Genomic DNA, 121,896 nt, shown 5'->3' on the forward strand with positions numbered 1-121,896 from the left:
AGCTAATCGGCAGGTTTGTAGACACGTAAACAACAGGAACAATTAGCGGCAACAGGCCATCAGCGTAATAAATGCCTCTGTCTGTGACTGATGAGTAGCGTTGATGACAGACGACCGTCCTCGAAATAACAAATACACATCTGTGATGTCACATCAAGTCCAGGTGTGACCTGCGCACTCGCGTTGCTCTAAGTGCACTTCCGGGTGTCATGGAAGAGAACCAGTATCCTGAAATAGAGTGTCTCGGTCACTCGAGAATGAAGGAGGACGAACAGCAGCAGCAACATGTGAATACGTGTGTTTGTAACTAAAACGATAAATTGGTATTTTATACCCGTGTAAGCATGTAGATAAATAACTTCATTGTCACCGCCATCAGCAGCCAGCTAACCTATGGTCGGGTAGGGGCCAGTTCCCCAACACATCCTAATTTCTAAGACTTGTATTCCTGAAATACCTTTACATAATAAGTTTTATAGAATCACAGCATACAGCACAATTTGAGAACTTTAAAACTTTTAAAAGTTGTAAAATTGTGTTAAATACTTTACAGGTCACTAGAAGTGAACATCTCATGGAGACGGTGAAACCTTGTGGACATCTATAACGTACCTGTCTACCGGCACTTTGATCTGATGGCACAGGAAGACGGCGAGGTTTTTGGCGTAGTCGTGCTTGCTGTTGTTGTCCACACGGTCGTCGTTGTGGTAGAGCTGCATGGTTGCCATGGGAGCACACGAGCCTCCACGAACCATCAGCACGTCCGCCTGCATCTCCGCCGACACGTCCTGCGAGAACACGCGCGCACCGTAGACATTGCTCTCGTTCAAAAATTATTTTTTAAACACAGATGTTTGCGACAAAGAATAATTTGTAATCTGGTGCCGCGTCAACATCTGCGGAGCCTGATATTATCTAAGTGTCTGCATGGAGTCAGGGCTTACCTGTATGCCTGCGTGGAACTGTGTTACCTGTTTGCCAGACTGACACCTGAAGTATGCGTGTTACTTTTGGTATTACCTGTATGTCTGCGTGGAACTGCTTCACGAGCGCATCAGACAGTCTGTTGAGGAAGTCCTTTGGAATAGACTTGCTGGGCAAATTAGTCCTCAGCACTGCAGCCACCTTTACAGGCATTTCGTTATGCTTCGAATTTTGGAGCTGCAAATCAACTGAAAATAAACGAGCAAAGCATTTAATTCCATAACGTCTTTACTGTATGTATGTTATTTTCATATTAAGTTTTTTTATTTGAACAGCTTGCTGATTTACCTTCATCTAACATCGTTCAAACTGATATATCGTGAGCGCCATCGCCAATGTTTGTGATACCCTTAACGGAGGTCACAGGTGTTTTGTTTATAAAACGGATTTTTCTAAGTATTGCAAACTGTTGTGACTGTGACGTAGTTTCGTGAAAAAATATTTCACACTATACATTTTTGTTATTGCGGTTTGGCAATAAAGCAGCAACAATTCAGTTATTATTATCATAATAATAATAGTTTACTATTCACTGATCATACAGCTGGGAATACAGAGTTTGGACGGCTACCAAATTAATGATTACACAGCTGCAAAATATAATTTCTAACCTGCTAGTAGCACCATTCCTCGATCGCACGTAGTTTCAACTCACCTGGCATTTCGTCGGCCATCACAAGTCAGCACCAAGATTTCAAATCCACAGGAACGGCCACACCCAGGGGTAGAAATACCCCGCAGACTAACCCTGCCATCTATTGCCTTCAACCCCACCACACCTCGACCAGCACCCACCTCCCCAGCCCCTCCCGTGCCAAGACCTGGTGCAGGTGACAAAGTTGTAGACAACCAGTTCAGAGGACAAAGGGCAGACACTAGGGTCATGTTTGGGGGGGCAACGCTCTTGTCTTGTCGTCGTTGTCACGTAGCAGAACAAAATCAACTCAACCGACGAACGACTAGAAGGGGCTGAAGGGAGGGGGCACTCGTAATATGATCAGAAATCTTTGAGTGGCGGTGACAGATCGATCCGACGACAAGACCCTTTAACAATAGTGGAGGTCGGGGTTCAGTTCCACGTGTAGAACTGCTTTATCGAAGCAAGTTTTAAAATGTTTATTGGCGATTGTTTCTAAGCTTGTTATAATCGTGTTCGGAAAGATTTTCACTTTTAAAATTAACATCTCGGAGCTGTTCTGTGGATAAAACAGTTTTTAAAAAGCGATGACAATGGTTTTGGATAAGAAATTAAAATATTGACAAGCAACTAAGAGATCCTATGATGAAATAAAACTCCGACGAATAGTTTGAGTGGTTTGAATTTCAACAAGCCAGAATTCTTTGATCTCTCTTTATAAACTATAAACTGACATCGCCAGAATTATTGAAGAGATCACAAAAACTATTGACTAAAGCACAGATCAAGTCCGAAATTTAAGTATGGTTCATAGGGAGGTCTTTGGGTATTTGCCATGAATTGTGTTATTATACATTTAACGATGTCAGAAAATTTGTTTTCTTTGCTAATTAAAAATTTTCTTCAGCCTGTAGGAGAAAGTCAACAACTGTTTCCTTCTTAACGACGAACTTAACGATTACGCTGTTTGCTCTCATGGAAAACTTTTTTTCTGAAAGTGAAGGATAGATTTCAATCAATAGATATGGGTTTTAAAAAGTTTTCGTCCTTTTCCTTTCTGTGCTTTCCGCTAGAATATTGGAGCTGCCGATTATACGTCCAAATCAGAGAAACAGAAAAAAGTTCTGAAGCAAAATGCGACGATCAAAAAAATACTGGGCGGCTTTCACACAAAGTCTCCTAATTGCCAACGGCTTTCACGTAGTCAGCATGAGTGATTTACTCACCTCAAGAGCTACCCAATCTCCTCTACACCCGGGTTACGAGAGAGAGAGAGGTTCCCATACGAGAACAGATTAGTCGGGAAAACTGGGTGTGCAACACATTGGCCTGACAATAATTGTAGTTTGTCATTAAGCAGCGGTAAACAACAAACTTAGAGTGGACAATGGAGTAGTTGGGCTGGTCACGTGACAGGCACACCCGTTCCTATGAAGGCCTGAGGGTTGGCAAGTCATTGCGACCTTTGAAGGACGTGACAGCGACGTTGCAGCTCAGACTCAAGACGTAACGTGGTTTTTACGTGTGTTATACGTGTATATGAGCACGATAAGCCGAGCTTACACAATCATGTTTTTCTTTACACACGAAAACCTGTATTCACACGCGATAAGCCTGTCTTTACCCCGGATACAAGTGTATTCACGCCCGATAAACAAAATGAGGTTCGTGCAGAATCCTTGAGACGAGATTTTGCGAGATTTATGGAGGAAATACAATGATTGTGTTCGAGATGCTTGGGGAGCACTGATGTGAAAATACAGCTTCAACCTTCACACACACATGTCTGTGAGAGAGAGAGGTGGAAGGTGGATTAAAAGGAGGGTTGTAGACATAAAAATGTAGGTTCAGTCTCGAAATGTATCAGACGAGTATATGACGATGACCGGGGTCGAAGACATATGTGACGATCACGTGAAACTGCAGGACTCGGCGCCAGTGAATCTGAATATCCAGCGTCAAGAGGAAACCGGAAGCCATCTTTCTGCCAGCTGTCTCATTCGTCTTCCTCACTTCCTGACGGAGCGGCATCGCCACGAACAATACAAAGTTTATTCAGGTTTCGCTGCCAGACGCTTGCTTTTATTATTTCTGTTTCTCTCATCGAACGATTATAAATAAAAGCATTTCGTGGGAGTCCTTCGGCTAATGGCCGAGGGTATTAAGACCAGTTACCGCCCTTTGCAAGCAGCATGGCTGATTTACTGCGTCACGCACGCTTGTGGGGTACGGGTGGTGAATGGGGTAGGGAGTGGGTGAACACGATCCCCACCCCATTACTCCTACCCTCCTTCCCTCTCTCCTGTTGTGGCGACCCGTCAGGGAGTTATTGATTGCGTGCTGGAGGTGCTCTATCCTCGTCCAGGGCTTCTAGAAACTGCGGCCATTACGCCGCCTCGGGCGCCATAGCAACATGGCATATTCTTCGTATCTGCTCCTTGATTCCATATTTAAAATGGAAGGTTCTCCATTATATATTTTTTATTAGTATTTTGGAGATGAGAATGGGGGAGAATCAGAAATAGCATGTGGAGGTCAGATGAATCTGTTTTTTTGAAAAGGAGCGTGTCGTGACAGGACGTCACGTGCAAGGGTAGCGGGTGAGGGGAGCGGGGGGTCGGGTGTGTGGAAGGAGGGGAGTCAGCAGGATGATTTACTGGGAGGGTTTGGAAACTGTGTAGTGCCACTATGCTCGGCTAATTACACTGACAGCCGTCTAACTGCTAGTCTGGGCTTGAGGAGAGTTCTAGAATACGCGGCAAAAGCCGAAGCTTTATGCGTCGTCAACGCAAAAAAAAAAAAATACTTTCGCGCAAGTTTTTTTAAAAATTTTGTTTTTGTTAATTGTAGGGAATCCTTTGAGTGGTGGTTGGGTGGGCAAGAATAACAGTTAACAACTTTGATACCACCACTCAGCTGCTGGTTGTTGCGTCCAACATCTAGAACGATGTCGGTGAAGGTACAAGGCCGTTAGAGACACGTTTGTCATCTGACAGGAGGGAACCCAAAAAAGGAGACGAAAGATTTGCTTCACGTATAAATGAAGAATATTTTCTCGATTGAAATTATTATACCCTCTAATTCTCTCACTCCCTTACCCCCTCAACCATTCATCGAAACCAACCAACCAGAAAGAAAGAAGGAGCGCTATATTTAGGTATATCATGTTGAAACGCGCGAAACCTACAGAGCAAGCAGCTGTCAAATGACAACGACTTCTGTAAACTAGGTCTCACATAAATGTTGTTTTAAATTCCATTTCTTTGTTATTTTAATCTACAGATTAGGCCACTTACAATTCCCAGCCTCCTATACGAAAACCTTGCCAATCTTTCGCTGACTACAAACTAGGTTCACTACGATGCATTCAATCCCATTTTTACTGTGATTATAAGCCCGTTCCTGTGCAGACAGTGTGATTTATTCTTTAAATGTTAATTGTAGGTCCTCTACATCCGGCAGACACAATACCGTTTGATTTTTTGTTTTCACACAAGAAGAACCCTTAAAACATTTACACCAAATGAAGGGTATTCAGGATGATTTGAACTCACCTTTGATCGGGTGATGCACTTTTTTGTTCTTACAGACACAAGTTGATAATAAATTTGCTGACAAATGGCCGCCAGCTGAACCTGTCGATAGACGAGTTGGTGAGTTGAGCCCCGCACTGCTCACTTTATGAGGCCAACAACTCAGGCGATAAACCTAATCGTCGGCTGACGACAGCAGTGCATGCCAGACACAAGCCAGACTAACGGTTCTAGGAGAGACACCCCGGGTAATGCACACCCTGCAAAGGTGTTCAGATAAGTCACAGCTTGGCCAGCCTCGTTACAGGTGACTGGGCGGAATACGGATCTGCCGTTTGTTTCTTCAAGCATTACTTTACCTGGTGAAGGCAGTGGAACATGGTTACAACCACCTCACTTTTGTTAGTTGAATGTTTTTTTTTTTAAGTGAAGGCGAATGGTAGATGAATGGATATTTCATCCGAAACATTTAAGAACAAACGCCGTTCATTAGAATGATAAATGGAACGATTTTAGTTTCATCAACCTTATGAAACACTCAGCTCGCACACTTGTTAAAAAGTATGTGAACTCAGGTGAAGTCTGTCACATAATAGGGAACATGCCTGGAATTGACTTTGCACCGACAACCGAGAAGGCGGTTGCGTCTCTGGGGAACTGTTCCGCCAGGTGTCGGTAGTCGCCATTCAAGGAATGTCCTCAGGTGCTCACCCGACACACTTCTTGTAACAATGACTCCATAAAACGTTGCTTTATACATTTATTCTCATGTTGTCCCCCTTATACTCTTTAATGTGTACCGGGTACACCTATTGCCTTTATATGTCAAGCTTGCCCATAATGTGGATCGCTATGACGCCGGGGACAAAACCAGACCTTTGCAGATATTCAGGGTGAAGGAATTGAAAGAAGAACGGTTCGATTATTACTCCGTGGCCTTGAGCAACTTGTGGAACAAACATGGCGACAGAAGAGTCTAACCGTCGAAGTGCCTTGAGTCTTATTGTATTAGCAGTTGTATTTGAAATAAGTTTGGACTGAACTGGGTTGCCAATGCTGGAGCGTTTGCCCCCAAAACTGTTGGCTTCTCGTCACCTTCGCGCACTGCTTTGCCAAACTTGGTTCAAATGTTGGACGATATTCTCTCGCGTTTACTTAGGTGGTTATGGTGTTGATTACGAGACTTCAGAAAACTTTTTTCTACCTGAAAGCAGAAATAGAAGGTCCGTCTTGAAAGAATGTTAATATTTTAGTGCCATTTGTTTGCTTATGCTTCTGGTCTTTGCATTACTAGCTTTCATTAGAGGACAGTGGTGAGAGCTGTGTATTTGAAAAGATATCTGGAATTAAACTGCAAACTGCGAACAAACGTTGAACACACGGTGCACAAACGGTGAACTGTAAACTTTGAGCGGCAAGGATTACAGTTTCAGCCCACAGGAGGTCAGCAAGATAAGTCAACAGCGTGATTGTGTACATAACTGGCTAAACTGCCGTATTTATTTTATAAATACTATGACATCATTTACTTTATTTAAACGACACTTTGTTACATTTCTTACTGCTTTTTCTGTGTGTTGCAAATTGTTGTGTTGGAACATCTGTAACATTTCATTGCGACGAACAAGTCCGGGAGGGTCCGTTGACAGGGTTCTCCTGTAACGCCGAATGTGACAGTTACTCTGGGTTACCGAAGGTGATATCACCCGACGTAAGCAGATACCCAAGAGAGGACACATAACACACGCATGCGCGCGCACACATACACACAGGCATTTTGCTTGGCATGCGAGTGCACACGAGATAGCTATGGCAGGTGAATCATCGATATTTTCAGACAAATAGAAATATAAGTGAAATACACAGACCACAGACGTAAATGCGTGAACCTCTTTCAAGACAGAAAAGTTTTTCGACATTAGTCTAAGGGACGCGACTCATACCACTGCCCTTCTCCGCAGTTATTTCCCTTGAACAATCGACCAAGGGTCTACTGCCGTGACGCCAGCGTTCAAAGGTTATCGATGGTGGAGTCGGGATCGAATGGTTTCGGATCTCTTCAGGCTGAAATGCATGGCTGTCGACTGACTGCTGTGTGAGGTCTTTGTGCGTGCGCTCGGGTATTGTGTAGGTATGTGCATGGAGTGGGTATGTGTATGTGAACTGTACTACAGAAGTGTGTGTGTGTAAGAGGGGTGAGGGTGGGGGAGAAGAAAAACCGTAGATCAGCTGTAGGATAACATTTGGAATGTTGTGGCTAACATACCTCCTAAGTTTCTGTTGAAGTCAAGATGATGGCGAAAACTGGTCGACAGCGCTGGTGCCTATATAAATTTTAACAATGCAGACCAGTTTTCCATTTTACTGTCTACATTTAAATTTCCTCCATTACAATAAATCAATAATTATAAACTTATTAACAATTTTAGAAAATTAGTTTAATTCCACCCAACCTGCAGAACTTACATGTTCAGTGATTAAGTTTGAGTGTTTTAAATTTTATTAACCACTGCATTATGTTGACCAAAACGGTTCACTGGTTAGCAAGTAACGGTTTGACATTAGTATACAATTCTCACAGTTTTAAAAAAGTCATTGTCTGAACCTGCTTATACGCGGCATAGTGTACTGATGGAGCTGTGACCGTTTCTTACAAGATTCTTTAACGAGCACAGAAATAGTTTTAAGACATTAATTGTAGCTTGTAGGTTTTCCTCCCGTTCCAATTCTCTATTCCTGGCACCTGCACTCGACCTTAGCACGCACACACAGATACACACAGACACAGACAGCAGCAGCAACAACACTGAACATGTCATTTTTTTTATCATTATCTCTCTAATAAACGTAGTCGTGCAGACGACCTTCAGAGCCGTAACCTCGCCGAGCGTCCTTGACCTGACTAGCGCGCTGTAGCCAGACCTCGATCCTCCCCTTCTTTCTTGCCAAAAAAAAAAAAACCACAAACTTTTTAAGTGTCATTCCTCTTGAAATGTCCTTCTCCACAGCATCTGACCTTTTGTCAACAGTAAATGTAATCGCGACATTTTTCATCGAACCTCTATCACCGTCTGTAGTTTTTAAAAACTAATCTTGAGGCGATCTTCAAGTCAGGAAAAAGAGTTTGCTTTAAAAGTTTATTTACCCATCATTAAAAACACTTTTAGCGCAGTGGAGAGGCACAGAAGCAGTGCCTTGCCAAACCATCATGTTGTTTTCAACACAAGCGCAGACAATCGTGGTTTGGAGCAGTGGAGGCATGCGGACAGGGGAGATAATGCGTGCCAAGAACGATGTGCAGTTCATTTAAGCGGGTTTGGACGGAAGAGACAAACTCCGGGATTCTTGAATCCTTTCGCCGAGAGAAAGCTTTTTCTTGCGAGCAGTTTGTTAAGAATCATCTACATTCAAAACTGAAAGCAACGATGATCACCGATTCTTCTGAACCAAGCCTCTTGGTAAGACACAAGATGCTTTATTCTCCAGCCCATGAATAATGAAGTATTCAACAGTCCGTAGGACATAAACATAAAATGTATAATATCATATTATACACTACATTATGTATACACTATACACTGAACAAACACACACCTACACACACATCTACATGTATCTGTAAGGAAGTCTCAATCAGGACATGGCTTACTGGAGAACACCTGCAGTGAGAACCTTACAGGTTTGTACTAATCGAAGGAGGTAACAAATGGAAGAAATTACCTCCAGCATGAGATTTGCTGCGAGTCATTAAACTTTCCTCCTCTTGGAGTGTTTCTAGTAACTCACAGGAAATTACAAGTTCAAGACATGTTCTGGCAGCAGGCCGATTATCTTGATGCTTTCACTTTCGGCAAAGCCAGACTAGGACCAGACACCCCACAAGCAAGAGGCCTTAAAACGTAGCAAGCAGCTCAAATGGGTGGGAGGGGAGGGACTGAGTGTCGACGACCACCAGGGATCTAAGGGGGGACCTGCAGAGTTCATAGTTCATCGAATCAAGGGGAGGGGCTTTAAAGCCCTTGACACGATCCGACAAGGAGAAGAAGAGGAGAAAAATGAAGACGAATAGATAAGTAAAGAAAGATCATGATGGTACACTTTCTGAAGTTGTTGGGTGTAGCCTCACAGACAAGTCCATAAACCCTGGGCCTTCGGCATATAAATTTTTCGCTTGAATTGTCGTGATTGATTATTTCCACTCCCTTACCCTCCCCTCCCCGAGAGGTCGACCGACAACTATTTTTAAAGCTCTATGAACAGAATCATGAAGGCTTGTTGGTCGGGATAGACCATCGCAAGAGAACACAACTCACCACCGATCGTCGGAAGTTTTGTCAGACATGCTCCCCATGGGTGGCTAACTGTCGACAGTTGGCTGACACGGTCTGGTAGGGCGACGACCATTTGTGCAACACGCGAGGACAAAGGAATTGTCAGGGGACTTTTGGCAGGTTTCAGACCGCAGTGCCGAGATGAGGAAGAACAAGCTGTAATTGCCTTTCCGCAGTCGAAAAATAAGATAGTCATCTCATGAAACAGTATTTTTGTGTAGTATATTTTTTCCGATTGCATTCACTCTTATAACAGAGAAAAAAACATCAAAAATTAGACATGCTCCAAAGCTACTAACACTCGCTAAAGAAGCCTACTATGGAGCCATAATTGAAACGAATATGGCAAAATTTTGTGGAGATTGGATATACTGTGAAGATTTGACACACAAGCACACACTACTCATAAACCCAAACACACAGAGACTACTCTCTCTCTCACACACACACAAACAAGTGACAGTGGGCATAATGAATTTAAGACTAACCTGAGTGTTCAACGAAAATAACTGGAAATAGAGCGTAAAATATCACAAAAACATATCCCGGAGGTACTTTTATGACAAAGAGGCATCGTTAATGTTTCCTTAATTACACCTGGATTTGCCGAGAAAACAGGAAGTGATTAAAGGGTAGTATTCCTAAAAATAGCGCCGTCCTGCATAAGCGGAATTATAAGAGAAAAGATGCAATCCTCGGTTAAAAAAAAAAAAACAAACAGACTAGGACACAGGGTGTTGTTGCTGAATGTTCTCTTCGACACTCAGATGGAGTTAGTTTGCGCTCATTGTCATTGTCATTCCCTAAAGAGACTGGCTACAAAAGACAGTGGATTAACTTTGTATAGAAATATGTTTATACAGATTTTGGTTCAAACATGCCGTGAACTTTGTCCCCACTCGTACTCAAGAATTTGCTCAAAACATTTCAAATAGCGATTGTTATTCAGTCATTTATACAGTACAGACAAGTCTTGGACTTTCAGTAAAACGAAGAGATCTTCCTACATCAGTTCAACTATACAAAAGCACGAGCTGTTAAAACAAACTACGGTGGATGGTTAAAACTTAAACAAAAATCAAGCACCAGATATACAACACCAACTGCTTTCTACAAGAAAAGTCGGTTTGGACCGTTTTATTATTTTTTTTTTTAAACTTTAGTCGTAGCGTGGCCTTGATCATCTTTGGCTTCTAAAGAAAGTTCAAATTTGTAGGGTTGTAGCTGTTTCATTTTTGGGGCAAAAATCGCTTGTCGAGCACGACAGCCTGATCGATGTTTCTTCATCTGACTACAAGACATGCACAGACTTGCTGAACCGAGCCACACTCACTGTTAGAAATACAGTTACACGGAGCTCTCAGTGCAGAGGGCAGTCTTCTTCTGTTTTCCTATTGCCAGGTGAGAATGCTGATATTCGAAGGCTTATGTTTTGAAAATTAAGCATATTATGTATTTATGTGAATTATTAGTTTAAAATTATTTATAATTATTATTTAAAATAACCCGATCACAAAGAAAAAAAGTACTGCCGTTAAACCAAAACTAGCAGCACGAGAAAGAAGGGTAAAATAGTCTGGAAACTATAAGAACAAACGAAGGGGATGTTAGAGAAATAGTGGGGGAAAAAACGAGTTTCATCAGATACTACAGGTCTTCACGAAGATGGTGATCTCATAGCTAGTCTTCAAAGCTTTGAAGAAGTCACTGAGCAAAGCAATGGGACCAAGGCCTTCCAGGGAGACGAGAGAAGGACAACAGACCAACTGGACGAAGACTAGCAAAGGACTCAAAGAATAACTCCCCGCCAAAGGGGATAAAAACAGAGAAATGCACGTGAAAAATCAGGGTGGCCAGAAAGGGGAGGCAACGTTTAGAGCTTTAGAGTTAGTTTACCTAGTGGAGTTTATAGTTTGTTTTTTATTTTTTTTTTTTTTATTTTTGTCTTTTTTTCTTCGGGGTTAGCTGGTAGCGTCTGTGAGTTTCCAACGTCTGTGAGTCAATGGAATAGTGAATTTGTCTAGTTCCCATAATCATCGCGTGTCTGGTAAATGTTTCGCACATTATTTTTTTTTTTTTTTTTTAGAGGAGGGAACAAGAGAAAAAATAATTATCGACAAATTTTAATGATCTTGCAAATGGTCTTGCGTATACTAATGAACACTCCAGCGCGGTTAGCCGTTGAGTGTGTGTGCTTTCTTTTTTTTTTTCTCTCTCTCTCCTTTCAGCTTGATTTTACCTCCACTTGCTCGAACCAATATTAGCGTCTGAAGATAATCGTCAGAAATTACTTCCCCCTTATCACCACCGCGACTTCCGGACGCGATTCCTTGGTCCCGAGAAAGACCGCGGAGCGAGATTTAGCTGGCAGCGCAGTCGATCGTCACTTCCGTCTTTGTAAACATCAAAGGCCGGCGGAAGAACAAAAGAGACGTACGTCGTCATAGACACCGACTTTGCATGTTACTAGAAACAAGATGGTTTCTTTCTCCATTCCGCTCGTCCACTTGGCAACAACTGTGTGCGGCCATTGATTGCACGTCAGCCTCGCGCTGCGCCAGCCAGTCCCCAGAGAAAGATATTCCCTCCCTTTTATCTCCTTCCCCCAATCCTTGCTGCTCCCCTCCTTTCCCCTCCCTTTCTCTCTCTCTCCCTCCCCCCCATCTCGAACTCAGCGGGGAAGAACGGATCGATGCACTTGTCGGGGTGGTGGTGATGGTGTGGGGGGGGGGAATGTTTGTGTACGTTCTTATTCTCTCCCTTAGTTTACCCTCCATCCACACAACCCCGTAGAGCGACCACCACGGGAATCGCCGCTTCGACCGCAGACCTGACGTCGACGCGAACTGGCGTTGGGCCGTGACTCAATGTGTCGTCATCGTCGTGCACGCAGGGACGTGGAGGCAGAACGGTTACAAGCCGGATCGCGAGAGCTCAGTGAGAGTCGCGAGGTTCCCTCGACCGACGGGAGCATGGCGGCCGATGATTTAGCATCGCTCGGCAACATGTTGACAGGCGCCCGTGGCTGCTAGAGCCAGAGATCGCCGGCCTGTAGATAACAGCTGGACTGCCGCAACAAGGGGGTGTGTGTGGTGTTGCTGGCGTTGTTGCTGGCGTTGTCACTGGCGTTCTCTTCGCTTCCTCGCCGCCTGGAATGTCCGCCATTAGCCCTTGTTTGCTGGTGAGTTGCCTCGCTTTCCTCCTTCTGGTCGTCTGCCAACGGCTGGGCCCTGGGGCTTGTTCTCAGGGTTTCACTTGTTTTTGCTTTGTTCTCAGTGTCTCACTTGTTCTCAATGTCTCACTTGTTCTAGAACTCTCATGTCTCGGGGTCGTGTGACTGGCACAGTGATGTTCCGCACTTCCTCTCTCTCAGTCGCGTACTCACACTTTCTCTCTCTCACACACACAAACAAACGCAGAAAATAAAAACACACATTCAAATGCGTACTTACAGGCAGAAGACAGAGCAAAACAATTTTAATCGATGTTCTAAAATTATACAGGAGTGGATTGCAAATAAAAACCCAATATAATATCACTAGAGATTATCAGTGATTGTCGGTATTATTGTCACAATTTTCCGCTATATTTTGTAGCCTGTCGGGATTTTTAAAGTCTAAATGTCTGTCCACTGCTTGTCTGTATTTTTCTATGTGTCATCATCTATCTATTATCGTATCGATTGCCGACTGTATCATCAGTCCACCATTCACCGCCGCCAGCAGTGTACGCGAGCAGTTAGGTGGAACTGTAACCTTTTATCTCCGTGTTGACAAAAGGCGGCAAGTGAGGGAGCCCTACATCCCGATGATCACACAGTCTGAACAGCAAACTACGGTCAATGTCGTCGCTTGTTCATCGTCTTGCGCTTCGTTGTTGTGCCGTCGCTGGTGCTGGTCTCATGTATAGGTCTCGGGCTTACCTTTCTTGAGCAATCCGTGCCAGACATTGGCGTGACTGCACAAAGCGATGTAAGTACTGGCGTTCGTTTGAAACGAGTTTAGGTCAGCAGCAAATTAGTTTTTTGACATGTGTTCCTGTAGATGAATGGCTAAAATAAATATAATGTATTTGGGATGCGTTTAATATGGACAGGGTCGACAGATGCAGCAGAAGGACGTTTCTAGTCTTCACTATGTTGTCTTCACCTGATAATCGCTATGGCGTCCAGGTCACATAGGTCACAGCGCGCTTCAGCTTGAAAGGCAGGTAGTGAATGTTTAGAAAGAGTGTAAATCATGACCTGATCACCATGCAGTTATGTTTCCACACAAAGTTAAATCAAAATTTGTCTTCGTGTGTGTGTTCTTAGACTGCATGGTCTTACCTTAACATACTCCCAAGTCTTGCGTCCTCTGCTATTATTTTCTTTCCTGTCACCTCTATCTCTTCTCTTTTACATAAGTTTCTGTTACTCCTCAATTTTTTTCATTCCAGTTTTTTTTTATTTGCTTTTAGAAGTAAAGGGTACCATTTCCTTTTCTATGACATTGTATGTTAACAACCTTTAAAAAAAAACTCTCGCAGGACATAGAGTATAAAGTCTAGTAACTTTCTGCTCCAAGTTACAACAGATAACGGAAGCCTGTAGATTCCCAAAGTGCTTTAAATCATTCATGGAAACTGTTACCGGGTGACTCAGCTGTCAGACGAGTTCTTGAAGCCTGTATCGTCGGTGCCTGACAGGTTTATCGGCCCGCAGTGAGCGAGTTACGTCCCCTGCTTTCTACGTTTCTGTTTTCGCCCTGGAACTCTGGAACCACAGGTTAATTGCCGCTGTCTCTCACGGTGCAGTAGCTTCCAGTCTTTTTTTTTTTAATTTTCAGGCAGCTTTAGAAATGCAGGTTTTTCGATTTTGTAATCTCTTGTCTTGCATGATGAATTTTTTTTTCAAAAACCGTCGTCAGTACGGCACCAAAAAAAAAAGGGAAGGCACGATTGGTTGTCATGCATCAGGTTATGAAACCTTTATGCAAACGGCCCGAGGCCATGGGTTTTTCATTATCTTTCTGTGACCTTAAAACCACAGTGAGCTTGACAGTAGGCGCGATCATTTGCAATGAAAAGTCGTCGCTGATGTCAACACCGACTCTCGCAGACTACGGACAGGAATCGCTCGCTGCAAAGCTCTTTGGACTGTTTTGAAAAGGTTGCTGGATGACAAGATCATGTCTCAACTTTTCTCTCTCCGCTTGTTGCACTCTTTTTCACGAGTATGCGTGTCCTCTTTGATCACGCGAGTCGGTTGAGCCGTCGCCTTATCTTCTACGTTATTCGTGCGATTTGTTTGATTTTTATACATCCTGGGTTTTTCTTCTCTCAATGACATCTTTGGACTTGCGCTTCACTCTCAGACCATATCCTAATGCAACAATCACTTTTTTACACTGGATTGACTGACAGTATTGACCGCCGCTTCGCTGCCAGGCGGTACGAAACCAGTGCTTATCAGGTGGTACGAAGATGTACGCTGTCACGTGGTACAAGATTACAGGCTAACAGGCGCTTTAACAACACTATCTGTCAGGTGGTACAACCGTCCAGGTCGCCCAGAAGGTGGGTGGTTGTGTTTGTCAGGTCCCGACCAGCGCGAGTCTCGTGGGTATCGTCGACCGCCACTTGCTCTTCTCTTTACGTCTGCCGTCCACTTTACTTTCTACCTGCCTCACAAAACTGTTATATAAGCTAACCACAGAGACAATGCAGTTTTTGTTGTTGTTGTTTTTTTTAGAAAGGCACTGAACGTGGTCTTCTTCAGCATTGCGTGTGTATGTGCGAGAGAAAGTAGATGTACATGTCGAAGAAGTGTTTTTGTGACATTATAACGCGGTGCGATTTAACTCTGTTGATCGTGAATGTGGGGCCTCATAACCCTGGTAAACATGGGACAATTCGAGTAAACAGATGATAAATCATGAAAATATTGGATAATTCATGACACACACTGGTTCTGACCCGACCTTCGGGAGAAGAAAAGATTTTTTCCCCCTTAGTGTTAGTGAATCGCAACGATGATTTCCATTTGACTCTGTAATGTCCGTGTTCGTGTTTCGCAGGAAGTCCATTACAGACACAGACTTCGTAAAAAAACGGTCTGTAAAAGGGTTATCTTACGACATCCCTAAAGATGTCCCGGATGTCATCGAATAGCACTTTCCTTAGCAATTACAACCTTAGAAAATGATATTTAATGTCCCTAAAAATTGTGTCCCTGAATATCTGGTTGTATCTTTTTCCCTAGCTGAAATATTATCTGACAGCGAGAAATACTTTTTGTTTGAGAAGTTTTAACATATTGGATGACTCACGCACCTTACTCAGCCTACCAGCAAGCTCCGACTGGACCAGATCTTCTGCTGCATAAATAATTCACTCACTGATCCGTCTCTGTCGAAGAGTCGAAGATTTTCTAGCACAGTTTTGACAAAGCAACTCACCAACGAGTGTCCAACTCAGCTTCACATCTGTGGGGTTCATTTCCCTCATCCTGCCTTCGTGACGTCACGCCAGTTGAGGTCACGTTGTGACCTTTCTGAGTTCAGGACTCCCGTGCAGCTCGTGGCTGTCCTCTTGGACACATCACTGTTGGCTGGTATATAAAGGTGTCATTTCGTCTCGGTTTACGGTTATCACCAGACTTAATATTTCTCGGCCTTCATAAAGCCATGATGCTTCAGGATGTAGGCAGTCAGTGTCCATATGTAGGCTGGCAATACAGAAGCCGTTCTTGTCTTACCGACTTTGGCGGACATCGGTTTTGGTAGTCCCCTGACACGAAAATAAAAACAGTTCTTCCAGCCTTGTTATTATCATCATATCTCCATCTCGCAGCCCTTACTGTGGGGGACTTAATACACAAGGCTGACAATATCTGAAGCTCGGTAGGAGAAAGTCCTCTTCGACAAAGGCTTAAGATTTACAATCAGTTGCAGCGTAAAAAAAAAAAAATAAACTAGCCTTACAAGAACAGGATTCGAAAATAAAATTGGAAAAGTGGAAAACAAACTAAACCTGCCAGATGGGCAAGCACAAAAACCCAAAAACTATGCATGTGACATTGATGCATCATTTACAGGTGTGTCAAGGTAGAAGAAAAGACATGTTAAGACAAGGTGACAGAACACCATCTGAAACATTTAAGGTGAAAGAGGGATTTTTTATTTAACACAGGAGGCCACCAGAGATGAAGGACCGATGAGAACTTGCTGTGCAGTACTCGCTCCAGTCTGTCTACCTTTGTTCGTCTTTTTTTTTTCTTCTGCGCTCCCTTGGCTCATCAAAGGGCTGCAGATGGCAGCAAAGGAAGCTGCACCATTAACCAACAAACAGTTGCTGAGATTGTCGGACGTGTTAAGCACGCAAACTCCAGTCCTTTCTTCCCCAACCGGACATGCGCAATGGAGTGACACCTGGCAGACTGATGAGGGTTAGCAATGGCGTGAGTTAGTTCATACCTGAGTGCGAGACCAGTGGCCAGGTCTGCATTGTGTGTGCTACACAAATCGCCAGCAACTCACCATATGCTGCAAACATCGCAGACGAGACACCAACATGTTTTCCAATTTTTTAATCGTTTTGTGCGCTGACGATAACGGTTCTGGAGACTGAACACCCCAGTAAACACTAAATTTTGCCCGTTGCACTCTTATCTACCTATTATTGTTAGCTCATCGTGTTATTTATGCAGCAAAAGATCTGCTCCATTCCGAGCTTGCTAGTGTGGCTGAGTCAGCTGCGTGAGTCACCCTATATGTTAAAATTTCTCAAAAAAAGTATTTTTCGCTAACGATCAAATAATATTTCAGCCGGGAAAGAAAGACAAGCAGACATTCAGGACTAAAATTTGTAGGGACATTAAATATCGTTCTCTATGATTGTCATTGCTAAGGAAAGAGCTAGTCGACGACATCCGGGAATCTCTAGGGATGTCGACAGATAAACCTTTTAATGAATTTTAACAAAGTCTGTTATGGTCTGTAATGGACTTCCCGAGAAACACGAACACAGACATTACGGAGTCAAAGGGAAATCATCGTTGCGATTCATCAACACTAGGAAAAACAACAATCAACTATTTTTTTCGTCCGCTTTGTCGGTTCAATGTCTGTGTCATGATTTATCCCTTGTTTACTTAAATTGTCCCATGTTTACCAAGAGGCCCCAACAGAGTTAAATCTCAGCGCGTTATAAGGTCACAAAAACACTTCTTCACCATTTATTCTCACTTTCTCTCTCTCTCTTTGTCATTGTCTCTCACACACACTGCTGACGAGTACCACATTCAGTGCCTTTCTAAAAAAAACTGCATAGTTTGTCTCTGTGGTTGGGCTATATAACAGTTTTGTGAGGCAGCTAGAAAGTAAGGTGGACGTCAGAAGCAAAGAGGTGGTCTGGACCTGACAAACATAACCACCCTTGTGCTACTCACCCTGTCTGTTAATCCATATCGTGGAGATGTCCTTTATTATCAAAATAATATTATAGGGATAATAATGAACATCACACTTGGAGCTTACCATACCATAAGTTTGCTGTATTTTCCAAAACATAAAAGCTGTAAGATTTTATAACCAACAAGCTTTCAACAGTTATAATACTTTCAGAAACCTCTTCTTCCTTCTTCTGTCAGTCCTCGATGAACTATTGTGTTCGCCATGTGACTGTGAAGAGGGTTTTTTGAAAGTGCATATTTCTGAGAGTTTTTCCTCCTGTGACTCCTTTTAGACTTCCTAATAACACAGAATTATTTACATGAGCACAACACCGTGTGATTACCGATCAAGGTGCAAGGATCTGTTACACGTGTAAAAAGTACATGTTACCAAATCACATGCAAGGAAACTTGACAACTAACAGACCTCGTTTAATTGGCATCGGAAAAAAACCATAATTGTCAGCGGTTGAAATTGAAACCTGAAAAGAAATCGATGGAAGAAGAATCAGGAAAGATCGCCACCGATAAACTCCAAAACATCGGAGAGCAAAAGAAACATGGCGCCACAATGGACTTCCATAACACTCGAGTCTGTCTAAACGGAGTGTGTCTCTCGGGATTGCCGCAAAGAGACTAACAGTACACACTGTGTGGTCCAGTGTTAAAGTCAGTTAAATAAACATAAAGAGATCTCTCGACGATTTTGCTGGATAACAAAGTCTCCTAAAGTCTTCTATCATATCCTGGAGGCAATCCATCAATCCATCCTTCTTCCGTCAGTCTCGCAATGTATCCACTCTTAATCAATCCATTCTCCATCCTCCACAAATCCATCATTTATAAATACATTAATGAGTGTTCCAATAATCCATATAAATCTCCCAATGATTTTTGTAGTAATCCATTTACTACTCATCTGTCATAAATGAGGTTTTCAAGAATCAATATACTTTCCATCCGTCATAAATCCCTCAATGACTTTTCTAATAATCCATTTCACAGGCACTCAAATATCGGCAATCCGCCTTTCTTCTATCATCTGTCATCTATAACAGTCTCCGTCTATCCATCTATCATCCATCTATCTGCCTATCATCTTCCACCATCCTCTCACTCTATCCATCATCAAGCAAGCTAAACAGAAAATAGAAAATGTTTCAGTACTGCTGCACAAAGATCTCTCACATGAAACCATTGTTGCGCCATCAGCTGCATCCCTTGCCACTCCTACCTTGGTCAAGGGACAAGGTCCAGGTCCCCAGGCCAAAGTCCTTCATGTCACAGACATCCTACCCCGAGGTAAATGTTCGAATCCCCCAGCGGGTGAACGCTATACATCACACTCACCCCGCTGATTGTTGGTTCAAAAACTAGCAACAAAATGACCACAGACAAACATCTTTGACATTAGTCACTGCTGGGTTACTCAGTTGCCTGCTCTGTCACTCTTTCCATTGGAAGAAAATCTCAAACCTGACAAAAAGATGGTTCTGGTTAACTCTGGTAAATGACATCTTGGAACTTTGGAAACTACGCAGATAGCAGCGCGTGTTACTAGTATTTGTGGCGAGAAAAAAGCTCTCAGCATCATCTGAAAGTTCTTTGTGTGAACTTAGAAACTTCCGTTTCTTTATTCACTGACGCAGACATTGATTTTCTAGTCACAGAACATGTTTTGAGGCAGCCATCACAATTTACAAATGACTTCAAAGGAATTTTCTCTTTCATCTTTGCCCTGGATAAACTTTGGAATCTTTTACTTTGTGCCTGTACAGCACCCAATATTTATGTATGCTTTTCACGTGAACTATTACTGAAGTTTCTTTAAAATATATTGATTATTGTATTATGCGGATATTGTTTTATGAGGAAGTCAAATATAAAATATTGCGAAAAATAAAATTCTAATTAAATCAAAGCTAGAAATATTAATTTTTTCTATAATCTCAAGCAGCATCAATTGTTTAATCATCTTAATACTTAATCAGGCTAAAAATGTTTTGGTAGAATAAATACAATTAAAAATTTATAGATTACGTCCTGCCATAACAAACATTATTGCTTAAACTAGATGAAATCTTTTTCCAAGTGCTAAAGCAATTAAAACCAAGCAAATTCGGTATAAGCCAAAAGAAAATCAAACGGTGATAGTTCGACTAAAGATCATGTGACACGAAGCCATTGTAATGCCAATGACAAGAATATTTAGTCTCATCACAATCGGACCAGGCCGTTCTGCATCCGCGAGGTATCGCCAAACATTTGATTTTTTCTAAAAAAAAGAGAAAGCGAAAAGAAATGGATTACAATTGAAATGAAGGCATTCTGACAGGCTGTTGACATTTTCATTCCAGTAGTCCCGAAAAATGAAAAAAAAAAAAAATATAAAGACGGATAGCTATCTCTTTGCCCCTCTCACTCTCGTACGCGCGCTTTATTTTTCATTCATTCTCTCTTTCACACACATACACAGAGAGAGAGACTGGCTGAATTGAATCAGGAGGACAAAAATGCAGCTTAATTTAAATTTATTCTTACGCCTTGCACTGGCGGTCGGTGTACAGACAGAGTGCCAGGCTTGCTAATGAGTTGCATGGCCTGTGATGCGGGCTTTCCCAGCGCCCGGAGACAGAGAGATGGACAAAGAGTCCGAGAGAAGGGAGGTAGCCCTTTGCTGATGTCAACAAGGACGGGAGGGAGGATAGATGGGTAGCTTGGTCGTGATGGGTGGGGTGCAAGTCAGGAGACTAATCAGTTTTAGGGAAATGGACGTCCGAGTGATGGGATGGTGGCTCGCTAGTTACCAGAACACACACACAACACACACACAACACACACACACACTACACACACTACACACACTGCAACACACTGCAACACACTGCAACACACACACACGTGGCTTCTTGCATTCTTTGCTACATGTAGCTTATCTACAAAATTTTTTTAATATAGTCCCAACATTTTGTCTGCAGCAGCCAAACTCTTTCTGGGTATGCCTTTTCTTCTTTCCTTTTTTTTGGTTTGTTTCTTTGTTGGATTTTTCCATAGTAATTAGGCAGACTGGGACTTAATAAAACATTTACTTTCCGCTTGGTTTTTTTTTTTTTTATCTAAAATGTTAGATCGTAGCGCCAGGACCAGGGCGGTAAAATGCTTTAGACGATGACTGGTTTGTGTAGAGTTCATTAAACTGAAGTGCGTCGGTCTAAAATCATGGCGAGCGCGTGCAGCTTAAAAATTCGATTCATGAAAGCTGGCATTTGTCCAGGAACGGAAAGCATGATGTCGGGATGGCTCCACAGAAACAGGATTTGTACAGAGCTTTCATTGTCCGTGTTGAGAAGAAGAGTATAAAATGGACTTTAGAGCTAGAAATGCTTGTCCTATGACTGATGGTCAGTACTTCATACTTCATTACATAGCTGATCAATAATTATATAATTATATCAATAATTTACATAACATACATCTAGCAGAATATTTCACCTACAAGCTGCTTCAGTTTAAATTTGTTTATTTGTTAGAGAATTCCGAGCATCATTCGTAAGTGTAAGCATTTTTTAAAAAAAGTCTTTGCTTGTAATGTCAGAAGCTTTCGCATTTAACCAAATTAACCATGAAGTCCTATAACCCAAGACACTAGGAAGCCTCGTGTATCCCAAATCACCAATTGGCCTTGTTATAAATTATTTCACGGTACCTCCTGATTATTGCTCAATTTCGTTTCGGGAGATTGCTTGTTGGAATTCTATGTTTTCAGTGATTGTGAAGATGGTCATCATGTTCATGTCCACTTCGGCGTCTCAGATCTTTTTTGCGTGGCGCCCTCAGGCCCCAGCTCTGTCCATGTCTGCTTGTGTAGTTGGAAGAGATGTAGTACATGCACAGATGTCCGTGGGTCCGTATCACATGGGCAGCAGTCAACAATGTCCAGGGCGGAGGATGATAATCTGCTGGTGGCGTGTGAGACTGACCATCTGGTCGTCTGATGGCGGGCTCGTGTTTGTTTGCCCACTGACTTGTGAAGTGGTTCTTCAGAGGAGCTTTGGTTCCTTTGTAGGATATTGCCTGGTTTGGCTGTTCGAGACGGGTGCTAGGTCTGGCGAATTTGTCTGCCTCTCGTTTCCTGACAGGTCGCAGTGTGCAGGGATCCACGGGACAGCCACCGTTACGTGCTGAGACAGTGGGTGCTATGTGTCTCATTCCAGCTGCTCTCTGGGGAAAACTGTCGGCTCTGGATGACAGATCTTCAGTTATTCAGGAAGACAACTTGAGAGGTATGGGGACTGGCTTTGATATTGAAAAGTCTGGTAACTTTATTATAGCGGTTAGCTCAGGCAGGTTTGTGGATGACGGGATTCAGCAGGTAACGATCTTGAGGTGCTGTATCCGTCAGGGTAGCGAATAAAGATTCCACTTCACTCATCCCCATCATGAGATCATCATGTGCAGACGCGTGTTCATGTTGATATGTTGAAGTTCTGGTGAACACATTCAGGCGAGGGACGTGAGAAAGGAATCTGGTTAGCATTATTGTACCACCGCATACCCTCATTCTAAAGTGTTCCAGCAAACGACATGATTATAGATGATTTTACTGCACATAGCCATATTATAAACTGACATTGTAATTATCAATTATTGCACTATAAAGCTTTCCCATAAACAATTTCATTATATTTTATTTTATATTTCCCTATACATCCTATTCACAAACCATTTTCTTATGTTTACATTTCACTGTAGAGGTTTGTTATATTGTTAATGTAGAGTCTTATTTTCAATTCACTATAAAGCCTTATTACAAAGCACTCGCCAGCAAAGTCAACTAGCTTCGGCAGGACAGCAAGAGCTCACTCCTTCAGACCTGTAGTCTTTCTGTCTCTCTTCTTTCCTGCTTCCTCTCTCTGTTCCTGCAGTCTTTGGCTCTAATGTGCTAACACGCACTCGTAGCACAGGTGTCTGAATAGGTCATGGGAATGGCAGCCTTGTGTTGAATTATTTATAAGAATGTCTGTGTTGTAACATTGAAAGACACTCATTTTTACCCTTGACAACTTTCGTTCCTTTATTTTTTCTATCATTCGTTGTTTCTATGATTCTTTGTTGGTTTGTTTTTTCATCTTCTCTTTTTCTAAAAAAAAATCCCGTTTTTTGTTCAATTTTGACATATTTAAAAGGATCAATAGTTCCAAGTTCTTTTTTAAATTTGCAGTCGGTGAGATTGTATTGACACAGGCTGGCAGCCCTGTCCCTCGTGGTCAAGACATCAAAGTTGTTGAATACACAATTCTTTGAAATGTATTAGTAAGAGACAGGCGCAATAAATAATCATAATCTGCTTTCGTTTCACTGTCTACTGGGAAGACAACCCTCCTACATCATTTGGTCCATCATCGATGGCTGTAGGTTACCGACGCTCTTTAGTAATACTGCAGAGATAAACGAAAACTGAAAAGAATATTGAAATGGACAGTCATATTCCCTGCCTTAAAATACTTTTGATGAATTGACAGATGTCGCATTGAACAAGACACAAGACAAAGTTAAGATATTTAAAAAGAAGTCAGATGTATACTGAACTGTGCCCTCCAGACTATCACTTATCTTAACAAACATTAGTCTCATAAAATAAATTAAAAATCGGCTCACTGATGATAAATCGCTATAATTATAAAAAAGACAGAAAAAATAAAAAGGTTTTTTCTTGTCATTTCCATTCCAGCTCTGGTCTGTTAGAGAGAGACAGGAGGTTGTTATATGTGTAAATAAATATATGTAAATCTCAGAAAAACGAAAGCTGTTGTTTACAATAAGCGGAATAAGTGACCCAAGGGGATCACAAATTTGACCCTCTCTCGATATATATGTATATAAAACATTGCTATAATTGATAATTTATTTTTACAGTCTCATTCCTTCCTACATGACTCGGTAGTCTTCTTTGTATCCACTGGCTACTAGTAATATATCACAGTACTACAGTATTATGAATGTGCTATTTCTTTCTCAATCTCACCTCTCCCCTTGTTTCTTCTCTCTCGCCTTCTCACTCTCATGTTCACTTCTTTCCTTTCCTGCCTCCCTCAGCGGCCACACAGGAGAGGAGAAGGATGTTTTAGAGAGCTGGACTGCTTCCATCTTATCTATTGATTGACCTGTTTTATCAGCCAGATTATCTCCCCGTGGGGGGAAAGGGATGCTGGAGGAGTGAAAGTATAGGTCAAGGCAATACTAGGGCAGAGGAAGAAAAAAAATGTGCAAGATACCCACAACATTTTGGTTTTTTTTACGGTGTTTATACACCGTTAGATAAAGACCAAACAGTTACCGTGCTCACGTAGAGAGAGGATGAATGAGAGAATGAAACAGGCTAGTGATAAGGTACAAAAATAACGGCGCCATCGTGATGATCATACGACTGAAGCCTCACCTAAATACTTTAAGGATCATGAGAAAAACATCGACATATGTTTCTACATCCGATACATGTGTAAGAATATCCAGATGAGACATTCTACATGTACAACTTTGATACACATCATTACAATATGGTTGTACGCAGACGCAAGCGGTGAACACTAGAGTACAACACTCCTGTGTAAGGGAGACTAGTCTGGATGCAAGTTGTTAGAGGATTCAAGGGGCTAACCCCAGTCTAGGAAGGACGACCTTTTGCATCAGGACCAGACACAGCGGGGACCCCAAGGACTTGTCCTCGTCTCAACTTCACTTCTTCGTTCCTGAGGTTGTAACCAGCTAACAAATTAAAGGTAAAAGCAAGTTAGAAGATAAGTTGTGTTTAAAGGGTGGACATTGACGCTGTGAATCATGTCCAGATTCTGGGTTGCAAAACCATCGTTTACTTACAATCGGTCTAGAAGCTTCGAGGGACTCAGGAAGGCCGACACTGATACATAACAATTCGGAACCCAGAAGACAAATCGCTTAGTGAGAGGCTGGTAATAACTTAAGCTCCGTGTTCCAGCGGAATTACACAAACCTACTTTGTCCTTGGCAGACAATTGCCATCAGCTGACTTCCATCAACATTTTTCTAGCTTCCTTGAGACCAACAAAGACAGCAGTAACAATGTTTACGATATCTCTGAAATAATACAGACAGAAAAGTGGTCGACAGAATTCAACTGTTTCTTGGGTCATGTTGATTATAAAATATTGTTCAGGTAGTCAGGTCCAGTTTCACCACAAGAAGTGTGTGTGTGCGCGTGCGCCGGGGGAGAAGGTGTTTACCTGAAATGTCGCATGTTGTTTATCGCCATCTGACGGTGGTGCGTCATCCAGTCATCTTTATGTTAGTTGATTAGCAAAGTTCAATGTCTTGGCGGCATTTGCCGTGGTCTCGGTTTCCCAGGAAGATGCAAAGTTAACCACATGGTGACCTTTTATTGACACGAGTTGACAGAGTTCGTTGCGACAAATAATAATTCCTCCGGTGCCAATAACACGAAGCATTACTTGTGCTGAAGTCTCAGATTTTTTCAATATCAAGTTAACATGATCAAACAGCAGTACCTTACCCGATCTCTATGACAACACAAATAACGCCCTCTCCCCTTAAAAAGTAAGAGAAGTTAAATCGAGTAGAGAGTTCTCCCCTTCTCTCTAGAGGTATGGAAAACCAATATTCAATTATTCGAATGCTGAAACTCATAAAACCTGTTCAGCGTTGAAGAATTTCTTCTTGTTTTGTCCCCTTTGTTTACCAACTCCTAGATTGACAGCGGTCGTTTCCATGGTAACTGATCACGCGGCTGTTAAACGAGCTCATAAAGCTGTTATCGTTTGTTTGCAGCCAACACCAAAAAGTATCTATTAGTGTTTGGGGGAAGTCAGCGGCTATGAAATGAATAGCCAGTCTAGACGAATATTGACCGTGTCTATAGTGATGATATCGTAAACTTCTGTTCTGGAGGACGTCTTTGTTGCTAGGGAACAGCATTGGGGCAGCGACGATGGTTTTATTGCAGTGACAATGTGCGGCGGGTATCTTCGGGTGGCTGCAGAACCCAACACCCTTACTTTATCTGAAGGTGCTTTTCCTGGATTCCTCCACAAGCATAGGTTCATTCTAGTCATTCAGGTTGAGAGTAGTTTCCCTTGAGGTTGATCATGTCCGTAGACTGGGTAATCTTTCTTCTTGCGAAAATATTATGCTAACAAACGTTATATTTATAGTTTTGTGGGTAATCATTCTCGTAAACTGTGATTGTCTTATATTCCAGAGATCGATCATACACAAAGGAATATTGCAATATAGTCCTACCCACAGAATATGTTTGATATAGAATCTTGCAGTTAACAATACACGCAGAATATCTCTGCAAGAATTAACCTACTGCAAGAATATACGCCAGACATTTTATGTGTATGTTGTTGTTGATGTTAATCATTCACATAAAATATGGTTGGCATTTATTCTTTGCGAAAGGTGAGTTGTAGCAGCTGGGTAGTGGCATGTGCTTCTCTTGGACTTTTTATGCTTTCATCAGTGACTTTCAGTTTCCCGTCTTTTGCTGTTCATCCATGTGTGAACAGCTTCAGGTAACCGACCTAAAACCAGATTTAGTAGGAGTTATTCTCCAACAGTCCTCTGAATGCCACGTAACTCTTAATGGAATCTTAAGGAGCTGAGAGCAGGGGTATGTGGTCATGCTTGTGTTGGGTGGCGGTTGAAACCGGTTGTTTATGAGATCCTCACCAAAATTTGCTTGATTATTTCTATTGTCTATGGTTCAGTAAAAATATAACACTTCTACTAGAAACTCCCTTTGAGATAATTCTGTACTATCAATAGATTAAGAATACTAAGAATAGCATCAATTCTTTTTTTTTCAGACACACGCTTGTTGTCATCTACACCACAGTCTACGCCGCCACCTCGTGCGCAACAAAACCTTGGCGATTTGTTTCTGAAGATGTTACTGACTGATAAAAATGGGGGTGATCGAGAAAACATTAAGCAAGCGAGCCTTCCTGGACGCCAACATCAGCGGTGCCATCGGCGGGGCCTACAGCCTTGAGGACGACGTGCCCGCTCTCGTCCATGACCACAAAGACGACAACGCCATGGACGCTTCCAACGAAGACGACGGCGAAGACTCCAAACTCAGCGCCGTTAAAGAGGATGACGCCGCCGCCAGGCAGGTGAGTGAGACACACCAAGGAGAGAAAAGCACACCAACCTCACATTGTTGTTGTCATTACGAGAAAGAGAGGATGGAAGGAGGCGAGGGGGTAGAGGCTGGGGAAAGGTGGACTGGTCTGTGGGATTTCCGCCATGTGGCTTAGTCATGGCGTCCGTCTGGCCAGCAGCCGTCCAGTCCGGTCCTAATCGTGAGGTTCTCGAGCAGATCATGCCAGCTGGTCGTCGAGTATCGAGGAGCCTGAGTTTGTTTTTCCCCCCACTCTCTGACCCGTAGTTTTATCAGATGCGGATGTAGCCGCTAATGGAGGTGCCATCCATAATCTATCGTCATCTCTCTGAACAAAAGCGTGAAGTCGAAGGTCCTTGAGTCTGGGACTTATTTAGTTTGTCGCAGAACCTTAGCCGATAAGCAATCCAGCTTGCTTTGAGTGTCACGATTATGACAAGTATGTATTTTAGTTTCATTATTTCACGCTTGAGTTTTTGACAGCTGTAATTTTGTCGAGGATGGAACTGTAGTGCCAGGACCTTATCGGCGTAAAGAACATCTGAGAGATGTCCGAGGATCGCCCAATTATTTTGAACCCTTTGAGGAGCAGGGAGAGAAGATTGTTGGCAAGGATGTGTACTAAGGAGCAGGATTTTGTTATTATTTGTTAGTCTCAATGACGAAATGCTTCTTCAGATGAGAAGACAAAACGGTGCTTTACTACTAGTTTGCTTAGGTCACAAAGGTCACATGAGTTCACTACACATAGTGAATCAGCGAGTAGAACTACACAGTTATTTTTGGGAAGAGATAAACACATAGTTTGTCATGTGAATAGAACAAGACAAAGTTCTACATTTCAAAGAAAAGTGTGTTTATAAAAGCTTTTTTTAGCAGTTAGTTTTTATTTTTAGTCACGTTGAGTCAAAGGGTTAGAGTACGTTAGCAATATTGTAGGGATGAACTTTTATACACGCCTAACTAAACTAAACCTTTATATACGCCTAACCATCCTCGGGATCGGTTGGAATCTGACCACAGAGACTGAAACCTTAGACTGCCAAGGTAACAAGGTTAAGCAGACATGTTCCACCCTAACGAAGGCTACTTTGGTCTCCCTCATTAGGACCACAGGCAAGATGAAGATCAGTGCAAGCACGCAAAGCTGTTGACCTTTCAGCACTAATTTCAAAAACCAACTTTATTTGACGGCAAGTGTCAGGTTCGCTTTTTCTTACCTTCACCTGTGGGTAAGCTGCGCCTCCACCTTCCGCTGGGCGGATAACTCTGTTAGAATATGACGTAAAACCCAGTTTCCCAGCCACCCCGACTTGTAATCAGCGACAATGCAATATCCGGGAGGAGAGCTGCGAAATCCCGGAAGAGCCTTTTACAATGAAGTGAAAGTGTTCTGAACACGACACCTTCCAAAGTTTTAAGTGCCTTTTAAAGCAATTCCAGAAAGTTCTTTTTTTTTAAGTCACAACAGATCGTAGTTTTAAGGATGAGAAATAAACTGATTGATCGAAAGAACCTTGATTGCCTCACGTGCAGCGCAATTTCCGTTTAGGTCATCACGTGACATCATCTCGCTGTTCTATTTATTGATCTTTTTCTTTTCCATGATGTCTATGTTATCTTAATCGCGTTTTAAAAATTCGTTTTCTGTTCTCACAATCTGAAAATTTTAAGTGAATTGATTTTAGAAAATGGTCTTTTTCTGGCCTAAATTTGATTTTGTTAGTGTAAACTGCATTTTAAAATAAAACGAATTTTGACTGGTTGGCAGTAACCGAGGCAGTCCTTCAACGAATCTGACACATTTCCTCAGCTTCTGTCTGTGGACATTATAGTTACTTATGTCAAAGAATTTGTAGACGATTAACGATGAGTAGGAATGAAGGCTTTGTCGGAAAGTGCTTATAAGACACATTTTTAGTTCTAGACTACATGTCTAAACGAAGCCAAAGCATGTCTATGAGGCCAGACGACTAAGGCTGGAACTTGCGAGGAAGACTTGTATTAAAACGGAGCTGTGATCAGAATATTTAGCCCGTGGACACTTACCAGTCTTCCACGTGCAAGAAGCTGAATGAACCGAGGCCGCCACATTGGCCGCAGGACCACGGAGTAAATGGATCACGTGGTGCAGAACCGCGAAAGGGAGACAATTACAGGCCCGTGTCGTGCGCATGCCGACTTGACTAATCTGATTATAGTCTTCATACATGAGTGGCGAGGATTTCAGTCGGGGCTCCTGCAATCCTGTGTAATTCATGGACGAGCCTCCGAGAAAAGACTCTTTTGAATCTCGGTCTTTAAAATGCGGAGCGGGTGGGGAGGGGATTGGGGAAAGGCGGTTGGGATGGAACTTGGTGAAATGGGATGTGATTAGCCGGAAGTGTTTCTGGACCTGCGACGGCAGTTTTCACTTTATTGCAGTAATCGTTGAGCACAGTTATCGCCATCGTGTGATGTTAGCTGGAGAGAACGTAGCGTGCGTCACGTAGGTCACGGATGTCACGCTCGTCACGCATGTAAGTGGGGGGAGCCTCAATGATGCCGTCACTCACTGCGTGTGACCGGAAGTGACGTTTTACTAGTTGTACTTCATGTTCACCAGCAGCTTCAGCAGCAGGAACAGGACACGAACTTTGAGAAGTATTTGTATTTCCGTGCAATATCGTGCAGTTTCTTACATTTCGTACATAAAGCAATAAACTTTTTTTTTTCACCACTTTGAACTCTAACCTTTGACTGTGTCACCAAAGAAAAGGAAGTCAGAGACAAGGGCAATTGAAAGGGAGGCGTATCCTGACAGATTTGATTAAGGAGGGATTAGCATCCTTGCACTACCTGAAACGAAATAAAGCCAAGATGAAGATGCATATTAACAAGATTAACAAGTACAGTACAGATACTCATTAATGTCTTCAAGACCAGAGAAACAGGACCAAAAATACAAAAATCAAGAAAGGTTATACAAGGTTTCTAAGACTATTTCAGTCCCTTCGAGATGGAAATAACATAGCTTACATACCAATACAAGATCTTCAAGACAAGCCATATGTTGAAATTATCACGATACGCTATATTTAAAGTCGCCAGGAATAGATATTTGAAGGAAATGGATTTTTCTTCCACACGTGAACATCATTGTGGTTTGGGAGTAGCTGTTTCCTGGAGTGGAGGGAGCAGGAGGGGGAGTGGTTGTTTCTTACTCTCATACTTTGTGCGCGGCGCTGAATTATTTTAGAACAGATTTTCGCGAGATGTCCTCCTCAGTCAAGTAAAGTTAGGAAATGTAAACGATAAATTATGTGGCACGTGGTCTTTGAGGTGCATTATTTTAAGGTCAATGGAAGAAAAAAGAAAACAGTTCATCAAATGTCGATGCAGTCTTTGCACATTTCAAGGGACCGCTTTGTTTGATTGGCTGCAATGTCATAACCGGAAGTAGAGCCGGCTGTTATATTGCTTCTCTCAGGTTTGCTAATTTTCAACATTTTTTTTTTCTTTCCTTTTCTTTGGTTCTTCTTTCTTTTAATGCTGGAAACCCTGGCTAGCTCACAGCACGTGCCTATACTGGTTAACACAATGGTCTCAGTTGCACGCCTGCATCATGGTGCTGACGTACTCGCCGAGGTTCCAATCGTTGTCTTGCTCCCCCTCCCATTCCTTCCAGTCGATTCTTCCATCGTTCTGCGATGTACTGAAAGCCAAAGTTGACAATAAAGCGTTAACAGGAGTGTAAGCACTAAAATAGCTCGAGCTTATTAGTTCAGAGCACGCCATCAGCCCTTTAGACTGCAGTTAGGTTTCACTGGTTGTTAGTGAGAGGAAATGCTGGCTTCTGGTTTAGAGACTACTGGAAGTTACTGGAGGGAAGAGTCAGTGACACAGGGTATAGTGAGGTGGTGTCCGGTAACTCGGACAAGACCTGGTTTGACTGCGAACCCTATTGTTACCTTGAGCCAATATTCGAGAAAATTTCGAGAAGGTAATATTTTTCTTCAAAGAAGCGGCGTGTGGAACTGGATCACAGGATGTTACTTGGTCCAGACAGACGCAATAATTATACTGAATATTTTTGGAGACAATAAATTTGTGTTCAAATCATAACCAGCATGCTTACCGCCGACTAGAGTCTAGCGACAGGCTATTCCCTCACCGGTTCCAGTTCCAAAGATAAAGACATTTCCGGTTCCTTCCCAGAAATTTCTCTAAACTGCTATCCTTCCCCGCTTTACCACCCTGGACTGAATCTCTCAGACCGCACATGAACATTTTTGCAACTGCAAAGGTAAGAATCTCAGCCTGCGGTGCTTTTTGTTAACGGCTGATGTTGTTGTTGAACAGCTGTTGTTGAATTCATGAGACCAGTAAAACAGTGTGTGCAACATCGTTCAGTATTGGCAAGAGAAACAATCGAGACAAAAATGAAAAACATTCAAGGCTTTTCCCTCGGAGATTAACCAAGCACGTAATTACAATTCCTATTCTCTCTCTCTCTCTTCATTAATTTGTTTCCATTTTTGTACTTTTGCACGCCCCTAGCCCCCGTTTTCCACGCCCACCCTGTTTCCGAAAGTAATGGCGCCTGATTTTACAATGAGATATTTCTGGCTGGCTACAAATTTCTTCATTTGTCAGAAATCACACTAACAAAGCGTTCCCTCGTCAGGGATTCTCATCATCGGTCGATTAGTTGTTGTCATAATTTCCATAGTTTAATTCTCATATTCCAAGCCACCGATAATGTCCGCCGTTTTAATCGTTCGGTCAGGGAACTTGAGGTCTGACGATCTGGTTCGTGAAATACATTCCACCCTACACTTAAGACTTTTGAATCTTAATGCGAATCAAAAACATAAAAACGAAGGTTCAGCTCCCGTGGGCCGATTACTGTTTCCAAAAATATACAAATTTGAGCAAGGTAAATCAGAATCACACAGCTTAGTGCTGATCGAATTCAGATTTTCTCAGTGACCCCGAGGTTAACGCAGCGCCATCATCCGGGAACATTTCTGACTCACGCACATTTTTTTTTTTTTTAAGCAGAGACAAGATCGTTCATTGGCGCGGTTACCCCCGCCATGCAAATTGCGGTCAGGTCTCGGTGACCCAGCGGACGAATCGCGAACATTCGGCAAAGTCCGGAAACTCCCGGTCTAGGGACGGCAACTCTATCGATTGACGCTGGGCGCCATCACTGATGTTGCTTTGCGCAAGATGCTGACTGCGGGGAAAAAAAAACTGTGGGGTTTGGACTGACTGTCCTGTGGGCCTGGGGTCGAGTCGTTACTTTTCATGGCGAGTCTGGGATCGAAGCAGACGACCTTGGCCCTAAAGCAGGTCAGTTCGCTCGGTAAACAAGTGGAAGTGCTTACCCTCCGTTTTTTTTTTCTCTTCGCTGGCATCTGGCGTCAGGTGTGCTGGCCGGCTGGATGTACGGTTGGCAGGTTTATGATGGGAGCAGACAAGATGCATTTGATGTCTCAGACAAGGGTTCAGAAGAATTGTTCTCCTACCTGCTGTCCCGTTAATAAATAAATAACAGTAAATATTTGCCTGAAGGAAAGATGCTCGTAGGTTTCCTCCTTTGTGCAATTATCGCAGATAAATTAGATGTAGGCAGATCATCAGTGCCAACTTGCTTCAGAAATCTTTGAGGCATGCGTGAAAGAGCATTTTCTCGATGAACACCGATTGTTTACCTTGGAGGATAAGGATTAAAGTTGAATGTTTGAACCAACATCTCTATTGACAAGTTGGCTGTACTCGTCAGATGTACAAGTCTGATGCCAGAATTCTCGACTCAAAATAAGTCGTTCACGGAGCCAGGGTTCCTGGCCAAGTCGTGATTTTATCTGGAGCTCTGGTCTTTTGTAAAGGGATTTTCTTTACTTTTCTTTGTACCTTCTCTTTTTTTGTGCTCTTTCTCGTCAATACTCGTTTTCTGCTTTTAAGGATGGCGTGCTTGTAATTACACTGTATTTTTGGTTTGTGGGAGAGTTCCTAGTCATGACGGGTTGAAATGAAGGTTGTATTTGGTGCAATCGGTTGACTGCTTTGTAAAAAAAAAATTAGTTGGGTCTGGAAAAATATGTGTATAGCCGTGTGATAAGTACTCTGAATCATTGGATTGACCAAACAGAATGTAGTTTCAATCAATCCTCCCACACTACTTAAAGCCCTTGTGTGACAACTGATTACAAGTCTGGGTTAAAGTATGTTTCGATTTACATGCGGTTACCTTCCAATCGGGGCTGAAGACAATTGCACTTTGGGGGTGGTTCGAAATCGCCATTGCTTTAGGGTAGGAGTAGCTGACCCATTGGGTGGCTGGGTGGCCGGGTGGCTGGTGGGTGGGTTTGTGGGCAGGGAGGTAAACAGTATCGCTTGAAGAGCTTCCACGAAAATTTCCGGTATTCCTTTTCACATTTTCCGTTCTGTGCGTCTGTCTGACTGCCGGACCTTATTACCGCCTTCTCTCTATCCAAAATTTATTGCTTTTTTTAAAATCCTCGATTATTTTTCAACAGAGTTGGAACACCGCTAGAAACAACTCGCATCATACACAAGTGTTAATCTTGTGTAATCTCTTCACTCGTACATTTTCAAAACCAACCTGATCGACACAATATTAAAAATATAAAGCATTCAAAGCCGTCATTCTCATTTACAATGCGATCGTTGTCAGCAGCAACAACAGCAACACCATCTAATGTTTATTTCCAAGAAACTTCAAATGAAACTGAGGAATAAACGTCACAACCAGCTAAGAGTTAACAAACATTTACTCCAGAAACAATTTATGGACACATTAAGGTCTCTCGCTATTCTTTCTCCTTCTTTCCTCCACTCCATCACCCACCTTTCTCTTTCTCTCTGTGAAGCATCACTACAGTTTGAAGGCATAAATTACACCGGAAGTATTGTAAATGTCACAGAATGTATATTTTACACGCGGAGTCAGGGGCGAATATTAAAACCGCCAGGAAAAAAGAAAAACGAATACTCTGGGGTTTTTTTCTGTTCTTCGTCTGAACCTGTTAGTTAGACTGATAAAGTGCGGCGTCGTATTTGTGATCACGTGACAGGAAATGTCGAGAAAGATCGCAGACAACATTACTTCATGTCAGTCGGCCACCTTCACCTTATCACGTAGGATATGGGAAGAGAAAGCGGCAAGGATATTGAATTTCGACATAATTATTTGATCTTTTTTCATCTTTCTTATTTTTCGTTGTTTACCTGAGACTTTTGACAGGTAATTACCCAGAAAACAATGTGAAGCTAACGCCTTGAAGAAATAAGAAACCTTATGGAGCTCAGATTCTAGATGATGTCAATGAAGTCTTCAAGTAGTTATTAATGAAACTAAAGGTAAGCCTGATAATCTGGCATTGATTTACGTATTTTTGTATATTCGCCTATGTGTGTATGTTTGTTCACGGTCTACTGGCGCCATCTTGAAGTGTTTTCTTTGAGTGTATTGACGACCTCGTCTGTAGGTCTCGACTGAGACACACTGTTCTTTTAACAGAGGTACCCCTTTAAAGAATCTACTGCTTCACAGTAAAATACCCTTAATTGTTTAGTTGCAGGCGGAGAACACCCGTTAACACCCCAGTTTCAAAAATAGTGCGGGTGAAAAAAATGGTAATGTTTTGGATAAGCCACATGAAGACCCTGTCAAAATATTCTAGCAGCCGTTCACTACAGGCAGTTTCCTTTTTACTTTTTGAGCTGTATTTATCTTCGTTTGTTTTTACAATCTACCTGAAACTGCTTCAAAGACTGTTAGCCTGCAACAGGTTAAGTAAGAAACCTTTTGTTGAAATGTTGTGGAGGAGAGGGTGGCGTCTGTTAAAATGTCAGATGCTGGAGCTTCTTCCTCTACAGCTGTCTTTTCTATGTGGTCCTTGTTTGTATGCCCCCGGCTTATGTTAACCTTTGAACTGCTCGAAGATTCAGTCTATTCTTTAAACGCATAGAACAAGAAGAAGAATAACAGCACAACAATATCTATTCATTGAAGTGGTTAATTGAAATTATGTTGTTCATTTTATTTTCCTTAAATTATTGTATATATACTCGTCTAAATCTCGTTTCTTCATTTTTTTAAATTGTACATGATAGTTGATTAACCTCTTATAAGGCTCTAAAGTATTAAACAAACTGATGAAGATTATGGGACAGTTAGAGAGAAATTCATCCCATTGAATGAAGAATCCAAGAACCAATCATACGAATGAACAACAATCACAATTATGCACAATATGCTAAATATTCATGGGTTAGGGGTAGGGATAGGGGTAGGATAAGGGTTAGGCTCCTTCAACAAGAAAAGATACTTCCTGTAGCAAAGTTTATTCACGCAAATAATTCTTGTTACTTGGAAATAACTCTGACACCCTAAAGATATGGGGTCCTCCCTGTTAAGCCAGTGGTAGCCCTAAGGACACGATGCCAGTGAAGGGCCACCCTGATGCACGCAAGCAGACGGCCATAAAACGTGAAGACCGTTGCGGCGTCTGCCGAGCACGAGATGTGGACAAACGGCCGCGTGACGTGCATGGAGATGCACGTGCTTAGCTGCACAGTCAGCACGTCGCGTGCAGATTCCCATCCCAGTCTGGAGGCAAAACACATCCTGGGCTCCATTGCATGAGCATCCCTATCTCTTGTTTCCAGCACTCGTCAATGTCCTCAAGATTGTAAAAATTCTGTCCATCTTAATGCATTTAAAGGACATACGAACACACAGCGCAACCCAGCGTTCGTATGTATTCAATGTTTACAAAATATTTTCATCAAAAATTTTCCGTGGTTGTCCCAATTTTTCAATATTTTTTGTCTTAAGCGTGTCCTTATCTTGATACAAATCTTGTAGGCTCTGAAGACTTTTGTATTTAGTATGTCGGGGAGGGAATTTCTTGCTTTCGTAGTCTGGATGTACTTTGGTCTACCCACAGTTTTGTAGCGTCCATAGGTTAAACGAAGGAAGGAGTTTATGATGGTTTATTGTTAGTTCAGCTTTTGTAAAGGGCTTTAATAATTTATAGCAGTGTTCCATGGCAATCATTGAGAGTGATGGATTCTTATCTGAATGAAAGGCAGCAGACGGCTTTTATAAAGTTCACACAGTCTCTTATTCATATCTAAATTACTCGTCTGACAAAGAAATGGACAGTTTGAGAAATAGTTGCTAGATGCAGAAAGCAGAAATGTGTTCGACTGTTTTTTTTTTTTTTTCTCTGAATTTCTGAAAGTAAAAACACCCGCATCACATTAGATGTTTACGGCGATGTTTAACCGACTCCATTACAAATCACCCCATCTTATCACTTTCATAACTATGCACTGTAAAAAATTATATTATAAAGTTATTATATTTGATTATAGGCCGTTCTAGATGGCTCTATGATCGTGCTCGCCCCATATTAACCCCATATTAGCATTGCCTTTCCCCTGCCACTTCATTCACCCGACATTTTATCATTTGTTTTCCAATTTTCCAGTAGCAAAAATAAAAGATCTCACACTATCAGCAATAAACAGACCTGCAAATTTTCTCATCTTGAGACTACCTACTGCAAATAGTTTTCAAAGATTTATGGGGACGGGTGTGAGACAGACAACCAGACAGATTTGTATTTACAAAGTATTCACGTGCATGCCAGATTTTACCATTGAGCCATATTTTTATCCCTAGATATATGGCTTGGACATATTTGTCTGGTTAACAGACGGTTCGGGATGTTCCCAGAACGAGATTTGTTCTGGAAAGAGGGTTCAGGAGACCTGGCTCTACTTGTCCCTTCTCCCTCAAAGCATTTCTGGCCAACAGCTGCCATTATCTATTGTTTACTTCTGGTTGTGCGATATATTATTACAAGACAGCCTACACCATCTTCTTCATGACTGCCTAACACGTGGGGAGAGCGATAACAGTAACCCTAACATCCTCCAGGGATGCCCTCGTATTGTCGGTGGTCGTCATGTGACCATCGCATTCTCTCTACTGTAACAGCATTCCACCCGACTGCACGTGTCTTCACTGCAATCGTGGAGAATTTGCCTTTTTGTTTTTCACTTTTTTCATAATCAAATACCTAAGCAGAGAAAAAGTCGACATTTTCTTTCGTTCTTTCATTTTCATTGCCTGTTTTTTTTTTTATGTTTATCCTTTTTTCTTTTTAATTTATCTTTTAATTATTTTTTTATCATTGTCTTTTTTTCTTTCTTTCCTTTTATGGCCGATTTCCTATTGGAAAGCTACTTTCGAGAGCAAACAATTTGTAGGATAATAATGTAAGACAGCTGAAAGAGTCCTGAAGCACTAGTACAAACATAAACATCAAAAACAAACAAACAAATCCCGCCCTGAATGATCCTATCCTACAACAGTGACCGTTACCAAGAAACTGTCGTTGAGCAGAAACTGTGTGTCCACAGACTGTTTCTGCTGACTGTAACAACCGCCATCCCCCGCATGAAAAAGAAATTAGTCGCGTGTTTGCGTGCTGCTGGGTCAGGGGTGAGCAGCAGTTCAGGCTCTCTGCAGCTTATTTGCCGATCGACTGGCGAGGGACGGTTGGGAATAACACGTGTCCAGAATATGTACTCTAAGCTCTCCGTGACACTTTTATGGGCTTCGTGAACTCTTGTCTGAGAGGTGGATGATTGTACAGGTGTAGGTGGTCGTCAGACTGTTTTTTTTTTTATTTTCCAAAGTTACAATCCCACCGTGAAACGACTGAAACTCTTCAGCAGCTCAGCTGGCGGAACAAACAAGGTATAGGACGGAGAATAACCGCACCGCGCGTAATAACCCATGCCCTTTGACCCTTGGAGGCGCATTCATTTCCTAACCACTAGCAAGCAGATTGATTTTCTCGTATCTCGCGGTCTAAGCTCCCAGTCTGCCGAGAGACAAACTCGCCGCTGAATTTTTTTTTTTTTGTGTTGCATTTACAAGCTAAACACCCTCCCACCGGTCCTCCCCCATTCCCAATGAATGCGATAGAATCGGTATCCTCGGTGTGCTGACCACGAGCTTGCATCGCAAACACCAGCTGGCCGAAGCACTCTACCCTGACCGGACATTGGCAGCGTGCAATGAGCATCAATATTATATCGGGTGGACCGCACGCGCGACCAGTGGCGCACTCACCAATGCGCGCGCACGTGTGTGATGGAGTGATGCATGGAGTGGGATCGATATGCAGTCATTATGTATTTTGTGAGAACATGCACAGGCTGGTGGTGTTGCTTTTCGATGTATTACTGCAAATGGCGTTTAACAGCATTTAATGATGTTTTCTTCAGTGCTTGTTTCATGCTGGTGATAGCATGTACGCGAGAGTGCGTGTGTGTGCGTGTGTGTGTGTGTGTGTGTGATATGCAGCCACACACAGTCTTACTACGCAGATGCCTGACAGAGAAGAAATAAGCTTTGACTCCTATTCACAGATTCAATGATTCTGTAAGCAGTTTGTGTTTAGCTGACCTGCGGATGACCCTGCAGTCCACCCCGCCCTGGTGTCTGTGCAAGATGAAGCCAGACTAACTTTTTACGTCTGTAATATCATTGTTGAAACCTTTGCCAACAGAGACTCCTTACAAAATAGGAGACACGAAAACAAAAACAAGTCTGTTTTCTACAGACCTGCCCTTGCGTGGGCATCTGTCTGTTTGTTTGCGTGTTCGCGCACCTCCATTATGTTGACTGTTGACGTGTAATGAGAAAATGCAAAATAGCATTTGTTTGTTTTTTTGTGCGTGTTTGCGCACGCGTAGTCAACATAGCAGTTTTTGTGGAATATAACACTTTCAAAGTATAACTGAGTATGACAGAGAATGATCAACTGTCTTTTTAACATTTAAAAAAAATATATCAACCACTTTGTTAGTGTCACGGAGCGCTTGTACGCATGCGTCGCTTTAATAAACAACAACAAACTGTCATGCAGGTGAGCTAAGATAGGCTGCCATCAGGTTCTCATTACTACTACGCTGTCTTAATGCCATCACCACTATGTATAGTATATATAGTATACTGCTCATGATATCATCAGGCCCTCACTACCAGCGTGCATAGGAATAGATACACAGAAAACACTGAAGTGGGTGGGAGGGTTAACCACATTGACATCATTCACTGTGCAAGATGACCCACAGGTGTAGTCAACAACACACACCTGGAGTTCAGTAGTACAGGTCAGCCCCCTGTTTATAAAGCTGAGAGGAGTTACAGAAGGGAGAAGGGAGAAAGAGGTATAGCAAACGAAAACAAAATGGTGGCCTGCCACGTGAGAGTGGCTGTAAGTATCATCTATGGTTCATCGTACTCAAGAACATTTGGACAAGATCGCAGGATTGATTTTCCTCCCATCTCCTGCGCTTTTTGTGGCAACTCCATTGACATGCACTTAATCGCAGCTCAGCCTGAAGGTCGCGAGTGGATGGGTACAGTCATGGAGACATCGGGATATCAATCATGGTAACGATTCCACTCTGTAGAAAAACCGGCAGGCGGTTATTTACGGGTTTTACCTTTTAAAGCCATATTTGTTGTTTGGCGAATGGGGAGAGAAGTGAAAGAAAATGCCAAAAGAGCACGTGCGGGCACAGGGCATGGCGTGTCAGAAATGAATGTGATGATAAAACTGTGCAATGTGGGATCATCACGGTTCAAAACACTTGTGAGAATAGCGAAACCAGATGTTGACAACAACGATACCCGAGGCTACTTGACAGCATGGTGATACCCGATGGTTGATTTAAAACATTGCAGTACCAGATCCTCCAATGCATTACTAGAAAGCATTCAAGGATATCTCGGTGTTTAAACACCCGACGACTTTACGATGCAATATATTACAACATTTTGATGTCAAATACTTGAGAAAATTGCGGCAGAAAATACTTAACATTACAACTCTAAGTGTTTGAAAGGTTAGGATAGAAAATACTGGACATCAGTATAATACAAACATCATAGCATGCTCATTTCGTTTACAAGACATCCTTTATAGTTCGTCAGATTAAGCGGGTAGAAAGGAATCTGTGTGTACAATTGACATCCGTTATAGACTTGCAGAGCGATTGGATAGTAGTAATACATCACAGTCTGCAACATCTGTGTATGTATGTGTGAGAGAGTGAGAGAGTTTTCCATGTCTGCTACTGCGTGTTCACTACAAAGACACTTTCGATGACACCCTCTAATTCACTCTCTGTATGGCGATGCTCATAATGACTGGTGGAAGTGCTGAATAATGGTCACAGAGATGAGGATGCCATGCAGGTCTGTGAGTGAGGAAGATGGTGAATACCTGCATGACGACTGCAAGGACTGGTCTGGCACCACAAGATCGATGCCGCCTGTGCGCAGCACACAAATGGATGAAGTGCCTTTCTCTCACCTTACCAATTACGTTAGCGCAGTCTGCACCCGGCGGTTGCCCATCCATCTTCCGGTGCTTGGAGAAAGTACCAAAGAACCTAAACATTCTACAAGAGTAAAAGCCTTTTCCAAATATCTAGATAAACCACCTTCCCCTAAATCTGACTGAATACCCTTCCCAGTTCCGGTGTTGATGCCAGTCTGTAAACAATAACTCTGGAAACATTACCACACACAATAACAGGTCAAATCTTGGACTCCCGGATTGTCCACAGAAGGTCCCAGCAGGTGTAGCCTTAAAAAGGTAAAACAATCCATGTGCATTTCCTATTATGCTTTTTTACAGCTCTTTTCTGTGCATAGTAAATTCGTAGTGGTTTTGGGGAACACATATCAGTCACGGAAAAAAACTATTTTTAATATTTGCAGGCGAAAGCTCCACGTGAGGGTTACAGATGGTGAAGATCAGCTCCACCTGCATCCCTCATGTCCTTCTAACCTTTAGAATTGCTTTCAGTCTAAGGTTCGTCAAGACGGGAAAGATGAAGATGCAAGTTTAGTACCGCGTGTTCAGGGAAATAATATCAGATTCAACATGAGTTTTAGAAACTTGGATTATTGCCTTCTGCTGCGTCATTGTCAGTGTCATTGTTCTGGTACTTTCGCACTAGACCCTGGTTAACATGCATTCCTCTTGTTTATCTTTTTTATATCGAATCCCAACTAACCAGAACCTGTTGTGCAAAACCGCATTCTGCAGGGCACATTATGGACACCAGATATAATAATAACTAATAAATAAAATAAATAAAAATGAAAACTTTTTGGAGAAGTCCGCGAAGACTATTCCTTTAGCATTTTCACATCTTTCCCTTGCCGATGTACATCTCGACATGTATGAATAAAGATGTCAGCAAACAAAGTCCCTTCCTGCACAGTACATCCACTAAACAAAGAATAGTGGAAACTCTTGCCGAGCTTACCACGCGAATTGTAACTCTCCTCCTGTCTGGCGGTAGATGTTTAATGGCTACATTGCCAGACACCTTCACTGGAATCCTTCAACAGCTTTTACCTGTTACCTGAGAGAAAAAGAAAAAAAAATCGATGGCCAACGGCTTTCGGATGTCCTCCGGATTTACTTTCATAATTTGAAGATGTCTGTGGTTACATTTCCATATCAATCTTGAGTCCACTGTACTGACAACTGGCGTCCGACACCCGATATCTTATGACAAGTTGCTATTTCTCCTTATTCAGAAGCTCAGGTTATCGCTCACTTTATCGCTGTCTACCTCCATTATCAAACTTCTCCATTTTCTTCAGTGATGGTCATCTTTTATCAGCTGTCTGTTCTTTGGGGTTGTGGACTCAGTCCTTGGGGAAGGTTGACAATAGGGTAGAGAGGATGATATGTAAAGCATTTTTTCACTGCTTCCGTTGGAGAAGGACTTTGGTTTTCTCTTGTTTGGTTAAGTTTTTGTTTTTGTTTGAAAAGAGACTTCCTGTGGAGTACTCAATGACTGCGCATTGTGAATATCACCGATCCGAAGACCCACAGTACTTCACACGCTCTCATCCTGTGCCACGATTCCAGTTCCTGCAAAAAAAAAAGGCATTTCTCAGCCGTCTTTAATTCCTTCGCCCAACTCCTCTTCCTTCCCAAGAATTCCAATCAATAGCCTCCGTGTTGATGAGGAGAAATGGGACTGCCATGTTTTTCCTTCCATGGACCGTCCATGGAAACTCATGGCTTTCGTCTCCCGCTTTGTTTTCCCAGCTTTTCATCGGGGACTGTAAGAAGTATCTCTCCCTGGCGCTGCCTCCAGAGCTGTTTGTGTGTTGTCGATATAATCCACAGATGGAATTTTCTACCTAACGCCCATCGGAAACCTTCATCAGTGTTTGGGTCTTGAAAAATACGGGTACCCGCTTTATCGTCCTCGGTCCTAAGCATCGCTGCTCTCGGGTGTTATCGCTTCCTGTTCGTCATCTCCAAGCTGTTGTCTGTTTTCTGTCTTGCTGAAGCTCGCCTTACATTCGCATGCCGGGGAAAGGTAAACGAGAAGATTGTGCAGCCAGTGACACCATGGCTGGGGAAAATCAAGTTTTGTTATTACTATATTTTTGTTTTTGTTGTACACTTTCTTGTGGCCATAGTCATGAAGTAGAGGTAGCGTTTATAGTAGATTAATTATGATCCAGAAGCATTAGGATACAGGTAGCTGGGGGAGGAAGGTGTTACAGACCTCATTTTTCTCGGGACAGCTTTATGTGAGTGTAGTACTCGTTTCTTTTCATTCGCTGCCCAATCCTCTATGGCAGGAGTCCGGCCAGCTGACTGTATATTACTCCGCTGCACGAGTACCAGAAATAATTCGTTTGTTTTATACTATCATATTTCTTTCTACTGAGTTTTTGGACGAGCTTTAAATACCCATCCAAACATCCGGGCATTCGGGTTTGTCTGCGCCCCAGATGATCGTGTTGCGGAACGCTTGATCAAGTTTCATGGAAGTTGTGTCCGGACCTGTTTCCTTCTTGATGACCTGTGGACGTGAACCGTTATGGAGTTTGACGGGCACTGACAAAAGCTTCACTGCTGAGCTAATCATCTGTCAACTTAGTCCTGATTATACCCTCTTGCTCCTTCATTCCTTCCGTGCCCCAGAAAGCGACTTTTATTGCACGCACATCGGCGACTGACCTTTTTCTATGCATGTGTGAACAGAAAAACTCGGTCATAAGTTTAACAAACTTTGACCTCGATTGTTTGGTCTAATTAATTATTCTGTCCAGAATAAAATCCTACACCAAAACATAAGCCTAACTCAAACCCCGTGTTCTGTCATACTCTCTTCTTGAAGACTTGTTGCCGCTCTGTTCGATTCTTTGAGTGGACTTTGCTTGACTTAGAAAGCATGTTCCATTTTATCGTCTGAAAAATGTTCACTTAACGAGTCAGGTTACATTACTTCACTCCTACGAGAATTTCGTGCGAGTCGGGGATCAAGGGGTCAGAAGGTCGGGGCAGAGCTGTTCATCTTCTAGGCAGTCGCTTTCCTTTCCCATCTCAGTGGCCTTCTGGGATTTGTTACAGTGATTGTGCGATGACAATGATGTGACCATCCGTTGATGTCACCATGCACTATATTCAATCACAGCAATCAGCTTCATGTTCAACTGAAGCCCACGCTGCAAGAAAAACATTTACGATTATCATCAAGATGTCAGAAATGAATGGAAAAGTTTACTAGGGTGCGTGGGTTGTGTCGCCGCATGCACATCCCACAGAAACCAGCTTGGGACAGACCACACCCTTCACATTTTCAGGTGAAAGAAATACCTGTCGAAGACAACCTTTGATAGGTATTGACGAAACATCACAGGAGGGAGGGAAGGAGGGACTAGTTTCTCCGCGGAATGACGTCACATGACTGTGTGTGTAATTTGTTTTTTTTTTTTCTTCTTCCTCCTTCTCTCTGGAATCGATCACAGACTTCTGGTGGCTGCAGGCATTGGAGGTTTCACTGGGATTCGAGATAAACTTGGCCGGCGCCATCTCACGGCGCTGTCTCCCCTTCGTCTACTCAAGCACGGGGATGCGCAACAAGCGAGTGTTTGAGACTTGAGACGGGAATGTTTGAGAGTTGACATGGAGGTGTTTGAGAGTTACTATGGGAACGTCTGAAGTTTTACATACCGAAGCGTTTGAGACTGGATATGGTAGTGGTTGAGACTTGGCGCGGGAGTGTTCGACTCTTGGCACTGGAATGTTCGAGACTTGACAGAGGTGTCTTGGAGACTTGGTACCTGAATGTTTGAGACTTGCATCTTGAGTCTTCTTACGTGAATGTTTGAGACTTATCCTGTAAAGGATTGAAGACTGGCACTGGTTCGAGACCTGACAAGGACTTCCACTGAGAACTAACCCTGACGAATAAGAATGAAGCAGGAGGAACTCGGAGAATGATTCTTTTCTTACGAAATTCGATCAGGTGGGTTCAAGTTTTGCGGTGAAGAGAGCAGCTTACCTGCTGATAAGACCTTTACTACTTTTTCTCTTTCTCGTTTCCTTCCTTACTGTTTTCCTTCCTTTAATCTTCTCTTTCTTTGTTTACTTGGCTATTCTTTATTGACAATTTTTTTATTACTTTTGTTTGCATTATATATAGTCGGTTTCTCGTGTGGATATGATAATTTAACAGCGGAATCTTTCTCAAATAAATATGTAATACTTATCCTTCCCGCTCTTGAATCTGCAAGACATAATCTTAGATTACACAAATTAATTTTATATTTATAATTTGTCCATTCATGCCCTACAAATTAGTACATCATCAACTAATCAACACAGCCAACAGCGCCACCTTGATACACGTGCCATCCCGGGTGCACCTGTCACTACCGGAGTTTCCAACACAGATTCCGGTTTGTTGATATCAGAATACGCAGAAAGATGTTGTCTCTCCTTACCGACCGCCCGGGTGGCAATAATAGTCCGTTTATATCCGACATTCATTGCTGCACCAAGCCCATCTCTCAACTTCTTCACAAACAAGTGCTTCTTTCTTTCCTCTTTTCTTAAAGAGTCTTTCCTCTCAAAAACAGTTCAAACTAACATTTCCTTGACATTCCATAGTCTTTAATCACACCATTGGTCCTTACAGACAGTTTTCTTCTAAGTTTTATTTTCTAAGCCTTAACTCGCTGAAGAAGAGACTTGTCCGAGTATTTACGAGGTCAACAGAGATGTTCAGTTCACTGACGGCAGTTGTCAGCCTGTGAACGCACAGGTGGTTTACGTGGAGTCTTTCCCAACCTCTGTAAACTGGAATTCCCCTCGTGAATTAATTAATGTCGAGGGCAGAGCAAGGCACACACTTCCTGTTCCATCCTCCAATGAAAGCAGTCGGTTCTTATGACGTCAGAGCACATGTCATGACGAGAGGTAAACCGTCGAAGACTGACGTCTGCTTCTTGTTGGGTTTTCTGTTCTTCTTTTCTTTTTTGAAATGGGGGATGGGCGCACTGGAGGAGGATCGGCGTACGTGTGCTCAAGGAAATGCTGGGCGCGAGCCAGACGGACTTTGAAGAAGCTTTAAAAAAGAAACAGCTAAGGTCACACATAAATCAGTCCGGGTAATAGGAAAAGGTGAGAGTTCAGGCAAAAGAATCTTCAGTCAATCATAACAATAAAGAGTTTGGCAGTAACTTTAAAGTTAATACTACATCGTGTGCGGTAAAAAAAAAATATCTCAGCCAAACAGCAACCAAAAATAAAAGAGAAAATTTTACCCATAGTGTAGAAAAAAATTCTTTGAGTAGTAGGATCTCGATTATATATATATTATGAATGTAGAATGATCTCAATTGTGTATATATATTATGAATGATTTACAAGCAGTGTTGTCGATAGCGAAGTGATGTGTTAAAGGTTATTAATAATTAAGAGATGAACTCTGGAAGTATTCAGGTAAACAGTTCAGTTACCTGTGAAAGGTTTGTTGCGAAAGAAGAAGAATGTTGCTAATAAATCATTCACAAAAGAAGATTGATAAGGTGAAGAAGGGTTGTCTGTTATTCCGCGGGAACGAAAAGCAAGCAGTTGACGAAGTAACGATGTGTGAACTATTTGCACTCGATAACAGCATCCGGTCACTGGCACTGGATACCGCACTATAAGTGGTCCTCACTTACCACACTTTCTGTTCTTTCTGCGTGTGTTGTTGCGATTGTTCTTGCCTCCATCTAAAGGCGAATGGTAATCTGGGGGAATATAAGGGGAGTTGGGGATGGAAGGGGAGAGGAGGTGAACGGGTAGGGTAGGTGTGACGTAGCAGTGTTGTTTATTTTGCTGGCGCCCTCTTCCAGTTGTCGGCTCTTGCTCTTGTTGTCCATCAGACCTGCCAGTGCGCTGTGGTGATGTGCTGGACTGGTTGCCAGATCCTTATCTTGACCTATTACTATGTTCGAGATACTTTATTTGAATACTTGTTCATTACCTAAAAGACGTAGTTTGTTATAGTTTTTCCTTTTAATTAATATTGTTTTGTCTTTAATGTGAAATGCGTGTGTGTGTGTGAGAGAGAGAGAGAGAGAGATTCGTACAGAAATGTGTGTATGTGTTGCGGTCAAAGCCCGACATCGGCCACAGTGGCAAGTGTCCAGCCAAATCGGAAAATGGCCAATATGGATGTAAATTGACCGGCCAACGTCCAATGTTTTTTTGATTGTGGGATTTGGCCGGCCAGCTTGTGAAGTGGCATGGTGTGATTGGCCAAGGTTGGAAGACAAACGTCAAGAACAGATTTTGGTGGGTCTGTGTGATTTCATACTTTATATTGATAATTAAATTTTAATAGTAGAGCTTATAAATTATAGCAAATTATCAATCTCTCTATCATCACTTCTTGCAGCAAAATGAACTTTTATTGTATTTCGTATTAACCAACAGTTCGTTATTTCTAAATTTGCAGCGATTTGTTGCGCACTTTGCCATCGCATCCAGACTAGTCTTGGCCGCCGGTCAGTGATGGAGAAGACAGGATAGTTCGTAGACATTTTTCTTCTGTGTCCATCAGTACATCAGTACATCGAATTTCCGCCAACTTCACTAAATGATCGGCCAGAGTAGCATATACACTGGTCATTTCACGTACATCGGACCTTGACCACACCTCTTAACCAAAGTGTGAAATGGCCGGCCAGTTCGGGAATGGACCAAACTTCGGGCTTTGGCCATAATATATATATAATTATATATCGATACCCCTTACAGGGTGATAGGTCAATAAAGAATCTTGAATATTAAAATATATGTTAAATATCTTCACACTTGAACTCCAGACTAAGAGAAATCGCCGTAAAGAAGAAAAAATGTAGTGTTGTACTGTTACCCGGGTATAGTTAGCCAACCTCCCCCACTGGTGCTGGCAGAAGATGCCCGAGCGTGCACGTGAAAATCGTTATCGGCGATCGATCTGTCGCAGTCGTCTGTTGCAAGGTTGTGCGCGGGTGAAAGTGCGGAGGGTGAAACATAGTTTACAGGTCAGAGGGATAGTCGCTCTCCTCGCTACCACTCGTAGTTCCACCGATGGTCACCGAGTCAGACAGATCGAAGGCTCGTCTTTTGGCGTGTCGACATCCCCGAGCAGAGCCGTTGAAAGAGTGACGTCGATGTGACGTCACTGACCTTTCCGCGGTCAGCAGAGCTTGGGCCATCGAGAAAGCTGCGTGTAATTAGGGGGAAACAGAGGCTGGCATCTGTTGAGTGATTAAGAACGAACTCATCCCTCCCTACAAGCACAACAATTTTCAACAGACGACTTCAACCACGCCCTCGCTTTCCTGTGACGCACACTTCCACGGCGACTTCGCCATGGACTGATCCGCAAGTGCATTAATCTGTCTGGGTCTTAAACTTGAGATTTGGATCCAATACGAGAAGAATTCTCTTGGATGCCTGTCCATCTAGACATTTTCACCGCAGAAGATCGTATCGACCTAGAAGTCAGACGTGGAAGAGTCAAGGACTGGGGACCGTGACGTAACAAGAAAATGGTCGATACGGGATATCGAAGAACATACAGCCTGTCAGCGTCTGGTGACACATTAGTCTTTTGCTGGTTCATGTCTCGTTTGTCTCAAACAGCACAGGTGCATGACAGGAGACCACCTTGCCGAGCCTCGCTTAACCTTTGACCTAAAGACGTAGTCTGCAGAGGGTCTGTGAACACAAGCAGGAGCAAGAAAGTAGGTTATAAGACCTTTCGATTCCTGGCAACCCACGATAATGATTATCTTGAAGTATTATGGTCACGAAACGTCACTACGACCCCCGTAACGTCACCAAGCGGTGGTGTTAGATTTCCACACGTCCGCAACCTATTACGTCATCGTCACGTAGCAGGGAAATCGAGAACGAGGGCGTTTGGCCCCGTCTCGGCTGACGATCGTTATTTAAGCTGCACTTGACGAAGGTTGACTTCATGGCGTCAAAACTGTCTTCCTTATTTTTTTAATTATCTCCCACCTCCGACTTCGCCTTAAAGGAAATTGAACACCGGCGCCACCTGGTACAGGTGGAACTTTCCTTTTAACGGAAACCTGCTCTCATTGTGAAGCTGCAGGAACCAGAAGCAACACAAAAGCGGCTTCGTCGTCTCAGCTGACATTTCCTTCTCCTCCCGGAAACGTGTTTTTTATTTGATTATTTATTTTATTTCGTTTGCCAAACAGCAGTTAAAAATCTCATTGTCTAAAGTTCTTATCCTTGACAACGACTTTAAATAATGTCTGCTGCGCATTGTTATGGGAACTTCATGCATGTGTCTGATGTTGTCTTCCTTGGCTTCCTAATTTATTTTAGTTTCTTATGCATGTCTTTATTCATATATTACTGAAAATTATGTTTACACACAAAATATTCCCTTTACAACTGTTTTATTAGTTAATTATTATAAATGTAAAAGTAATGCCTTTTCCTAAGGTAGATTTCTTCACACAGACAGGAAGACGAATGAACATGCAAAAAGAGACAAGGACATACTGATAAAGATTAACAAAGACAATTACAGACGGAGAGAGGCGAAAACCCACAGAATGCAGCCGAAGAGAAAGAGTGGAAAAAATTTTATAGTCTGATGACGTCATAAGAGGATTTCGGTTCCAGACTTTTGTAACTTCCAATGTATTCTTGACATTGGGGGCTAGATAAAGGCTTCGTCCAATCATGTGTGGAACAAAGAAGTTTTGATGGGGGATTTATAAGAGGATTTACAGCTCAGGTCACTTTCTTCTCCGCCCATCCGCCCGTCCTTTACTTGGACCCCGCACAGACTGCCCTGCTCCGACTGTAAAGTAGTTCAGACTTCGGACCGGATATTATGGGATAGAGCCAGGCTGCACGAGCCGTCTTAGTCCGGACATAAATCTTGGCTCCATCGTGCGTACAGCCGCTGAGATCTACATACAGACAACGAACTACATGCAGCCCACCCCAGAGACAGAGACCTCACCCCTTCACCAGAATATGTGGTCTTCGTAAAACTGCTCTTATCTCTTGTGCAAACATAATATCAGACGCGATAAAAGACAAACCGATCAATTGCTTCAGGTTTGAGGACGTTGGGAAGAAGACTGCGTGTCAAACCTTATGAAATATTATTATCTATATTAGCCATAAAAAGCCGGCATGCTCAAATATTCACTTATTGCTGAAAGCAAGATTATGAAGTATCCTTATTTATGGTAGGCAGTGAAAGCCAGAGTTCGGAAACAAGCAGTATTTATGTTGGTTATCCTAGACCACTTTTATCTGATAGCCGTTGGAGCGTAAGACAGGTAAAAACAAAAAATACAAGATTGTCAAACTCTGTATTTATGTTGCTTGTGAAAACCTTCTAATAAGTAATTGTTTACACTTTCTCTGCATGTCTCAGAGCACAAGTTTACAAGGTGCAAAATGTGATGTTGAAGTTACTTATCACTCTTGCTATTTGTAGTCGCCAGTAACTACAGAAATGTCAATCGTTGATTACATGTAATTTATAAACAAGGTTTTAACATGAAGGAGGTTATATGGATAACTCAGTGACTCTTAGGTGTCTTCAGCTTCGTCTTTTTATCTAATAGTTTGTAGGGATGGACGGAAAAGGCGCCAAAGTAACAGAAATATTCTTATTTTGGTGGTCCTCTTGGTAGCCTGTCGAGTTATATCAGCTCTGTTTCCTCTAGCTCCCATCCCTGGCTAACTAGCTGGGTCTTGTTTTTTTTTTTCCTACCTGCGTGCTGGTCGAGTTGTTTGCTTACTTGCCCTTAATGGACCCAGCTTACTTACTAAATGAATCGATCTTCTTTGGTCAGAAGGCGAAGAACTTCCATTTCCTGCCCACCTCGTCTTCCGGCTGTTTTTCTATTGACTGCCTCCAAATACCCCTCCCTTCAGATTCCCCCTCCCCTCCGAGAGAGGTTCCGTAGGTCGTGGACTCGACTGTTAAGTAGGGTGGCTAGTTCACAGTTTTCTGGGATCTGGGATTGAAAACCTCGCCTTGCCCACCCAACATACTGCTTCCTGAGGTTTCCGCGAGGAACTATGTGGTGAACTGCTAGCTGTGGTCCAACACCTGAACTTGATCGTCCTGCGAGAATTGTTGTTGTTTTAAATTTATCTACAGATTTAAACGGGTGACCACATTATTCTTACCTGGCCTGCCTGTAAGATATTCCCCGCTTCCTCTGAACACTTAGCATTGCGGCATCGGCCAGTCCTGTTCCATTCCCACAGGAGAACGGAAACATGTCAGCCTTCTCGTCCCGGGTCATTTCGTGTTTCAGACAGGATTGTAAGTAAAAGGTTCTTTAGCAGCAATGCATTTTGAGTAGAGAAATTTCAGAACTTCAGTAATCCATTATATCAACGCAGCTTGTCTTTCCCCTACCTTGCAAGTCCACCTGTCCGTGCATCATATATCAGAAGTCCAGGAAGCATCTCCGAGGCTGTGGGTGAAAGAAAAGATTACTAACAGGATTTGTCATTGTTAAAATTTAACGAGGGCCTGTCTGGGAAGTGCGCCAAACAAACATGAATATCTTTAAACAAGTTCACATGTGAGGAGTATGCCATGACTGCAGAACACAAGCACTTACATAAAGTACACGCGCACGCGCGCACGCACGCACCCCCACAAACACACACGTGGAGGGACATATTTTTTTCCTGTGACTTCCACTGATCGATAAATTAGATGATGTGTAGGAGTAAGAGAAAGACGAAAGACGAAAGAGGAGGAGGAAGTCTGTGAACCTCCATTACATAAAATGAACTTTTCGCCACCGTCTGCTTTAGCCTCGCCTTGTTAATAAAGAAGGCCGTCTGTGCGCTTGATCGCATCATCTGTGATGAAGGGAGGCAGCCTCTGAAGACTCACGCGCTTCCTCCGAGGCGAACGTGAGACGGAGCAGGCTCGCAGCACGTGCCGCGATGTTGCTGTTGACGATGGCAGCGCCGATAACATTTAGTTTATGAGGGGAAGTAATGATATTGATGATGGTACCGCAAACTAGCGCCGGCTGCCTCACGTGGAATGCAAAAGGTTGCTTTTAACTCGAGATCAGACGAGCGGAAATATTGCTCTCAAGGTGGAGAAGTGTTTCGTGCTTGTAGCTAACATGTCGTGTTGCTGAAACCACGAACTTGTATTACTGGACTGCAGACAGACGATTTTTTTCCAGTTAATTGCTAAAATGAGGCATTAGGCTACAAAGCTTCCGGTTTATTCATATTCATTGTTAAGGTTCGCCGAGACTAACAGCGGAGAACTTCGCAAGAGGCTAAGCGTTGGTCTCGGCAGACAGACAGCAGTCCATGTATACATGTCCATGCTGAAACTAATCGTTCCAAGAACGAACCTTTGGGAATGGGAATATGTCTGTGTGTATTTGTGTGTGTACATCCTCTCTTTTTTTTCTTTTTTTTTTTCTTTTTTTTTTATTTTATATATAACATTTATTTTGTCTCACAGATACATGAAATAGAGATTACAATATCTTGCAATATAATACAATCATATGCACATAAGGTATCAATCATTCGTTCGTTCCAGAGGTTGAAAAGAAATCGCCTGCAGGCAGTCCATTAGTACAAGTACATAGTGATGATGATTACGAGGATGATTATGAATGATTACGAGGATGATGATTGAATGATTGATTTACTGGCTGAAGGATTAGCAAAACAAGTATTTAGATTACAATAAACGCTTGGAAACATCACAGTGCAGACTCAATCATGCTGTTGTGATTGCAAAATTTTTTAACAGAGAACCTCCGTCTTCATTGGTTGCATACCACAAACTGCAAAACAATTTCCAGAAATGTGCAGTTTGTTCCAGCATAACTCAGAGTTTTTTTAATACCTATCACTGTCTCTCAGTATTTTAGTGTGGTTGTACAAACATCAAACCAAGGCCAAACAATTTAACACCAAGCAAAAAAAAAAAAAATCTCCTACGAACATTTACCGTTTCGTATTCATCTACTCCCGGCAAGGAACTCTCTTTTGTGACGAGAAAGGCTCATCAGCTTGAGAACATTCTGGAAACATCTCAAACTGACGCTACTGGTTTCGCCGGCATGTGTTTCAGCTAAAAGCAGCGAGGTATATCTGGAAGCCGAGCCACTTCTTCAGTCGAAGAGAAGTCGAGGCAATCCTGGGATTTCTTCTCACATCCTACCCCGTTCATTGGTCTATTTTTAGCTCCCTCGAACTCTTGTTTTCTCGCTTACACGCAGGAAAGACATTTTTTTAAACTTTCGTTTTAGCATTGTGTTCTTGGATAGCTGCAAAAATTTTCCCAGAGGCATTTCTAACCAATATAGCTAGCTGTTGGTGTCCACCTTAATACGGAGGCTCACCCATGCTTGCACGTGACAGGAGTACAGACAGTAGAACACACCCTCTCTTTATAAGTCTCTCTTTCTCACTGTGCTAGCCTTTCTCTGTGTTTGTGTGTGTGTGAATGTGACTTGCACTAATCTAACTAAAACAGAACAAATACCATCGCAGGAAACGAACTACTGCCTTGACCTTTAAAGGCCTATCCCAGCACGTGAAACCTGCTCGGCAACGAAAGCCACGTCATCGTGAGGCCCCTAAGCCCCAGCGTTCAGCCGGTTCGACCTCCTTCCCTTCATCCCTCGCTTCCCCTTTGAAAGTGTTGGTACGATATTTCCATGATGCAAATTAAGCCGACGGTTGCCAGGTTTTCCCAGCACTCCATGGCTCGAGCTCTTTCTGACTCTATTTTCAAGACCAGGGTCCGCGGCCAAATGAGTTGCTTCGAAAATGATTATGTTAATAAGCTTCCTCCTAACCTGTCTCAAGGTAGATCTATCTCTTATCCAGGGTTTTGCCAATACACAACAGGAGGATTTTTTTTCTGATTATTTTTCTGGTGCTAAACGTTTTCGCCAGCAGCACACAGCAACCTCTCCAGCTTGTGATACTTGCAATGGCAGACGTTTCTAACACGTTTGTGCGTGCATTTGTTGTTTTTAGTGCTCATGCTTTGATGCAGGGAGATGATTGTTGAGATCCCCCCTCTCAAACTTGCCTCACCATCACCCTCACCACCATCACCACCATCAATACTGAAGCGAGAAGAGCAGGACGGAAACAGGCCGAGATCATGGAGGTCACAAGATGACCTGCAGGTCTTGCCCTGGGTCAGACCGAGCTACAGTCTTAAAGGTTCTAAGACTATAACCCTCGGGGGATAAATCCCATGGCGATCGAGACTGTCATGCCGGAACCTCGAGGGTTGAGGACATTTGCTTTCTAGCTAGGCCTCCTAGAGGCTGTCGGGACTTACCAGCCTACATTACTATCCCGTATACTATTGGTTCTCTCGAGTATAAGTGGAAACATACTTCCTGTCTGTCAACATGTTGTAAACTGACTCTGACAGCATTGCGTGACTTTTTTGTTAGCTGTTCAAACAGAATGATACAAATAATCAACTTACATGTTACCCTGAAGATAACGCAAAAACTAATGTCTTTGGATGAGGAATCAGAAGATACCGTGAGCAAATAAATATTTAACAACACGTGAAAATCGTTGATTTTATGCTTTACAACATTTTCATTCCTCAGAGGTCTGCAAAATGTAATGTTGATATTTGCTCTGCGACAGAATGGCTCGACCGATCGCGTGCGCACGTGTGTGTATGTACGGGTACACTTATGTATACGGTTTACCAAATGGTGTTCTCTCAGCTGCACGCTGTTCCTGAAAGCCTTTCTTAAGTCGAAGAAATGTGGACAAACATTTTATCATATGTAGCAAAGCCTTCACTTGATGGTTACATAAACACTTTGCCAAATGTAGTCAACATATTTGTTTAAAGACCCTCAGAAGCTGCGTCTGTATTTCTCACTACTTTTTCTTTCTTTTGTTTGCTTGTTTTGTTGTTTGTTTGTTTGTTTGTTTGTTTGTTTGTTTGGTTGGTTGGTTGGTTGGTTGTTGTTGTTTGTTTGTTTGTTTGTTTGGTTGGTTGGTTGGTTGGTTGGTTGGTTGGTTGGTTGGTTGGTTGGTTGGTTGGTTGTTTGTATGTTTGTTTGTTTAGTTGGTTGGTTGTTTGGTTGGTTGTTTGTTCTTTCTCCTGTCTTTCCTCACTAAACGAATGTTTAAGATTAACAGAGTGACGAACACCACGCTGAACTTTTTATACTTAGATGTTTCATCATCGGAAGAGACCGAGCAACGATAAAAGGCATCGAACAGGGGGAAGAGCCCGCTAACGAAATAAGACCCCCATTTAACTTGGGGGCTGTGTCTGTCTGCGGTAAGTGGCTGGTCGTTCACAGCTCCGCCGGCCGTCAGCGAGATCCCGCAATGTACAGCAGTCCACGGCGGTCTGCAGCACCTCTGCAGCAGCAGTCGTCTTCAGTTTTGCGCCGTCCTCACTGCTGGATACGTCTCTGGAGTCCCTCGTGCCGCCAACCTCTTTATCTCGAGACTTTAGTTGTGATCGACGGCTAATTTTCAAGCAGCACCGTGTTGCTCAGCCTCGGAGGGGGAGTCTGAAGGTGGGCAGGTGAGAAAGGTGCAGGAGTGTTTCGCAGACGGCACTGCCTCACACCTGCTGGCGATTGCAGGCGCCGCGTGTGCAGGCGGCATGAAAGAAAAAAAAAAACAACAACTGGCGAGTTTTATCTGTGCTGTGAAGTTGCTGCTGTTACTTGCCAGTGCGACATCTCTCGCTCTCTCTTTCTTCCCCTCTCTGTCTATCTTGTGCCAAGGGGCCTGAACTCTGGCTGACCTTCGGGTGCAAAGTGCCGTGCAGGCGATCGTACTTTTGGGACGAGTGAAAAAATGGGGGTGGAGACAGAAACCGGAAGTTGCTTGCGAACTGGTAAGTTGACCTTCTTTTCTTCGTTCTGTGGTGTGCGGTTGTTCTTTCTTTCGTTTTGGACTCCTTGTGAGGTAACACCAAATGTTTGTAGCTCATCATCTTTAGGTCTTGTCCTGTATGACGAAAACTGATGGGAGATGGGCAGCTGGGTCGTTTATAGACTGGAGAGTAATAGCTGAATAATTATAGAGGGCTTGCTTTGCTTTTAGGATGTTTTTTTGTCTTGGTTGTCGAGACAACCAGGCGGGATAGACCTTTTCACACTTTCAAGACAGAGAAGATAAAATGGGTTTGCTTTTTTAAAAAAAAACTATTGCTTCTAGAATCTAATCGCGCTTGCCTCCTGGGTTAGAGGGTAGATGATATTGCCTTTCAAGACCGTTTAAAGCACTCGCTCTCTCTTTCTTACTGCCTCCTATCCCGATGGAATGGGGCTAGGCCTATTCAGTAAATTCGACTTCTAAAGTCGCTACTCCCCTCCCTAGTCTGTTCAGTTCAATGTTAAATCCATAGACATGTCATGATCATTGTGAGATATGGATGAATATATCAGCTTACAAAGTTCTCCACAACAGCGGCACGCAGGTCTCTTCAACCCAGTCATCCTCCCAGCTCTACTTCTGTCGACCTCAGAGGTGCTCCGAAGGACGGTCTTGACATTTTACCGATTCGGTTTTAAACTTTTTCGAATGATTACCATCTTTAAAAATTAGAATTGACAGAGTACCACCTCCCAATCCTACTCCCTACGAATATATATATACACGCATTTTTTATTTTATTTTGGTGCATGGTGCTCGCGTACCACTCGTCATACCTTCGCGTACCAGAGTTTGAAAACCGAGGTTGTACATGGCCACACCTCAAACCACAAAACTCTTGTTTGTTTTACTGTTGCCGCCAAGTATTCTCAGGAGTCACAGCCACTGGTTTTGTGCTCCAGGTAAGAAATTTGAAGCATGTTCCTCAGCCACTTGCTCTAGACCTTAACTTCTCAACCTTTTTCGCGATTGTACCCCTAAAGGGCGAAAGTATGTCCACGTGTACCCCTCGCGCGTAAATTTATAAAGTACTTATTTCCACATTGAAACAATAATTATTTATGTCTCTGCGTACCCCTGCATAACCCTTGCCATACCCACAGGGGTACACGTACCACCGGGTCTAGACTGTCTAGACCCTTTCCTTTCAGCGGCCATTGTCCAGTCATCGCAAAGAAAGAACTAGGAGGACTTACATAGTAGATATTTAATTAACGGCCAAACCTGATGGTGCTGCTGTGCCAGATCCTCCCAGCCTGGCCATTGCTGCTGTCGCTGTCGGGGATTTGTCACTGGACACGTGGCCCCGGGGATCTTGTACCCATACAGATGTCCTTTAGGAACCTGCTGTCATCAGGGATGTTGACCTTAACCTTAACATCGCTCCTGCCAGTGCTGGCCTCAGTCCCTTAGGCTTCTCATCTTTCTGTCGGTGAAGTTCTGAAGTTTGCTGGTTATTTTATATATTACTATCTTATATATATATACAACAAATTGCTTCTGCTAAAAGGAGGTTTCACACCATAAAAGGCAGTAGGCATGAAGCGAGAGGAAATAAGAGTACCTGGAGAAAACCACCCGATAAACAGCTCTATGAACAGGTGTTACACCATCAGACATGTACCTCTACCTAAGACCTTAAGATTAAAGGAGTTCGTTCACACACATACACATCTTTGGTGCCGATTGGTAGCTAATCCCCTTTGGTTCGATTCGCAAACACACGTAGCCAAGTATTGGGATTATTATGATGTAACCAGGCAACAAAGTAAACAAAACCCTGGGAGAGGAAAAAAGCAAGCAGAAGATAAGATTAGAGGACTGTGGGAAATGTTTTCCTGCCGCCAGGTCAAAACTTCTTTGAAGGTTGAGACTTCGCTGGGAATATGGAAGTTTCGCTTGTTTGTGAGGCAGAGGACTGAAAACATTTTACTTGTACATATCAACAAGAGTGTGATTCGACAATATGATAGGAACTGGGAGTTTCTGAAGCAAGCTGAATAAAGTATAAACAGACCGACAGACGGAGGGCTAACGAGAGCCCCGCTTGTTGCCCAGGACAACAGCAGCATCGGATGGTGGAAGTGTGTGGGGGAGGAGGGCTGGGGAGAGAAGGAGGATCATAGCTCTGTTTCTCTGGAAGGGAGATTGGAAGATAATAATAATCGTTCGCACCTTTCTAGAGCGATGCTGGACCACTTTTGTGGCAAAGGCATGGCTACATTATTACCTATCTATGGTCCCAGCTTTTTATTTCTGCACCGATCCCATACTCGCCAGCAATATACATGGTCCAACGGATTTAATTTTTGAGAGAAATTCTCTTGCGTTAGTGAGCGTGTTGAATGCTTGTGTACACCAACCTGTAATTTGTTAATACACTTCTATATAATATATATTTGAACATAGTATGAACAACGCAGACCTTTTCAAACGTACCCGCACAATCATTCACGCTCATATAAACATGTACACATGTATGTAATTGTGTTTATATTGTTGACAAACATGCACTCGTGTGTGTAAACATGACGTAGACTGTTATCGGGTTTTTTTTCCAGTTCTATGTGCGGTCTGATTGTTTTTGTCTGTGTGATAGAGTTTGTAATGATAATGGGGAGCTTGTTATTTCTGTTTGTCAAGGCGTTTGCAATGAGTTGTGTGGTAGACTCGTGTTAGTCTATTAACTACACTTACTGATACAGTAATAATTAGAAAGGCCATTACTCTCATTGACCATCTTCCGACAGTCCGAAGGTGAAAGTCTATTTCATTGTAGAAAAAGGAAGCGGTATTCTGTTTCATGAAGCAGTGACACGATGGACAGGCCTCGGTCTTGGTTGTTAATGAAGACAGATTGACAGGAAAAAAGAGGAAAAAGACACCGACACAGGCGGACACCACTTTCAAGTCATCGTTTCTGTGAATTATTATATTACCATGATATTGCTATGTAGAAGAAACATTTCTTGCTTCTCCTCTTTGGTCGTTGACCATGTTGCCACTGTGCTTTAAATGGTAGGGTAGGAAAGGCCTTTCAGGGGGTGGAGTGTGTACCCCGATAGAGACTTGGCGAACTGAAACTCTTTCTCTCCTTATCTCTCCCGCCCTCCATCCATCCACTACGTATCCTTCCTCCAAAGCCTTCACCTCACCTTATCGAGCGACCACGAAAGGTCGATTGACAGCCAAGTCTGGGACATCCGGGATTCTGGAGGCCTCCATCGCGACCAAAAAAAAAAAAAAAAAGAGGTCGGCTTTGGACACATAGCGGCTTGTATAAAGGTGTCTAGACTAGCGGCCATTGATGCTTTCGTCAACCACCCCTCTACCGCACCTCTCAAGCGCTGTCTCTTGTCTTTCTCTCTCTCATCATCGAGCATCACGATTGTCGTCGCTACGTGGGATGGGAGAGTAGGATGAACACCGGTGGAGAGAGTCTGAAGAGAGGAAAAGGACGAGAGATTTAAACCAGGGGAAGTCCTACTGACCTAGGTCAGCTTCTTGGCCGATTTCTGGCCCCTTGCCACGCACTCGAGTCGATTGTTTACAAGTCATGTGGCATCACGTGATAAGCTAGCTTGGCGTCACGTTGTCAGCCTAACGTGGCTTTACGTGATTATGTGGATCACGTGATAAACTGATGTGCCTGTGACTCTTTTTCACTCCCTCCTCTCTGCCCTCCTGCTTGTGTGGCCCTGGAAGCAAGCGTTCAGACGCACTCAAGCCAACTGTAGTCTGATTTACGTCCCTTGCTCCAGAAGCCGGTCAGCTTCTCTCGGCAGTCGACAAGCATGTTTAGAAACGATGCCGACCTGATTGTGCACTCAGTAGCAGCAGAGATACTGGTTATTGCCCTTGTCACGCTGTCGAGTCCGCTAGGGGGGGCGCGAAGAAAAAATTGCTCGGCGCGAAAGGGTAAACTGAGCAGGAAAGGAAAGAGCGTGAGCGGAATTTAGCGTCGACGGTAACAAATGGGCGACGGTTGCGGGCAATAACAAATGGTCGTTGGATTGCTCCTGTCCGACTCGCAAGGTCGCGCACTCCGTCGGCAAACTGGAAAGAAATGTTTCCGGCTCCTCTTTCTTCTTCTGACAGTGCCTTTTTAAGGTTATTGTCGTTGTGTGCCTTCTCTCTCTCTCCCTCCCACTTCCCTCCGCTCCCGTCCCGCTTGGTACTGTCTTGGAACAGAGCGGCTGCTTCGTCGACTGATGGCTTGGACTTTGAGACGGTGGGTTCGTGAAGGCCATTTATAAAGCATTTAGCTGCTCCCACCCCTTCAGAGTAGCGGGTAGCCAAGTAATTTGAGTTAGAGCGCTGGCATCTGAACTGAGAGGCGAGCTGGTTCGATACCCGAATAGCGCAGAAAACTTCCCCCAGTCGACTTAGCTGGAGGAATGGGCACCTGACTCCATAGAGCGTTTGCAAAGACATGGGTGTGCATAGGTGGATGGCTGTCTGTCTGCCAAGACCAAAGTTTAGCCTCCTGCGAAGTTCTCCGCTGTTAGTCTCGGCGAGCATACAAAGAATGTGACTAAACCGGAAGCTTTGTAGTCTCATGCCTCGTTTTAGTAGTTGACTGGAAAAAAAATCGTCTGCCAGCAGTCCAGTTATACAAAGTTCGTGGAGAAAGAAAGCGAGGGTTAGGAGACGGGCACCGCCCTCACGTAAAGCTGTCCAAGAGAAAACTGAGGTCACTAACACCTTTCCTCAACAACCTGAAAAGGTTAGAAACGAACTTTACCTTTACCATAACCCAGCAAATGAAGTTCTTGTGTATTCCCGTCATAGACCACATATTCCTTTATTTCCTTCCAGAAATCTGTAAGGGTGGAGATGAACGCAACAAAGAGAGAGAAAAAAGGAGGAGGTAATGTCTAAAAATAGAGTGGTCGGCTACATCCTGACCCATCATCAAATACCCCCATGGCTCTCTACTTGACAGCGTCTTCGACGATGCTGTAGATTAATGTCAGAGTTCATGAATCCACCCTGGACTCCTGGCCTTACCTCCCCTGACGTTGTTGCGGTAATGAACGAAGAACGGCTGTCGGTTAGAGATGTTGGTGATGATACTCAATGCCGTTGAATTTGTCCTCACAAAACGCATCGGGAGCTTTTTTTTTACTTTAGAAGCTGTTGCGACTGTTTTGAATTCAGGGATTCCATTATTCGACTTAGGTGTTAATTTGAGAAATGTTTTTGGAAAGGATTTTAAGAGCATTGACAAAGATTTCTTGTTGACATGTTATACAGGATCGTATAAAATTAAGAGCAACAAAACAAATAATAGTGATGACGACGATTGTAATATTGATGATCAGAAAGGTTGCTAGTCTAAGGGTGGACCTGGAAAACGGGCGAGGACCAGTGCATATGTCTCCATTGGCCTCTGTGCAGGTCTGTCTGTGTACACGGTATGTAATACATACGGGTGCGTATATTATATACAATCGTATATAGATGTACACAAGCACACACACGAAAACACCTACAAAGGCTTGCACACTTCGACAGGCTATTTACAAAGGAAAGGAGACAACTGATGACCTCTGAGAAGATTGGCTCTGAAAGTTTTAGAACTCGTCTTTCGCCGGGTGTGACTAAATTAGAAAGAAGTTGTTTTCTTTCGCCTGGAGGGGGAACGTGCTGGGGAAAGGGCAGCGCGAAAGCTTCCGGCTGAGGACTGAGGGGGCAGAGAGAGGATTTTCAAAAGAAGTTCTGAGCAGACAAAGAGAATGCACAGAAAGGGTGAATGCACTGAAGGACAGCGATTTTACGAATGGGTGGTGTGCACAGGAGAACGCTTTTTTTGTTTTGTTTTGGAGGGTTTGTTGTTGTTACTTTTGTTTTGTTTTGTTTTGTTTTTGGTTTGTTTTGGTTTGTTTTGTTTTGTTTTGTTTTGTTTTGTTTTGTTTTAAGGGAAGGATGTTGCGAAGCAGGTGCAGCATCTCGTGTGGAGGCGCTGGGATTGTGTGGACGAAAAATGTCTAGTTTAGCTCAACATCCGGGCACTCCTCAGACGCCTGGAATAAAAATGTTCTCATTCGCTCGGTTACTGTCCTTTGGAGTAATGAACCAGCATGTCCTCTCAACTTGTTTGTTACCGCGTTCCTTTCCTCAATTCCTTGCTGTCTAACCTACTTTGTTCCGTCCTTCATTTCACATCATCAACACAACACCACCGTCGAGGTTTTATTTGTCTGAGATTGTTTCGCGATCAGTTGTGCTTGACTGTCGAGGTATTCAAGGATGATAACGTTCTCCTCAACAATGTCGAGGCCATTCCAATCCACGTATTTCGGTCCATGTTTTCGGACCTGCCGGAGGTGAGAGGTCAGGCCTTGCGCGCGTCAGCCTCTGCGGCAGCGTGTGTCAAAGACGGTCTGGAGTTGCCGCCTCCGTGAACAGGGGGATGCGTGGGCTTGGGTAATCCCTGCCCTCGTGTGATTTTTGAGCCCACGCCTCCAGGCCCGTAATTCTGTCCTCACACCCCAACACTCGGTCGATATAAGCCAAGCACCAACGTTCGCCTGGGGATGACGTCCTCTCACAGGGCAGAAAGGTAAATGTCGCTCCAAGAGGTCGTTTGGTCTGAGAGCTCACCGAGCCACAAGCCCTTCTTATCGTCGTTTGTCTTGACTCCGTCAAGGCGAGGTGTGTGTGTGTCCTCATTTCCTGACGTCCAGCAGTGTTATTTCATCATTGTTCTTCCTTCACTTGCAGTGTCTTCGTCGTGTTTATCTTCTAGGACCTTGACACGAAACCTTCCTGGAGATTGCGCTGGGTTTTTTTTTAAATTATTTATTCGGTTCTTAAATCGTTGATCCATCCCGGTCTAAACCTGCTGTAGGAGGATCAGCTATCATCGTCGATCCCACCTTTGTTCTTAACGACCAGCAATCCCGGTCCTAACTGAGATTGGAAACGAGGTTCGGGGTAGAAAACTTTTTTTTTTACGACGTTCTTCGGAGAACATCATGTCTGCTTGGCTATACTTCAGCTGACAGGATGAGATCTGGTTTCGAAAGAAACGAAAAAAGGTTGTTACATAGAAGCAACGGTACTCGTAGCACGCAGTATTAGTGGATGTGAACCACCAGCCTTTCGAATGCCAGCTTTGAACATCTGTCTCTTGTCATCCTTGGACTATCATCGTTCAGTAGCCACAAACACAGGTTCTGCTCACCCACCTCATTCCGAGAATCCCGCCGAGAATACCCTCCCGAATGCTCCCTCCCTACCGTGCCTGGTTCCAGGACCTTAATCGTGCCAGGGTCGTGGTGGAGGATATGTGGAGGTTCGACCAGGAGGAAGCGGGAGAGAAGTGTGTTTCCTGAGAATCTATACAAGGAATGGAACACGTGTGCATGCATTACATCACCATTCTCTCCACGACTGCTAATAAGCAGGGAATATCGTCTTCACTTTCAGAGTCACATTCACAAAATAGTCTTCCCCCTGCTCTTGTAAACGATCGTAAAATTTTTTCCCTCACTTTTCTGCAATTGCCTGCTCACGTGCTCGACGGTTAAGAAAAGCAACGCCCAGAATAGCATTTCTAACGGTTATGTAATTTTTTTAACTATTTGTTTTGCGAAAAAAGAAACTGTCACAACCCGTGATCGCTTGAAAAACCACAAACTGAACTGAGGAGAACTGAAAAAAAAACCAGTAGCGCATAGTGGATTAGGATTATAATAAAGTAAAACAGTACTGAAGGTGGTGTTAAACTATACAATAGTTAGGGCTATGGTTAAAAATACGCTAACTAATACTATATCCAGAATTGTGATAAACTCACACAGTATTCAGAATTGCTAATAGCTATTGCAGTGTGGAGCTAATACAATATTGTGATTAGTTAAAACACCATTGAAGGTAGAAGTGACACTAATACAATATTTGTAAACCAATACACTATTGAGGATACGGTGACTCTAAAACAATAATTCGTGACAAACTAATAAACCATCGACAACTGTAACACTTACTTCTGTAAATATCGGAGTGATTTTTTTTTCTTGTTGCACATTTACTACAAAAGCCGTTGACACTTGAAGCGCCTGCATGCTATTTCTCACTGAAGTGAATGTTGTGTTACTAGGCGGTTGACATGGTTATGGTGATGTAAAGTATCAGTGGCTTACAGCAGCTCCCTACAGACTAGATGGTTGAGGGAATGAAAAATGCTAATGGCTCAGGAGAACAATTTTAGCCGGCGTTTATAGGTCATGGAAAAGTTATGTGTAGGCGAAAGTCATTGCATCGAGTGCGAAAATACTTTTCTGCCGTCACAAAAAAAAACCTTTGAAATGAAAAATAAACTAACCCCAAAGTAGCCTTGCTCAAATAAACGTCTTGCACAAAGTCTTCCCTGTTCTAATGCAGTTCTTACCCACGGTAAACTTACCTAACGTGGGTAGGAAACAAGAAGGTTAAGTTACCCCTACAGGCAAACAAACTTTCGTGAACCAGTTGACGAAGTTACTGAACCCGCCTGCGTGGCTGGAATTCCTGAAATAAAGAATGTCATTGCGCATGCGTGATTAGGTCAGAGGGTAAGGCAGTAAACTTACTAAAATGTAACTAAACTCGGGAAACTAAAACTTAAAAATAATTAAAAAAAAGTAAGCAAGCAAAGAATTTCTAGAAAGTCGAATTTATTCATTCTGACGAAATGATTTTCATGGAACAAATATTAAGACGATAGAAATAATGATTTATTTTTATGAAGGAAACGAAATGACCAGAGGAAGAAAAACGAAAAATAGAACGAAGATTGCGATGCATGATTTCCTTTTCTTTTTCCTTATGGCGTCTGCTATTTTCAGATTATGGCTTTCATAAAAAAATGGTATTTTTATTTCCGTCATAACAACTTAGGTTTTAAAAAAATGTGAAATTATGTTGTGTGCCGTTCGTCTTTAAAAAAAAATGATTATCTAAATAGACTTAAGGCTAACAATTTTAAAATTAGAAATGTTGCAACTGGACTGGCTCAGGATCTATCAATAGATAAACGAGAAGCTAGGTATAAGGTAATTTACATCAAACGTTTCATTAAAAAAAAATTTCACATTCATTGCACCTAGCTAACACTGGACGTGGAGTACTTGAAGCAAGCACTCGCTGAAGCACGTGCGTCTTGTCTGTCGACGGTCCACGTGACCTCGATGGCGCGCGCGTCACATCCCGATATCAGGTACACGTAGGTCGAGACTCGATTTGTTTCTGGTGAAAACAGTTTGACAAGGCGCCGATATCTGCGAACGATCACCTGCACCTGTTTTTCTATGTTGAGCTCCCACACATACACAATCTCGTACAAAAATTCACTTACTCGCACGCGCACGCGCACGCGCACACACAGAGGAGGGCGAGTTAAGTCTGTCACATCCATTATCAGACATGACGTGGAAAGGTGCACTCTTCGTTTTAATCGAGAAAAGAAGCACACCTGTTGAATTTGGATGATGAAGATGATTTTTCCCCCTCTTCATGGCGGCTGAAAGAAGAAGAAGAAGAATCTGCTCAGAAAGCATCATGTGCAGACAACGGGTACGTGAGTAGCACATCAATACATCACCACAGACCTGACATTTGTCCTCGCCCTGCCTCGTGACTCTGGCGGCAGGAATTTTCAGATCAAAGGATCAGGTATTCCGTGCGTGCAGCTGACACGAGCTTGGCAGTCGGTATTACTCGTGCTAAGTCGGCTCTTCTCAGGAGGACTTTCGTAATGTCTGATTAGCATGTGATGGTATTCGACCAAACCTTTCGCCTCGTTGTTTTCCTAGGTTGCACTTGCCTTTTAAGGTATATGGCTTGGTAGATGTCGATAGGGCATCCTGTGCACACCTTGGATCCATCTATCTGTGTACCCAGGTCACAGGTCACCGCCTGTAAGTGGGTTACACGCTCGTCATGAATTCCAGATCCGTTGCCCATCTCTTCTCCCTGATCAGCTGGGAAGGTCTGGAGAAACTTGCTGGAAGGTTCTTTTTGTCTGTCGTAAACACGCTGTCTCTCTTTGCAGAATGGTTTTATGGCGGGTTTTTTTTTTCCCCGCTCCTTCATCGGTATGTTTACGTACGGGAAGAAGGGGATGAAAAGAAAGATGGAAGGACGCCATGTGCACACACGTAGGGAAGTCAATCCACCGTTTGTTTGACTTCTACTGATCCTAGGGATGTCTAGAACTTGTGCCTTCACACACTTTTTTGTATCTCTAAGACAGTGAGTTTATTTTATTTTCTGGCTCGAACCAAAAGAAAATTAGAAGATTAAGTTTTATTCCGAAGGTAATAAAGCAAAGAACTCTCAACATTCAAGAGGAAACCCTGCATTAACTTTGTTCCCAACGTAATAAAAGCGAAATCGCTGATTTCCATGTACAACATCCTGCGAAAATTGTATCAGACATTACTGAGATCATAGAATTTCATCACATTCCAGTTGCTGTTGTTTATTTCCTGAAGCTGTTATCTCCACCGTTACCGCTATCGTCAGCATATCACGACTTTTACACGGCGAGACAGTCCTACCCGCACACAAAAACAACATGTCGTCACCTCAAGGAAACATGTACCCGATGTACGTCTGATGTAGTGTACATACCAGTGTCGTCACCTCCGGGAAACACAAAAATAACAAAAGTAGCCTTATCGTCTTTCTCCTAAAAGGTGGTAAGGTGACCCAAGTTCTTTTGATCTTAACTGACGTTCCCCTTCCGTCTGCAGAAGTTCCCTGGCCTTTGATTGGCTGGAATTTTGCTGACGTTCAGAGACTGGCGTCAACAATGTTTGTGCGTGCGCGTGCGTGCATGCGTGTGTGTTTATTTTGCAATTAGAAAACTGAAATCCTGCAAGGTAGATCCGTTGGCAGCTTGCGTCATCGTGATGATAGCTGCTAACGAGCGAGAAGAGGTTGAAGGTTACAAGTCAGAAAGCTTGATTCCCGTTAGCTCGAGACTGGCCCGGAGTCAAGGTGGGAGGGATGAAGAAATAGAAAGTGTTTACGACACAGACAAGAGAAGGATGGGTAGCAGGAAAGTGTCTGTGCGTTGTGTACTTGTATCCACAGACCTACTCTAACCCTGGCCCTGGTGAAGGAAGGTGAGGGAGTTCCATACATCCGCAGAAGATACGCGGATTTCAAATTTTACATTCTTTTCTTTCTATTTTTTCTTTCTTTCAAATTGTCTTATATGTGTCACTCACTTTGCTTCGTGTGTTTTCTCGACGCATATCCACCTTGGAGAAAAACAAAGAACGAGTATCCTAGCAAATACTTGATGTGTAACAAGGTGCCTCTAATGTTCTTCATCCAATGCCAACTGCAAATAATTTTTAATGAAACAAAGACAGACGTTACTAGACTACCATCACGTGACAGTCACACCACAGACTCTTTATGTCAGGCCTTTGCATTCTCTCCAGTCAGGATGAGGTCAGTGCTTCTGGTCAGCTTCCAGTTCAATATGGCTGTCAAATCAACAGGTTTTTTTGTTGTCTTTTACCGTCGGTTGCATCATCCAACATTCTTTCGTTCCTTTCCTTCGTCCACAGAATTTTTTTTTTTTTATTTTACTTTCTTACGACGAGCTAACGAGGTGGGTACAAGGCATTGGTGATCACGAAATGTTCGTGTGATCACCCTGAATGGAAGGAAGTCGCCGGTCCAGCTTTGTCTGCTTGTTGAGTCGGAAGTGACGTTGGAGTCGGAAGTGATGCGACATCGCGTCTCTAGCAACGTCAGCCGCAGGTGTTGCTGGGAGAGCGCGCGGGCCTGGAGACGTCCAGGTATGGTTTGGTGATGACTGACATGCGCAGTAGCTGATCAGTCAAGAGGGTGTGTGGAGGGATGGAGGAAAAAAGTTTAGAGCAGAAACACTCGCAGATTCTGTCAGTTCTCCGTGGTTTCCAGTACGCAGTAGCAGGCGTAGCATCCCCATCTTCCCGACTCCCACTACCTCATCCATCAACTGATGGTGATGGTGGTGGTGGGGAGGGGACAGGGGTCATTCAGAGTTCGTCAAGACTAGATATATGTAGGGCGAAGAGCTGGGGTTGGTCGGGGCGGAACGTTTGGTAACTGAGAATTGTGGAGGTGGAGAAACACAACGACTGCTATCGTCACGTCATCGCCGTGTTTGATCTCCATTTTCACGCGCATGTGGGAGGACAGGCGGGTGGTGCTGTGCCTAACCGGCAGCAAGGTAGTCTGCTGGCAGTAAAGACAGACAGCAGACTCCCATTCTCTCGCGCTGAACGCGTACTGAAGATGAACTTTGCCAACGAGGCTTCACTTCTGTTTGGAATGGTCACGCTGTCAGTGAGTCGTGCCGTCACGCCGAGAGATGTGAACCGTGACGTAATGATGTCAGTACGGGTCATAGTTCAAAAGTTCATCTTTGTTTCCAAAGTTGTTAGTACTACTGCAGGCCGAGTCTCTACTCTTTGAGGAAATAGTTTAAAAGTACAGCCGACAATGTTTTTAAATCCCATAATTAACATTTAACAGTCTAGCATTTTGGATCACGTGAGTTCCTTACCACAGCAGGTCAAGTCGTGTCGCAGGTCAAACCTATCGTAGCCAATCAGCTGTATTAGGGCCGTGACGCAGTTCCGGTATACAACCATTAAATCAGTATTTACTAGTAATTTATCTCATCAGTTGTCTCAAATCGGATTTCATTTTCCTAATCTCCGGAGGAGTCTGGACTTGATTACCTTTTCAAACTCTTCAAAACACCATCGCTACAGGTAAGGAACAGCAGGTGTTTTCTTTTCGAGACAGTCGGACACTTTTTTTTTTCGTTGTTATTATTATTGCGCTTTTTTATTATTACTTATCCTGTGGCTCGGCCCCCTGCATGTGCGGTAATGATGCAATTTTCTTGGCGGCAGATCATCGTGGCGGTCTTGTTTTCTTTTGATGCAGCCGGCGGGGAATGCTGGCACTGGCCGCCCAGGGCGGCGATGAAAAGTGTCAGTGAGGGGAGGGGCGATGCCTCCATAACACAGTCTTGTGTGCCGGCAACTGGCGTGCACTAAGGAGAAGTAATTTGTCTGGCCTCTATCGAGACATCGAGACCCACAGACCAGGAGAGAAAGTTCTGGACTACATCACTAAGCCCTCAAATTACGACCTTGGCGCATGCAGCTCGGAGTGTTCTATTAGTTATTTGTGTCGAACCTTTTTTTTTTTTTTTTTTTTTCGTTTCATCCTATGTTGTTTATTGTCTTACTGCGTGCCGCTTTGTATTCATGCCCGCTGGACAATTTTTCTCATTTCTGTTCCTTCTTCACTCATGTTTCCTGATGTCTCTATGCACTTCAGGATCTGTTTGACTACATTTATGTTTCCTACCTACGCCTGTTCTTTACTTCCTGAAAGATAAAAGAATTGACAGATTTGAGTTTTGCTTACATAATTTTTGAAAAAGAATTTATTTTGTTTATACTGTCGTTATCACAATTTCTTCGCATGTTTGCGCTTTTCCTCCGTCGGTCTGTCTCTTCTCGTATACAAGTATAAACATTTAGACATCTATCCATGCCTATTATCCTATATGTATATGTATAGAGAGAGATAAGCGAGCGCATGTATTTCTTCTGTCATTCCTTGCTGTGTTCGAAATGTTGAAAATGAATTTTGCACAGTAATAATTACACATGTAAAAGAAAGGAGAGAAAGAACGAAATAAAGAGAGAACTATGGCAGTCAGGAAGGTAAACAAACACAGAATAAACACTAGAATGACTCGGCCTGTCCATGCTAGTTCTGATGTCGTCGTTGTGTTGCAGCGGCTGCTGGCGGCGCCCATGTCGGCTCACACGCCCAGTGAGCGCGAGCTTCAGGGGTCGAGTACCGTCCTCGTGCAGCCTGGATATGACGGCGGGGGCAGCCAGGGGGAGGTGGGGGACGTGGAGGGGCCCAAGCACCCCATGGTGCTGGAGGTGGAGGAGGAGGAGCGTGGCCCACTGCGCAGCCGCCTGGAGTTCCTGCTGCTCTGTCTGTCACTGGCCATCGGCACCCGCACCGTCGTGCAGTACCCGGTCCTGGCCATGAGGCACGGCGGAGGTAGGTAGACGGGGGGAGGTAGAGTGTAGTTGGAAGTATAAAGCACAACAAAAGTTGTGATGGGATGTGAAACTGCAACACGGAGAAGATAAGACACGGAGATACCTGTTAAGGTAGAGGTAGATTGGAATGGAGCTTGGCGAAGGTAGGAAGCATAGTGGAGGGATAACACGGGTAGAGGAGGTCACCCACCTTGTGAAACCGCCTTTCCTCGTTGGTACTGTCTGGCTGAGACTGTTGTTAAGCTTAATCCTTGTGATCCAGTGGCTAAGGGAACTCTTTATCCAGTTATGTTGACCTATTCCCGCAGTTAGTAACTTCAAGAGAAGACTTCGAGATTTTGTTAAAGCCCTTGGACAGGTCGATGAAGGTGACAACTAACGGTTTTTTTACTGACTGTTCTTCAGTGTTCTCTGTTTTTTTCTGAAAAACCTCTGTTCTATAATGATCAGATGGGTTAATCTCCAGTATCACACCAAACACATCATGAGCTCGAGGGTCTGGCCGAGACATCTAAGTAAGCTGATGGGTTAGTATCTGGTTTTCTTCTTTGGGTCGTTGTCTTTCTTCAGGGTTGGGTCTATAATGGCTTTTTTCCAGGAAGTTGGAAAGATTCCCATTGTTCATGATTGGTTGAAGAGCTCAAGTAGTTTCTGTCTGGCACCTTGCCTGTGATGCTTGATCAATTCATTGCAAAGTTTACGTTTGCCAGGGGCTTTCTTGTTCTTGAGTCTGCTGATGGCTTCATAGAGTTTTACTATGGTGAGGTCTGAGGTCATTGATGGAGTGGGTTGCAAAGTGGCTGGGATGACACCATGACGAGACTAATGCAGCGACTAAGAGGTTGCGTGTGAGTTTGTTTTCTAATCATTCCCACACGTGCCTAAAATAATTAGACAGCATCATTTCCATCATGATGGCTAACAACAGTGATCCACAGCTAAGACGTGACTCACCATCAGTCGTGGACATGATTAACACTTGGTAGGCCAATGTGTCCGGCCATCCTATATAGAGGAAGCAACTGCCAGGGCACCAAAAATTCTTCCACTAGACATCCAACCAAAACATCCTGACAGTCAACCATACAACGTAGACACGTCTTTACCCAATCGCTAGAAAAATGTTTGCACTTTTGCTATTTCTTTGACAACCTCTCCTAGTCGACAGTTCAAACGCCACAAAGAACACGTGTCCAGCACGGACGTCCTTCGTCTGGGCAATGAGCATGCTCTAACTCTTTTTCAAACCGACTCATATTTTCTTTGCTACGAGAGACGATTTCCTCGGGAAGTCATCAAGCGGCCAGTCGGTGTGGCTATGGAGAGAAGCCAGCAAGACACAGATCTTGTTACAGCTGCTATATAAACCACCAAACTGTGCATCGATTCCAGAGTTTTCGACAGACGTGGCGCCAGTGTTACAGTCACTCTCCTGGTTTGAAGGAAATTGTTTCCATTTGCTCGAAGCTACATTTTAAGTTGAAATTGTTCTGCGTACAAATGTCGATATTGATTATTTCTACTTTTGGGTTTTTTTCCTTTATTTTTCCTTCCTTTCCTCCCTTCTTGAAAGGAGATGAAAATGAGCTGTCTACATCAATTGATATACTGTGGCTTTTGAACATATCTATGTATATATATGTTTCGAGGTATACAAATTCTTACTTTGAATATGTCTTTCGCGATCTTAGTATCGCCTGAGCTAGCATCAAAGTAGTTTAATTATTTTAATTATAAATTATTCATTATTTGTAACATAGTGTGCAATTAACTTCTTTTGCTTTATGTTAACCGTATCATATCTTTTTTTCTGTTTTTGCATTTCATTTTTAATCCCGTTTCAGGGGCGTTCACCTTCGTGTATTTGGTGTTGACGGCAGTCCTTGGGTCTTCCCTTGGTGTACATGGAGATGGCTCTGGGGCAGTATGCACGAGGCGGGCCTATATCAGCGTGGGCTATAACACCTCTCTCCAGAGGTAAGTGTTCGTTCTGTTGGATGTTCTTTCCTACAGCAAAATTAGCATGAGAGAGAGAGACATTTCCATCACAAATATGATGTGCACGAGGCTTCCGTCATTTCATGGAACTTCCTACATAGCTTCCACACGAAGTGAACACTGCTCACTGCTCACTGCAGTATAGAGAGAAAATTAATCGTTATTTTTTTTAAAAGTATATCGGCCACTTTAAAAGAATCATTACCACTTAGCCAATATGCGCTACAGTCAATCTACAGACCCATTGCCTCAAAAATAAAATCCAAACCAAGAAAAGATCGGCAAGTGTAGAGAGCTTCTGTAGCGATGCTGCTGGCTGCTGTTGCTGGTCACGTGACCGACAAACGTGTTGTGTGTCCCGTCATCATGAGGGTCATAAGGACCAGAAATTCTGTTAGCCCAACGGTTCCATGACACACCAGAGCGTCCCAATGCACTTCTTTGCTGCAACTGTTGCAAGCACCGATGGTAACAGCGGCTTGACCTGCGTGGACGTACATGACCCTAGCGCTCGTGGACACGCGTGAGTTTCCATGGGTTATGGATTGGGGTTGGCTTGGGTTTCACGTGGGTTTGCATGGGTTTCTCGTGGGTTTTCATGCTGTCAAAGACGCGTCTGTCTTTTGTAGCTGACGTGGAGGTGTGACTGTCCAGCGCTTGTCCCTGTCTACAGGTCTGGGCTACTCCATGCTGTTGGTCAGCGGGCTGCTGCTCCTGTACTACAACACCTACACGGCCTGGGCCCTCTACTACTGCTTCCTTCATTGTCCACTACCCTGCCCTGGCATCTCTCACCGACTGGTCAGTATAACCTCATCTTGCTTTCGCCTTCTTGCTTCTCTCCTTCTCTTCCTTTTTTTTTTTGTCCGTTTTCCCCTCCACCTTCCTTCGGTGCTACATTTCAGATAGTTGTCTACCAGTTAAAGCCAGGAGCGCTCAGAAGCCACTAACACCACCGTCACCACCACCACCACCACCACCACCACCACCACCACATCATCATCATCATCATCTCCTTTTCTGCTTCTCTGCTCTTTCTCTCTTCTTTTCTACTTCCTTTTTCATCTTCTTTCTTACTTTCATTTATTTTTATCATTTACCTTTGCAAATATTTCTATTTGTGTCCTTTTTTCTAGTTATTTATTTGTTTTCATATTATTTTTTCTCCTTAAAGTTTTCTTTACATCTTTTATGCGAAATATTTCGATCCCTATATTACTCCACCTTTATTTGTTTACCAATTTATTTAGTAATGGTTTTTACTACGATCATCATTTCATATGCAGCATGGAACAAGTCAACATCACCATTCATCAGCTCAGCGCTCTGTTAGCTGAGGACACGACTACTCCTGTCGCAGACGACAACACCACCACCTATGCATACTCAGTGAATTTCAACTTCTCTGACCCCACCACCGTGACCCCGGTCTACACCAGCGGACACAACCACAGTCTTGTAACCATCATCGCAGGATTCTACCGCTGCCACTACGCACAAAAGTTTTTCTAGTGAGTACCCCGTCAGGTGAATTTATCGTCTACATGTCCATCCTACATCACCATGCACACACCGATGAAAAATAAATTAACGTGTTCCTGATCTCTTAAGTGTTGAGACTTTGACAACAAAAGCAAATCCATGTACAATTCTGATGTATGTGTTGGCGACCTCTTTCTGTGTATGGTCGTGTTTGTAGGTGTCTATCGTGGGATAAAAAAAAATTCATCTCAGTAGATGACCTGGGAATTACCAACAAATATACTGCATTACCCTTGCCTTAGTAATTGTTTTTAACCAATGTAATAATCGGAGGACAGTCGCAAACTTTTATCTGTAGCCTCTTAATCTCACCGACTGACTGACCGACAGACGAACGATAGAGGAAATTGTATAGAAGGCTAGAGATCGATATCTTGGAAGAAGAATATCGGACACAAGTCGATCGATAATCCAGTGCTGAAGTGATTAGAAGACTCAGCTCACACGTGGATTTTTTTTTTTTAAATGACAGATAAAGTTCAGAATGAAAGAAAACAACAGTTCAGTGCTCGAGTCAGCTTCTAAAGCAGCTCAGGTTTCTCTACACACGGATGCACGACTTAACGCATCTCACATACTGTTCTTGGCACGTGCATGTCACGTGACTCAAGACGGGAGAGGGCTGCATCTAGGTGGCCACCTTTAGCGGGGCCATGTGATCGGCACGCGGACCTGTGGGTACAAAGGTCACCCTGCTGGAATACGTCAACGTGCGTGTGGTAGGATCCGCCTGGCAAGGGCGTTTACATGTATGGATATCGGTGTGTGCGTGGACGTGTACAGGTGGACTGCTGTCTGTCTGCCAAGACCAACGCTCAGCCTCTTGCGAAGTGATTGGCTGTTAGTCTCGGCGAGCCTAAACAAAGAATGTGACTAAACCGGAAGCTTTGTAGTCTCATGCCTCGTTTTAGTAGTACCTGGAAAAAAAATCGTCTGCCAGCAGTCCAGTAATACAAGTTTTTGGTGTGTGCGTGCTGCCATACTCAGGTGCAGGAGTGTGGAGATGATTGCCGGATACACTCCATACAGTCTGTGACCCTCCGTGGGTGAACCTCGGCTTCTTCAGCTGTTTCCCTCGCTCAACTGTGGTAGAGGATGGAAACGATTTGAATAACGAAGAGAGAGAGAGAGCAAAGAAAACACACACACGGACGTTCCAGTTTTCCAATCTGTTATTTATTTTTTTTTCTCTTCTGGTTACGTAAGATTCAGCAGACCGTGCAGCACATCTGTCTGTTTTGTCTGGCAGTGCCTTCAGAAACTCAAAAGCGAGACGAATAAAACTAATCTCTCGGAATTTTCGTTTATATATTTGCTGGCTTTCTCTGCTCTATATTTCTTACAGGAAGACGAGGCAATGAAATCGGAGGGAAAAAAAGGTTGACTAGAATTTAGCAGTTTGCCGAGCATGTGCTGCTCTGCGCCTGCAGAAAATATTTATTCACGATAACAAGAATCTTGATTAGGCATACAATAATTTGATTAACATATCACTAAATATACGGGAAAATACACTGTCGTAAAATCACTTGAAAATAAGTATTTTGTTAACGATAAGAAGTATTTCGATAGAGATAAATATCTCGCTTTGAAAAAATTGGACTGAGACACACCATTCTGAGAGAGACGAATATTTCGATTCAGGTAAAGAAGTTATTCACGACCAAGCCATGTCTAAGTACGTCGACGAGCCTGATCCAATCACGTGATCCGCCGCCATTTTATGCTCTTCTCTTCCTTCTCTCCCTTTTCGCTGCCTTCAATTTTCCCTGTATCAGCAATCTTTGTGGCGATTTTATTTTTCTTATTTTTATTCTTACACATCTCATCCCCGTCCTTGTTATCATTTTGTTTTCTTTCTGTCATTTCTCATCTTCAACTTGGTGGTTAGAGTGGCAAGGCACGTTACTCTTCCCAGCTAATCTATTTCCGGTGTTTCTCCACTGGAAAAAAATGGTTACAGAGATGGTTTTTTTTCCTACGAGCAAACATGAGAATTTCTCATCCAGCACTTCTTTTATCGCGAATCAGGCCTTTTTTCATTTTGTAAACAGCCAGACAGGAATCGGGAGTGGTTTATCATTTGATCAGAATACACAGAGATTTAAAGGAAAAAAGTTTAAAAACTTGAAAAGGGCGGTGTTTTGTTTGCTTGTTAAAGTCTTTAATCATTTTATTTTCAGTTGACTGTCAAAATTAATTTTTGTTATTGTCTGATAGAAATTAAGATAAAAGGTGATTATTCTGCTGAAGGCTTTTGAAGTGTAAAGTGGTCTGAGTTTGTTAGCTGGTTAGGATACTGTGCCATGTAAATAGCGGGACTAGTAGTAGTGGCATCTACACATAACAACGGTTTGCCACTGTGGGTTATATAAGTTGTATATTTTCAGCCTGCTAGGGAGGGACTTGATGAAGACTGAGAAACTGCAGGAATGTCTGCTACGCAGCTCTGCCGCGGGCTGAGTGTATGTGTGTGATTAAATATAAGGATGGAATGACAGGAAAGAAATTCTTCCTGCGATCTGTTGAATTACTCCGACATTCTTCATGTATTTAACATACAGACACCAGACGGAGAGTCATATGAGGGCATAAAACACACATCCAAACCCTTCCTTCCACCCATCCACCCCTGGTATATATATAACTCACCTGCGTGCATCATTTTTTATTGTCACCTTTATGTTTCTGAATATGTGTTGTTGCTGAGCGTGTGTTGTGTGTTTTGAGTGTACTGTGTGGTATGCCTCGTGTGTGTGTGTGTTTGTAGGCGTGAGCGCTCACTGTGATACTCAAGCTCTTGTCTGTGTGCAGTGAAAGCGTACTGGGTCTTACGTCAGGCTTGGGGGACAGCGGGGAACTACAGGTGTACCTGTCACTGTGTCTGATGTTGGTCTGGATTGTGACAGGTCTCACCGTCGCCTGGGGACCTCTCTCAATGAGTCGGGTTAGCCATCATCATCATCATTGTCAATGTTACTATTTTTTTTTTACAAGTATCAGGTTCTGATCAGTAGAAATTATGTATAACACATTCTACTGTCTACAATCTATTTTCTCTCCTGCCCTTGTGTGTGAGTGATTATGTGTGTGTGTGAGCGTGCGCGTGTGTGTATATGTGTGTGAGTGGTGGTGAGTGTGTGTGTATGTTTGCCTGTATGAATGTATGTGTGTATATTTGTGTGTGTGTGCGCTCAGTAGAGGGTGGCAGTACGCATTAATGTGAGAAGACTTCACACCTGGCGCTCACCCGGCTGCTGTTGCAGGTGTCGTACGTCTCTAGCACAGCGCCGGTCATGCTGTTGATGGTGCTGCTGGGAGCGGTGTGCTCCACTGATGGGAGTGTCAGGGGTCTTCGAGCTTTCCTCACCCCTCGCTGGACACAGCTGGCCAGAGTTCAGGTGATGAAAACAACAGGTAGAAAGCACTTGCCATCAATAATAGTACCAGACTGTTAGACGTGGAAATACCGCGCGACAGCCAAAATTAATCTTCGCGACAGAAATATTTCCACAACAGTTGGAAATTATTTCCGCGACAGACAAAAGTAACGTCTGGGAGAGGCAAAAATAGTTTCTATTAGAGAAAGAATTTTTTCGCAAAACCGAAAATTTGTTTTAGCGACAGACAAAAATTTCGTTATGACAAACATTGACATTTTTCCACGAGAGGCACAAATAATGTTAGTGAGAGACAAAAATGTTTCCACGACTGGTAAAAGCATCTTCATGACAAGCTGAACTATTTTTGCTGGTGGTGAGAAAAAAGTATTACGTGGCAAAAAGTTCACTGTCTAGAGAATGAAAACATTCGAGCCATAGATATTAAAGACGGACAAAAAGCTTTTATGTTTTAAGAAGCAGATTTCAATACAGACAAGAAATAATTGCCAGAAAAAAAAACAAGAATGCTAGTGATGCGCCATTGAGCAGTCGTCAAGTGCAGAAGCGATGAATAACGTCAGGTTGTGTTCCCGATGGCTCAGATGTGGTGGGACGGGGCTAAACTCGTGCTGACGGGCTCCGTCTGTGGAACCGGCGCCATCATCTCCTTGTCTGCCTGGGCCAACTTCCACAGCAACTGCTTCAGGTAGGGTCTTCCAGGTGCACTGTGTCAATAAACGCTTTATTAAGATGTCTTTTATCTATTCCTGTACGGACATTAATGTACAGACATCTCCGTCTGGCAGGAACTCTGTGATTATCACTACCGTTGCGGTGCTGACCACACTTCTTGGCGGCTGTACGTTGTTTGCTGCGCTCGGAGGTCACCTCTTTCTGGAGCTTACAGACGTCAAACATTTGCACCTGTCAGGTAAGGTCTCCGTCAGGAAGGTTGGACCTAAACATCCCGCTACCACCATCACTCATTTTATGGTATGAACAAAGCAGCTGTTTGCGTGATAGCGTGAACTTCTGAACATACTGTACAGACGTTGTTGTCTTCTGTGAACTCTTCGTAGCTCTTTGACAGCTTGTAAACACTTTGGCTTTAGAAAGATCACGTGGTGTTTAGTTTTATTTTCTTTAAATTGAGAACGAGGCGGTGTTAGTTCTTGTTACGTCAAAGAAAAAAAAAGAGCAAAATTACGTCAGTTTTATTTACGTCACGGAGTCTTTGATGACGATTAATTTAGTTGTAGGGTCACGTGATGGCCACTTCTTGTATCACGTGAGGAGCAGTGATTGCTTATTTCTGTAGAAAATAAAATATAAATACTATTTTTATCTTTAGCATCACATCAGAAAACAAAGTTAATTTGTGGCATCGCGCTCTACACTAAACACTAACAGTTTGTTTTGTAGGTACCCTGTGTGTGTGTCACAATTTAGAGACAGGTAAATCTTACTCTTAAAGTTTTAAACAAAGAGAAGAATCATTTCTAAAAGGAACTATTATTAACTAAGACATGTCTTGCATCGTTCTGTGTTCTGACTATTTTCCCCCCTGTCTGACGACCCCTGTCTGACGACACACTGTGCCCTGTCTTACGACACTCTGTGCCCTGTCTGACGACACTCTGTGCCCTGTCTGACGACACTCTGTGCCCTGTCTGACGACACTCTGTGCCCTGTCTGACACTCTGTGCCCTGTCTGACGACACTCTGTGCCCTGTCTGACGCCAGACGTGGACCTGATGTTCGCGCTGCTGCCCTCGCTGACGGCCTACCTGCCCTGTCCGCCGCTGTGGTGCATCTTATGGTTCGGGCTGCTGGTGGTGGGCAGCATGGGGGTACAGGGGGCGCTGCTGCACAACCTGCACAGTGGTGTTGTCTCCCTGGCCCGAGCCTCTCATCGCCAGGCCGCCCTCTTCCTCCTGGCTGTTCTTGTCCTCCTCTTGTTTCTTTTAAGCCTCAGCACCGTCACTCAGGTAAAAACAGTGTGTCAGGTCTGGTTACTCCTGTAACAGCAATCCTTGTCACTCAGATACATTAAGTTATCTACCCTGTCACTCTCTTCCCCAGCTCCCATATTAATCGTCATTTTTTTCTTCTTCCCTTTATCCTATTCCTTATATGAAAGTGAAATGTGAAGGCTATCCATTCTGCTGGTGCTTGCAGTAAAAATGTGAATGCTTAACCTCATTTAAAATGAGTAGTTTCATGCCTTGTTTCCACCTACATCTGTCTGCCTGCGTGTGTGTATGTATTAGGGAGGTCTGTACGTGGTGCAGTTCCTGGAGCGCGCTGTGTACCTCCTGGCCGTGCCGGCCGTGTGTCTGGCCGAGGTGCTGACACTCATGTGGCTGTACGGCGTCCAGCGCCTGGCCAACAGGATCTCGGACATGACGGGAAAATCCGAGAGCTTCCTGTGGAAGTGGATGTGGAAGTTTCTCTGTCCCACAGTGCTGACCGTGAGTTCCTGCAGTCTGGCCACCCGGCGAGTCTTTCATCCCGCGTGCATGCGTGCCTACGTGTGTACGTCTGCGTCGTACATGTTTGTTTGTGTGTCTAGTGGTATGCAAAGGTGCAGTTTTAGTGCTTCCCTGTAGATATATATATATATGTGTATGCAAGCAAACAAAAACATACGGGCGGACCGAAAGGCAGATGTCGGAAGGGAGGGGTAGCTGATGCCGGCAGACGGCACACAAATATCAGTGACGTCATAAGTGTTATTTCACGTGCAGGGGATCATCATCGTCTCTTTCGTCACGAGCTCCTCCTTCACAACCTCCACAACATCGTTGTTATCGGCTCTACCATCCTTCCTGCCATTTTCCTCTTCGTCGACATCATTATCATCATCGTCATCGTCAATATCTCCATTGTTATCGTCGACCTCCCCATCCTGGCCATTGTCGCCGTGGCCGTCGTTACCCGGAGCATCGGCGGATCCGCTGTCCTTGTCGTCAGCAGCCTCGTCAGGGTCGCCATGGGTGACAGGGTTTGGCTGGCTGCTCACCTGTCTACCCTTGACACCATTCCTCAGTGTCGCCACCTACATGGTTTTCGTCTCCACTGGGACCTTCACTCAGGTGAGAGTTTAGAGTCGGTGTGTCTGTGCTTACAGGTTTGCTTACAAAGGATAGTGTTAATGGCCAGGGCATCGACCCCCACTGGATTATTCACAGCTCAGAATTTAGGGTTGGAGTAGTCGTACCCAGCTGTGTTAGAGAGACTGAGAAATGACGAAATAGTTATCATGAGAGAAGATGATATCAGTCATCTGTGTGGAAAATTCACATTTATATACTGCAGAGCAGTCTCGAGCAGGCACGATCGTCAGAAGGCCATCTTGGTATTAAAGTGTTTCTTTTACTCAGTCCGCTGATGATGTACACGAGTCGTAGACACAGTTCTTTCCCCTGCACATCGTAAATGTAAAGGATTTCATGTCCTCCATTATCCTCAGCAGAAAACCTAGAACAACAACAGGTATAGCTTTGAATACAGACAAAGAAAAACTCTGGAATCTCCATTTTTTGTACTTCTTGCCAGGTTAAAATCTTTTTTTTTCTCTCTTATCTCCCTTTGCTTCTATGTGTATGCTGTCTCTTTTCAAAAGTAAACGATTTTGTTTACACATCTTTCTACCTGGAGAGTGCCTGTTGCTCCTTGTTTTGTTTAGTTTTATTCAATTTTTATAGTCGTTTTCTTGAGGCCTAATGGTCTTGGGATGAAAGATGAAAAGCAATCTCTCCCTCTCACTTGCCTTTTTTATTTTGCCGGAGCCTACGTTTACTGCTGAAAACAAAGCCAGTATATATATATATCTGATGTAAAGGAATTTACTGCAGATGTCCCTATCTCCTGTTAAATGTTGATCGAGATGGCACTGTGTGGGTTCCCTATTTGTCTTTAAGACATTCCATAGTCAGTTGTGCCGTGCCGACTTCGGTGGTTGTCTCCCTTTAACCAGTTTACAGAGAGAGAGAGAGAAAAAAAGTTCTACACCCTTGTATGTTTATCTCTGACGCGTACACTTTTGTGTCTGCATGAATGTATATATATTTATGAACCCATGCACGCGTTAACACATACACACCACCCTGATATATAAACAGATAAATTATGATTTTATAGATATACATCATAATATCAACATAAACGTTGTGCCTCGCACAGCAGCCGGTGATGTTAACATGGTAATATTAGCCTGATGTCCTGCGTGCCATTCTGCTATAAGTTTAACCCTTTAGTTCGTTAGTGTCCTACCCTAATCTACGCGTCAATCACACAGAGGCCTGGGGCACATCATCTTGCTATACGATAGCTGGAAGCTTAGCTCCTCCTGTAAACAACCACTGCGCCGGTTCATCTATCCGACTCTCGACACTTTGTGGAGGTGGAGGGGGTAGGGTAGACAATAACAGTGTAGCTTGATCATCCCTATGAGTTTATGAGTTTCTCTTGTCGTGCATACCTACATCTGTCCGTGACCCTGTGACCCGCAGAGACTGAAGGCACTGGGTACAACCCCCAGGGCGTGGGGACCTCGACACCATGAGCACGAGCCGCAGCTGGAGCTGCCTGATTACGTCATCTGCAGCCCCGACGTGTACCGGCCAGCCAACGCTCTGGCCCTGCTGACCGCCAACCTCTACCTGCCCAACCTCTCCAACTTCCTGTCCATTCAACAGGTAAGACCAAAACAACAACAACAACAACAACAACAACAACAACAAAACATCAAATCGTAAATTTCCCTTTATTTCTGTCTCCAGTATTTGCATGTTTCCTTCACAAGGTGGAACTGTTCGCAGATTTTATCCATAACCGGCAAGAATTTGAACTCACTTGAAGTCTGACTTTTGTTTTCACTATCAGCATTTCTAAGTCTGTAACATCATAGTCAACATAAACGTCCTCCTCGTCCTTATATTGCTTTCATATCTCTTGGAGCTCGCCAGCAAGAAACATACACTCGCATCCCACACACCTATACAATTATTACACTCACTCTTAAATTTCTTTAGGAAACCAATGAAATTTCTAGAGTACAAACTGGAGTGAAATAAAATTACTTAGTTTAAGGCAATGAATCTGAGGTGTTCATGGACGTGTGTACCGCGACATGAAAATGAAAGTAGCTAAGGTCAATAGGTCGTAGTTTTCTCCCCTCATGAGTATGTCGCGATATTTTATGACGTAATTTTATGACGTAATGTTATGACGTAAAGGTAAATCTGCGTGAGAGCGGGTAGGCAAGATGGAGGGACGAGGGAGAGAAGACAAGAGAGAGGGTAGACAGCAGAAGTGAAAGTGAATGAGAAGCGACTGTGTGGATTCTGCGAGAAACGTACCTGTTGTGTGCTATATTTTTAATCAGTCTACCCGGGGTAACTATGTGCGTCTTTAGATACTCTTCACTGTGGTTTTGCCTGACTTTAACTGTTGTGTGCTGAGTTTACCTTCTCCGAGTCAATGGAAGCGATTGTTGACTTTTATTTAACTGCGGTATGAAACGACTGTGTGGATTCCGTTAGAATTACTGTATACTGTTTTTAATTTTCTAACCAACGTGTCCAAGGCGGCTGTAAAGAACCTCAACGGATTTTCAACTGGGTGTATGAAAGTTCGTTTTTCTCTTCTTGTCTTCTTTTGTTTCTACAGTTGTTTTCCTTGTCTCTTAGAGTAAGAACAGGTTTCTGGTGATTGCTACGTGTCCTCCAGGCCTGCAATCTTCTCTCGTCCTCATCTGAAAAGTTTCCCATGGAGCTTATGATCATTTTTCTGTCTAAACTTCTTGTCAACTCGCCATACCACACAGGCTTCGTTTCTCATTACATTGTTCCGGAGGATAAATTTTTCGCCACGTGCCAACAATGAAATCCTCGCGGTAATTTAGAAGCTGCCGAGGGCTATGGGAACACAAAGTCGGCTTATTCCCAGGTCAAGCTGTCATTACTTTTTTTGGTCAGATTGTTTCCTGTTTACAACAAGGTTTTGTCCGCAGATCTCGTCAGTGGAGAGTCAACAACACTGAATGGAATAGGAAATGCAACGAGAATTGATTAACTAGTAGAGACTTCCATTTTTTTTTTTTTACTGCTGTAGGTAGTTAACTAGCCATTAACATGGTTTTTAAAGAAATGCTTGGTATTCTACAGCAGGTGTCTTTCAAATATTGGATGATATCCATGGAGGGAAGGATTATTGTCCAGGAAAAACAATTTTATCCAAAGATCAGGCTGTCTAAACCAAAACCTCCAAACTACTCACATTCAGTGACTACATACTATCCACATCAGGAGCCTAGACACTGTAGACATCCAGATCTCATGGGCGATCCACATCTTTTAGTTGGATTTGTGATAGCCCAATGCTTTTACTCTTGGCCTCTCTTTTTCCTCTGGTCTTCAGATCCTTTAATGCTCTTGCCAGTCTGATACTCATCTTCTGGAAATCTTCTTCTCTGGTCGTCTTGTCTTCTTGACCTCTTGACCTCTGTTCTCTCATCTGTAAATCTATCATCCTCTCAGTCTCTCCACAGACGCTCGCCACAGAGTTAACACTTACGCAACCCCAGCCTGCCTGGCACTGCTGTCCTCTGAGTCACCACAATCCGCCTTTACGTAACAAGGTGCGGGACAAATATTCTTTGCTACTATTAAAAAGTATAGAGAAACAATTTTTTTTCAGTTCTGTAAAATATATGTTTATAGCAAGAAAGATCCTACAGTAGTCAGAGTAAATAATAACAAACCTTTTTTTCCTACTAAACAAAGTTTCTGTTTGATTATAATCATACCTATTTAGTACACAATGCCTTCTTCTGATGTAGTATATTATGGTATTTACAAAGTGTCTACACACATTCACACACAGAGACATGCATGAACAAGTACAAATAAACTCACAACTCCAAGCAAATTTTTGACCAGTCAAAGATTTTCATTTGCACATCCTTTGGAAATTTGTGAAATAAAATGTTGGACACTTGTTGGCCCGATCTGTACCCTAAGATATGCAGCAATGTCGACGATCTTTTCATTTTGCATGAATCGACGTGGTCGAAGAACGCGATGTTTATCAACAGCCGACATCAAACCGGAAGTGGTCTTCTCTCGGCTTGGGGTGAAGGTCACACGCATGCGTAATTCTCCAATAGGCCTCGGGCAGGGGTTCGTGCCGTCGTGTACTCGTATGTGTCCTGTCTATCCTGTAATTAAATATTCATTCATTGATTGCCCCTCAAAATTTATGTTATTATTATTTACTAAATGTATATTTATGTTGCTATGAAACAAACTTACATATTTCTTGAAATCTGTGGTTACCTTGGTGGGCCTGAAGAAAAGATTTAGCTGGCCGTTCATGGGCGTTACCCACCCTTGTCGTCTGACTACTGGGTGTGTCTTTTTTTCCACTCCAACGTCGTCATCCTGACAACTGATTCAATTACATAATCCTCAACATAATCTTCATTCACTTAAACCCATCCACGCAGGTACATGCATCAAGCACACATACACATAAACACACCTTCTCCCACTCCCTGTCTTTTTGTTAGCCGCACAAATAATTACTAAAAAAAAATGAAAAGGAAACGAGAGAAAGGGGCAAACGAAAAATAGGAACGAAGAAAGAAAAGAAAAACCAAAACAACGGAAGGGCTTGCATGGGAATACAACCTGCATACACGGCCAGCCAGACAGCCGGTCGGTCGGTTTTGTCGTCTGTCAAGTGCAGTGTGCACGGACAAGTTGTGTCATGAGTCACAAAGGAACTGCCGTAACCTTCCATCAGCCCACCTCACCCCTCTGACAGCCCCGCCATCGTGAGCTCAAAATCTGATAAAAATCTCTGACAATCGGGCTTTTAGAATTCATTTCCACTACGACAAACATCTCATTTTATCACCTACCCCGTCTTTGCATCTCTTTTATACATCTCTGCGCTGTCATACTTTCGGCTTATCCCCTATTCAGGGAAGGAAAACAAATGTTTGATCTTTGATGTACGCCAGGTAACACAGGTAAGCTGATATGAATACATGCGCATGTCTACCTGTGTCGGAACTGGGATTCCCAAACCTGAATGATTTATTTTCTGTATGCCTTTTGCTAGGTTATTTAAGGTAAAACGATAGAAAGATCTTCAGTTTCCGTTTGGTAATGGTATGAAAAAATTTACATTACTTTTGTGAACACCTGCGTGTGTCTCAGTATGATACTAATATACATGTAGTGTGATCTTTACAATTTTTTATCTTATGCATCTCGTTTCTCTCTCTCTCAAAGAAGAAAATAAGAAAGTGTGTTAACATCAGTGTTAAACTTAATATGTTTGCTTTGAGTGACACTTGTGTGAGTAGTTGCTCTGGGTAACCTAGTTTTATGGACAGGCTGCTGTTAAAGAGACAGAGAGGGTGAGCTAGAGAAGCTGTGTTACTTTAGGTAACAGTGGGGTTACCCCGAGATTCGTGGTGACATGGGCCTTGTACACAGCCTGCAGACACTAATAATGTGAGCTTTGTGTTACACATGACCCTCGTCTGTAGTGTAATGGGCAAGGAATCGTGAACCCTTCATTGCACTGATTCTGCTCTCGATCTTACATTCATCTGTTCAGACATCAGATCGTCCAGTTAGCCAACAATTCACCCTTTCAGCCCATCCTCCTGTTTATTTACCCACACTGACACATCGAAACACATTATACATATCATACACATCTGAGTATCTATGCACGTCGACAAACGAATAGACAAGCAGACAAACTGACTAGTGGATATGCGGGTTTGTATCCTCCTCGTCTACAGGGTCATGTCGGTTCAGTCGCATTTCACACACCCATGCCTTGCTTTCAGAAGGTGCATTGGGCGGCATATTCAACAGTTTAAGCAGGGGTGGAAAGCAATTTGCTTGTGTCTCATTTTTTGCTGCTTTGTAAATGTTTATTTGCTTAAATCTGCGGTTGCCTTGCGGGCCGAACGTTCTCAGCTCCAGGACTTACATAAAAAGTGTCTCCAAAATGTCGGGTGCGAAAAGCTTAATCGTAAAATTCGTGACGAATATTCAGCAGAACCTTAAAAGGAATTTATTAAAAAAAAAAAACAAAAAAAAAACAAAAAACTAACAGGCTGAGAGATCAACAGAACTTGTAAGGCAGGTTACCAACAAAGTTTAAAGAAAAGTGAGACCAGACCAACACAATTAATACCAGCTGAAGTCGCCAACATCTCTTCCCTCACCCTGTGTGTGGCTTGCTATTGAAGATCAACCAGACGATACTGGTTTGCCAGGCTTCAAAGCATAAAACATCGCAGTTACGGGAAATGAATTTTTTTTTCTAAAGCGTATTGCAAGGGGATGGATGTTGGGAGGTGAACTGGAAGAGTGAAGTGAAAGTCCTAGAAAAAAATTGTCCAGAAAGCGGGTGACACACTTTTTGTCATTCACAAAGCTCCATTGCAAGATTGATGGTCTCAAGCCACTGAGTTTGTATAAAGTGAAAACAGTCAAGGAGAATACTCTGTGTAACCCTATGATATTCTCTTGAAAACGGTTAGAATATTATTCTGTTTCAAAACTGTTTAAGAGTGTACTCGCTATCAAAATGTTCAGAATAATTGTAGTCTTGATCAACAGATTTCCAATGATATCCTCTTTAAAATAGCTTGTTGATTATCAAGCGATGTGTGTACGCTTGAAAACATGTAGTCTTTATAAAAGCGGCTTATAGCAGTATTCTCTTAAAAATGGTTAGAAGGTTATTTATATGCAGTATGATATTCCCGTAAAACTGCTAGAACGGTATTTTCTTTAGCATAAAGGTTATGAGAGAGATCCCAACACATGAGACTCTAGAAACCAGGTGTTTGCACAATATCTTTGCCTTTTGAAAATGTTCAGAAGAAATGTAACAGGGAAGTTAAAAAATAATAATAAATAGAAATATAGTTGATGTAACACCTGGCCCCTCTGTCAAAGATCTTTGAATTCAGCCGGATCTTGAAGTAATGAAACAGAATGTGCGAGCAAACCAACGCAATGAAAAATAACTTTACAAGTATTTTTTTTTCTTTTCTACTAACAGCTTTGATGCACGGAGGTTTCTGGTTGTGGAGTCTACATATAGCAGCATGTTGTGTAGTGACTAGGACAGTCGGGTCATACACATACACATACACACATACACATAACATACACATACACATACACATACACATACACATACACATACACATACACAATACACAATACACATACACATACACACAAACAGACGGCACCTGCCACCTGTACTCAAGTGGATGAAAATGTACGTCCCGAAAGTCTCCATTGTCTTGTTGTCCCAACGTTGTTTTTGTTTGTTTGTTGTTGGATTGTGTACTTAAGTGGATTAAGTCGCTAAATAAAATTTATTTAACCGTCGGGCGTATACGTCTTAATTCTGTTTCTCTGTTTACCTTAGTGTGTCTACGTGCTAAGCTTGAGATTCCAAGCCTCTTTGTGTATCGTCGAAGAGAAACAATGCATCAGATGATGGTTATCAGCGCCGATGGAAGCTCTCCCTACACCTGAACAATGAAGTTTCTGTCGTAAAGTTGTATGACTGAGACACCTGCAGGACGTATTGCGCATGGGTTGAACTTCACCTGGCCTTTTTTTTTTTTTCTTAAAGTTCCCAAGCATATTAGGAAACGTATCCCCGCCCCCCACACATACACACCCACACACTCTCTTCCCTCCCTCTCTACCTGTCATGCGTGTTCATGATGTCAACGACCTTCACGCGGTTTTCAAGAAGTGCGCAAACTCTGACTCACGCAGGAGAAATTGAAAGAAGAAAAAAAGTCCCCAGAGAGCTTGGAGTACGAATACATTTTTTTAAATCGCGTCCGTTACACTTAGACAACTCTACACATCCCCCCTTGTGTCCGATTCAATAAAAGTTCAGAGGTTTCTAGACTCTGAATTTATTAGGTGTCTGTTATTTAATACCTGTACTGTCGGCTCCATTCAAGGGGGTCGCACTGTGTTGATAATGATGCCATTTACCTGGCCTGCCATGCACCCAGATGGCAATGTCCTATGGCTGCTTTCCTCCCTTTTCAGGAGGACCCGAGACACAGTTTCTCACCTCCGTCACACACAGTGCTACTCGGCCATTGGTGAAACCGGTTTCGTTAAACTTCCTGTCCCCTTAAAAGAACGCAGTAGGTGGGTGGGTGTGATAATTCGCCGACAGAACGCACTGGGTTGTCGTCGTCGTCGTCGTCGTCGTCGTCGTGAATGATGCAAAACGGTCAACCTCTTTCTGTACATCTCCTTCATCGTTAGACGCGGACTTGACGGGAGGTAGGATAGCAATTTGATGAAATTATTTAGGAAAGGGGCCATGATTATTTATTTAAGGGCCACGTGTGGTTTTCATTTTTTACTGAGAGTATACACGGGGTATACATTACTTATTTATTGTGATGTAACACGGATTGTTTACAATTTAAGAGGTTATACAAAGTGTTTGCTTACTTATTAATTAAGAGTTACACGAGTGTGAACTTTTATTTTCTAGCCTTTCCTCAATTTTTTTTTTCATTTCAAGTATCTTTCTTCTAGCTCAGAGCTGTTGTTGGGTGTACTTGAGTGAGTAGTGTTTGTTCTGCACTATGATTATGATCTTGCGACAATTATAGTGTAGACAATCATGAGTGTGTACTGCCACATGATGTCTGGCACTTTGTAGACTTTTGTAGACACTTTGTAGGATGTTGTGTGTAGTACGTGTGAGCATCCATGGCGCGCATCCACGTAGACGCGTTCATGAGTACGCCGGGAGGACGTGCGTAAAGCATGTGGACATACATCTCTTTATTTCTATGAAGTGTTGTCTGTAACTCTATGAAGTGTTAATTGCCTGTAAGTCTCTCTCTCTCTGGAACATAAAACAGAAATGCGGCTGTTAAAGGGTGAAGTAAATGGTGTATGGTTGCCGCCCATGTCAGGGTGTGACGGGCAGAGCAACAACATATTGTTTTCAGAGATGTCCTAATGTTTCTCCTACTTCATCATTGTAAGCTGTTCTCCAGCCACGGACACTGTATGCTACATCTGCACTCTGTCGTCTTCACATTTAAAAGTAACAACATGAACAGGTAAAGCAAGCCTGACAAAAATAACTCTGCGTAATAGAGCAAATATTAATTCCCTGTCTACCTGTCTCTGTAAGAACAGGAGAGTGAGACAGGCTGAGAAAAACGATCTGCATATGTAAGTACACGCGTAACACACACACACACTGACAAATCCATTCACCCCATTCACGTATACTCAAATCAAACTTAACAAATTTTACATTAATATAAATGGAGACGTATATCCCTGAGATGGTGAAAATGGAAAATATTTGTATTTGTGAGTTGTCTCCCTTTGGTTAAACAGTAAAGCGTTTGTCTTACGATTTAAGATGCTACACTCAGATAACGATAAAACAATTTTACAGAGGTTGAGAAAAAGTGAGAGAATTTAAGGAACTTTATACTTTGGTATGTGGAAGCTCTCCATTAGTATATGTATACATCCTCAAATGTACTGTAACAGAAACCATTAGTATACATGTGTACATCCTCTAATGTACTGTAACAGAAACTTTGTAGTATTCGTTTAAAAACATTTTGTGTCATATCGTCGTGAGAGATTATGCCGCGTAATGGATGCCTGCTGGTGTGGATAACAGACTAAGACACGGACGCATAAATCTGACATATAAAAGTGATGACTAATGCCAGGTGCTGGATGGCAGGCTTTCTTCTGCTGGTAGTCCATCTTGTTTTTTTCCTTCTGGCTCTTTGTTTTCTATTACTACTACTGTACAGTTGTCTTTTTTTTTAAACCTCTAGGAGGCTGGGACAACCAGGTGTGCAGACTTTGTGACTAGACACACAGTTTGCTGCCTTTTTGTTCTTCAACACTGTAATAGTGGATCACAAGGTCCGTCATTTGCAGTAGCAGAAAGAAAGAAAGGAAGAAAGAAAGCAAACTCACGTGGTTTTTTCAAATCGTTGTTTTTATTATGAATTTAATCTTTTTTTTTTTTTTTGGATGTTCCTACTATTGGTGTGCGGGGGTGGGGATGGTGGAGCAGGGTATAAATAGAAACGCGTTATGTAAGTGTGTTGGGGACACTGGCGGGGTCGTACACAGTCACTGCGCGTTGTTACCACAAAGCACAAACAATTACCTATAGGCTGTTCAAACACACACATACAGATACATAATGTCTGGAACCCAAGACAAATATTAAAACACACGCACACACGGCCGTCTAAATAGAAGAAAGCAAAATTATATTAGCACGTGAGTACCTGAGCTATGGTAAATGCATGAAATACAACGATTTTAAAAAACTTTCATAAACCGAGTTAAAAATCCGTTGAGGTCCTCATAGCCTCCTTGGTTACATTGGTTAGAAAATTAATAACAGAATCCACGGTCGTTTCTCATTCACTTTCACTCCTGTCTGCCCTTTCTCTTCTCCTCATCCTCTCTCCCTCGTCCCTCCATCTTTCCTACCCGCTCTCACGCAGATTTACCTTTATGTCATAATATTACGTCATAATATACGTCATAAAGTTTTGACGACACAATCTACGGAGAAAACGATGACCTATTGACCTTAGCTACTTTCGTTTTCATGTCGCGAAATACACGATGGACGAAGTGTAAACGAATTCAGGTTTTTTTCCTAACGAAGCAAAGCAGCTTTTGTAGATGAGAGTGTGGCTGCTGCGTGACAGCTGCACCCCAGAAACGTTTTCTTATGTAAATAATGACGGGACACGCAAGCCACTGTGATGGCTGTGGATGATAAGGTGAACAAGAAGGGCTTCACGTTCTGGGTTGAGACAACTATTTATCAGCCCTTGGAGGAAAAATCACATTAGCGAGAAAAGAATACGGGGGAAAAAGATGCCTGACCTCTTGTAGTTTCATGACGGCGATAAAGTTCTGTCCAGTCCAGACACTCGGAAGATATCTGTAAGATATTGAAAGTAATAATGTGGTTTGACGTGAGAGAAGCACCTACGTCCCTTCGAGCTTTCACGCGCTTTTCAGTCACAAGCTAGAACGATCTTGAGGAGACGAAATGAGCGAAGAGAAATCGAACTGGATGAGGAAAAAGATGAATGAAGAAAAGCGAGAGATAGAGAAGAATATGAAAGGTGGTGAGGTTTGGTGGAGAGGTCAGAAATGATGACACCGCCACACAAATGTCACGAGGGGAGACAAACAATTGGAATTAATCAGTGTCCGCAGCCTGACATCCCTCCCTGCTTCGTGTCTTCACATCTCAGTTGCGCTGATTTTCTTCGATTGAATGAGCCGTTCCTGCATGTTACGAGCCAGTAATTACACAATATGGCCAGCACGCGATTAATCACTGCAGCAGATGTGTAGACCAGATGTAGATGCTGCACAACGACACCAAGTGACCCCAGACCACAGTCGAGACGTCACACTGTCTACCGTACGACCCCGATGACAGTCTGCAGTCATCGAAACAAAGTGTGAACCGAAGTCCCTGACACCAAGCCTCAGGCATCTACACCAACCAACCATCCTCGTGGACACATTTCAATAGTAAGTTGATAAACATTGTGCAACACGGAATCGACAGTTTTTGGTGTAAAGATTCTTTGAAACCAAGGAGGTGCAAACACGTTTACAGCTCGTGAGAACTTTTCTGGTAATTTCGTCTTTATAAGTTTCTTGGAATGCAATTCCTTTGGCTTTAGGAAACCATTGCAAATAAGCCGATTTCCCCATTAAAAATATTTGAATACAAAAATTCATTATGCATACACATTGCATTGACTTTGCACTTGTACACTTGCAGGTGATGTATTTATGTGTAACATTTCAGGTGTGAATTTACGAATGTATGCATGCAAAAATCGCCAAATGGGCATATTTTCTACACAACTGTAAACTATGAATTTTTTAACATTAGAGCTCGTCCTTCTCCGTGCGTGGACGAACTAGAGAAACCCACTCAAGTCGCACAATGAAGTCAAAGAAAAGCAAACGCGCGCAGTATCAGGGGCTGAGCTCTTACAGCATGTGAAGACATTGTCCTGTATCATGTATCCTGTATCCCGTATCCTGTATTCGGCATATTGCTTACATATTAATTCTATAAAAAATAATGGAGCTATAAAAATCGTGACACAGTTGTAAGGAATCGCCATATCCTAGTTCCTTGCCTCACCATGCATGAAAATAAGGACGGGCAAACGACGGCCCGCCAACGTCTTTGGACCGGTCCGTCTGCCAAAATGTAAAGTGCACTTGCTTTAAGTTTTTTTTGTTAAAAAAAATTCAGTCTAGGTTAATATTGATTTAAATTTCATTTATCAAGTACAACAGTGTTAGAAATCGGCAGTCCGTGACATTCCAGACAAAGTGCAAAGATAACAACTCGCACGGTCGACATGTCTGATGGAGTCCTTAGATCATCGGGGCGGCCGCCTTCAAAGGAAAGTGGTTTTAAAGTTTTATTGTGAGCGAATTCAAACAGCTTTACTTTACACAATGCATTCGAAAGCGAATGTCATTATGTATTCATTTGTTATTCATTCCGTTATCACCAGGTGTGCAGTCACCTTTCGTGGGTTTTACCGGCCCGCCGCCCTCAATTTGAATTTTGAGACCTGCCCGCAAAAAAAAAGAAAATTTTGCATACCCCTGCATTAGGAGATGCATTACTCGATGAAATCACGCAGTGTGTTCGTCCACCCATAGCATTTAGTGCGTGGCCACTGTCTATATTCATGTCTAACTCACCACTCAACCTCACACACTCACCTCGATCAGCCACACCAGTGCTTCAGTTACCTGCCATGCAATGTGCAGTAATGGCTTTTACTTAAGGAATGTACCTTGCTGGCCCCCACCCTATAAATAGTATCATCCACAAAGGGGTGCATAAATGAACCGGATGCAGGACAAATGTCCCACCCACAAGACACCATATCTCAGCAGAAGACATTCAAATGTGAATCCCAGTCACTCCCACGGATATAGAAAATTGCACGTTTTATTCCAGCTGCTCGATACATATATTTATTATTTACAAAATGCGTTCGCTGGTTCTGTGGTTGTCATAGACATAAAAATGCATTGAATACCTATATGTCAGTGTTCAATAGATCTCGACGTAAGAGTACATTAAAGTTTATGAACAGCAATAGTAATAAGGGGAAGATGGAAAAAACATAAACATGGCTAATTATAATTTATTGTTAATTTTATCATGTTCACCATCTTTCCTACTAACCCACCATTGCTTTCTTAACAGTGAAGTCATTTGTTTGACATGGCAAAAAAAAAGGGGTAGACCTTTAACCATCCGGTCCTGTACAAGGAAGGTGTTGTGAGGCCGCTCTTATCCGATGGCCTCCTCCTCTTTTTTGTGACGACTGCTCAGATCCCCCTCCTCTCTCTCTCTCTGCCTTTCCTCCCCCAGTTGTACCCGATCAACAGCTGAGTCAACTGAGTAAAGTATGCCGCTTCAAGCGGGTATCGGTGATGTAACCCCTTGGGTGTCAGCTTCCCCATGTGATGGCAGTCTGACTGTGGGCTTAAACTCCATTACTCATTAGACAATAAGTAAGAATAATAAGCAAAGTGAATGCATAATACAGGGTAGCACAGATACTGCACGGCCTGATGGGCGGACAGACAAAGGGGTGAGAGGGTGTGTGCAGGTGTGCGGGTGGACTGTTTGAGTAGTAGATGGCTAAAGTGTGTCTCTGTCGGGTGCAGGAGACCAAGGACACCAGCGAGATGAGTGGCGGGTACCTTGCCGACCTGATGACCATCGCCAGCTCAGAGGACGACTCCGGGAGGACGAGAACAAGGCGAGAGGTAACTGGGGAGGCCGCTTCGAGTTCGTCTTCACCTGTCTCGGCTACGTCGTCGGCCTCGGCAACATCTGGCGCTTCCCTTACCTCGTCTACAGAAATGGAGGAGGTCAGGCGTCGTACTCTTTCCCCCTCTCCCTCACAACACACACAGGCCCTCCTTTTTGCCCATACACGGTTTCCCCATTGCCCACACGCTGGCTCTCCATTTGCCCACACTGACACCCAAACTTGTTTTGTCCAAACCCTCTTTTTGCTTCTGTACTCACACATTTAACAATTTTTTACGTTCAATACATCTACAATTACTCCTGATTCTTGTTTAGCTCTTGTCAAAAGTTTGGGTAGCACCTGTTTCTAGTATGTTACCCGTAATGTCGCCTGAGTGTAATCTCTGCTTTTTTCTCGTCCTGTTGTCACAGGAGCTTTCTTCATCGCCTACTTCATCATTCTGATTTTTTGTGGGGCGCCGTTGGTGTACATGGAGCTAGCCTTTGGACAGTATGCCAGCTTGGGGCCCATCACAGTCTGGAAAGCAGCTCCCATCTTTAAAGGTCAGTTCCATGAAGCAGATATACTGTTGTATCTAGTTGTAAAATACACGATAATTATAGTAGTGATTATTCTGTATTCAATTTCATTGTCTCTATTAAAGTTATTGTTATAATATTGCTATTCCAGGATACAGCAAACTTTAAAATAATCAAGCACCCTCTGATCCCAGAAAATAAGATAGATTACCTGAATTACAGGTGTGGGCTACACCATGGTGATCATCTCACTGCTGGTGTCCATCTACTACAACATGGTCACAGCCTGGGCGTTCCACTACCTCTTCACTTCACTCACTGCGCGCCTGCCATGGGAATTGTGCAACAACAGCTGGAACACCGCAAGTTAGTGTCACATCCTCAAGTTCCTACAATAATAAAAATATTTTAGTAGCTCAGATTGAGAAAATATGGAGTTTGTAGTAAGGTTTGAACATGTTTGGTTAAGAAACATCTTCACCTTTCTCCAAAAATACAATGAGTTAACCGATGACTGTCAACTCCAACAAAGACACGCACTCCAAAGAACACTTTTCTTGCGAAAGATGAGAGATTCTGTTTTATCTTGAAGTTTTTTGCAGCACCACATCCTTCATGCTTATTTGTATTTCTCCTCCGGCGCCAACAGGCTGCACGAGCAACAAGTTCGCCTCGGACAACTGCTCGGGTCTGAACCAGACGGTGCTGGCGGCGCCATCTTTCCGCAACCTGTCGTGTCACACCGTCCTCAGCAACTGCAGCGCCTACACCAGCGACCGCGTGGGCCAGTGCATCGGACAGCTGCGGGAGGTGGTCGGGGGAGATGCTGTCGTCAACTACCACAGGATGGGACCAACTACACCAGTCCCAGCGAAGAGTATTTCTAGTGAGTGTTGGCCGAGGGGACAACTTGTCCAGCGCATGCTTCACCTTTGACCCCGGATCTTTCTGATCAAAGTTTCTTAGTTATTGGTCGCTTGAGCGTGAGTTTATTTTAAAGCTCGGGGATTTTTTTTTTTATTTTATTTTATTTTATCTTTTTTGTGTTTGCTTGTTTAGAGATTTTTTTTTTGTTTTGTTTCTTGATTTTTTTTTGTTGGGTTTTTTTGTTTTTTTGTTTTTGGTTTTTTGTTTTGGGTTTTTTTTTTGTTTTTTTTGTTTGTTTTTGTTGTTGTTTTTTTTTTTTATCTTGCATGCTGAATTCGTGATATGCAGTATGCACTTACGCGTGTGTTTGTGAGTGCGCGTGTGTGTGCGGGATAGGAAGTATAGGCGTATGTAAGTGATTGTGTGTGTGTGTGATTTCTGCCACCCTCCTCTTGCAACTTTCTGTCTCTCCCAGCTGTCCGCCGCGTCTTCCTCCATGTCTTTCATGTTAGCTGTTCTTGCGTGCATGCTTGAATGTATGACAGATTGCCTGTGTGTGCGCTTGCATGCGTTACACTTTCCAATCAACCATCAAAAAGCATTTTTCAGTCTAGTGATAGGCGCAACATCCGGGTGAAACGATACGGAGTGGACAGTTCCTGTAACAGGTTAGTTGTAAGAAGTGTTGCTAGCAGTAGTTTGGGGTCAGGCTACAACTGTTACTAGCAGTAGTAGCTTGGGAGAAGTCTACAAGAACTGTTACTATTATTAGCAGCAACTTTAGACAGTTCGTTTGAACAGTTTCACCGCTTCACGCGATTTCAGGACCATTTGACAACTGTTGGCGAACATTTTTCTAAATTATGAGAAAACAAGCTGAAACAGTTTCAATTTTTACTTTTTTTTTTCTCTTTTTTGGCCTAATCGTATGTTCTTTTGAAAAGTTTCCTAACTGTCGGTTGTTAGCCCCAATTCACACAGCACGAACATTAGTTCTCAGTAAGCTTTCATCTAGGTCACCTGCTAATCGTCTCTTCTCTTCAGAAAAATTCATTGCTCTCAGTCATCATCCATTGGTGCGTCCTACTCACCCGTTTCCCGTATTAACTCTTCTCAAACCTGTTTACCTTACTCACCCCTGATCACTTTAATCACCCATCTCCCCCATTCACACCTGTCCACCTTACACACACCTGTTTACTGCTTACAGTCGGTCCGTGCTGGATGTGTCGTCAGGCCTGGATCGTCTCGGGGTCATCAAGTGGCAGATGGTCATGTGCCTCCTGCTGTGCTGGATCATCGTCTTCTTCTGCCTCTTCCGGGGCATCAAGTCAGCAGGCAAGGTCAGAGTTTCCTCCTTCAAACTCACTCCGTCTCGCAACTGCAGGGAGGTTAAGATTTTAACCATTTAACCATTTTTACTCTCTGTAGAGAGATTTAGATTGTTTAATACTTTGGTAACTTCGTTTAAGCCATGAGGATTTTTGAAGTCTTGCGGATGATGTCTGACAGGTGTCCTACGTGGTGGCGCTGGTGCCCTACGTGGCGGTGCTGGTGCTGTTGGTTCGCGGCGTCACAATGGCGGGCAGCAGCAACGGCGTCAACTTCTACACCACCCCGAAGTGGGAGCAGCTGAAGCAGCCACGGATGTGGGTGGACGCCGCGGCACAAGTCTTCTTCTCGTTGTCCATCTGCTGGGGCGGCCTGACCACACTCAGCAGCTACAACAAGTTCCACAACAACGTGTACAGGTAAGGTGCAGGCTGGAGTCCACGTTCTCAGTGAGAAACCGTCTTCCCATGATCCTTTTAACTATTTTGCGATTTTTAGTAATTATTTTATTTAATTATGATGTAAGGGTTTGTGGATACAGCCTCATGGCTGAAGGTCGTTGATGAGAGTTCTCCCAGAAACAGAAGACTAGGTAGACAAAAAGAAAAATATCTTCGCCGATCTTGATGCCACTAGACTATGGAAGTACACTTGTTGTAACTATTTCTTGTGTGAGGAAACTGATTCTCTGACGTCCATCTTCTCAGGGACGCCATTCTGGTCTGTCTGGGCGACACGCTGATGAGCATCCTGTCCGGTTTTGCTGTTTTCGCCATGATTGGGGTCCTCAGTGACAAACTTGGTTCACCTGTCGAAGGTGTTATTCAGTCAGGTATGTGTCCTTACATGTCCATGATCTCCTCTTCGATCTGTTATTTTGCAACATGTTGCGAGATTCCTTATCAAGAAAATCCGGTCTGATATCTAAAGTTGACCTCCTATTTTTGCCATTTTAAAAGTCAGTTTTTGAGTGTTCCAGAAAGGCACTTCTGATATTAAAATACAGTAGGAGGAAGGAGGAGAGCATTTGTAGACAGTGAAAGAAGAAATGTTCATTGTTATTGCTTTACAATGCAATCTTTCTTTCCCTTACTGCTAAAAATAGCACTCCACATTACCTGCCGGGAAATGTTAGCCTGATTCATAATAAGTGTCCCCAAATCAGATGGATAAGTATGTTGGATTGTATCGTGTCTACAACTCAAAGCTGACACCAGTAGAGCAGAAATATTGAAAACGCTGTGCAGACGTGGGCATGACCTTCATCGTGTATCCAGCGGCTCTGCTGTCGTTCCCCGTGCCGTCGCTGTGGTCGGCGCTGTTTTTTCTGATGCTGGTGACGATGGGACTGGGCACCACCTTCTGTACCATCGAAACAGTCGTCACCGCCATTGTCGATGAAAATCCGGCCTTTCTCAAGAAGCGGCGCGTGTTAATGCTGACTGCCGTCTGTGTCGTGTCCTTCCTTCTGGGCCTGCCGTGTGCTGCACAGGTAAGACACCTGGCCTGCCGGGCACTATTTAGTTTTTTGTTTTATTTTTTGCAGTTTTTTTAATTAAGCTTAGCCTCTTGCGAAGTTCTCTGCTGTTAGTCTCGGCAAGCATAATGAATGTGACTAAACCGGAAGCTTTGAACACAACTGCCTCGTTTTAGTAGCTGATCTGAAATGAGAATAAACCGGAAGCTTTGTATACACCTGCCTCGTTTTGGTAGTTAACTAGAAAAAAGTCGTCTGCCAGCAGTCTAGTAATGCAAGTTCGTGTGGTGTGTGTGTGCAGGGAGGCTTGTACCTGCTGCAGCTGATGGACGAGTATTTGACAGGCTTCCCCTTGCTGATAGCGGGACTTTGTCTCTGTCTGGGTATTTCCGGCGTGTACGGCCTTCAGCGCTTCTGTAACGACATCCAGCACATGACCAAAGCCAAGGTGGGCGTGTGGTGGAAGGTCATGTGGATCTCTGTCACACCAGTCGTCATCGTGGTGAGTGGGTACAACGTGGGTACAACGAGGGTCTGTAGCTGTGTGCTGCATGGTGAATGTGTCAATATTCACAAAAAGCATGTAGTTAATATTGTGGGGATAAATTTTAAAAATTTACAGATGATTATATCAAATATCTGGAGCAGTTATTATTATCTTGAAAAGCATGTCATCTGCAAATAATTTTCAAAGTACCCTGGTACTCAACGTTGCTTTGTTAATGTTCATCAGGATGAGATGATATGACACTTCGAATAGTAAGTTTCTTGTTGGAAGTAAAACCTGACAAATCCGTTCCAGTTCATACTGATATCCTGTGGCATCGGATACCAATCCCTGGGGAAGCAGTTTGATGACATCAGATACCCGTGGTGGTCAGAGGTGTTGGGATTCTCGCTAGTCTTCGTCTGCATCCTCCCTATCTTTGCCTGGCCCATGTTTAAAGTTCTAAAAGGCAGTGGGCCATTCTTGAAGGTAAGAGTAATTCTCAGTTAAAACATGTTTGTATGTAAGCTTGTAATCACCGAGATAAAAGCAGTGACCTCTGATCAAACTCGTCACCTCATCACCTTTGTTACACAGAGTACAAGAAGTGTCACAACAATGTTTTACTGAAGTTGTTTACGTGTTTAGCTGGCTACATGCTTATATGATCATAGGGCTATCAGCACACAGATGTGCACAATACGTGGGATGGTGTTACAAGAAATAAACTCAGATAAGTGTTAAGTTCGTCTGACTGACAGCCGCAGACTACGAAAGAATTTTTAAAAAGCTGTCACAAATAATTACAAACTCATGTTTTTACGAATTTCTAAAAGTAGAACCTGCGATACCAATGTTCCCTAACATGTAAACAAACAAAAGCTTGCCTTATTTTCAAATGTGTAAAGTATATACAACAGCTCTTCCGATGTTTTCAAACAAAGAAAACACATTTCTCTGGGGTGGAAGGACAGAATGTTTAAATTCTGCTTTGTAAACATGTAACGAATATAAAAAAAAAACATCTGTCTAGCCTAGTTTGCAGATGTATGCAGAAGTGAAATATTTTGTAAATATTTACACAGCATAAAATAGTTTGCAAATATCTTAGGAATAAAATGTTTGTATAACATTTTTTAAAGTTGTAAAGAACTTAAAAATTGTTCTCTGTATATGCGTAAGTGTTGTAAAATAGTTGTCGAAACTAGACTTTTCAAGAAAGTGTTTAACAAAAATAAGTTTACGGTCTGTAATTTACATACACATATAGAATGGAGTATAGCTGTCAACCCTACAATTTGCAAACGTGTATAGAAAGTTTGCTTGTTTTCTACAGAGAATACAAATGTTGTGTCGGCCGGATCCTGCCTGGGGTCCCGCCCTGGAGAAAAACTGGAACTATGTGGAATACTTCCCGGCTGTTCAGACAAACCTGCTCGCAGTGGAGATGGAGAACCCGCCTCTCAACACCATCACAGGTGAGAACCACTCAGCGCTGTACATATAACATTTCTTCTGATGTGTATCCAATGTTAGGAGCCGTTGCAGCTTTTTAAAAAAAAAAAATCTCTGGCGAGGAACCACGAGAAGAAGAAATGAAAACTGATGATTGTAGTATGTGGAAAAGTAGAACAACTTAGAGAGCAGTAACAACATTGCAGCCATTGTTCTTGTAGAGGTTGTAGTAGTAATGGTGGCAGTCGCCTGTTTCTTCAGCTACCAAAACTACCGCTGCTCTGCTACTAGATTTGTTTACAGCTCACAGTAGTAGTTGCAAAATAACTTTGGCATTGGCAAGTAGAACTTACAATCTATTTCTAACATTTTCTATAGCTTTTGTGCTTTTTCTATTGGATATTTGAAATAGGAATTATCGAACGAGTTTGCAGTTTGACTTTGCCTTCCATAAATTCATGAGACAAACCAAGATGGGAAAAAGAATTTACGCTTAGTTTGAAATGAAAAAAAATAAATTTTACTTTAAGAAAACGATTTTTGTGATGTGTAGGGCAAAAAGCAGGTGTTAATTTTGACTGGAACCAAAGTGTGGACGAAGTTTACCCTCCCTGGCAGTTGAAAGTAGGGGCAGGTAACCGAATTGTCAAACCTGTTGTCCTTCCTTTTGTGATTTTTGTTTATTTTTACAGCAAGAATCTTTTATCACTTGCTGCTCTAAAGTTTTTATACTACTTTCCCTAGATGTTCTGTAGCCTGCAACAATTTAGGCACAGCGAAAGGCACTTTTCAAATACCTGCACGATTATTTCTTGTGTTAAAATCATCGCTACTTTCTTCGCAGGACGAAATTTTGATTGCTTAGTTTTTGTTACGAACGAGTTCTTGCTGCATGAGCTTCAAGAGTTTTACAGATTGAATCATAATCTATTAATTGCCGGAGCAAGAAGAAGACAACGTTTCTGTGTTTAAAGTCACTCTGGTTTAACTTTTGCTTCTTAAAATGTTTTTAATTTTGTTAAATGTAATTTTACTGCTTACTTTGTGGGAAGATTTTTGTTTACTTGATCACGTGCACGTCAGACATATCTGCCGTGTATGACTCTATTTTCAGCTTTTTATGTTAATCATTAATGTATTCTTGCCTATATTTGTTTTCACTCACATTTATGCACTGTTGTTTCATAGGCTGCACGATACATGTTTTATATATATATAAGGCTTGGTTAGTATGAAATCTTATATTTATTATTTTTCTTCGTCACCCATACTACTTGTTTATGCACACGCGCGCACACGCGCACACACACACACCTTCCTCGAACAGAGGTGATGTTGGCAGCTTTTATTTCTTCCTTTTTTGTCTTTTTTTTTTCATCTCACTCTCGCACTCAGTGTCTGCTTTGATACGTCACTGTTAATGTCGTTAACCAACTCTGTTTGTATTCAGATCGAGTGGAGTTTACCACAGTGGGTGTGCGGATACCCAGTGTTTCCCAGACCAGCCTGCTACCTCTATCCCAGCATCACCCCGGCACTGTCCGAATGAAATCGGTCAAAACCCTGGACATGCGGCAAAAAGCCATTTTAAACCACGCCTACAGCAACCCCCAGTGTAACCTCTTTTATGGTACGTGACTAGACGTCACTTCCTGTCGTGCTTTGCGTTGCTCCTGTATTTAATTTTTTAACAAATAAAAAAATAAAACATGAAGAAATATTTATGACGATAATGAAAGTTGGTCTTAAAGCAAAGAATTCATTGCATGCCTCGTGCTCTGGGATAAATAAAGTGTATCCTAAACTAGAATCACAAATGCTATGCAGCAGTTTCTTTAGCCACCTTTAATTAGTTGTGTTTTAGTCACATTTACTGGTTTTAAGCAAAGCAGAGACCCACTTAACTAACTCCGTTGCCAACATACACAGGCTCAGCGGAAAAGCTGACCCAAGGGACGCGAGTCAGTTCGTCGAGTGACGGCGCCTTGAACGACGTGGTTGTCGCCCATCGCACGCGTCTCAAACCTGAGATGAAGGATGTTTGTACACAGACCGATGTCAGCTGCTTTGAGAAACTCAAGAGACAAGTCTCTGTAAGATGTTTTTACCTTTTAACTGTGATGTAAGGATTGTTGTCGCGTAAGTTTTACTGTAATATAGAAAGTTTAGTGATAGAGAAAGTTTGAGATTTACGATTTACGCCGCATCTTTGGTGCTGGTGATGATGGTATCTTGTGGTAGCACCCATGTGTGTCATAATCCACACATTTCATTTTAATAATTTCTTAGAACTCACTTTTCTGCCTTTTAGGTAAGTTTGAATCTTCTTTAGTGTGCTGTATTATCATTTTATTTTATGATTTTAAATTTTGTGTGCTTTTTTTCTATATCTTGGTTTATACTTAAGAAGACTCGTTGAAATATGGCTTTAATCAGATTCTAGAATCGAATGGCATGATTACGCCCGCACAAAGCTGGATCTTTTTATCATACTCAGTACAACAAACAACCATAAGGTGTCCTGTTAATTTTCTTGGGAAAATAGTTTCTAGTTATAGTTTTCGTAGTGGCTTCATCTTTCATAGTTCGCTTAGACGTGACTGATTATTGTTAATGTTTCTGATGTCCAGTGGGTTCATGACAATCTTTTTGTTGCAGGAGCCGATTGGTCGGGCCACAACGCCTCCGTCACCCGCCCCCTCCCTGTCGCGCTCCATGTCCTGGATGCATGAAGGAGAGCCCGCAGTCATAGAAGTGGAAGTGACCAAATTCTAAACCTCACCATCATGCGGTAATTTAACATTCTTCTTGTAGGGAGGGGCAAAGAGGGAAATCGGTGACTGTATGTTGGAAATACATGAGTCCACACAGTCACCTTTCTTAACTCGTCTCCTCACAACCCAAACAGGCAAGGACTTGCCGGTCGTGGAGTCAGTCAAATGCGTGCTGCTTGGTCGTGGAGGGAGCCTCATCCAAACTCCTTTGGTCTAAGTATATAAATATATTCTTCTTTTTTTTTTCCTTTTTTTTTTTTTTTTTTTTTTTGGAAGCCCAGTTTTAAACTGGTCGCTACCCTGGATGTTGCCGACACGGTTGGGAACTGGGTTACCTACAGACCGACTTGAACCAAAGACCCAAGCACAAAACGTGTACTGAAGCAAACACGTGCAACAAATGTGGCGTACTTAAAAAAAATTATTAACAAAAAGTTTTCGTGGAGTCGGAGAGTTGTTATTCAGGATCGGATGGTTCCTTTCGATTCCTGCACAGTTTAAAAAACAAAAAAGAATTGAGCTGTCTGCGGCTGTTTATTACTTGTTATGGATTCCTGAAAGGCCGCCCACAGCGGAAGAGGCGTTGTGCAAGCTTTGCGTGAATGGTTATCTACATGTTGTGATGTCATCAACTTTTTATACGGCACTTTCTGTGATGTTTTCGCTGTGTCTTGAACACAGTCTCAGTGACCTGAACACGTGTTGGACATGCTTCATGCCAAATCAGAGAGCGAGCGGCCATCTTCTTGACGCGGGACAAAAATGGCGGAATCGGAGTATGTTACCACGTCTGTGATTCGCTAAAGTGAGTGTGTGGCGGCATGTCACGTGCTGTGACGTAGCAAGCACGTGACAGCTCGAATTGCTAGTGGTCTTTCTCTTGCCCTTGCAACCACCACAGCGTCCATTGTTCGTCGCCGAGGCTGCTTGACTTCAGAAACAAAGAAACAACACTGCCATGAAGGATTTGTCTGTTTGATTGTGCTGAAGTGAGCTTTTCATATTTAATATTTGAACAGAGATGAGACAGCGGAGGACAATGACTTATTATAGCTTCGCCATTAGCAGAAGTAAGTAAAGATTTTGCTTCAAAACAAGTTTTTCGTGAAGGTGTCAGTATGTAGCTGATTGAATGAAATTATTATATGGTTTGACAAAAAAGTCTTTTAAAAGCAGCTTTTTGTTTTAAAAATAATTAAAAGCAAAGAAAATAGAATCATCTGTATGACATCACTAGTAATTTTTGCTTGTTGGTTTTCCATAAGAAATAACTTCTTTATGATTCTACAAAATCTGTCAATGTATTTGTACTACTCTCAAAGTATTTTAGGTCAGTTAGGGTAATGTATATGATTGCTGATTATATTTAGTAAACATTGTTTACTTAACTGCCATACATAAACTGTTCAATGTTCACTGTTTATATTTAACACAAAATGTTGACTAAACTGGTAGAAGAAAACTGTTCAATGATAGGTTTTGTTTTAAAATAAACCTTAAAACGAGCAACTGTTGTACGGACGATGGTGTTTGTGCGTGCGTGGGTAGTTTGGGGAAAATATAAAAATCAAAATCATTTGGTCTCTTTAGCGTTAGTGTCCCTATGCTCCTGGAGGAGTAACAAGGACTAAACTAAACTAATTATATTATCAGAAATATTTTAGATAAACCAGGCCGAGCAGGTGTCGGACGAATTAAAAGAAACATGTATTTCCTGTTTAATCGTAAGATTGGTAAAAAGTGTTTCACCTGTCGGTGATATCTTGAGGGTTAAGTTGTGATGAAGGGGTGACAGATCGGAGCAGGTAGGCAAATGGGAGATACTGGTTTTTGTTTCCTTAAGCTGCTGGAGGTTAGTGAAAGTCATCTCACACCCAGGATCCGACCTTTTTCTCAGAATCTTTATAAATAAAAACCTGTTAAATTTTGGGCTAAAAAATAACTTCGGGTATGATGTGTGTTGGCGCAATGAATACTCGTTATAACTCATTATATTCTACTGTTTCTTCTACATCCGAATATTTTCGTGTAGACGCCATTATCATGTGCTGAAGTTTGCTGAAGATCAGCATTTAATTTTCGGTGAGGTTGAGAACTCATAAACGAAGGAAAATAAAACGTATAAAAAATTTAATAAATAAAAATTCAAGCCAAAGGAAGGAAATGTTGTCCTTTCTTGCATTGTGTTGTGATAATATTATTGGTGAGAACTACGCCCTTTCACTAAATGCTTTACCTGATACATTTTAATTAATCGTATATAGATGAGTCGGGAATAAAGACATCATGGCCCTCGTCATGACGAGCTCTCACACAACATCAACTGGAATTCTGTCCAATATGTGTAAGAAATGTCTTTTATATTGCAAGACGCCCATCACTAAAAATACTACACGTGTAGATATTTTCGCCAAAATGAAATTAAAGCCAAACGTTCTAGCCCATCTCTCTCTCTCCTGTTTCTTCTTCCTTCCCTTCCTTCTCCTTCTTCTTGTTCTTTCTTTTATGGAAAAAGGCAAGATATATTACTTTTGTAATCTATTTTATACTGTGGTCTTGCGGTTAATGCCAAACAGCTATCCAGAAGACATTTTGTGTTATTTTCATCCTTGTTTAGGTAAATGCATTTATTATCCCCGGTTTGTACAGTTTAAAATAGAGAAAACCCGGATGGGATTTAGCAATTCCTGTTCTACTACTGAAGCTCTTTTGGCAGAACTCGGAGGCCAGTTTTTCTTGACCTGTACCAAATTGTCACCAGCGAACACAATGACAAAGTTGACATAAAATAAAAAGAGAAAATTAAAATGCATTTACAATACTGTAGCTAAGGATATCCTTTCATTTTCAAAACTGTAGCTCATTTACTATATTTGATTAAACGAACATTGAGAGAAATGTGAACTAGTCAGGTTTTTTTAACGCCAGTTGGAACTGAGGGTTGTGGTCAGTGTTTGGAGCGAGTCCAGGATTGATGGTAGCTATAGCGACCCTGCTGTGTGTCTCACTAATTAGTCATGCCATGTGGTACCACGTGACTAACACTTCTTTCGCATGTCATCTCTCTATAGTTTATACAACCGGAGACAGGAGCCCGAGACAGGCTTTCATGGCATCCCTCTCATTATTTCGTGCTGCGGAGTAGATAGGACTGGGCCTAGGCTTTATTTTTCTTTGAATATAGATAGTAGCTGCAATGAGATAATTGGGAGATAATTCTTAATTAGCTGTACGTGGACTTAGATGAAAATTTGTAGCTATTCAGTTTGATGAATATTTTTTCAAATAGAGTATAAAACCGGTGATAATCACTAGGTGATGTCAGCCATTGGTGATATTGCAGCTTCAAGGCAGTGCCACGGATAATTTATAAAGCTATGGTGTGCATAAATAAGTGCTTAATTAAATTGCAGGTCTAAGAAAATTTTTTTACCGCTGCATACAATGTTAAAATTGTTGATGCATAACTTGTAATTGTTAAAGCCATTTTCTGTTGTTGTTGGTTTGATTTTTTTTATTAATGTTTGTTAACTTGCTCGTTCATTCAAAAATGCCATTCATTCCTATTCGTCTGTACAAATTTTATTCATCTTCATTATAAATAATATAGAGCTGTTGTTTGTATCAAAATAAAATGATATTTTCCTATGCAAGCATATTATGAGTTTTGTATAAAGATCAGCAAGATGTTTTGTAAAAAAAATGTATTTCTTATACATTGTTTTAAGGTGATACAAGTTTAGTTGTGCAGAACGTGGCCATTGCTTCATACTTACAGATGTAAGCCATTGAATGCTGTACATATCACGAGACCAAACAATTAAACAGGTAACTGATTTAATAGTGGTCATATGGTTTTGCTATGATATTGTTCTGGTAAAAATGAACTTAGTCGTTTTAAGTGTGTGTTTGTTATTTCGGTTCATGCTGTGAAAATTTTTATAATACTGTACTGGTGTCTGTTTGAATGTTAATGCATAATATTAGATACTTAACAACGACTATGACAATGTTTTTCTGGAAAGTTTTGTGAACAATGCCGTTCGTGTATTCACCAAATGGAGTGCTTGATATGTATATTTCTCGATAGTTGTACACGTGTAACTTGAGGTAGAGGCCACTGCCTATAATACACACACACACACAAACACATATGTGTATGGTAACAAGACTGGCCATATTTTTAAATCGCAATACCTCATTTTGTTTAGGATACATATTGTTTGTAATTAATTCTTCTGTATATTTGTCTCGGATACATATTGTTTGTAATTAATTTGTATATTTGTCCAGAAGTCTAATTTGTTTTCTGGGCTTTTTTTTTTTACAAAATGTGAACATGAAATGATGTGCATTATGTTACTACTAGCCAACCGCCTTGTACATACGCTGCCGATACAAATTATTTGGAAGAACCACACACGTGTCAAAACTGTTTCCTTGCTTCATTTTTCATGAATTATACCATGTTGTCAGAAGTGATTAGACAATGCTACTTGTTGGTCAAGCTGTGAACTCTGATGTGTTGTTTCCTAGGCCAGTTCTGCTGCGCTTATACCTAACCCTCCATCTTCATTTGATGCACGTGCCATTATCCGGTCTCAATATAGCATTACGCGGTGCGCAGGTCCAACGCCTTGCTTACTTCTACTGCTTGCCAATCTACTTGGTGTGACTAGTGTAGACTTTGTCCACGACAATAAACAGAAGGAAATCAGCAGAGCAAATTTGTTATGATGTTTAAAGTATCTTTAATACTTCATCTGTGAGAAAGATACTCAAGGAATGTTATTTCATTTTTTTTAAAGTATCATTTCTGTGTGGAGCAGCGCCCAATGTCGGAATCTAGTCGGTTTGATATTCATGTGACACACCGTACTTTCCCCAGCTGAACCATTTGTTTAGTGGGTACTTGACCCTTTGAAGGTCTAATAGAGTGCATTTTTTTCTAATAACTTGATAAAGCTTAATACGAGATATTTTTTCCGCAAGTCTTGGTGGATACCCCTCTCTATTCACATGCTAGTGAGAGCGAACTCCCCTCGACTAGTGCTCGCTTCAACTTTCACTCTTTCCGTCTTGACCATACACACTCACGTACACGCCCAAACTGCAGTCCTGACAAGCATAACTTAGCTACAGGACCTAGTTGTGAGGACTACACACCACCCTCCATCTTGCACTCAAGTGGCCGCAAGTCCTGTACATCCATCTTGCTGACTCGCACTCTCTTCACTGATGTGCAACGGAATGAACAACACTGGTCCTTCTGATAAACTTTAATAGACCAAGTATTGTACATTTTGTTTCTCCCAGTGACCAGACAATGTATTCCTCGTCTTAATCCTGATTCATAAATTATGAATGGTGTATTGTTTTGTTATTTAAATATATATTCCAACTTAACTTTGGGTTATTTTCTGAATAGTTATGGTTCGTGTTGTGAATTATTACATATTCATCTTTCCAACTTGTTGGTTGATCCCTTCCTTTTTTGTTTATTTTGCATGAACCTTCTAGAGTTCTAGGGCCTCTTTTCCTGTCTAGAAACATTTTGCGTCTCTCTGTACGAGATCTTATTAATTTGTAGGTTTTTATTGAAAAGTCTCTTACAAAGTGTTCAACTTTGTTTATATATCCTGATATTTCCACTTCATTGAATTATTTTTAAGGAAAAGAACGCCCGTTTTCATAGATTTTCGACATCCATAATCCGGAAAACCAAAAGAAGTTCATATCTTTTTGGTTACATTCGGATTGTACAATTCTCTAATCTCTCCACCCTTTTCTCTTGTCTCACTGAGGAAAGATGTTATACTTCCTAGAGGTATTTTATCTAATCAAAAAATCAATATATTATTATGTTTAATAAATGGCTGTGTAAATGAAATAAGCCCTTTTTGGCAGAAGTGGATACCATCTGTTCTCTTTGTTAACTACCAAACGTTCATAGGATTCGAGAATAATACATCATTTGATGTAAAAACCTGTGAGCATGATATCTCAAAAACCCAATATTAAGAAACTCAAAATGATTTGTGGGGACAACTAAATAACAAGATGAATGTAGAGATCGACTGGATCACAGCTGCAGCAATTCCTGTAACAGTCATTCGCTTGGTTTTGTCTCTGGACGACCGTACAAACAGTTGGCAGTCGGCGCTATTGTCTCTCCGACCGTCTCCACCCCATCTCGGGGATTCTTGCAGTCGACTGGCCTTCTACACGACTTTATTTTTCACAGTCTTCTTCCTGAAACAGCGACCGCTGAGGATGGAGTGGATGATGCTGATGATGGTGATGAAAGTATCGACGACAAGAATAGTCCTTTTCTAAAGGTGGTTTTGGTCAAATAATCTCAGTTATTCACTTTCTGTCGGTGACTGCTAAAGAAGGCTAGTGACTGTGCCTTTCAGCAGCTCAGGAGACTTTGAAAGCAACACTTTAAGGACACCACAAACATTACATTGTTAGAAAGACATTATTTCAGCATGGCGTACTTGTTGTGGGTGTAGGGGAGACTTAAAATTACAGTGGAATGTGAAGACGGTTTGCTCCAAAACTAAAACCTCCAGAACAAACCAATGATAAGGTTATTTTTTAAGACACTAAATACATTTTGTATCTAAACATGCTGAGCCCACTGTACACATTGTACCCTGTTGTCAGCACACAACCTTGCGAGCAAAGCACGTTAAATGAATAATGAAGAAAAACTATTTTGCAGACGGAAATCTTCGCGGGAAGAAAGACTGCTAGAGACCACACTTAGAAAGTTAACTAGAAAAAAAAAATATTTAATAAGTTACGCTAGTGTCCTGATTTGGTTATTTTCAGTACTAAAAGTTCTCATGACATTAAATGCCACAAAAGTACAGCCGCCCCTGATATGTCCAAGGTGTTCATAAACACGTGATCACTCGGGTTGTGAAGATATTCTCGTCCTTACATCTCTCTCTCATATGCGCGCGCACACACACACATATACACACATAAGAATATCATGTAGAAATATCAAGAACATCAACCTAAATCACTAGTAATGGAGGAATTCAAGTGAGAAAATAATTGCTTGACTATAAATTCTTCCTCCTGTACTATATAAGTACTGCTGGCCTCGGAATATGATTTCACTTGATGATGATATAAAATGGCTAATAAAATATGTTTGTATTTGACAAATTATTTTCTTGATCTAACCATCATGCCCTTTGAAAGGTCCTCAGGCAAAAAGCATGAGGCATAGTCTTCGAAAAAAAAGCTGTTTTCTCAAAATTTGCTATGAGCAGATTCCACTGTTTCTCCATATCTCAAATGGCATGAAGTCGTCCTCCACGAAGCTGTTACATGAAGGATGTTTATCTTTTAGTGTTCTCACACACATCACAGCACCTGATGTACCCTCTTCTCCTGATATTACTGTCACACTTCTTCGTGTTGCATCTGACCGACGAATCCCTTAAAACTGTCCGGGCTTTTCTTTTTTAAAGGTTCAAGAGAGTCCATGTTCATGATCCCCCGTGATGCCAGGTACAGCTTCCGGTGCTCTGGCAATTTCGGACCCCAGTCAGGTGCAGGCGTCCACAGCTTTCGCACTCTCTAAAGCAAATACAAATATCTCATTTAACTAAAATCTCACTACAGGTGAAGGGCTGGCTAATAGGGTGAATGCACTATAATATTTCCTAAAATCCGAGTGAAAATTCCATTGCCATTCCCAAGATATACTCCATGCACAGAAAGAGGTCAACAGCACTGACGTCAGGAATGTACACGGGTACATGTACGTTGTGCGAAGGCCTCAGCCAATGGGAGAGTTTGGAACAAATTTTAGGCATATTGTGATGGCATAATGTTGACCTCTTTCTGTGCATGGTGATGTCCGTTGGCGTGGAAAATGAAAGGGTGGGATTTAACCAGATTTGTGAAAATTTTATCTTGCAATTAGATTTACTCAGTGAATTGAATAAAATTGCACCCCACTAGTCCTCTAGCTATCAATGACTGGCACCTACAACATTCCCCAAACTTCGTAAAATACGAACATCTTATTTCAGTGGTAGCAGTTGATATCTTAATCATTATTATCAATATCCATCAACGTTTTGCTAGGTTTCTGTCATACGAAGATAAATCCGTTGTATTTACCTCAGAAATGGATCCTTTTTCACCTGTCAGTCGGTAAAGTGCATAGATGGGGATGGGCAGCATTGAAGACACCCCTATGGTCCATCCCATAATAATAGCCCATGTCGGGTATGTATACGACCCGTAGGTCACTGGGCCAAGAGTGGTCACACTGAACACCCAGATGAACTGAGAACATAAACATGCGCGCGCACACACACACACACACAGAGCATGATTAGCATATTTATCGTCACCGTAATACCTAGAATGTTCTCTCTGTCTCTCCCCTCTCTCTATCTGTTATTTATGTCTGGCACTACAGTGCATAAAATCGGAATCTACTGCTTTGCGTTTAGGTACTCGTATGTACTAATATACTATTTGCTGTTAAAGAGTGAAAGCAGGAGCACAGTAGTACGATTCTTACCAAAACGACCGTTGGCGTCACAAACTTCCACATGTATGTCCAGAAGCGGCAAGGTTTAAAGCCGATCATTAACTCTATGTCTTTCATGAACTGGTCCATACCTAGTCACAGAAGAAAAATATTACCTTTATAGTATGGATTGACATCCAAATTAGAACATCCTGTTTCTACCCCATGGGTGTGTGCGTTATAAACGTATGTACATGTGCCGCAGGCATATGAGTTTACATAATTCTCCATCTTCTTTCAATTGTCCACCAAGCCATCTCACCATCGAATAATATATTGACCCTTCCTTCCCCCGTCCGCTGTAGTAGTCAATAAAATGTTCTTTTACTCTCTTTTTCAGTGCATTTTCCATCTGGATATAACTAAAACTAATTAGCGAAACATCTCAAACTGATGTTCACACTTCAAGTACTGATCTCATCATAACCCTGTGATCCTATCTTCCATAAGTAATTCATTAAAATACACTTCCAGCTGCAGTAGCAACATACCATAAATCCAGGAGATAGCAACACACTCTACGAAGGAAATGATCATCAGAGAAAAGCTGGAGCAGTACCAGTCCATGGTTTGCAGCACGTAAATTCCTCCCTGAGGAACATCACATCCATAATGTATATCTAATGTAAACTTCTTACCTCACTACAATAAGAACTCATTATTGTCAGACAATAATTATGTATTAAAATAAAATTAATCATGCAAAAAGAAAGCTGATAAGGGTGTGTGTAAGAACAAATTAGATACGATGTTTCGATCATAAATAAAGCTTTTACGTTCTTCGCCGCAATTCTGTGCTTTATTGTTTAAAATTTCTTATATCAAGAGTTTTCTTGAAACAAAGCCCATTTACTTTAGCAACCGTGTAATAAAAACGGGTATCTAGAGGGCAGTTCAAAGGTCGCATACCTGGCAGATGCAGGGAATGCCCAAAAGAAACTCCACAAAACAGGTAACCGCAGTCAGAAGAGTTTTTCTTCCACGAAGCAAGTGAGGAAATTCGTCAATGAGACTGCTGAGCATAGTCTCGAACATCCCAAACTGAAACATTTGCGATTTCATTTTAAGTTTTGCATTTAAAAAATGAGAAAGACAAAAATGTTGAAGTACGACTTATTGTGCACCAAACTTTTACTTCGTCACTAACCCAACTGCATCCTATCATCAAAAATATTATCAGAATCTGAGGAAAAGTAAATGTGGGATCATTATCATAAAAAAAAACGTTTTGAAGCAAGTCAACCTAGGTTCGAACACCATAAAAAGCAAATTGACGGAGATCCAGAAAAAGTGTAGGATGCCTACCTGACTGTCCAGTCCGACAACAAACAACATCAGAAAGAAAAGAATGGACCACAGTGGGGCAATGGGCATCTTGGACACGGCTTCGGGGTATGCGACAAATGTTAGTCCAGGACCTGAAACGAAAAATTGATTCATGAGTAGCTGTCCGTGTTTGTCATCTCCTGTGGGTAATACATGATTCCTTCAACACGAGATTGACTATCTAAGATAAAGATTTAGGCAGAAAACTCATTTGTCAGTCGGTGTAGGCTGTGGTAATACTTTGGTGTCCTTAGCAACACACCTCACACAGCAAGTTCCCGCACTTTCGGCCTGGACCTACCCTGAGTAACAATCTGGTCGACTGTGCTGTTGGCTTCGTGTGCCATGAATCCAAGTACAGAGAAGATGACAAACCCAGCAAAGACACTTGTCCCACAGTTCACAAAAGGAACGATCATTGCGTCTCTGTTACAAACAGTAATTCACAGCTTTGAAACCAATAAATCAAAAGGAGTTCGTTGATGGAAAAAAAGTGTAATACATGATTCAGAAAATCCCGTTGCAGAAATATTACATTCGAGGTCAATGTAGTTTCTGTACATGTGTGTCCAGAGAAACTATTAATACTAAGCTTTAACAAGTAAAAAAGTAAACTTTACGTAAGGAAAGAGAATAAGAATAAGAATGAATTTAGAAAATTAATTGAAAGTTTTCTATATTTCTCCTGAGCTAACCGTTATTTTTTAGTTAATAGTCACGTATGATGACCAATACTTAGTTTTTTTTTTCAAAGCAACCACAGTATCAGCCAACAAAAATCTTTTACCTGTATGCATTGTTGTTAAAGCGGTTGTAACTAGCCATGGTGATAACTCCTCCCCAGGCCATGCCGACAGAGTAGAAGATTTGCAAAGCAGCATCACCCCAAACCTGGTGAGGAAAAAAACAAACAACTGAAGAACATCCATCTGTGGTGAAATCAACTTTCACAACAGAGTTTAGCTGAACTAAACACATTTAATTCTAATATTATCCATAAAGTAATCATAAGTCTTCTATAAGACAGAGCATTCTCAAAGTAGCTTTAGAGTTTAGACATTACCCTTCTATGCCTGAAATAGACCTTCTATACATCAGCTTTCCGGAAATTTACCTGAAATTTAGTCAGTTCTTCGAAGCGTGGGATGATGTAGAACTTGATTCCGTCAATAGCGCCGGGCAAGGTAACACCTCGTATCAGCAAGACCGTCAGGACAAGGTATGGGAAAGGTGCAGCAAAGTGCATCACCTGTCGGACGGTGAAAAACAGTTCAGGTAAGAGAGGAATCAGCTGATAATAACGATGTCGTCTGGCACCGGTAACACGACACATGACGAGGTGACAAGGTCTTTATTCTAAAGAATATCTGACGAACTCTAGCTCCCTCTTGCTGCACTAAAATATTCATTGTAAAAACCTTTCCCCATCTCCGTATTATTCACCACCATTTTGATTATGAAAGGTATATGATTCTATAGAAAAAAAATATGTTCCACTTTTCGTCCTTAAAACAGTAGTGGTACAGTGTAAGGCCTGATACTAACAAACCACAACGCCTGGGTTGAGTTAATATTAAATGGCCCTAACACTTGACTCAGCTCACCTTGCCGAGGATCTTCACCCCCTTGAAAAGACACAGGAAGACGAACAACCAGGACAAGGCAAGACAGATGAGCAGCTGCCATCTCACTTCTCCCAGCTCTTCAATCCCAGAGGACAGCTTCAGCACGTGGTGTCTATTGAAACAGTCTGCATTAAACCCGATCATAGACCCTCCTTTCACCAACTTCATGGCCTTACTCTGACTGGCAGTACGTGGGGTAAACAAATATGAGCAGGCTTTCTGGAACCTGGTGCATAACTTTGGTCCGAAACAAGGATAAATTTGAATTTAGACAGTATTTCAGCATAGGTAATGCCAGTGTCTTTTTCAAATACACCTATAATAAAATAAATACTAGAAAAAAATGGAGGTGTCTTAAAATTGCATAATTAAAGAATTTGTTAACCATTTTACTAATTGTGCACACGATTGAAAGGCTTACTTAAGTCAAATATGAAATTAATTCAACAGAACGTACAAAAATGTTTGTTATTGCCTACAAGTAGCAATAAGAGAAAACAAAACACTCACTGCCAGAACTCCTCACTGGCCGACATGGCCTTGCGGCCTGATGGCGCCGTCAGGTTGGCCGCCATGCTGATGGCAAGAGGCGCCGACTGCTCGCTGCTATTGGCTGCCATGTCGGGGTAAGGGGAGGCAACTTCCAGTATGGAGGCCAGTGCGTATAAGGTTGAAGAGTTGCTGGCCGTGCGGTTCTGGGACATTTCTTCAGCAAACAGCTGGCTGGTGTCGAGGCAAGACTGGGTGTTCCACTCGTTTTTGCAAGTGCTCCAGGGCAGCGTGGCGCGGAACGACAGGAACAAATAATAGATGGTCCAGGCGATGATGACATTGTAATAGATGCAAACGATGGAGGATACCATCACCATGCCGATGCCAACTCCTGTTTGGAGGGAATTTGCAGTTTACAACAAAGAACGTAATAAACAACTCGTGATAATACACGAAAAATATTATTTAAATGAAGATCTCCTACAGAATTGGGGATTGCGAGTAAGAGAACCAATGTAAAAGCCATCTTGCTTAAGACAATGACTAAGCTGTGCTTAAGGATAATCTAGTTTTTTTCTGTCCTTGAAAGAAGACAATATTATTATCAGTACTGACTTTCTCATTAGGTTAAACTTTTCCTTGCCGTCAAATAACTTTTGTAGGGCGTCCGCATTCTTGGTGTTCCGCTTAATCTTCATTCTACTACAAGAGGGTCTGAGAGGTGTCAGACAAGCCTCCAATGTGTAAATCAAACCTTCAAAATGCAATCAGGTGTTTGAGATTCGTGCTGAGTGTCCAGACTGACCTTTAAACATGGGGCAGATCTTCCAGATGGGTACCGGGGACAAGGAGGAGAACTGGCCGCAAGAGACTTCCATGAAGAACAAGGGCAGACCACACATTAGCAGGAACATGGTGTAGGGAATGAAAAAGGCTCCTGAAAGAAAGATTTACATTTGATGTACATACCGTATTCTTAAAAAAATATGCTTTACTATAACTAATATATCTAATAATATATTTTATAGGTTAATTGATAACCTTCAAATACGTGTGCGTCGTACATTCTACAACTCCTTGTTAGATGTGCAAAAGTTGATAAATACCCGATCAATATTGTGTGTTTTTGCACTTTAACTTACAACACTTTTTGGAAAACTACTTATAAAGCATTTTTCTTATTGTTGTTTGGAACATTTTTAAACTTTTTAAAACTTTTTTTTTACTTTTCAAAGATCAGTCACAAATTATCTCTTTAGCAGTTTGTCACTTTTTTTTTTTTTACAACAGGTGTTTGAAATAATAACGCTCAAAGAAGCAAAGGTAAGACACTAACCTCCTCCACTCTTATAGCACAGATAAGGAAACCTCCAGATGTTGCCCAGCCCCACGGCGTACCCGATGCAAGTGAGAATGAAATCCAGCTTGCCGCCCCACCCGCCTCGCTCGTGCTGAGCTTGTGTAGGCTTGAGTCCGTTGCTGGAGGAGACGGAGCTGCTGTTCGTGCTGTCCGTGTCCATCTCGGGAGACTCTGTGGAATGAATGTAATGTTTGACCAGTGCTCGAACCCTTTGTGGTCTGATGTCATCACCACTGACAGCACTTCAGAGAGGAAAATTACACGAGTGGGGTTGGGGTGGGTGCGCAGTGAAACCCAACACCCGCATGTGTAATTCAAATGCTTCATACCATGAAGTGTTCGGTAAATCATGTGACTCTCACACGCACACCCACGAGTCAAGGATGGCTGATAAACATTTTGCATTTCAGTATGCAAGTTTGGAATATAACAACTGCGGCACAGTTCCTTGGCTGCATTGAGTAAGATATCAACTACCCCCCACCCCTAACCCCTGCTCCCCTCAATATCCTTAGTGGCCTTGAGCTGTTCTGGGGCTTAAACAACCCTGATCGCATTCTCGACATTATTTCCGTAAGCGCCCTATGTTTCTGGCCATGCAAATTGATTTGCTTCCCTTGTGCACGCTGACGAAAACAAGCTCTCATCCTCGGTGTCTCCCCCATTCCTCCATTTCTTTCCCCCAAACGACTCTCTTTTTCTCCCCCTCTCTCTTTCTGATTTGTCGCTGTCACCCGCAATGTATACTTGATGCACTTTATGTACATGTAAATGATTTTAGTGATTTTTGATGTTCACATGGCTCGTTTGTTCAGACAGGTTTAATTTAACTTTTAATTATGTTCATTTCCCCCCATGCGCGACGGACTGGTGTTTTCATTTTTGAGCGAAGAACAACAACAAAAAAAATTCACGATTGTTTGTGCTTGACATTTCAAGAAAGATATGTTTTGAATTTTAATGATCGAGATCGGATTGCACGAAGGAGATAATCAAAGTCTTTCAGATGGAGTCACTGTGCCAAGGACGAGCCAAACGTGTAATCCCAGAAATTCAGTGTGGGCGGCGACTGATAGAAAACAAATCACGTGACGCCTTGTTGAAGGGCAGCGTGACCGAGTCATGAAGCGCGAGCTGATGGCGCCGACACCAATCCTACTGTGAAGGCGCCAAATGTAGTCCGCCGGCCATTGATGTCACAGCTTATCGATCACGCACTGCGCATGTGCAAGGTCACTTCGATGCGAACTGAAGTTTTTTGCAATGATGAACTTTAATGTACCCACTACGTACAGTGCCGGCCGGTGCACAACATTTGATATTATGTTTTTAGTACAACTGTAACGTTTTTGAGTACACCTGTAACTTTTTAAAACATAAAATGTCGCTACTGTTATTATTGTAGCTTCTTCGCGTGCTTCTTCCAATACCGTGATGCAGTTGTAGTCAGCAACAGCGGGCAAACCATCGCAGTTGTTAAAAACACAGATGAAAATTCGTGAAGGGGAATTGCGTGGGTTCTATGGTTTTTGTCCATCTTCTCATCCCTTTCACGCGCACGCTTCAGCTGCTGAAACTCTCAGTCCCTACAAATAATTCATAGGTAATAGGCAACCGCTTAGACATCGCATACATCTTTACCTAGAATATTGACAACAGCCCGCGAGCGCGCACACACACACGTGCGCGTACACAATAACATGCAGCTGATGTTTTTTAAGCAAACAATGTTTAAATAAAATATAAAACATAATATGATAAATAATAACACCTCAAATATCAGGGTTGTATGCATTTTTAACCCCAGTACTAACAAAAATTTCCTTCTTCGGAGTAATTTACTGATGGAAATGTAGGCACACGTACTTCGACGTTGGACGGAAACATTTGTCTGCACCAACACACGACTACGCATGTTCTTTGAACCCCGACCCCGCGCATGGAAATATACCAAGATTTGTTGACGCGCTCACGTGGAATTTCTTTGCCCTAGATGTCGGCCAGAAAACTTCGTTTCAAACGAAGTCCATTTATAAAAAATTTTGTACGGTACATTTTTCCGGAAAAACATTAATCTACCTGTATTCATCACTATTTTATATCTTGAGCTTTTAGCTAAATCCTACTCACACCCCTCGGGACTTTGGAACTTTCGCATACTGGAGGAAATTTCCGTCCCGTATAAACAGTGCATCGTCAACAAGGAATAAAAGAAAAATAAACAGATAAGACATTTACCTGTATCTTATTAGACAGTGGTGTCCTCCGTGAACAGACAAGAGTAAGTTCGTCCCCAGTGTTATAGGTGCAGCGATTAGGTGCAAAATAACGGTTAGCTCACTTGTGTGGGCATAAACATGTGGCGCGGCTAAAAATACGGGACGGACCCACTCTTGTTGGAGGGGTGTCAGGATTGCTTGTAGCAGACAGCGGCGAGATAAGCTGAGGAGCACACAATTCGTACACGCACCAACTTGTATTACACGTTCGTCGTACATGTATATCTATTGTAAATTATAGGACAGACTGCACCTTACACCGAGTTATGCCAGACGTTTTTAACTGTCACTTGAAATTAATTCCTACAGTCACGTGACTTCAGGACAGGTCGTGGTGTGATGCAAAGCGAGGCACTGGTTTGGGGCAAAACATGTGATCAAGTCGTTTTGGTTGGATTTAAGGAAAACGCACGCGCACACTTGCTTGTTATGAACCTTGCTGTTGTACAGTAGTGTGCCGATGTCTGTGCTTATCTGCACTTTAGAGAAACATATTTCAACCGACTATTTCACATTGACTACGGTCCCCTCACCCAGTCTCGGTGGTATCTGTCTCCTGGCTGTCTCCACCTGTGCGTGTGTGTAGAAAATGCCGAAATAATATTTTAATATTAATATAAATGTGACCAAGAAACCATGCATCACTAAGTCACCACAACGCATCAAATCCGATAATGGGACTGATCGCAAATCACTATCAATAAATAATTATGAAAGTCTTTCCTGTAATTATCGCATTGCGTGGATGCGTGTATACTATGAGTTAGAGGACATGGGTATAGGTGAGAGTGAGTAAAATAATGATAAGAATGTGTGAAACGGAGCAAACTAATAATTTTTTGTCTACAGTTTCAAGCAGATATAACGTACTTTTATGTCGGCACCTGTCAAAGCTGCACTCAGAAGTCTCACAAAGTCACCATCAAGATATCTGTGTTGGGAGGAACACTCCGATATGCCGGTGAAAAAGATCTTTAAGAAGTGTGCTATGAGAGAAGAAGAAAGACTGGACGCCAGCAATGCAGATGCAGCCCTGTAATGATTACCAAAACTTGATTCGCTTCAGGTACATCTCTGCTCCTCGGTTGCAAAGCCTTGACATCTGGGCTGATGGCTGTTTGATGTTAATCTTGTCTGGGTGGTGGTTGCTACTAGCAGCCAGTCACTTCTAATTAAAATCTTCCTCTGCACACCTTTTAATATAATTATTATACAATTCGTTTCGGAATCTGTTAGCACTGTTAGCAACTGAGGGTATTTTTTTTTCTTTTTTTTTTTTTTTGCGGGGAGGGGTTAATGCTGTATTCATGTTAATAAGGTTGGTTTTATCTCTAATATAACTAAATACATGCGCAAGGAAGGTTCTAGACCAAAACGAATAACAAAAATAGAGCAGCCGCTGAATTAAGTAAACGAGACGGTAAAAGCTGCTTCAGCTAAACTAATTTATTAGCGAGAAGAAAATTTTTGTACTGTGTACTATATTCAACATCTTTCTTATGCCATTCTTGTTGTACTGAAAACTTGTGAATGTTACAAGCGACAGTAAGTCATCAAAAACATCGAAGTCGAAATTCACACACAACCCGCTCCGCCCTGCCAATGCCAAGTAGGTGTTGCTGACAGTTTTTGAAGAGTTTTGCGAACAAAACTAGTTTTTGTGCATCTTCATTCTCCTCCACGAGTAAGCACCAGTGGACATGCAATGATACAATTATTTACGCTCGAAATATTTCGCGATTATTTATGGTGTACCTATTCTTAATGACGTGGTTAAAAGGCTAACAGGTGGGTTGTGTTTGTGCATTGCAATAGATTTCTTGAATGTCGAGCTAGGTGTCTGTATGTAGGGGGGTGGGGTCAGGAGAAATATAACTTCGGAGGTTCTGATGAGGAGATGGTGTTGCAATGCCGTGTGCTCCTTGTTTCTAGCCTCTACCCACCCAACCTTCATCTTCCGTCTGGGTCTACTTGTAATTTTAGTGATGAAAATTTAATGTTTGTATTGTAAAGGAGTTTGCTCAACGAAATTCTATATTCTATATAGAGTGGTTATTTAATTATGGAAAGATCAACGTTTTAGAAACATATGCAACGAGCGCTCCGCGATTACTTTCGCGATTAATGTTACCCACCCTTTAACCCTAACTTCGCTGGGTAGATCGGCACACCGATCAAATCCTGTATTCATGGACTCAGGGTAAACTTACTAAAATTGTTTCAGTAGCAGTTACTTTAGCAGATGCTTCCCTTTCCGATGACATTTTCTCACCTAGGATAAATTTGGCTGCGAGCTTTGTTAATAGAATTCAATCGAAGCGAACACTGAATTTTTCTAGTCTTATCAAATAAAGTGGACACATAGTGGTACGCAACTGTTCGGTAGAACATTTTAATTGAATTCGTTAATTAACTTCAGTCCTTTCTTTCTTCTTTGCATCCTTTAATTGGTACCGGAGTTTCGCCTCCGACCTCATACCTGCACTCCAGCACCCACACGGTTTAGGTTTCCAGAGAAAATCCTACACCAACAGGTCAATGGTGTAGAAGCCAGGTGTCATGCTCAGAACCCACAGGTATTTGTTGCTGATGTAGCGTACTTCATATTACAGACCATACAGACACTTCTTATTCTCTGGTTTGTTTGTTTTTGTAAGCGGCGTCTCTGTTGGCCATCTGCCACTCGCCCCTCAGAAGCTCTGGTTAAAAGTTGGAGTCATTCTATACTGACTCACCACAAGTTGCATGTCTTCCAAATCTTGTTTGTGTTTTAAAAGTCAAAATAATTTCCGTAATCAGAAACAACCTCGGCAGCATTTCGACTAAATTCTTCTACAACTATTCGCCCATACACTAATTACATTTCTATACTCCTTTCACCGGACAAGTATGGATTAAAGTTTTAAGTTGTTATATACACACATGTGTATGTAAAACCATTGCCAGAATTTGTTCGAACGTTTCTTATATATGCGCCCCGTTACATATGGGTTTTACCGGACAGTTAATTCTTTGCGGTTTCCAACTCTGTTGAACCCTTGAGGACAAATCACTTTTAATCCAATTGTTTCTGGAAGGCCTAGTCTTCAAGAAGCAGCAGGGAGACATTGTGAGGGCAAGAAACTCAATAAAAATGAATACTCACTGTATATGTAGTGTCTCTGCTTGATTCCAGAACTGGTGTGTGTCTATACGTATACGACATACGAGGAAATGACAGTCGTGACTGACTTGACCTGTGCTAGACCCTCAGTTACAAACCGACCGTCATTTGCCTGCAAGCTGCTCGGTACAAAGAGGTGAGGGGTTCTGGGGGGTTTAATAGCCTACAACAGGAATTCATTTTAAGTTGTTTACAGTTGAAATAAAGCTGAAGACACCTCGATATCGCTCCCCGCTCCTCCCATTGTCCAAAAACTATTCGGACCATGGGTGGGAGGCGTTAGCACACTAGTGACGCAGTTTGTCGGTAAGAAATGTGTTTACCAGATGCCTTATCAGCGTATGAAATATTGGCAACGAGTCCAAAACCGCGGCACCAATTTGCCCATCAGACCAGGCCACTAACCCTGGCGACCACATATTGTACTTTTATTATCCCCTTATCTTTTCTGGGTCAAGCTTTCAAATTCTTGGCCTCATTGTTCTCCTTTCTGATTCATCTGTTCTCAGACTTGTTCTTTCCTTCTTGTTACTCCCCTTCAATATACTTCCATACAAAGCTAGTCGTGTCGTGGTGCCGTTACAACTCCTGTTGCTCGCCTCGTTTCAATTATCCTCGCAGCCTGACATTTCCGCGTTCCTTCGCACTACACAAAAGACAACTAAATCTGTCTTTGCAGGTCCTGTCTTCTCTAATATCCACACAGAAAAGGAAATGACACTTACCAGCAACAAATTTCAAACTACAGTCATTTTGCGCACAAAA

At 42.5% G+C, this 121,896-nt stretch overlaps 5 protein-coding genes across 14 annotated transcripts in view; 3 read left to right on the plus strand and 2 right to left on the minus strand.

The window, feature by feature from the left end:
- LOC112559495 (MIF-like protein mif-2) overlaps positions 1-5,431 on the minus strand; it is a 6,587-nt gene extending 1,156 nt beyond the window's left edge. The window contains exons 1-4 of one of the 2 annotated variants that reach the window (XM_025230794.1): positions 5,176-5,431; positions 1,021-1,161; positions 613-788; positions 1-228 (exon numbers count right to left, since the gene is read on the minus strand). The exon at positions 1-228 is cut by the window's left edge and continues 1,156 nt beyond it. In XM_025230794.1, coding sequence (XP_025086579.1) covers positions 189-228; positions 613-788; positions 1,021-1,137 — 333 coding nt within the window. In that variant the 5' untranslated portion in view covers positions 1,138-1,161; positions 5,176-5,431 and the 3' untranslated portion in view covers positions 1-188. Of the gene's footprint in view, positions 229-612; positions 789-1,020; positions 1,199-5,175 lie in introns of those variants that run through there. The other variant, XM_025230795.1, reaches the window with a different exon arrangement.
- Positions 5,432-11,115: 5,684 nt separating this feature from the next.
- LOC112559343 (sodium- and chloride-dependent GABA transporter 3-like) lies at positions 11,116-72,505 on the plus strand. 4 transcript variants are annotated; one of them, XM_025230498.1, is made up of 5 exons: positions 11,116-12,666; positions 26,781-27,089; positions 69,267-69,543; positions 71,390-71,522; positions 72,217-72,505. In XM_025230498.1, the coding sequence occupies exons 2-5, from the start codon at positions 26,880-26,882 to the stop codon at positions 72,491-72,493; spliced, it is 897 nt and encodes a 298-aa protein (XP_025086283.1). In that variant the 5' UTR covers positions 11,116-12,666; positions 26,781-26,879; the 3' UTR covers positions 72,494-72,505. The 4 variants fall into 4 exon arrangements, with proteins under 4 accessions (XP_025086283.1, XP_025086286.1, XP_025086285.1 ...); XM_025230501.1 differs by having other exon boundaries at positions 72,173-72,303; XM_025230500.1 differs by lacking the exons at positions 11,116-12,666; positions 26,781-27,089 and adding an exon at positions 54,587-55,414.
- On the plus strand, positions 72,224-93,690 carry LOC112559340 (sodium- and chloride-dependent betaine transporter-like). Its single transcript, XM_025230489.1, has 11 exons — positions 72,224-72,344; positions 72,830-73,054; positions 75,900-76,032; positions 76,352-76,486; positions 77,071-77,174; positions 77,275-77,399; positions 78,212-78,456; positions 78,739-78,939; positions 79,216-79,563; positions 80,983-81,168; positions 93,301-93,690. The coding sequence occupies exons 2-11, from the start codon at positions 72,831-72,833 to the stop codon at positions 93,673-93,675; spliced, it is 2,076 nt and encodes a 691-aa protein (XP_025086274.1). The 5' UTR covers positions 72,224-72,344; position 72,830; the 3' UTR covers positions 93,676-93,690.
- A 130-nt stretch (positions 93,691-93,820) lies between these two features.
- On the plus strand, positions 93,821-107,037 carry LOC112559341 (sodium-dependent proline transporter-like). 3 transcript variants are annotated; one of them, XM_025230490.1, is made up of 14 exons: positions 93,821-93,952; positions 94,151-94,294; positions 94,578-94,814; positions 96,006-96,138; positions 96,308-96,546; positions 96,835-96,959; positions 97,375-97,619; positions 97,906-98,106; positions 98,407-98,580; positions 99,428-99,569; positions 100,100-100,180; positions 100,997-101,176; positions 101,476-101,639; positions 102,205-107,037. In XM_025230490.1, the coding sequence occupies exons 2-14, from the start codon at positions 94,260-94,262 to the stop codon at positions 102,319-102,321; spliced, it is 2,073 nt and encodes a 690-aa protein (XP_025086275.1). In that variant the 5' UTR covers positions 93,821-93,952; positions 94,151-94,259; the 3' UTR covers positions 102,322-107,037. The 3 variants fall into 3 exon arrangements, with proteins under 3 accessions (XP_025086275.1, XP_025086276.1, XP_025086277.1); XM_025230491.1 differs by lacking the exon at positions 100,100-100,180; XM_025230492.1 differs by lacking the exons at positions 93,821-93,952; positions 94,151-94,294 and adding an exon at positions 95,405-95,463 and having other exon boundaries at positions 94,600-94,814.
- A 546-nt stretch (positions 107,038-107,583) lies between these two features.
- On the minus strand, positions 107,584-121,263 carry LOC112559342 (sodium- and chloride-dependent glycine transporter 1-like). 4 transcript variants are annotated; one of them, XM_025230496.1, is made up of 14 exons: positions 121,114-121,263; positions 115,666-115,860; positions 115,135-115,266; positions 114,348-114,720; positions 113,817-113,949; positions 113,327-113,461; positions 113,000-113,103; positions 112,514-112,638; positions 112,192-112,304; positions 111,796-111,927; positions 111,378-111,477; positions 110,878-110,978; positions 110,469-110,636; positions 107,584-109,919 (listed from the first exon to the last, which is right to left on the minus strand). In XM_025230496.1, exons 2-14 carry the CDS (start codon positions 115,847-115,849, stop codon positions 109,743-109,745), a joined length of 1,977 nt encoding a protein of 658 aa, XP_025086281.1. In that variant the 5' UTR covers positions 115,850-115,860; positions 121,114-121,263; the 3' UTR covers positions 107,584-109,742. The 4 variants fall into 4 exon arrangements, with proteins under 4 accessions (XP_025086281.1, XP_025086280.1, XP_025086279.1 ...); XM_025230495.1 differs by lacking the exon at positions 121,114-121,263 and adding an exon at positions 119,523-119,650; XM_025230494.1 differs by lacking the exon at positions 121,114-121,263 and adding an exon at positions 118,839-119,144.
- Between the last annotated feature and the right edge of the window lie 633 nt (positions 121,264-121,896).

The sequence above is a fragment of the Pomacea canaliculata genome, linkage group LG3, assembly GCF_003073045.1.
Source record: "Pomacea canaliculata isolate SZHN2017 linkage group LG3, ASM307304v1, whole genome shotgun sequence".
NCBI lineage: Eukaryota > Metazoa > Mollusca > Gastropoda > Architaenioglossa > Ampullariidae > Pomacea > Pomacea canaliculata.

What these genes read in the sequence shown, in the direction of transcription:
- LOC112559340 (XM_025230489.1), top strand. Translation starts at nt 72,831, where the DNA reads ATGGAACAAGTCAACATCACCATTCATCAGCTCAGCGCTCTGTTAGCT. An exon ending in TTCCACAGCAACTGCTTCAG is followed by an intron (nt 77,175 to 77,274) that starts GTAGGGTCTTCC and finishes TCCGTCTGGCAG; the next exon opens with GAACTCTGTGATTATCACTA. An exon ending in CAAACATTTGCACCTGTCAG is followed by an intron (nt 77,400 to 78,211) that starts GTAAGGTCTCCG and finishes GTCTGACGCCAG; the next exon opens with ACGTGGACCTGATGTTCGCG.
- LOC112559341 (XM_025230490.1), top strand. Translation starts at nt 94,260, where the DNA reads ATGGGAATTGTGCAACAACAGCTGGAACACCGCAA. An exon ending in GCCTGCCGTGTGCTGCACAG is followed by an intron (nt 97,620 to 97,905) that starts GTAAGACACCTG and finishes GTGTGTGTGCAG; the next exon opens with GGAGGCTTGTACCTGCTGCA. An exon ending in GCCTCTCAACACCATCACAG is followed by an intron (nt 99,570 to 100,099) that starts GTGAGAACCACT and finishes TGTGATGTGTAG; the next exon opens with GGCAAAAAGCAGGTGTTAAT.
- LOC112559343 (XM_025230498.1), top strand. Translation starts at nt 26,880, where the DNA reads ATGGGGGTGATCGAGAAAACATTAAGCAAGCGAGCCTTCCTGGACGCC. An exon ending in ATGACGCCGCCGCCAGGCAG is followed by an intron (nt 27,090 to 69,266) that starts GTGAGTGAGACA and finishes GTTGTGTTGCAG; the next exon opens with CGGCTGCTGGCGGCGCCCAT. An exon ending in TATAACACCTCTCTCCAGAG is followed by an intron (nt 71,523 to 72,216) that starts GTAAGTGTTCGT and finishes CCCTGTCTACAG; the next exon opens with GTCTGGGCTACTCCATGCTG.
- LOC112559342 (XM_025230496.1), bottom strand. Translation starts at nt 115,849, where the DNA reads ATGGACACGGACAGCACGAACAGCAGCTCCGTCTCCTCCAGCAACGGA. An exon ending in GTGCTATAAGAGTGGAGGAG is followed by an intron (nt 115,267 to 115,665) that starts GTTAGTGTCTTA and finishes TCTTTCTTTCAG; the next exon opens with GAGCCTTTTTCATTCCCTAC. An exon ending in TGCTATCTCCTGGATTTATG is followed by an intron (nt 110,979 to 111,377) that starts GTATGTTGCTAC and finishes TTCTGTGACTAG; the next exon opens with GTATGGACCAGTTCATGAAA.